This window comes from Mesocricetus auratus, unplaced genomic scaffold (genome assembly GCF_017639785.1).
Source record: "Mesocricetus auratus isolate SY011 unplaced genomic scaffold, BCM_Maur_2.0 Super-Scaffold_100014, whole genome shotgun sequence".
NCBI classification, from domain to species: Eukaryota; Metazoa; Chordata; class Mammalia; order Rodentia; family Cricetidae; genus Mesocricetus; species Mesocricetus auratus.
Window position 1 is genome coordinate 5,914,270 of NW_024429197.1, and position 140,701 is coordinate 6,054,970.

Here is a 140,701-nt window from a genome sequence, read left to right on the forward strand (position 1 = left end):
CTTAACTCCTAATCCTCCTTCCTCCACCCCCTAAGTGTTGGGATCAGAGGTGTGTACAACCTGACAATCGTATTCACATTTTCTCTCCGTTTGTGTCTTTTTGTCTCTCTATCTCTCGGCCTATCTCTGTCTCTGTCCCCCTCTCTCCCTCTCCCTTGCCCCCTTCTCTTGTCTTTTGAGGTAGTCTCACTACATAGTCCTGGTTGTTCTAGAATCTACTATGTAGACTTTGAGGGCTGACCTTGAACTCACAGAGATCCACCTGCCTCTGTCTCCTGGATGCCAAGACATGCATGGACAGGCCTAGTATTCTTTTTTTGAGACAAGTTCTGAATTTGTAACCCAGGCTAGCCTTAACCCACCATGCTTCTTCCTGTCCCCCAGAACACTGGGTTTACAGGCAAATGCCACCACCCTAGGGGCTGAAAGTTCAGAGCTTTCAAATAAGGAGTTGTGACTTTAAGTCATAACGTGTTCTCCAAAATTCATCCCTGCTTTGCCAATGAGACTCATAGAGGATGTGCGACTTGCTGGGATCAAGCAGCGAGGGCGGCCCGGGACGGCCGGGTAAGCCCCGCATGATCCCCACGCTCTCCCCTCAGCGGACCTGACAGACCTGTGCGGACAAACGTGGCAAGGGGACGCACTACAGCTGAGCTCGCACCCAACTTCGCGCAAGTTCTACTTCGTGACTCCGGACACCGACTGCATGCTGTGGCTGCGTGCCGCGGCTCCTGAAGACAGGATACGCTTCCAGTTCCGCTTCTTCCTGGTCTACAGCCTGTCCTCGGCCACCAGGACCACCACAGGCACCCGGGCCACCGCAGCCACCCTGACCCCCAATGCGTCCTCGCCCGATCAGTGCGCACCTGGCTCCTACCTGCAGTTCTACGACGGCCCGCAGGGGGCGCCCCGGGCTCTGGGACTACCGACCTGCGGCCTAACCATCCCTGCCCCTATCACGTCCTCCGGACCTTGGCTTGGCCTGCGCTTGGTCACCAGGGGCCGTCGTCCCCGTGTGGACTTCTTGGGCGAGGTGACCTCTTTCCGCCTGGGTGGGTTGGGGCTGATGGCCAGGATGAGGTGAGGAGAGACAGAGCAGAAGAGGAGAGGCTTAGATGACAGGAAGGGAGGAATGGGGTCCCAGCTGGGAAAGATTGGGTGACATGGACAGGGTTGGGGAACCAGTGCGGGAAGAATCAATGAGAGACCTACAAGTCTCACCTCCTTCTAGCCTTGACACACACACACACACTCTCTCTCTCTCTCTCTCTCTCTCTCTCTCTCTCTCTCTCTCTCTCTCTCTCTCTCTCTCTTTTTCAAGACTGTTTCTCTGTATTGTTTTGGAGGCTGACCTGGAACTCGCTCTGTAGACCAGGCTGGCCTCGAACTCACAGAGATCCACCTGCCTCTGCCTCCGGAGTGCTGGGGATTAAAGGTGTGCCTCACCACCGCCCGCCTGGCTGGTCTAGGATTCTTACTCCCAACTTTCCTTTTCCACCCCAGGGTCTTGCGGCACCTACTTCCGCTGTCGGAACAGCAGGTGTGTGCCTCGGAGCCTGCTGTGTGATGATTGGGACATGGACAACTGTGGTGACGGCAGTGACCAGGACTCCCAACCTCCCGCCAGCTGCAGAGGTCAGTGATGAGGGCTGCTTGGACCCACAATGAACAACAAAGTGGAGAGGCTGGTTGGTCCTAACACCCTTCTTCTGGGTGGCAGGGCCTGAGTTGGGAGGTGGCATGCAGCAGGAGGGCGTGTGGCCACAGCGGCAGTCAGTTTAGAGACCAAGGGTGTGAGAGCCAGAGCAATAGGGAAGGGTCTAGTCCAGCTTGTGGCCTGAGACCTCGTTTATTTCAGTTAATTATTGCCAGTCATCACAATGACCCCTGGGTTATAGCAGATGCTTGAGAAACAATAGTTAACTGGTTAGAACAGCAAACTTCCTGATACCTTGGTTTCCTCATCAGGAGGGGGCGGGGTCATCATGCCTCACCTTGCAGACAACCTGACTGCAAGTGCTGTCAGTTAAGTGTTCCACACAGAGCGTGACGCCTGCAAAAGCTGCTCACCCAGGCTGGTCTGCCCCATGGCCTGAGAAGCAGCAGCTCCACTTACAAGCTGCTGAGGAAGAGACCAGACCTCACTTTCAGCTGTGTGATCTTGGCCAGATGTGTTATCCACTCTTTGTGCCTGTTTCCCTTATACTTATAGTGGGGTTTGCAAACAAGTCTCCTAAGGAGCAGTGACACAGCAGTGCCCCGGGAAGGGGAAGGGGAGCTCTCGGTGGGTGTGCTGTTACTTTTCACAGGTCCCTCTCTGGTACCCAAGCAGACCCCGAGAATGGAAGGTGACAGTTCTAGGCTTCTGACTCTCCTCTCAGCTCTCGGCTCTGCAGCGGAGAGGACCTCTCCAGCAAGCCTGACACCTGTCACGCAAGAAGTGCTGGAAGGTAGATGGTACTTGGTGACAAAAACCTTTAACATTCTTCTACCAAAATCCCGCTTGGCTCAGTCAGGAAAACACTTGCTGCACAAGCATGAGTTTGGATCCCACCAGAGTATAAAGCCAGGCTCAGTGGGTGTATCTGCAGCCCCTGCACTGGGAAAGCCAGTATAGACCAACAGGCAAGTCTAGGGTTCAGCGGGAGAGACCTTGTCTCAGATAAGTAGGTGCCAAAGCAAAGGGCGAGGCAGGGAAGCCTGCTGTGTGAGAAATGTCTCAGACAGTGCACACTGCTTTGCAGAGAACTTGAGTTTGGTTCCCTGTTCACAGCTGGGCAGCTCACAACTGCCTGTAACTCCAGCTCCAGGGGGAACTGATGCCTTTGGCTTCCAGGACACCTGCACTCACATGCAAATGCCCACGCACATATACATAATTAAAAATAAATCTTAAAAAAAAAAGAGAGGCTTGCTGGGCATGGTGGTGCATGCCTTTAATCCCAGCACTTAGGAAGTATAGGGGGAGAGAACTCTGAGTTCGGGAGGCCAGCCTGGTCTACAGAGAGAGTTCCAGGACAGCCAGAGTTACATAGTGAGAGCCTGTCTGGGAAAAAAAAAAAGGAAAAAAAAAAAAAACAACAAAGACAAACAAACCAACTAGAGGCTTCCTAATATGTCAACCTTGAGCCTCCACACTCAACACACATGTACATCTAAACACATTTGAACATGTATACACACATAAGCACATACCACAGACACATGCCAAAACAGCAAAAAATAAGAAGGCTTCGTGGGTAAAGGTGATTGCTGAGTAAACCTGGCAGGCTGAGTTCCATTTCCAGAAATCGTGTTAAGGAGAAAGGATTGGACTGGGTCCATACAGTTGTCCCAGACATTCCACAAACTTGCTGTGGCACAATGCCCTCACCCCACCATGATATTACCCAGTGGTAGTACACACACACACACACACACACACACATGTCCCTCTAGGTGATGACAGAACATCAGGCTCAGGGGGAAGCTGACTGGACGACTCTCATTCCTCCCACAGGTGCCTGGATCTGGTGGGTGGCTCTGGCCTCCTCGATACTCTTGGCTTCCACTGGCCTCTGGTGGTGCTGCCGCAGCCCAGGCTGCCTGGTATGGCACCCAGGTGCCCATAGGCTCTGCCTCAGATGCTGCACAGCTTACAACATCTGCCACCTATGTCCTGGCCGGGTGGCTCCTGGGGATCTGTGGCTGTCCTGGCCAGCTTTCCGGAACCAGGGAGGCCATCCTTTAGGGGCTGCAATTATCAGCTGAGTAGGCTCTGGGGTCTGAAAGGTCTGAGCTTTAATCTCTGTTGAATGACTGACTTGGAACATGTCACTCAGTTCTTTGAGTCTCAGTCTGCCTCTCTGGGAAATGGGCCAAGTCTTGTTTCCCAAATGGGGTAAAGCCTGCAGAAAGCAGAATAACCAGGCACACTTTGCCCACAGTTATTCCTTATGGTCCAGCACAGTAGCCTTCAGGCTGGGCCTCTCTCTGAGCGAATTCACTCTAGAAAACAGCAGCTGGCTGCATCTGAAGTACAAACACTAAGCCAGACTGTCTCCAAACAGATACTGCAGCATGGACGGTGAGGCCCAGGCTGGGAAATAACAGACTAAATATCACCACCTATGACCATGTCAGGTTAAATCAGAACGTACTGACACAGGGGGTCCATCCAGGTCTGGGGATGTAGCCCCATACAATACTTGCGTAGTATGTACACAGCCCTGGGTTCCATCCCCACCAACACCTCATAAAACTGGGAATGGCAGAATGTACCAGTTGTCCCAGTATGCAGCAGGTAGAGGCAGGAACACTGGTGTTCAAGGTCATCCTTGGCTACATACCAAGTGCAAAGTCAGCGTGAGCTACATGAGACTCTAACAACAAATGCCCCAAACAACCATACAAACAGAAAATAACAAAAACAAACAACAAACAAATAAATATAAATAAGGGCATTGGAGAGATGATAGCTCAGTGGTTAAGAATACTTGTTTAGGTACTGGAGTGATGGTTTGTGGTTAAGAGCACTGACTGCTCTTTCAGAGGTCCTGAGTTCAGTTCCCAGCAACCACATGGTGGCTCACAACCATCTCTAGTGGAATCTGATGCCCTCTTCCCGCATAAATGCATACATAATATAAATAAAGCTCCAAAAAAAAAAAGAAAGAAAGAATACTTGTTGAGGATCTGCATTCTATTCCTGTCACCCACTTGGTAGCTCACAACCATCTGTAACCTCAGGCCCAGGGAATCTGACACCCTCTTTTGTCCTCTTTGGGACTGGTACCAGGCATTCATGGGGTATACATATAGAAATGCAGACAAAATAACTCATACAAATAAAATGAGTAAATCCCCCCAATCATTTATTTATTTATTGTTTTTTTTGAGACAGGGTTTCTCTGTGTAATAGCTCTAGCTGTCCTGGAACTCACTTTGTAGACCATGTTGGCCTTGAACTCACAGAGATCCTCCTGCCTCTGCCTCCAAAGAGCTGGGATAAAAAGCATACACCACTACCAACTGGCCTAAAAACTTTTTTTTATTAAAATGAGCCCATCAAAACTGTATCAGAAAAACCGAGTTAGGTGTCAGTGGATCACACCTGTATTCCCAGCACTTGAGATGTTGAGGTGAGAGGGTTGCCCTGACTTTACCAGCCTGGGCTACAGAGTAAGACCTCGTCCTAAAAATACAAAAACTGGGGCTAGAGCCTAGCATGGTGACATTCAGCACTCAGGAGGCAGAGGAAGGCAGATCTCTTTGAGTTTGAGGGCAGCTTGGATTACATATTGAGTCCCAGGACAGTCAGGGCTACACAAAGAAACCCTGTCTCAAAAAGAAAAACAAACAAACAAATGAACCCAAGAGAGATGGCTCAGGGGTTAAGAGCACTGGCTGCTTGCTCTTCCAGAGGACCCAGGTTTGATTCCCAGCACCCACATGGCAGTCCACAACTGTAATTCCAGTTCCAGGGCGTCCAGCACCCTCTTCTGGCTTCCTCAGATGTTAGACACACATGTGGTATACAGCAGACATATGCAAACAAAACTCCCATACACATAAATAAAATTTAGAAATACAAGAAAAGGAAGAAAAACCAAGCCTTTCAACATAACATACCAATGAATGATGGAACCTCTCACTCTGGGTCATATACATGGAAGGACACCTGATGTAGGGGTACGGTGGCCACCAGCAGCTGGTGGTGTCCTAGATGGAAGGCTGAAGCACTTGGTACAGTGTCCTGATGTGGGGGCTTTGGTGCAGCAGGAAGCAGGGTCCCCTGCTTGCCTTGTTTGAGCTGCTAACTGTTGGGACCCAGCTCTTTGGTAACTGGTGATGCTAACTGGGCTGTTAGACTAACTATAGCAGGGCCTGTCTGCATCCCTGCCATTGCCTTCCCTGGGGTCTCTTCAACCCTGTAGCTGTTTTGTATCACAACACACACACACATACACATAGACACATAAACAACACTGTGAGAAGTGTCCTGAGGTACCTGAGAAATAATATTAGTCATTAGAATTGGAGGGAAGCTGGGCGGTGGTGGCGCATGCCTTTAAACCCAGCACTCGGGAGGCAGAGGCAAGTGGATTTTTGTGAGTTCTAGACCAGCCTGGTCTACAAGAGCTAGTTCCAGGACCGCCTCCAATGCCACAGAGAAACCCTGTGTTGTCTGACATTGTCAAGGGCCATGTCTGTGAGTGAAGTTGTAGCCAATGAAACTGACATAGCTTATGAATTTATTGTCAATTCAATAAAACCTGGTTTGTGTAAAGACATAATCTGTCCATCTTCTCTGAAGCAGAGTGCTCATGACAGAGAGAACAGGTTCTGTGGGTAGGGGTGGGTACTGTGCTGGGAGGGTCCTGTGGGCAGGGGGTGGGAGAGGGGTGCCTAGGGCAGGAACTGGGGGTCTTTTTTGATCATGAAACTTGTTTGATGTTGCTTCTTCTACAGACCTCAGAAACCCTGTCCTGCCCCCTCCCCTGCAGTACTGAATGTCAAAGAAGACAAGAGTCCAGCACTAGAGGCAGAGGCAGTTAGATCTCTGTGAGTTCATGGCCAGCCTGGATTACAGGAGAGTTCCAGGGGCAGCCAGAGCTGTTACACAGAGAAACCCTTTCTGGAATATTCAAGAGAGAAAGAGAGAGAGAGAGAGAGAGAGAGAGAGAGAGAGAGAGAGGGGGAGGGAGGGAGGGAGGGAGGGAGGGGGAGAAGGACAGAGAGAGACAGGAGACCTCTTGGCGGGGATAGCACCATTTATTAAGAAAAAAGTCAGATGAAGACCACAGGGTCCCTCTAGGACCCGAGGCCAGGTATCCCAACAGCCTGCTTACCCCTCAGTTGGGCCTTCAGGCTTCCAAGTGGGCAGGGCATCACCCCTCTTCCCTTTCCCAATCTGAGGGCTCGGCTGCCCCCACTAAGGCACTGGTCTTCCTGATTCCTGCTCCCCCACGCCCTGGGCCTTCACCTCCAGAAGAGTGGGGGGTGTGGCCTGGTGTGGTGGGACTTCATTGCTGGGCTCTGCCTAGCAGGTCAGGGGAAGAGTTGGTCTCCCTTGCAGCTCCTGAGGGCAGGGCCCTGAGCTGTGTGTGGGTGGTGGGGGGATGCGGGTGGAAGTGAGCTGGGTGGGAGGGGATACTTTGGGGGGCATAGGGTTTCTGGGTAGGCGGGGGTGGAGGAAGCTGGGGTGCGGCCGGTGGGAAGTAAGCTACAGAGCTCAGGCCATTGCAACACCACCCCCCCTTTCAGTTTGACAGTGAGCTACCAGGCGGTAAACTGAGGTTGGCACTCACAGCAGTGAGGACTGTCCATGGACTGCTAAAACGAGCAGCCCGGCTTTACTTTGTAGTGGGGATGGAGTTGACGCAGTTCTGAACCCTACCAGTCATGGCCCCTGACTTCAAGTCCCAGTGGCCTTCTGGGGAAGACCTCTTCCAGTCCACCTGCCCCACCCACCAACCTTGGGGCTCTGCCCACTCGTGTGTGAGAGTTGGCGCACCCACCCTCCAGTCCAGCCCAGGGTGGTAGCAGCAAGCGTGGCATTGCCTCAGTCTCTTACAAAAAAAGTCATAATAATATTAATAATAATATACTCGACATTGTCAGGCTGGGTGCTGCCCAGGAGTCCGTGGGAGGCAGGCGGGTGCCTATGAGGGGCAGGGACGTGTGTTGGCCCCTGCCTGGGCACGATGCTGCAGGTCCAGGGGTTGTGGGGGTGGGGCTCCAGGCCGGGCTGAGTGCAGCACCAGATTCTTGATACAGCCTGTGATCCCAGAGGAGAACTTGCCCCTGGTTAGTGCGGCCACATCTGGGGCACCACCTGTGGAAAAGGAGTGTGACAGTGGGTCAGCGGTGGACCCAGAGAGGCGAGGAAGCCAGACTCTAGCATTGAAGGCTGCCACACCCCTACCCCCTCTCCCCCCCACCCCCGCCTGTCTGACACCCTGCTGGTCACTCACCAATATAGACGATATCCTTGGTATTGACTGCCACATTAGGACCTGGGGATCGGCCAATGACCAGCTCCTCGCCGTCTACTTGGATGGAGCCTCTCTGGCCCTTTCTGCAGTGTGACAGGTTCAGGTCCCTTGCCCTGAATTCCCATCCTCCCCAAATGTCCTCCCCTTGTCATTGAGACTCCCCATAGACAAACCTGGCTCCTGCTTGCTCTCTGGTCCCTCCTTTCCCACTGACCACACACAGCTACCTTCTGAAGCCCGTCCTCAGGCTGCCTCTCTTTAAAAAGCCAAGGCTGGGCTCAAACTCAGGGTCTTCTTGCTTCCACCTCCCAAGTGCTGGGATTACACATGTGCACCACTGCCCTGGACCCTATGGAGCTCTGAACGGCAGGAGCTCTGCTTGCCGGAAAGGCGCCCTTCCCACATCAGTTTCTCGTCCTCTCTAAGATGGCCAAGCTTCCTCTTCATTGCCATCCTCCCCGGGATGGGGTGGGGTGGGAGGCTCCTGGTCCCATGCCCACCTCTGGCCCCTTACCCTACCTAACTAGACTCCTTACCGCAGCGCTGTCACCCGATGCCACTCGCCATCATTAATGGGGTCCTCAGAGACAAGACGGGCCTCCCCACTGCCCAGCTGGTAGCTGTGGTATCAAAGATCCATGGAGATGTGAGTTTTGGGGTGGGACAGAAAGTGAAAGGTGCAGATGGTCCTGGGGTGTGTGGCTGGGGCACCTGGAGCTGTGGCTTCCCATGAGAGAAGCCAGGGATGGAAGAGGGGGATGAAGGGTTAGGATTCACCTGAAGACAAGATGGCCATCCTGTAGTCCAAGACTGATGAAGTCCTTGCTGCGGCTGGCCTCTCTCACCTGCCAAGGGAGCAGAGGGTGTCTAGGGTTCCACGCTGGAGAGCTGAGACCCTGAGGGCTGTAGCCTTTGTTTTCCTCTTTCTACACTTCCCCAGCCAGGAGGCCAGTTTCCAGCCCCAGGAATCCCAAGACCCCCCAATTGGATGTCCACTCACCACACCCTGCCAGAGCAGGAGACCATTGGCTGTGCTGGTTCGAACCTCAAATTCAATGGTCTCAGGTACTTCAGGAAGGCTGGGGGGTAGGAGAGGGAGGGGTGGGCAGAAAACAGAGGGTCAGGATAAGCCTGAGTCTCAGACTCCTGTCAACCCTGCTGCACTCATAAAGTCAATAACACCTGTCTTACCTCCTGGAGAAGATGTTGCCGGGGAGGCCTAGGAAGCCATTGTCGTGAAAGTAGGCTCCATATTGCCCAGGGGCATCTGTGGGAGAGTGGGAGACAGTGAGTATGCATCACTGTGCCCATCTGTCCTGGAATTCGCTCTGTAGACCAGGCTGGCCTCAAATTCACAGAGATCCACCTGCCTCTGCCTCCCAAGTGCTATATTTTGTGTGTGTGTGTGTGTGAGTGTGTGTGCACACACATGCATATCAGTGCTTGTGGAGGTTAGAAGATATGGTCAGATCCCTTAGATCTGGAGTCGCAGGCCACGGTGAGCTGCCTGAAGTGGGTGGTGGGAACTGAACTCAGGTCTTGGTAGGAGCCTCAATCACTCTTAACGGTTGAGCCACATCTCCAGGCACACACATTTTAACTTTTAAGTATGTGGAATTCCAGAGCATGAGTCGTGCACTGTTCCAAACTGGCACACAATAGATGCTTGCTGACTGAGGGAACTGACATCAGAGTGGGTCAAAGGCCGGCCCAAGGTCACCTTGCCAACAAGTTGTGTATGATTCTGTCCCTCTTTGTTCCTGCCTATCTGTGCCCAGTGAACTCCTCCTATGGGCTTGCTTTACTTGGGGACCCAAACTGAGGTATAAATAACTGGAGGAAAAGGGGCTGAGAGACCAAGAACAAGAAGACGAGGCCACCCGTCTGCCTGGCTGGCCACAGGGAGTACACACCATTGCCTCCACTGCCTTCAAGGTGCCAGTCAGATTCTACTACGCCATACCCTGCGCCTGTGGAGAAGGGTGGACTCTAGTTGGTGGACACAGATACCAGTAACTGTGTCTGGCCCTAGAGGAGGGTGGAGAACAACTGTACCTTGTTGGCAGCGGGGACCAGAGAAGCCAGGGAGACAGAGGCAATGGGCACCCCGGCAGGTGCCGCCATTCAGACAAGGCTCTTGGAGCTGGCAAGGGTTCTCTTCATGCTCACAAAGGTCTCCTGTGGGCCAAGGCAAAGGTGGGTGAGCAAGGGCTAGAGTTACCCTCTGAGCCTTGGACTGCTGGTCCCATGCCCTGCTGTGCCCTGGGCTGGCTCTGGTACCTTTAAAGCCATCTTGACAAAGGCATTGGAACTCATATTCGCCCGCAGGCATGCACGTGGCACCATTCCGGCAGGGCTGGCGCTCGCACGGGGAACTGTCGTAGCACTGGCCCACACCCTGGCTGCTCAAAAAGCTGTAGGTGAGGTCCAACCGCTTGCCATTCACAGATACCTGCGGGCATAGGAGCACCAAGGGACTCATGTGTGGAAGGCAGAGGCACGGCTGTGCCAGCAGAGGGAGCACGTGTTGTAGAGTATCTGGGAAGTCAGCCAGGACCATGAAAAGTGACAAAGGACCCTGAGTGTGGACGGGAGGCCTTGAAGCTGAGTACCTCCTGTGCAGCCGGTCCCCAACATGAATTTAAAGTGGCTACTATTATCCCATCTTGAAGAAACCGACCCAGCAGAAAATGTGTGGTCCCAGGGCCCTGTGAGTGGCAGGTGGTCCCACACTGAACCCGTCCCTCCCACCGTCCCTCTGGGGGCTGCTCCTCACCTCACCCACACAGCCACGGAAGTGGGCACTCATATTGGTGGCTGGGGAAAGCTGTACGGCGGGCTCCACACCACCCAGGTAGAGCGGCGTGTGTAGGTTGAGGCCCTGGCTTTTCCCTGGGGAGGAGCGCAGCACAGGGCGCCCTCCATCCACCCGTAGACTGCCATCTTTGTTGAGGCGCTCTGCAGACACTCGGTGCCAGCGTCCCAGGGCTAGCGGCTCATGGCTCCGCAGAACAGCCAGACCTGACGAGACCATAGGCAGCACTGGGTACTGGAAGGACCCTGATAATCTCTCTCTAGGATGTGATTAAATGGGACACTTCTCATATATCTGAAGGATATCTGATGAGCAGTTTGTGGTTAGGGGTGGTGGCCTTAAAGTCACAGCGAAGTGTACAGGGACAGACCTCAGAAGGTCTGGCTCCTGAACTTAGCCCCTCTTGCCTCTGGGGAACATCGTGACCCAAAGACAGTGCAGAGCTTGACACCCAGGTTTATTCACACAAGGCACCCAGTGCTTACCTGACCCTAACTCATAGCGGAATTCCAGATGGCCACCAACCATCGCTAGGGAGACAAAGTCTTCCACGGGCCCACTCTTGCCCCCACTGAATAGCAAGATCCCATCGCGTGCCAGGGGCTTGAACTCCACATCCAGGCGTAGCTCATGGTGAGTATTAGTGAGAGCCGGTAGTACCAGGTAGGAGCCAGTGCCAGACATAGATGGGGTGGTCACTGTCACACCTGTAACAGCCATAGTTTAGCTAGGAGCAGTGGGGATAGCAGAGTCCTGGGCAGGAGCTCCCTCGCCCCCTACCACCAAATATCCTACCAGAGGCTCAGGACTGGCCCTGCCCATCAGGCTGAAGATTCCCAAGAGACAGAGTCCTCTTAGGGAATCCCAGGTACGGGACTCAGGCTAGTCAGGAGTGTGGCCAGTTGATTTTAACATCTTCCTGCTTTTGACTAACTTTATTACTCATAGGATGTGTGCCTTGTGTATAACGTCCCCAGCCATCATAAAGAACACTCACCTTCCTCACACCTTGTCCCTGAGCGGCCCAGGTGGCAGCGACAGGTGTAGCCTCGACCATCTGGCCGGTTCACACAGGTGGCATCGGGCCCACAGGCCTCTGGAGGCATAGTTAAGAGACAGAGAGATAATTTAGCAGAGGAGATTCTTGTACCTAAACTCTGCCTCTCAAACTCCTGGGGACCTTGACTCTTAGAGTCAAGCCAGCCTGGAAGGACTGTCCAGGTCCAAAGTGGGAGCATAGTCATAGTCATAAAAAGTTTACTGTTAGAGAGGACCCCTAGGGACAGCTGTGGCATTGAGTGACTGTACCTGTGTTTGTTTTGCTTTTAGGCAGGCTTGCTTTGTGGCCCTGTCTAGCCTGGAACTCACTATGTAGTTCAGTCTGGCTTTGAACTGGTGCATAATCCTCCTGCCTGTGCCTCCTGAGTGCTGGGATTACAGGTAAGTGCTACCACCTAGCATGTTTTTTGCTTTGTTTTGTTTGCTTTTTGAAACACGGTCTCATATAGCCCAGGCTGGCCTCAAACACACTAGGAATCTGATGACTTTGAACTTCTGACCTTCCTGCTTCCAATTCCCAAGTGCTAGCACTACAGACATGCATAGTACACTTAGTTTATGAGGTGCTGGGGCTTGAACCCAGGGCCTTGGGAATGCAAACATTAGGCAAATATTTTAACCACTGAGATAAGTCCCCAGCCCTGTTTACGGCTTCTTTGAGACAGGGCCTCACTTTGTAACCCAGGCTTACCAGGAGCTCACAGTAATCCTCTAGTCTTAATCAGCCAAGTCCTTGCATTATATATGTGTGCCACCATGCCCAGCTTGCAATAGTAAGACTGGGGGCGGGGCTGTGGCTAAGTGGCAGAGCACTTGTCTAGCATGTGCAAGGCCTTGGGTTCAGTCGCAGCACATACACACACACAAAGACGGCACCTAGGTAAGAGTGCAGGGTATGGATGGAGAGGCAGTAGAGCCTACATGGTACTCGCCTGGGTGGCAGTGCAGGGCTTGTGAATGCTCACAACGGCTGCCAGTGAAGCCAGCAGGGCAGACACATGTGTAGCTGCTGCTCTCAGAATCATGGCACTGACCCCCATTCTACAAAGCAACCACAGACATCAAGCCAAGGAGACCACAGCCCTCTCCCTCCCTGTCCCCCCCAGGGGTTAAGCCATGGTTCAGGGAAGCTGGGGAGTGGTACAGGAAGAACCACCTGGCAGGGTCGGTCCTGGCAAGTAGGGCAGTGGGAGATGCCATGTGTTGTGAGGTTGAGGTCATGGAAGATGATTTCCTCGCCTTGGATGCGCAGCTCACGTACACAGCCTGAGGGCGGGGCAGGGTTGGGGGAGGCAGGATGAGCGTATGGAGGGAAAGGAAAGCTGGCCAGCTGTAGTCCACAGCTATTGTGTTCCCTTTGGCTCATGGGACTCTATAACCAGCCAGGCAAGTTTAACTGAGGAGGTAGGGAGAAGGAAGGCTCACCTACAAAGCCGCTGCTCAGCCCAGCCTTGGGGATGGCACCATAGTCAGGATAGCCACCCAGATACAGCTCCTCATTCAGGTCTAAGCCTTGGAACTTGCCCTGTGGAGGTGGGTAAGTCAGGTCCAGCTACTGGAGCAGGTCCAGACTGGGACTAGAAACGGGGGACAGACTGGGTCTCACCTGGGAGGTTCCGTTGACAGGGGCCAGATTGCCCACAATCAGGGATCCATGAGTGAGGCTTCGGAGCAAGGTCACGGTGTGGAACTCGCCTAGGGCCAGTGGTGTGGGGTGGCGGATAGTGGCCATGCCAGAGCCTGCATCGAATCTGCTCCGTAGGGGCAAGAGAGAGGTTTGTAAGCACAGCTTGTGACATGCCCAGGCTGGGCAATGGGAGCCAGAGGGAGGGCATCATTCCCGTGGTCCTGCCTCTAAAGTTTCTGTCTTTGTTTTATTTTCCCTTCATCACCCAACCCAGGCTATCCCCACCTCTTCCAAAAGTTTTCTCCATCACTGCCTTTTTGTGTGAGCGTATCTAGAGCAGGCTCTTAGGACTGGGAGAATTCTCTGCTCCGAGGCCCTGCAGCCTAGTACTTGGCTTCCTGCATTTGCCTCTGAGGTGGCCTTGCTTTTCTTTGTTATGTTTTGGCATCCCCAACTAGAGTGAACATTCCTGTAGGGAACAAACCTGACCTTTTCTCTCTTCATACTTGTAACAGTGCCCGGCACATGGCAAGAGTCAAGCAAGTAATTATTGGATGGAGGGTTGGTGAGAGGATGAACCGAATAGATGGATGGATGAATTGATGGATGGATGCGTAGATGAACTGGTGATGTGAATGAATGGAAGAGGATGGGTGGGTGGATAAATGAGATAGATGGGTAGATGATGAGTAAATGAATGAACAGGTGGATGAATGGATGGATGAATGAACGGAGTGGATGATGGATACATGAATGAATGAATGAATGAACAAGTGGGTGGATGGATGGATGGATGAATGGATGGATGGATGAATGAATCCTGCCTACAGTAGAAGATCCCTCCTCTGACTGCTCAGGATATGGTGCCTCCTCCAGCAGACTGAGTGGTCATCAAGGGTAATAGCTATAACTACTCTTTCTACAGATTCACCATAGTGTAACTCAGCCGAAAGCAGGACATGTCAAACTAAAACCTGTGTCCAGTCCCCAGTCTATCCCTCCTAGAAGACAGGGAGGTAGAGATCTCACCGGAACTCAGGCCTTCCGCCCACGAGGCCAAAGGAGATGAAATCAGGCTGCCTGTTGGCCAGGTTGGTGGGACTCCCTGGGATCCGCTTCTGCCCGTTGTACAGCAGCATCCCTGGAGGGCATAGCAGTGTGAGTGGCCACCCCTCTGGTCACCAGCCCTCTGTCACTCTCACCTAAGCTCTTGAGCCAGTGGTTTTCAAACTTGCTAATACTGTGACCCCTTAATGTAGTCCTTCATGTTTCGGTGACTTCCAATCATAAAATGTTTTCATTGCTACTTCATAATTGTAATTTTGCTATTGTTAACAATGTAAATATCTGATCTGCAGATGGTCTTAGGCAACCCCTGTGAAAGGACTGTTCGATCCCCCAAAGGGGTCATGACCCACAGGTTGAGAACCATTGTCTTGAGCCTTTCCCCTCTATGATCGCTCACTCTGGAATGTGGCCAGGACCCTCACAACCATAGGTTCAGTGACCTGAGGAGAGCCTTATGAAGATCTCTGAGGCAGGACCTGACTTTCTGGGCATGCACCCTTAGAGTGTGTCTCAAGGAGGAGAAGGAGGCAGAAACTCACCTGAATAGAGGAGGAGGCCTGGGCAGGGAAAGTGAGAGACCAGCAAGGTGGGAGGATGAGGGGAAAGGGAGAGAGCGGGAGAGAGAGAAGTTCATCAGATAAAAAAGAACATTGAGCAGAACAAGAAGATGGGCCAGGAGGGCTGGGCACCAAGGCAGCCATGCAGCAGGACCAGGTGGAGGCTAGAGTGTCACAGAGGAGGGATTGAAAAGCAAGTAGGCAAGAGAAACTCAGTGGGCTCTGGACAGGACAGGGGTTCTGTCAGGATTCCTACTGCGAGGACAGATCCAAGCCACAGGTCCCCACCCCACCCCACCCCAGCCTCCAGACCCACTCGGTGCCGGTTTACCATCGGCAGAGTCTGGCCGGAAGGTAATCTTGATCTCAAACTTCCTGTAGGCATCTTTGATGGTGGGAAGTGGCAGGAAGGAGTAAGGTGTCTGGGTGAAGTAGGGTACCACTCGCTCTGCAGAGAGAAGACTGTCAGAGAGACACCCGGGGGCGAGTTAGCACGTGCTGCCCATTATGGCCGGAGTTGTCCTACCTGGCACCTGCAGATAGGCGAAGGCTTTGACCTTGCCCTGCCGGTTGGTGGCCGTACACACATAGGTGCCTGCGTCCTGTGGGCGAACTGATGGCAGCATCAGCATGTTGTTCTCCAGGCGGCTGTCGGGCGGCAGGTCACCGTCCACCTACAAACATCGGCACTGAGGGCCTGGCCGTGGCTCATGCCCCTACTTTGCTCCCCCCAGGCTCATCTTCAAATTGGGCATTCACTCTTGACCAGGTCCTGAGGTACTGAGCTAGCTCAGAGCTGGTCCTGGCCTGGAGGAATGTCCGCTGGCACTTGCTCAACATTTACCTTGCTCCAGGTGATGGCAGGTGTCGGGTAGCCCGAGGCCATGCATGGGAAGACCGCTGCAGAGCCAGCAGGCACTCGGACCTCTGGGGGAGTGGAGATCTGAGGCAAGGCTGAGGGAACACACAGAGGTCACTTATATGATAGCATCCACCAGCTTTGTGCTGCTTTATGCTTTTCTAGTTTTCATTTTACTCTGGGTGAGAGGTAGAGAGGTGGACTCCGGCTGTTCATTCCTGGTTGGATAGAGGGGACCAGGCAGAGCAGCAGCCCAGGCTCAGGCTTGCTGACATCACTTCCTGCCTGAGCACACATCTCTACCTGAGAAGGCGGCACTAGGACAGTGGAGTTGAACCGGTATGAAGTAAGTGTCAGAGTTTGGGGTAAAAGGAATTGCCTTACAAAAAAAAAGTCTGTGTCTACTGTGTACCATGGTGTCTTTTTACTTATTTGAAAATTACACTTTTTATTTGTGTTTGTATTTGTGTACCTGAGCACATGCCATGCATGTGTATGGAGGTCTCAGAGGACAATTTGCAAGATTCGGTTCTTTCCTCCTACCATGTGGGTCCTGGAGCTTGGCAGCAAGCGCTTTTACCCTCTCCCTACCCCCTTTCTTAAAAAAAACCTGGGTCTCTCGTAGCCTAGGCTGGCCTCCACCCGCTCTATGTAGCACATGGCGGCCTTAAACGTATGATCCCTGTGCTTTCACCTTGGAGATGCTGGATTATAGGTGTATGTTTATTTATTTTGAGATGGTGTCTTACTATGTAGCCCAGGCTGGCCTCAAACCCAAGATCTTTCTTCCCCCGTCTCCTGAGTGCTGGAATGGCAAGTGTGTATCAGCACACTCGAATTTACATTGTCTGTTTCTGTAAAATCTACCACAGGACTAGGGTATTGGGTATTGGTTTCTTCCACTGGACCTGCGTATGGGTCTCCTCCATTAGAGTAAGGGTTATTTCTCCTCTTCTTCCTCCTCTTTTTTTTTTTGGAGACAGGGTCTCACTATGCACCCCCAACTGGCCTGGAACTCAATAAGTAGACCAGCCTGGCCTGAAACTCACAGAGATTGACTTGACTATGCCTCTGGAGCCAGCAAGCTCAGGAATCCACCTGTTTCTGACCACACCAGGCCTACTTTTTCTTCTGGATAGCCCTTGGCATGCAGCCTGCTCAGACAAACGCTTGCATTCATTCATTTGCTGGGAAAGCTATCCCTTAAACATAGTCACACTAGGAGATCCCCAGGATAGCACAGAAGGAGCGATGTAGCAAGATGGAGCTTGCAGGACCTCAAGGTCCTGTCCCTCCCCGTCCCTTCCATAGTTCTTAGTGGTCTCTACCTTGTACGAGCAGCAGCACGTGGGACTGGGTGGTACCAGCAGCATTGGTGGCCGCACAGCGGTACTGTCCTGCGTCAGCCAGCTCCACATGGGCAATCCTAATGACACTTCCACTCTGCACGATGCCAGGCCTTAGGTGTCCTCCAACTTTGCTCCAAGTTACCTGAGGCTTGGGGTCACCAAGTGCCAAGCACTCAAACTCCACGGAGTGGCCGACTACCACAGAGTGCACAGAGGTGCGTACGTTGATGAGAACTGAGGGCAAGGCTGTGGGAGAGGCAGGGTGGTGAGCCAGGATGGCAGAGGTCAAGGTTGGGGGAGGGACAGGGGGGTCAGCCAGGCCACAGGAGGTCAAGTCTGGGAGAAGGATGGCCTGGAGGGAGCTCCAGGCACCCAGCCATCTCCTGGCTGCTTTTCACATGGCCACTCACACATCCAGTTGTTAAGCTTCTGTTTGTTCATGAACTCAAGTAGCTGCTAATTCAGTCTTCATTCCTCTGCTAAGCACCCACTGGTCCACCCACCTCCCTTCTTTCCTTCAGGACTTCATGCAAAGTGCAAGCAGGGAAAACAGAGTAATTCTCTTTATCATGAACATTTACAGGCTTTCCTGGGGAGCAGGGGCAGACCCCACCACCACCCTTTCTTATCCCTAGCCCTGCTCTTAGTAGAGGCCTGAAGCCACCTCCTACCTTGAACAATTAGCTGGGCACTGGCCTGGGCTTGTCCCCAAGGCCCATGGGCCTGACAAACATATGTCCCTTGGCAGCTCTGGTCTAAGTTCTGGATTCTGAGAAGAAAGAAGGGTGACGTCATAAGTAGCTATGGAAAATGCTTGCAGCTATGCGAGTTAAGCCAGACAGACCACGGAGCTGGTGAGATGACTCAGTGAGTATAGCCGCCTGCCCCAAACCAGGCGACCTAAGTTTAAATCCCTGGGTCCTACATGGTAGAAGAGAACTGACTCCTGCGAACTGTCCTCTAATACACAGACACACACAGACACACACACACACACACACATGCAGACATGTACACACACTTAAATAAATAAAAACAAACGTGAGGGGCTGGAGAGATGGCTCAGCGGTTAAGAGCACTGACTGCTCTTCCAGAGGACCCGGGTTCAATTTCCAGCACCCACATGGAAGTTAAAACTGTCTGTGACTCTAAGATCTGACATCTCACACAGACTACATATAGGCAAATCAGTATAGATAAAAATAAGAATAAATAAAATTTTAAAAACAAACAAAAGAACAAACATGAAACAAAACAGTGCAGAATCCAGGGTCAGTGCTAGTGACCAGGATGCAGATGACAGGGTAGTACACCACACCATCTCATCTGTCTGTCTGCCTATCTGTCTGTCTGTCTGTCTGTCTGTCTGTCTGTCTGTCTGTCTATCTATCTATCTATCTATCTATCTATCTATCTATCTATCTATCCATCTATCTATCCATCTATCTATGTATGTATCTATCTATCTATGTATTTATGTATCTATGTATCTATGTATGTATGTATATATGTATCTATCTATCTATCTATGTATCTATCTATCTAAGAACTTTAGGCCTCACACATGCCATCCAGTTCTGTACCAATGAGGTACATTCTCATTTGATTTTCACTTTATTTGGAGACACACTCTCAACTAAGTTGTCCAGGCTAACCTTAATTCACTTTGTAGCCTTGAACTTACGATGCTCATCCTTCAGCCTCCTATTACAAGCATGTGCCATAAGGCTTGGCTACCATGCCCCATCAGACACAGATTTCTTGCTCTAAGGTTGTCTGTCACACTGACTCAAGGCCACACATCAGTGACTGAGCTGCAGATCTCTGGCCCCATTTTCTTGCCTTCAATAATAGTTGGAACACAGAGTTGGGCACAGTGGCTCACATCTGTAACCCCAGTACTTGAGAGGCTGAGGCAGGAGGATCACAGCTAGTTAAGAGGCCAATCTGATCCACATAATGAGTTTCAGGCTGGCCTGAACTACAGAGTGAGACCTGGCCTCAGAAATACCAAAATATCAAAAAAAAAAAACAAAACAATAGAAGGAACACAGGTCACTGTTAACAGATGGCCTTCCAGGATCCAAGAAAGCACTAAGCACTTTAGAGAGAATAGCCTTCAATTTCCTAACTTACTGACCACTGTAAGAACTAACTAGCTGCTCGCTCAAGGACATTGCTCCATAGGCAGGTAAAGTGACTCAGTTCCACTGAGTCTTAGGCTGGGGGGTACCCGAGTCCAGTCCACATCCATCACTGCTTACCGGAGGACTCCATCCTGTACACTGTGTCCAGGAGGCAGCTGACCTCCCTCCTTGAGCCATCGAAGGTGGGTGCCCCTTTCATTGGGCACAGCACAGTGGAACTCAACGCTGGCCCCCACGTTCTTGGTCTCTATCTGAGGAATGACTTGCACAGTGGGTGTGGATCCTACTGGGATGGAGGTGTCAGGGAGATCACCAGAAGGGCCTGGAGACATGTGAGATATATTTATTTGTTAGTTTATTATAACAGGGTCGCGTGTAGCATAAGCTATCTTCAGACTCATTAGGTAGCTAAGGATGACCTTGAATTTTGAAATTTCCTGCCTAAATTCTGGGATTACAGTTACATGTCACTGCATCTGATTTATGTGGTGCTGGGCATTGAACCCAGGACTAAGTATAAGTTAAACAAACCCACCCCAGGCTAAGGGCATGGGGTTGTATGTATAAGGTTTTGAGATGAGGTCTCTCCTCTGTTGTCCAGAATAGTACTGAACTCCTGGCTCAAGTGCTACCTCAGCTTAGCATCTTGGACTAAGGCCCACAGCATCACACAGGACACCCAAGGCTCTTCTGTACACATGTAGCATCACATCCCTGAAATACCCGGGTACCAGGATGCCCTCATCTCCACATTCAAGGGATGTTCTTCAGATAGTTCTTTCAAATCAGATCCACTCATCTGCTTGTTTTCAATCATTTGATGCACATAAGGGTCAGCGTGGGCCTGGGCTTTGCCTCTCAGAGTCTGGGTCCTTGGATAGGGAAGGTGGCCCAAGACATGAATGGCCAGGAGGGAGACACTCCCCTCCACCCCTTTCTCTCTCTCTCTCTCTCTTTTTTTTTTTCGAGACAGGGTTTCTCTGTGGCTTTGGAGGTTGTCCTGGAACTCACTTTGTAGACCAGGCTGGCCTCGAACTCACAGAAATGTGCCTGCCTCTGCCTCCCGAGTGCTGGGATTAAAGGCGTGCGCCACCAACGCCCTGCCCACCCCTTTCTCTTTACGTAAGAAAAACACTGAGGTTCAACATGAGCTAACTTAGCCAAAGTTATCTCTGAGGCCACAGTCCAGGCTCTTGACCAGTAAACCAGGTGCTCTGCTGCGTGTGGACTTTCGTGTCCAAAGGCTTGTGTGGCTCTACAGGAGCCCACAGGGATGTGAGAGTCTTCACAGATACACTGGGGTCCTGAGCCTGTCACTTATTCACTGCTATTTCAGTAAGTGTTTACTTCACTTTCTGTGGGCCTGTGGCGGACAAGCTCAGGGCTTCTGGGGCAATAGGGTCCAGGCCTTGCATTGAGAGTCCCTCCCTGTCTGGCAGGTGAGATAATTTTCCCGGCAAATACAAAGCAGGCTATAAAGTGGCCTGAAAGCTAGGGAGCTGAGAACAGTAATGGAGGGAAGGTCTTCCTGGATAAGGAAGCTACCTCAGGCTCTAGAGCAGGACATTGAAGATGGGCAACAGCTGCGGGAGTTTGTATCCCAAGTGTACATGCTGGTCAAGAAAGGTCCCACAGGGAAGCTGACCCCTGGCTCCCCAGTTGGACTCCAGCTGCTTACCTTGGACCAGCACTTGGGCAAAGGCCTCAGCTGAGCCCACCTTGTTGGAGACCTGGCAGCGGTAGCGGCCAGAGTCTGCAGGGCCCGTGGACTCCAAGCGCAGCAGCTCGTTCCTGGCAACGGCCCTTTCAGGGAGGACGCCAGCCACACGGCTCCACTGGAAGGTGAGTGGAGGTGTGCCATGAGCCAAGCACTGCAGCTGAACCGGCTTCCCTGGCTGCACCGAGGCATGCTCTGGAATGATGGTGGCATACGGGGGACCTGAAGGACACACATACAGAGGTCAGGTGGGAAAGGGCAGAGGTCAGGCTCACAGTAGGTAGCTGGATCCAGGTAATGCAATCAAGCCCCTAGGGCCCAAGAGGAGACACTGGTGACAGCCAGGGCAGGCTCTGGAGTCATCTAGATGGAAGGGGATGCTGGGGTTCTGCCCAAAGAGAGACTTGCAGGGGAACATAGACCTCCATGCAACACTGACGTAAGTTCAAGGAGAGGGTATGGGAGACTTACTCTCCACGTGCAGGACAACAGTGGCTTCAGTATGTCCAGCAGAGTTGGTGGCATTACAGATGTACTGGCCTGAGTCCTGCTGGGCCACCCGGGGAATGACCAGTGTGTTGCCTTCTACCCGGTGCTGCCAGGGCAAGGGGGCACGCAGCTTGGACCAGTGGATGGTAGGCGGGGGGTTGCCTATAGGGATGAAGATGGCTTGGTCACTAGGTTGTTCCAGGGATCAACCAAGTGTGTGTGGGTGATAGGAAAGGTTGTAAGTGATCTATTCCTCCACAGGACTGACTAAGTGGAAGCTTCTGGAATGTGGCATCATTTTCAGGTGAATTCACGCCCCAGAGCAGCACTGCTCTGCCTTTCTGTGGCCCCACCACACCACACCTGTGGCCGAGCAGTGAAGAGTAGCTGTGTGTCCAGCCTCCAAGGTCAGCTCAGCTTCCTCAACTTGGACCTGAGGGGCGCCTGGGGCCACGGTGCCAGAGTCCACGATCACCTCCACCTGCTTCTGTGCTGTGCCGAGGGCATTCTGGGCTAGGCACACATAGGTGCCTGCATCTGATGGTTTAGCTGATGAGATCTAGATGAAAACAATCTGGTTTGGGAGGTGCCTGGCAGAGAACACTGATGTTGGTCCCTTCCTTTGTATTTTGATTATTTTGTTTGTTTTCTGAGCTAGGGTCTTATGTAGCCCAGGCTGGCTTTGAATTCTATGTTGGATGACAATCTTGATCTGCTGATCCTCCTGCTTCCACACGGTGAATGATGCTTCAAGCACAGGCCTATATAATTTGCTTATGTGGTTCTGGGAGTCGAAACCAGGATTTGGTGCATGATAGACAAACACTTTCCCAACTGAGCTGTATCCCCAGATGCCTTCCTTTGCCTTTAGCTCCTCTCTGTGCGGCTGGAAGGTTCACTTTCACAACTTCCCATGAGTCCACTCATCTGCTTAGCCTCTAATCTACCCACCACTCAGCTACCCATCCACCCAGGCCTCTGAGTCATTAATTAGTTCTTCCTTTCCTTCTCTCTTCTCCCATCTTCCCATCTACTCACTAACCTCCTCTTATCTGTCCATCTATTTATGTCCCCTCCAGGCACCTGCTTCAGTCAGCTCATAGAAAGGACCTCAGACCCAGACATGGAGCAGCCCAGCCTCACCTTCAGCATCGCGTGGCTGTTCATGAGTCCATACATCCGCGGCTCCAACTTGACAGGGGTGCCAAGTCGGGTCCACCGGGGCAAAGAGCGGGGTTCCCCAGCACTGATACACTCCAAGGTGATGTCCTTACCCATTTTCACATGCACAGGGCCCTCAGGGAGCACAGACACTGTAGGAGAGCCTGAGGGAGGAATGACATGTAGAGCTTTGGGTTCACAGTCCACGGCTGAGTACCATTCTTATGCGGAAACCGACTTAGAGGGCTGGCAGTAGTGGGACTGATTTTCAACCTGGAAAAGCTGGGCTGGCAAGAGGGGCAGAGCCACGGGCCGCTGTTTCTCACCATGCACACTGAGATTGACGACACTCTGGGCCACACCGTAGGCATTGGAAGCCACGCAGCGATAGGCTCCATGGTTGCTGGGTCGGGCGCCCACGATGGTAATGATGGAGCCGTTGGGGCTGATGTGGACATTGTCTGTGGGGTTGCATTGGTAAAGTGTGATGGTTAGTGTTAGTTGTTTGTCGACAGGATCTAGAACTGCCTAGGAGCCAGGCCTGTGAGGGATTATCTAGATTGGGTTAACTGGTGTGGGAAGATACATGTTAACTGTGGAGAAAGCTATCCCCTGGGCAGGCGATTCTGGACTGTAGGAAAAGAGACAGTGAGCTCAAGAGTGGTATTCATTCATCCCTCCCTACTTCCTGGCTGTGGGTGTCACATGACCAGCTGCTTTGCGCTCTTGCTGCCTTGACGTCCCTGCTTGGATGGAGCATAATCTGCAAGCTGTGGCCTGAAATGAGTCCTATTTCCCCTGGAGTGCTTTCATCGGGTGTTTTATCATGTCAACACCAAGGGAGGGAAGGCTAGCCCACTGCTGATCCTTTGTGCCTGGGCACAGGGTTCAGAGTCATAGATGGCCACAGGTGGGAGCCCTTGCAGCCTCCTGGGTCCTGCTCCATCACTACATGGGTGGGTTCAAGCCCCACTCAGAGACACTGGAGAACATGGCATGGACCCAGCTTTCCACCCTGCCTCTCACACGGGATGGCCCTCCCTCCTGTCTCCAGCCCAGGCAGCCAGCCACTCACCCTCCAGCTCTTGGTTCCGTGTCTTCCACTCGAGGCTGATGGGTGTTGCTCCCTCATGGATGAGGCACTTGAAAGTGGCATCTTGGCCCTGTTGCACTGTGCTGCTTGGCGGCTCAATGGAGATGACGGGGCTCCTGAGGCCTGGGTGGAGCCCGAGGGTCAGATTCTAGGCTCAGTTGGGTGGGCTGGCGCCACTCAGGTAGGTCCTGCCTAGGCTCCAAGCCCCCTTCCCAACTCCAGCATTCCCTATACTCACGGTAGGAAGACCCTGCACTGGGCGGGACTGTGACTGTGAAGGAAGCTTCATGCTCAGGGCTACCAGCCACTTGGCACACGTACTCGCCAGAGTCAGCAGGGGAGAGATGGTGGAGCCTCAGCAGGGAGCCGTGAGTCTGTTGGGAGAGTAAGAGGAGGAAGCCATCCAGGGTTCTGGAGATGAGGGAAGTTCCCAAGTGAGGCACAGGAGCTAGGCCTGCAACTGTGGTCTTAAGGAACTTCCTGCACAGAATCTCTCAGTCTGACCCATTCTCTTCATCGAGGGGGACATGGGTTCAAATGCTAGTTGTAAAGCAACGCCAGGAAGAAAGTCTTTCAGCAATTGCTCTCTTGGTCTGGGGCACTCTTCCCTGGTGGATACCTGTTTCCCACGATCCCATGAGTGCTGGGGTCTGCATGGGGCTTAGGTGCAGAGAAAACCACAAGAGACCTTGCCTACCCTGGGCTTCTCCCCACCCTGAACAAGTACCTGGTGTCGTGCGGGCAGGCTGCCTCCTCGCTTGTGCCATGTGACCTGGGCATGGGCTTGTCCAGGAACCACACAGTTCAGATCCAAAGTCTGCCCCTCAGCCACATGGGAGGAGGAGGATTCTATATAGATAGGCTGGGCCAGTCCAGGGGCTGCAGGCAGAGAGATGGGGAACAGTCAAGGCTCCTGGGGTAGGGCAAGGACCTAACTGTGGTGATCCTCTTAGAGGGGACATGGCTGAGCCATGTCAGCCAAGGTGGTGTCCCTTCCCTGGGTTTGAGGTGTCTTGCTGAGAACCAGGGCTGGGCTCCCACTATTTGAGGGTGACTGAAGGCCTAGTGACTAGATACGACCATGGGAGCTTTGACCTGGGCCTGAACCTCGGCCACAGGAAAGCCAGTGCCCCAAGAACAATGCCATGCCTAGCTCAGTATGCAGACAACTGTCTGTAATTCCAGAACTTGAGGCAGAGAGAGAGAAGAGTAGCATGAGTTTGAGGCCAGTAAGGCTTACAAAGTGAGACCTTGTCTCAAAAACAAAACAATACAAAAACAAAAAAACAAACCAAAACAACAACAACAACCACAAAACCTATCAAAATAAAGGCCCTATGTGAAGAAAATGCAAGACCAGGAAAATACCACCCCAACCTCACCCACTGCTCCATGTTACTCACCAGGGATGGGGCTGGGGCTAGAGGACTCAATGTTGACCAGGACAGAAGCCTCCAGGGTACCCGAGCTGCCAGTCACTTGGCATGAGTACTCGCCAGAGTCCGCTGGGGACACATGGTTCAGCCTCAGTATGTGGCCGTGGACCTGCAGAGAGGGAGAGGGTGGGGAAGCACTGTTTGCCTCTAGGTGCCCCGCCCTGGCCTACACAAAACTGCCTCCTATGCAACAGACAGTAGAGTTAGGGAGTAGGGTCTTGAGGAAGTGGTGTCCTCTCTTTTATCAAGGGGCTGGGTACTGGTGGTAACCTTGTTGTGCCCGGTCTGTTTGCAAATGCTTGTCTCTAGTGGCTGTACAATGTTTCCCAAACTGTCACCAACTGCTAGCCCCCCCCCCACTTCAGGGATGGGCTAAGGAAACGGTCACTGGGACTGAGGAAAAGAGGCACATGCTGCTCTTTCCAGGCTCTGTACCTGGTGCCCAGCGGGCAGACTGCCTCCACGTTTGTGCCATGTGACCTGGGCGTGGGCCTGCCCGGGAACCACACAGCTTAGATCCAGGGTCTGGCCCTCAGTCACTCGGGAAGAAGAGGTCTCGATGCGGATGGGCGGGACTCCACCTGGGGCCAGGGTACAGCTAGCGGTCAGTGGCTAAGGCTGCTCAGTCTCTCTCCGGGTGCCCTACTGTGCACACTGCTTTCAAGGGGCGGGAGGCTTCTTTCCCTTTTCAGGCCACTCATACTTGGAGGGTAGGACTCCCTGAGGATGGGGCCCCCTCTTTTTTCCTAGCCCCACCCCTAGGCAATCTTGTACTCCCAGAGTCGCTGTGCCAGGGCCCTCCAGAGTCATTGACACTTCCCAATCTGCAGTAGGTGGTACCTAAGAACGCAGACCTTGGGGCCAGACTGCAAGAGCTCAGCTCCTAGCGTGGCCACTTATTGTGTGATCTTTGGGAAGCTACCCTCTGTGTCTCCGTTTCCCCAACTGTAAAATGAAGAACTACCATCCAGCCTCAGGGCCAACAGGATGAAATGCGGTTGACATAAGCATCAGGAGGGTTGGATCTGGGCAACCGACATCACATCTGGTCAGTTTCCATCATGCCTGGGTGCCCCTCCCCCACTGTCAGCTCCTGTGTTTTCCTTTAATTGGCTAGCCCCACTCTAGAAATAACCACCGCGAACCACAACAGGCCTGAGGTGCCACAGTTGTCAATATACCACAACTAGTAGACACACTCATCAAGACAATCTCAAATGACCTCAACAGACAGGGCAAGCCCAGGCTTTCAGGACCTCAGTAGATTGCCTATACATGGAGATAGTAGAGGGTAAAAACCCCACTGGCAAGAACCCCTCTGTCCTTTGTCCATTGAGGACAGCAATGTGGAGAGGCAAAGTTCTTTGTGTGACGTCCCCAGGTGGGGACACTAGGACTCAAGTCCACTGATACCACACTTGAAAGCTCATGTTCTCAAGTCCATGAGAGAGAAAGGACCCATACCGCCTGGCCTGGCCCTGTGTTCTGGAACAGAGACAGGAGGCAGAAGTCTGGAATCAGACGCCTGCTGTCTCCAGGTCTTAAAGAGCCTTTCTTTAACCCGACTCAGCTGATATTCTCCCTCCCTCGTCTCTTTTTCCAGACCCATGCAGGGATCCTCACCAGGGCTGTGGGCATTAGTGGTAGGTGCTGTAATGGAGACCAGGACTGAAGCTTCCAGAGGGCCAGAGCTGCTCAGAACTCTGCACACATACTCGCCCGAGTCAGCGGGGGACACCTGGTGCAGCCTCAGCCTTGAGCCGTAGGCCTGGTCAGGGGTGGGCCAAAGACAGAGGAGCAGGGATAAGATGTCAACCAAGAGGCCTGGAAGGTTGGGAGCCAGGGTCCAGCCTCCACTCCAGGTGTGTGAGGCACCCCCACAGGGGTCTCATGCCTCCTTCCCGGGCAGAGCAAACCAGGACTCCTGGCCAGCATTTCTCTCTTTTTTTTCCATTTTATACCTGATGACGAGCAGGGAGACTGCCTCCTCGCTTGTGCCATGTGACCTGGGCGTGGGCATGTCCAGGGACCACACAGTTCAGATCCACGGTCTGTCCTTCGGCCACAGTTGAAGAAGAAGACTCTATTCTGATGGGTGCAGCACCGGCTGGGGCTGAGGACAGAAGGTTTTGAGATAGGGTCTCACTAAGTTGCATAGGCTGGCCTTGAACTTTTGATTCTCTTGTCCTAGCTTCCCAAATAGCTGAGATTTTAGGCCTTTGTCATTGGGCCTGGCTTATTAATAATGATTGCCTTACATGGCTAGTGTGACAGTTTAGTCTTATGAGGCAGCAGTGATCTGTGTCCCCATTTCACTGCCAAGGAGACTGAGGCTACGAACAAAGTGTAACTTATTCAGTCCTGAGTGACACAGCAGGATTTGAACACAGACACTCATTGTAAACCCTTGCCTTCAGCTACACCCAGGTCTGGGGGCTTCAACTCAAGGTGCCTCTTCCTAGGGAACTGCGTTTCCCTGTCCCTTTCCTGGGTCGGGAGTCAGACTCACCAGAGGGGCTGTTGTTGCTGGGGGAGACCGAGACCATGATGGAGGTCTCCTGGGCGTCAATGTTGTTGTTGGCTCGGCACACATACTCGCCGGAGTCAGTCACCGACATCTGGTGTAGCCGCAGACGAGAGCCGTGGGCCTGGGACAGGTGGGGGTAAGACAGGCAGAGCTGGGGTCAGCAGCCACAGGGCCCCCGCTGCCTCCAGCTTCCCTTGCCAGGCCTGCTGAGGCTATCTTATTTCTTTTGTGTCTATGTGTTTTTGTGAGTGTGTACTTGTGTGGATGCGGATGTGCTGATACACAAGCCTGTACATGCACGTGGAGGCCAGAGGAGGCCGTAGGAGTTCTCCACTATCCCTGTCCACTTTGTTCCTTTGAGACAGGATCTCTCTGTGAGCTTGGGAGTGTTTTACCAGCTAGGCCCCAGAAGCTGCTGGGATTGCAGGCAGGTGCAGGACCATACCTGGCCTGCTACATGAGTGCTGGGACTTGAACTCAGGTCCTCACACAGACCAGAACGGCCTGGGAACTTACTAAACAGCTGAGGATAACTTTTAACTTCTAATCCTCCTGCCTTCACCTCCTGAGAACACAGCAGCACAACTTCTGGTTTTGTGTGACGTTGGGGAGGGAGTCCTCACGCCAGGCAAGCACTCGACCAACTGAGCTACATCCAAGCCCCGCTGAGGCTGCCTTTTGTCTACCCAAAGTTGAGTTGGCTGGAGTACGCTGGGCATGAGAAGCAGCCCGCCATCCCAAGAGATCAACGGGCCACCCCACTGCCTCAGTTCCTCTTAGTACCTGGTGTCTGGAAGGCAGGCTGCCTCCACGCTTGTACCATGTGATAGTGGCCTGGGGCTGCCCAACCACCACACAGTTCAGATCCAAGGTCTGTCCTTCCACCACTGTGGGAGATGAGGTCTCAATTCTCATTGGTGGGGAGACACTGGGCACTGGAAACAGAGCAGAGTAGGGGAGAGAATGCAATTAGACAATAGTGACAATACTGGGGATCTCTGGCTCCCCAACAGTCACTTGCCCAGGCCCTTGTCCACCACATTCTCACCATGGGATGGACCTCTGCTCTCAATGTTGACAATGAGTGAAGTCTCCTGGGAGCCAACGCCATTACTGACATGACACACGTACTCTCCGGAGTCCGCTGGGGTCACTTGAGGGATCCGGAGGCGGGAGCCCACGATCTGGAGGAACAGATGGCAGTGAGTGGAGGTGGAACCCTAAGTATCATAGCCCCACAGACACCAGACCCTGGAAGTCCTCTCCCCAACCTTGCTAAGTATCATAGGCCCCACAGACACCAGACCCTGGAAGTCCTCTCCCCAACCTTGCTAAGTATCATAGGCCCCACAGACACCAGACCCTGGAAGTCCTCTCCCCAACTTTGCTAAGTATCATAGGCCCCACAGACACCAGACCCTGGAAGTCCTCTCCCCAACCTTGCTTGGGTACCCTGTAGCAGCCTCAGTGCCTTCCTGAGGCTCCTGGTTTGACACCCTCTGGGTCCTATGGAAGGAGCCTCTAGTCTTTGTGCTGTTCCTATACTTCACCCCTCCAAAGGCCTACTGAGCCCACACAGTGGGTCCCACCTGTCACACCGTGCTGTCACTTAGTATGTCAGCTTCCCTTTAGACTACCAGCTGTGAGGGCTCAGCATAAGCAGTGGCTTCAGAGGCGCTCAAACCAGGGCCAGCAGGATCAGCCTATACCCCAGTGCCAGCCCAAGTCTACCCTGCAGAGACGCTCAGTGTTTGCTGAGTGAGCGCAGGACTAGAATCCACTCTGGACTGCCTACCAGACTGCTGTCCCATCCACTGACTCTGTACCTGATGCCGGCTGGGTAAGCTGCCTCCACGCTTATACCAGGTGATGGTGTGGGGGGCGTGGCTGGCCACCAGGCAGTTCAGGTCCAGAGTGTGTCCATTGGCCAGTGAGGGTGACGAGGACTCAATGCGAACAGGGTGCACCACGCTCTGGGCTGCGATGAGACAGAATGCGGGCTGAGGGTGCAGCCGGGGCCCCTCACAGCCCCTGCTGGCCACTGCAATCTCTAAGACACTCACTGTGGGAGGGGATGAGACGCTGCTGGATGGTGACAAGGACAGAAGCTTCGTGGGTGCCCGAGCCACTGACCACACGGCACACATACTCCCCGGAGTCAGCTGGGGTCACCTGGAGCAGTCTCAGCCTTGAGCCATGTGCCTGAGAGGAGGGGATAGAGGTGGCAGGTTCAGAGGGCAGCATGGCAGCCAAACATCCACCCAGTTTCCTTGTCTGGTTCCCTCCCAGCCTAGTTAGCTAGGGATTGTACAGGCCATGACTCGTTAAGTCGCCTGCCACCTGACTACACGCAGGGCTTACAGAAACTCGGTCGGCACTTGCTGACAGGTGATCTCAAGAGTTAGAGAAGTCAAGCAACTGGCTCAGTGTCTCCCAGCAGGCAAATGGCGAGCGCATCTGAACTATAATACTCTTGAATTCACAGTCTGTGCTCTTTATCCCCCAGCTACGAGGGCTCTTTGGGCCCTCCCTTTGCTTCCCACCTCCTACCTGATGTCGGGCAGGGAGGCTGCCCCCACGTTTATGCCAGGAGATCTGGGGGTGAGCCTGCCCAGCAACAAGGCAGTTTAGGTCCAAGCTCTGCCCTTCTGCCACATGGGAGGGAGACGTCTCGATTCGGACTGGAGGGGTGACCCCGAGTGCTAGCAACAGAGGGAAGAGTGTTGGTTTCCAGCAAATAAGGATGGGTGTGAGTGGGGACAGGAGGTCCACTGGACTCATGGAGGCGTGGTGGACAGAGCTGCCTCTGGGTCTTGTCATAGCTGCAGTGGAGAGGCTCCTTGTGTGGTACCCAGTCACTTCCCATTCCCTCCAAACATGGCTACTCACCAGGAATAGATCCTGAAGGCTCAATGGTGACAAGGACAGAGCTCTCCAGAGGCACAGGCCCTCCCTCCACCCGGCACACATATTCTCCTGAGTCGATAGGAGACACCTGGTTCAGTCGCAGCAGGGAGCCATGGGTCTGGCAGAGAGAGGGTGGGCATTAGGGGGAATCCCTCCAGGACCCCCAACACAACACCCATCTGTAAACTGCATCCCTCTGTGAGGCCAAGGGCTTGCCCATTAGTTCTTGGTCAATCCAGTCTTGTGCTAGGAGTGGAGGCTGCTGGGAGAAGCCCTTGAGAACTGATATACATCTTCCCACACTGTGTCAATGCTAAGCACACACTCTCCAATCCCAGTCAAGACCCTCTGCAGTGGTTATCTGATGATTGTAAACATTTCCCTCCTCAGGGGCACATCAAATAGTGCGTGACGTAGTGGGTGGGGTCAAAAGGCTGCAAACTCCAGCACACAAGCTGATTAGCTACAATGATGGTTCAGTACTTGTGCAAGCTGAGACCCTGAGAATAACAGCTGAACTTGGTCCAGAGACAACTCTGAAAACAGAGCCTACCATCTCCTTGTACACTCCAAGCCCATAAGCATGGAGAGGTTGGACAATTTGCCTAAGGTCACAAGCCTAGGTGACAAATGCAGTTCACACCTAGGGTGGCCCAGCCTAGGCTTTAGGTCTAGCCGCATCAGGGTGATGGGGCCCATGCCACCCGTCTTCCCCACGCAGAATCCCCCTTCTTCTTGGCTCCTTTGCTCTCTGCCCTCTACCTGGTGCCGGGCAGGCAGGCTGCCTCCTCGCTTGTGCCACGTGACCTGAGCATGGGCCTGTCCCTGCACCACACAGTTTAGATCCAGGGTCTGTCCCTCAGCCACACGAGAGGACGACGGCTCAATGCGGATGCGCGGCGTGCTACCCGGGGCTGGAGGAAAAGTCATAATCAAGTGGATTCTCTAACGCCACCCCAGCCTCCCCTCCCCAGCCCAGCCCGGCCAAGTGGGCTACTCACGGTAGGCAAAGTTGGCCCCTTGGTTGCCTGTGACCTTGACTGTGATGGTGGCCTCTTGACCGTTGCCTGCCCGGCAAACATATTCTCCAGCATCCACTGGGGAGGCCTGGAAGATGTACAGGCGGGAACCACGGACCTGGACAGTCATGAGAGCAGTGTAAGACCACTTTCCAGAGCCCAGCGGGGGTCCCACACCTGCCTTCCAGGCTGTGACCCCGATATAGCTTGCCACCCGTGGACCCTTCCACATTCTAGGAGTGAGTACCTGGTGCCGGGCGGGCAGGCTGCCCCCACGCTTGTACCACGTGACCTGGGCATGGGCTTGTCCTGCCACCACACAGTTGAGATCTAGCGTCTGACCCTCAGCCACTGTGGAGGATGAAGACTCGATTCTGACAGGCAGGACAGGTCCAGGGCCTGTAGGAAAGTGGGAAGGTAACAGATACTTCCCAAGTTCCAGGGCTGGAACTCCCTCCTGGATCTGGTTCAGCCTTGTTATCAAACCCCCATTTCAGAAATTCTACTGCCCTCAGCTCAGAAATTCTGTTGGAGGACCCAGGAGGAGGATCTCACAGGAAGCAGGAAGAGAGACAAAGTAAGCAAATAAGACAGGTAGGGGCCAGATGGGGTGGCCCACGCCTTTAATCCCAGTACTCCAGAGGCAGAGGCAGGCAGATCTCTATGAGTTCAAGGCCAGCCTGGTGTACAGGATGAGTTCCAGGACAGCCAGGGCTGTTACACAGAGAAACCCTGCCTCGAAAAACCAAGAATCCAAGACAGACAGGCAGTAAGGCTAAGGTGGAGAAGGGGAGGCAGGAGTAGAAACCAAGGGAGTGACACGCCAGGGACAGCATGATGGGAAATCTGGGTCACTCAGACAAAGCAGTTTGCCTAACGCCAGAGCCTGGGTGGCCTACCATCCCTAGGTAGCAGTAGGAGCCATAGAAGGGGACATTACTCCCTGGAAGACTTTTGTCTCTCACAGCTTTCTGTATCGCTGGGAGCCACTTACCAGGGATGGGCTCGGAAGGTTCAATGGTGACCAGAACAGAGGACTCTATGTGTTCAGAGCCAAGGACCACATGGCACACATACTCGCCCGAGTCAGCAGGGGACACCTGGTGTAGTCTCAGCAGGGGACCGTGGGTCTGTGTGGATAGGGATTAAGGGTTAAGCAGGGCCCAAAGCGTCCCCATCCATCCCCTCTAGCAGGTTGGTGACTTTACCTGGTGCCGGGCAGGAAGGCTGCCTCCACGTTTGCGCCATGTTACCTGTGCCTGCCCAGGTACCACACAGTTCAGATCCAAGGTTTGCCCCTCAGCCACACTGGAGGATGAAGACTCAATGCGGATGGGTGGGGTGCTGCCAGTGGCTGGATGCAGAAAGGGTGGTTAGAGGCCCAGCCTTGAGCCTTATTGGTACCCTGAGCAGAGTTGTGAGCATCTTTCTTTCTCCACCGCCAGCTCCAGGGTTCTAGGCTCACCTGCCTTGTGAGCTTGATCAAGGTGACAAGACGTAGGGACCCAAGAATTTTCTCTCTCAGGCCAGGCAATTGGATGCGCAAAATGATGCTACTCCCGTCTCAGAACACCTACTATAGTTTCCTAACATGCTTCACAGGCCCCGTGTCACCTAACCATACTCTGATGGCTTCACAGTTCCCATCGAGCTAAGCACATTCTGACCTAAGAGGTGTTAAAACCACATCCATACCCAGCAGGTAACCTACAAATGCCACAGTCTACAAAGAGCCGGAAAATGAGGTTGCCAGAGGTTGAAGAACCAGCTCAAGGTTGAAAAAGGGGCAGAGCCTAGATCTGAACCCAGGTCAGCCTAACTCCCGGCTCGGTGTGAAAGCCAACACTGTGTTTTGCAGGTAGAGTCTTATGGGGCTTGAGCATCCAGTCTACCCCAAGACTTCTGGCTTGCAGAGCAGGCAGCAGAGGGTAACAGGATGCCTCTGCGTCTGTATGACCCTGGAAAGATGGCAGCATCCTCCCCTGCAGCTGGGAGAGCCTATGGCTCTGCCCCTCTCGGCCCTGTTCACTCACACCTCACCTGGGGTGTAGCTGGGGCCTGAATGGACGCCATGAAGGACAGAGACAACAATGGAAGCCTCCTTGGGGCCCAAGTCACTCTCGACTCGGCACACATATTCTCCAGAGTCCGCTGGTGAGACCCGGGGGAGCCGCAGCCTGGAGCCGTGGACCTGGGTAAGGAGAGGTAAAGTGAGGAAGGGCTGTGATTACCACTCCCTCTGAGCCTCAGTAGTTCCATCATCCAACTCACAGGCTTCACTCTGAGCCACTCACACTAGGCTGGGAGCCAGCAGGGAGGGAACTGTCCTGGTCCTGTATAGCACAGGAGAGCTCGGCAGCTGAAGCACCCCAAACCCCCCACACCCTAAGGCGATCCACACCCAGTGCCTCTGTCCCCCAGTCCCAGCCTTAGGCTGGAAAGGCATCCTACCTGGGCATGGGGAGGCAGGCTGCCCCCTCGCTTGTACCATGTGACCTGGGTATAGGTCAATCCCATCACTGCACAGTTGAGGTCCAGAGTCTGCCCTTCAGTCACAGATGGCGATGAGGACTCGATCCTGACTGGCACCGAGCTGGCACCTGAGGCTATGGCCACAGTGGGATGAGCACACCCCAAGGGAGGCTCGGCTCACCTTACCCGTAATGTTAGCCCCAGAGGAGGCCCCATACCTGAGAGGACGACCACCTGAATGCGGGCCTGAGCAGTGCCTGTGGGGCTGGTGGCCACACAGAGGTAGAAGCCAGCGTCAGCAGGGGTGATGGCTGGGATGAGCAGCGTGGGGATTTCCGTGTTGTCTGACCGGGCCTACCACATGGAGACAGTGCTCAGGTACTTGGGAGGGGGTCTGCCGGGGCGGACTTGGAGGGAGCAAATCCTACACCAAGATCAAGGCCCAGTGGGCCTCCAAGAACCATGGAATTGGGAACTATTAGGATAGAGGCATATGGAACTGGGGGCCCCTGGAACCAGGCAGTAAAGGGGTGAGTGGGGTCGAGGGCGACTGGGGTACAGGATCTAAGTAGTAAGTACAGGGAGACTGAGGAGGGAGAGACCATGGAGGGACAGGTGGTTGGGTACTGGGACTCTGTTGGTCCCACTGACCTGGGACAGCCGGATGGCTCACCTGTGGGGGCAGGCTGCCTCCCTCCTTCCTCCAGGTGATGCTGGCACTGGGTACTCCTGCTGCCCTGCAGTACAGCCTGACTGTGTGGCCCTCGTACACCTGGGTCCTCTCAGGGCTCACCTGGACCCTGGGCCCACTGCCCCCTGCAGACAGACCCCTGTGAGGACGCCTTTCTGAACCTCCCCAGCCACATCCCAACCTCAAGCCCTGCATTCTCACCGTGCACCTGAAGCATGGCCCTAGCTACATGCTGCCCGGCACTGCTGAGGGCGCGGCACAGGTACTGGCCCTGATCTGAGGGTTCGATTGCTGGCAGGCGCAGGATGCCACCGTGGATCTGAGCCTTCTGAGGAAGCTGGCCACCAGGTCCTCCTGGTGTGGGGACATGGGTCAGCACACCCCAGGGACTGTCCGACTCCTGCCCCGTCCTCCTCACCCAAAACGGCCAAGGTCTGAGCGTCACTCCCATCACGACCTCACCTGTCCATTCCAGAGTGGGCGTGGGGTTCCCTGTGGCGCTACAGCGGAACTCAGCCAGTTGTCCAGGCTGCACAGTGAGCTGTGGCGGGTGTATGGAGACCACAGGGGCAGTTGAGGTGGCTGAGACTAACAAGTGAGGAACAAGGATGAGATATGATCAGGGTAGGGACTGTTTTCTAGCTCATGGCTATAGCCCCTTGCTGGTTGCAGCTTCTTCTCCAGCCCGGCATAGCCATTTGTCCACCCAGTAGCCAGAGGGGGCTTTGAAAACTTCATGGGACTTATGGCTTCATTATCTAAGGCCTGCCCATAGCGCTCACACTCCTCTTTTTCAGAAGAGGGTTCACAATGCTGCCCAGACTCCTTGGCTGAACAGTGCTTCAGCCTCAACCTCCAACTGCCGGGATTACAGGCCTGCATCTTCCCCTCACTTCCTGCTGCCCCATCCCTCCAATCACTCACACCCCTGGCGTTCATCACTATGCACAAGTGTCTTGTTTCTGCTCTCTCACTAGGGTTACCTCGATTACACTTCCCCCGGCATACACTTCAGCAGGCCTGAGACACAGTTTGTCCCTCTCCGTCCCCTGCTTCTTCAGAGCCTAGAGCATGTAGGGGATCCCTGGGGCCAGCTTCAGATCACAACAAAGCATACCCTGGACGTGCAGTGTGGCTGTGCCCTGGTCCATGGCCAACATGTTGGAGCCAGTACACACGTAGGTGCCTGCATCACTTGGCTGCACGTTGCGGATGGTCAGGATGCCATTGAAGTCCATAGCACGAGACGGCAGCTTCCCATTATGCAGGCGGGTCCATACCAGGGTGTAGGCTGGAGACTGCAGGGCAGCATCAGGGTGAGGGACATGTATGGTCTCAGGGAGCCCAGGAGATAGACTTCCCCCACCGCTCCCTGTCTGCTCACTTTGCTCTTGGCTGTGCAGATGAAGGTGACGTCAGCTCCAGGCCGCACACTCTGGCTCCTCTGCTCCTCCACTGTCACTGTGATGGGCTTGCTGGGAGCCTCTGTGAATGGGAGATCTCCAGTGAGCCACACTTCTGTTCTGTCTTCTGCTTCTGCGTTGCTTTTTTTTTTTTTTTCTTTTTTTGAGATAGGGTTTCTCTGTGTAGCCCTGGCTGTCCTGGAACTTACTCTGTAGTCCAGGCTGGCCTTGAACTCAGAGATCTGCCTGTGTCTGCCTCCTGAGTGTTGGGATTAAAGGCATGCACCACCACCACCTGGTGACTTTTTCTTTTTTCTAGACAAGGTCTTGCTACATAGTCCAGACTGACTTCCATCTAGAGATCCATCTGCCAAAGCCTCCTGAGCATGGGTATTTAAGGTAGGTGCTGCCACACCCTGCTCTGACCCGGCTCTTTCAAGAGTTTCCACATGTTCCTTGTGTCTACTCCGTCAGTCTGTCTGTCTGAGTCCAACCTTTATATCATCTCTCTGCCTATACAATACTTCCTATAGTAGTGCTGGATACGAAACTCTCCCAGAAGCCTTTGCCCCAGCTGACATCCTGGACTCCTTTCCCCTTCTTCCTCCAATCTCACTGACTTCTCTTCTGGCTTTTTCTGTCCTTTCTCTCCAGCTTGACAGGCTGACCTTGGAGTTTAGTGGACGCTATCTTGGGTCCTGTCCCAAATAGGACTTAGCCAATGACCAAGACAAGCTGGAGTGCACAGACAGAGTAGGACACAGTAACTCTGGGGTTCCCAATTTTCTCAGACACATTAAACAACTTGGCAAAAGCCACTTATGATGGCCATTGACTTGACTATGTCCTCCCTGTTGGTCACATCTTCTCTGCCCCCCTCCTTTGTTGGAATCCTACACTGCCTCTGCTTTGGGGAACCCAAATAAAGACACTTGGTAGGCTGAACCTTCCTCATCTCAGTAAATGACACCCATACCCCAGCTGGTATCTCTTCCCTTAAGCTTTAAGGATCATAGTGAATCCTGGAGATCCTGTCTCTGAAACGAGTGAATCCAGCCCCCTCCCACGCACTCCCCTCCCCATCTTCAAGGCTATTGTCCTTGTCCAGCGGCCACTGTCCTCTCTAGGCAGATTCTAGCAGGGACAGGGAAGCAAGGGCTCACCAGTGACCAGGAGCTCGGCCCTGCTGTTGCTGGTGTGGTGCAGGTTTCGGCAGGTGCAGATGTAGACACCGGCATCGGAGGGCTGCACGCTAGGGAAGTGAAGCTCAGAGCCTGGTGTGGGGAGATGCTTGTCAGGGTCCAGCTCCACATGTCCCAGTAGGACAGGAACAGGGCTGACTCATGGGACAGAAGAGGCTGTCAGTCTGTGACTACCTTGATGCCGCTGCTGAGCACTGCTGGATATGGGCCTCCTGTCTTCACGGGACCAGTGGAAGTAGTGAGGTGGACTGCCGTTGACCTGGCACCTCAGGGAGTGTGGGCCTCCTTGGGGAACCACGCTCCGAGAGGGATGGATCTGAACCTCCAGGGAGTCTTTTGCTAATGGAGTGGGGGAAGGAAACCATTCAGCCAGGAAGATCCCAATATAAAGCATTGTCCCTGACACTGGTCTCCCAACCTCAGAACTCTATTCCTCACTCTCCCTAAGGCCCATGACCCCCTCTCTCACCACCCTGTGTCATGATCCCACTTACTCAGTGGCTGGCACCGGCCTCCTTGCACATTGGGGTTACCCACGTAGCCTGGGGCACACCTGTTAGGAGGAATGAGACCAGCTCTGCAATCCCCAAGGGATCTAGTATCTAACAGTGAATTTGAGGAGCCAATTCAGCCAGCTGCCATGGTAAGTGGAGGAAGCTCGGGGTTCTAGAAAGACTCTGGGGACCACAGAGGTTCCAAGACACAGTCTCAGTGAGCTGAGACAGAAGTTGCTAGTGGGTTGGGTAATGGAAGAGGTAAGCCTGCCATTCTCCAGGGAAGCATTCATTCAACAAACATTTATTAGGGAACAGTTTGCACCAGACACCAGGACCAGGAAAACAGCAATAGAAACTTTATGTAAAGTGAGAATGAGGGAAGGGCCCAGGGCCCATGTGAACCCAGGGAGGCCAGGGAGACTACAAAGCCCAGCCCTGTGCTGCTATGGGTTCCCTGCAGCATGCTGCACACAGCTTCCAGAGAACCGATCACATTTGGAAATGCGTTATCTTGTAGCTGCCCCCCCCCCATTTATCTCCTATTTTGGGTTGCAGTCTCTGTAGGACTGACACAGGATCTGTTCTGTTTGCCAGTTTATCCTCAGCACTTCAGCACACTGCACACACACACACACACACACACACACACACACACACAGACACAGAGAGACATAGTAGATGCTTAATAAAAATGTTGAGTCCTGCATGGCAACCCACACTTGTAATTTGAGAGGCTGAGGTTTCAGGCCAGCCTGGATTACAGAGTTGGAGACCAAGAGGAGTTAGCCAGGAAGGGGCAGGTTTGGGAGGTAAAAATATTCTGCAGACAGACAAAAGCACATTACTAAGAGTTCAAGAAGTTGCCAGGTGTGGTGGCACATATCTGCAATCCCAACACTGGGAACAGTACAGCCTGGGCTACATAGTGAGGCCTGTGCCTTAACAACAAAACAAAACGAAAAACAGTTCAAGAAGCTTATCCCATCCGGAGTGAGGAGTGGGTGGAAGGCGCATGCCTGAAGCACGGTCAGGTTATAAGCCCCACCTCAGCCCAAGGCAGTTTGAGTGTGGGAAGTGTTTGGGGCAGGGAGAGACATGACCCTGGCAGACCTTTTCTGAGCCACACCCTGTAGGACTCTCACCTGGGAGCCTCTCATTTATCCCTTCCCCTCCCACTCCTGCTCGGAACTTACTGCTCACAGTACTGGCCGGTGTAGCCGGGTTCACAGGCAGTGCAGCGGTACCCTCCAGCTCCAAGGCTCTCACAGGTGTGGGAGAACCTGGGACAGGCAGGCAAACGTCAGGCCTCAGGAGCCCACCCCCCATCTCGCTCCCCCATCCTCCAGCAGGAGCTCATCCTTGGATCTGAGCCGGGTACGCACATGTTCTCTGGGTTGGTCAGTGGGCAGGCACATGGCTGGCAGTCCTCAGGCGTCCCAGCCGTGGCGTCACCGTAGTAGCCAGTCGCACACAGTTCACAGAACTCACCGGCTGTGTTGTGCTGACATCGCTGCGGAGCACAAGGGTGTCAGACAGCAGACGGGAAGCGAAACTCACCAAGACACTCTGATCCAGAAACCCCAAACCTTGTTTTAAAGAAGAGTCATGGAGGGGGCTGGAGAGATGGCTCAGTTGTTAAGAACACTGGCTGCTCTTCCAGAGGACCCATATGACAGCACACACCTGTTTGTAATTCCAGTTTCAGGGGATGTGACACCCACATAAAAACACCAATGCACAAAAAAAAAAGTCATGGAAGGACATACAGATTTAATTATAGTGATGCCCATCAGCTCAGTAGTGCTGAAAAAGGTACCCATGGGGACTGAGATAAGTCAAAAAGTCCATCCAGGCTTGGGATATACCAATAACATCAGCATTAGGGAAGGAGAGATATCGGGAGTTCAAGGTCATCCTTGGCTACACAGCTCTGTCTCAAAACTTTGTGTGTGTGTGTGTGTGTGTGTGTGAGAGAGAGAGAGAGAGAGAGAGAGAGAGAGAGAGAGAGAGAGAGAGAGAGAGAGAGATGCCTGAGCCTTGAAGATATATGTTTCACTGTAAAAACCACTGGAGAGATGACTCGGTGGTTAAGAACACTGGCTCCTCTTCTAGAGGACTCGGGTTCAATGCCTAGAACCCACATGGCGTCTCACAACCATCTGTAACTCCAGTATGAAGGGATCTGATGCCCTTTTCTGGACTCTATGGGTGCCAGGCATACACATGGTACAGAGACATAGGCAAAACACCCCAAACTTAGAAAGTCAAACAATATACAATTTCATCCAAAGACAGTCACATTTGTGGTGTTAACATAGTGTGTTCCTTATGTCACACTGAGTCTGGGACTCTGTCAACTATTTGTGCCCTAGCATGTACTTGTGATGACATACACATACCACCCCAAAAAGTGTATGAAAGGGTATTTACTAAAGTTTGATCCCCAGGAGCACCAAAACCAAACAAAACCCTCAACCTCTATAATCTGGCTCTTCTACAACAACGTCAGTCACTTAGGGACAAGCAATAAGGAACCACAGCTTTCTTTACAAAGAAGAATGGCTTTCCATAGTTGTGGTTCCTCATCATCTTCACCTGTTCCGTTCACCCAGGTGCTGTCTCCCGTGAACTTGCCCCCGGAGGCATAACTTACCGAGACCCCTCCCCATCCCACTGCCCACCCCTGGCCTAGCCCTGCTTGCATCTCACCGAGCAGGCTCCAGTCTCTGGGTGACACACGTCGGAGTGGCCATTGCATTCACACAACTCACAGTGGCCAAGGTACAGTCCGCTCCCAGTGCGCGTGTAGCCTGAGGCACAGTCCTAGGGGGACAGAGGAAAGTTGGTCTCCATTAGCCACAAGGTTCCACCCTAAGCCAGCAGATCTAGCCTTCAGTCCCTCCTGTATCTTCCAGTGTGTAGACCCCACTGGCTCTCGGAGAGAGTATACCAGGCCAGCCTCCATCCACAACCTCTCTGAAGAGCCCCTAACTTGTCACTCATCTTCACTTTCATTAAGAAGGAGATGGGGCTGGAAATGTCCAGGCAGTGTTAGCTTAGTGAAACGTAGCATATCCCAGATGGGGAACCTGTCTCATTTCAAGACCTTGGTTCCTGAAAATCCTGATGGGAAAGGTCTCTATGGAAAAACAGTACAGCTAAATGGGGAAGTGAGCTGGGGAGACTGATGGGAGAAGGGGTCCTTGAAGGTATTTTTACATTTGTTTGTGTGTGTGTGTGTGTGTGAGTGTGTGTGTGTGTGTGTGTGTGTGTGTGTGTGTGTGTGTGTGTGTGAACCGCAGCACATATATGGAGGTCAGAGGACAACTTGTAAGAGTCAGTTCTCTCCCTCCACCATGTGGGCCCTGGGGAATGAACTGAGGTCCAGGCATTGTTGTAAGGGTCTTTACCACCTAAGCCATCTTGCCAATCTTTATTACTGGGGTTGCATGCACCAATTAGTAATCCTGCTAGGCCTGGTGGTCCACACCTGTAATTCCAGCACTTTGGGAGTGGTGGCAGGAAGATACTGATGTTGAAGGCTAGCTTCTGATTTTAGACACACACACACACACACACACACACACACACACACACACACAAAGAGGAGATGAAGGATCACAGGTCTGGAGGGCAGCCCTTTCCCTTGCCCCTTCTGTGAAAGCTGCCAAGGGCCTCCTCTCCACATTTCATGGCCAGTTTGTGGACCTCTTAGGGCCAGGCTGCAACGGTGTGCACAGGCACGCCCCAAGAGCTCCTCTTTCAGAGGAGGCAAACATCTTTGAAGAGCACAAAATTCTACACTGGGATTTGAGAAGTCTGTGGCCCCAGAAAAGGCACACGGATATTAAAGTGCAGAGACTTGTTATAGCTGTACCCATTCCTGGCCTCTGCCACCTCATCAGATATTAAGTGGGTCAATGTCATGTGTAAGGTAAATGCCTGTTTCCTGGGGCTCAAAGCTTGGGCCAGATCCAGCAGAGGCTCTTAGGAGCTTCAGAGTGACAGCCCTCTGTCCCACTCCACTGCCCCTCCACATGGTACACATGCCTTGACTTCCTTCTCTGAACCATCCATTGTGTCTATATCCAGCAGACACATTGTCCCTGCCTGGCTCTGATTACGGGATGCCTATAGCAGCGTGACTTCCCCATCCCCAGGGCCCTGTTCTAGGCTGGTCATAGCGACCCTACTGCAGGCCTAGTCCCCATGTGCCCCTCCTTCCAAGCCGGTCATCCCTGAAGCCTACAGTGTCATCTGCTCCATACCATGTACCTGAGGCAAGTCCTTGCCTAGCTCTGAGAGTCTCCTGTGTTTGTTTGGGTCTCCCCAGCTGAAAGTGTGCCACTCTTTAGGCAGTGCAGTCTGGTGGTTAGGATATCAGATCTAGGTTCAGATTAGTTCTCCACATGTTGGCTGTATGCCCTTGGCTAAGGGCAGTTTGCTTTTGTCAGTTAAAGGAATGGCTGGGCTATTGAGGCAGTGATTGCAACAATGTAATAGCAAGCAGAAGCTACCTAACTCAGAGAGCAGTCACAGCCCGCAGCAATGGGTGCTGACCTTGCACCTTGTGCATACCATGGCACCAAAGCAAATGCAGTCAGGTCAGCCATACACTCACCTGGCAGGACAAACCAACATAGCCTGGGGGGCAGCGGCATTCTTCTACCTCAAGGGCTCGGGGTCCACCAGAAGGGCCAGGCTGGGCCACTTCGAGGCTCACGGCACTGATACTCGCTGCCCGTGGCACTGAGGAGAACGTGGCCCGAACCAGAAGTTCATCCAGATCCGCCAGGGCCATGAGCAAGTGCTCACGGGTAGCAGGCTGTCCATCTGGCCGCTGCCAGAACTCCTGGGGGTTGGGGACAGGGGGATGACAGTAAGTGTCAGTGAAAGCTCTGGGCTTGGTTTGTTGAACTTGTAGCCCTGCATACACTCTGCCAAGGGGAGTGTACGCCAAGTGCCACCTACCTCTCGGAAGATGATCTCATAATTCCTTCTTTCTGGGCCCTGTGGTGCTGGCTGGGAGGCCACCAGCATGATGTTATTGCCCTGCACAAAGGTTAGGATGGGCATTTAGGGTTATTGGAGGTAGGGTACCCACCAACGCCAGGCTCATTGGAGGTAGGGTATCCACCAATGCCAGGCTCATTGGAGGTAGGGTATCCACCAATGCCAGGCTCTCCATCCACTTGCCTCCCATTTGTCTATACCCCCAAGCTCATGTGCTGTTCCCACACACAGCAGCCAGCCTAAGATTTGAAGAGCAGAGTAGCCAGCCAGGTAGGGACCAAGGGCCCGCATTTGACTAGCTGGTGTTGGAACATGGCTTCCATCTTCTGCCTGACCACTGTGTATTCTACTGTGCTCACCGTGATCTGGATATCGGGGTCCGAGAGTGGGCTGCCCTGTGGTCCTGATGTGTAGGAGAGAGTGTATCGTAGCTTTCCGCCATAGGCTGCCACCTGGGGAGAGACAAGATCACACAGTTGAGGGACAGAGCGTCTTGGCCCCTGTGTGTTACACCCTAATCTCAGAAGACCAGGACTTGTAATACAGAAAACTGGGCAAGAGGCCCATTCTATCATTTCCTCCCTAGTCTCACTCATGGGAGGACTTTACTCATTTTCCATTGCCTGGCAGTCACAGTCAACAAGCCCCTTTTTATGTGTAGACATTTCCCATAAAATAACAAGAGTAACAATAGTGACTCTTGTGGGGGAGACATCATAGCCCAGGGCATGGATCTGTGCGGGCTCATCTCCTAGACTCCTGGCTTTGGGTCTGCCTAGAATTCACTTCCTTCTTTCTGTAAACTACATCCCTGTTCTCTCTCTCTCTCTCTCTCTCTCTCTCTCTCTCTCTCTCTCTCTCTCTCTCTCTCTCTCTCTCTCTCTGTCTTTTAAAGTACTTACTTTATGTGCATGTGCATGCCTGAATATATGTACAATAGTACAATGAACCCAGAGTGTAAGGGAGCCTGTTCAGAAGAGGCTTTGGATCCCCACTGGGGATCCCCTGGCAATGAAGTAAGTTACAGAGGGTTGTAAACCACCTTGTGGGTGGGTATTGGGAATTGAACCTGGGTCCTCTGAAAGAGCAGTCAGTGTTCTTAACTGCTGAGCCATCTCTCCGGCCCTTTCCTTGTTCTTTTTTTTTTTTTTTTTAACAAGATTCCTGTACACTCATGTCCCTCCCACCTGCACAGGGGAGCAAGCCAGACCTGCCAATCAACACAGTTTTTAATTAGGAAGATAGACGGGATAGCGTCAGTTCTAGTGTGACTAGATACAATGTGGCCAAGAACATTTCCTCCCAGCTGGAGAATAGCTGGTGTATCCAGCACTCCTCCTTTTGGGACAGAGAAATTCCCATCTCCCATGTGACCAGAAGCTACAAAATGACACTCACTGAGAAAAACCCCTAATGAGCACCTGGACCCAGCCATCATCCTTGGACCCTGTGGTTGCATGAGCCATTTTGTTTGTTGCCTTTTGTTTTTGATTGTGGGCACACCAACTGGACTTGCGTCTTTGTAGGCATGACTAGAAGGCTTAGGTTTGTTGCAAAGCCCTTTCATCCTGGCAGCCTTTCCTCCCTCTCTTCCATCACCAGGGCAGACAGCTGACTGAAAACTACCCAGCATGGGGTGTTCATTCAGTCAGTGAACGTTTATCAAACAAAAGCTGATGACATGCCAGGCCCTGGGTGACACAGGCCCCAGGGCTATTCTCTACCAATTTAGGGTGTGGTAAGGAACCAGATTACCACGGAAACAAATGGTTTCCTGTTTGTTTTGGATGCTAGTGAGTTCACAGTCTCATCTGGAACCAGCTTTCTAGGAAGTGGAAGGCATGTGTCTCACAGGGCTGTAAGTCAAGCACTGCAAGGTGAAAGCCTGGGCTCAGACTCCAGCTCTGCTGTCTTATAACTTAGTCTGAGCCCTACTTTCCTCATCAGCAAATAGGAGTAAAAATAACACTTTAAAGGACACCTCGGGGATTATGTAACGCAGGACACATACAGTGACACACTCATCTCAGTGCAGAGAACACACTTGAAGGGCGAAAGCTCTCCACTGCTTCTGGTGCCAACCCAGACTCTGGTAGACTCTCCTCACCTCACATCCTCTGAGCCTGCCTGGTCTAGCCTGGCCTCTGAGTGCAGTTTTACATGTGTCATTCACACCGTGTCTCCCTCCCCCGCTGCTGGACACCGGGCCTGGGCTTTAAGAGCTCTACTACTGAGTCAAAGCCCCAACCCCTTGGCACACTCTGAAGAGGCTCTCTGTGTCTTGTGGAGTCAAGGAGGCAAGGTGGAAGCAGTAGCAACATGAATGCTAATGCCAGGGCAATAGTAACAACATTCAGGGCTGGAGAGACGGCTCAGCTGGTAAAGTGCTTATCATGGGAGCATGGGAACCTTATAACACTGGTGAGACAGAGAGAGGCTGATCTCTAGGGCTCCAGGGCCAGCCAGCCTACTAGGTGAGCTCCAAGCCAATGAGAGACCTTGTCTCAAAAAACAAGGTGTGTGGTACTTTCTGAACAATGAAATGACACCTAAAGTTGTCTTCCAGCCTCCATAGGCTCATGTGCACATGTAAGTGCACACACACACACACACACACACACACACACACACACCAGAAAGACAGCGGCATTCTGAATGAGAACAGGGGGAGAGTTCTTGGAGGCCAGTGTCCCTTTGCAGTGGTGAACACAGCATACAACAAGTGCCTAATGAGTGAATACTAGGTACAGGGAGAGAGGGCTGCTTTGCCTCCCACCCTCTGATCGCCGATGGTCCTTCCATTTCCTGGTTACCTTGTTCCCTAGGAAGGCTCGGGGCAACTGCCAGTAATAGAGGCTTCCAGGCAGCAGAGAGAAGCCCTCATAGGAGAGGGAGAACTAGTGGAGAAGAGCAGAAGGTAAGAATGGGGCACAGGCGCCCCAGCAGGGACCCAGGACCCACCCCAATTCCACGGCGCAGGCCTACCATGCTCTCTGGGCAACCTGCTCCCTGCTCTGGGGCCAGGTCCTCCAGCTGTTCTTTCTAAGCCTGTTCTTGGTCTGTTTTGTCTCACAAGTGCTGTGTCTTTCTGGTGGACCCCAAGATCAATGGGGCACACTGCAAACACTTACAAATTTAATGGCTCTTTTTTACATATATTTAAAAATGTAGATGGAGCTAAATGTGTTAGCATATGCCTTTAATCCTAGCATTTGGAGGCAGAAGCTGGTGGGTCTCAGTGAGTTTGCGGACAGCCTGGTCCATACAGTGAGTTTCAGCATAGTCAAGGCTATATAGTGAGATCCTATATTTTATTTTATTTGAGATAGTGTTTTTCTGTGTACCTCTGCCTGTCCTGGAATTTGCTCTGTAGACCAGGTTGGCCTGGAGCTCACAGAGATGCTCCTGCCTCTGACTGCCAAATGCTGGGATTAAAGGTATGCACCACCACTGCCTGGCATGTGAGAGCCTATCTTAAAAAAAAAAAAAAGAAATGAAAAATGTAATCAGAAAAAAAAAACCCAAAGCAAACAAAGTAGCCAGAGGGCTGTGGATGCAGCTCAGTTGGCAGTGTTTACCTAACTTGTGGGAAGCCCTGGGTTCCATCCTAAACATGGGATATCACATTCATTAGCCCAGGACTCAGAAGGCACAGGCAGAAAAATCAGGAGTTCAAGGTCATCCTTGGCTCTAAAGTGGACAGCCTAGGCTACAGGGGACTGTCTCAAAAAAGTAAAAAGTAGTTGGATATGATAGTATATGCCTTTCATTTCAACACTTGGGGGACAGAGATAGGAGGATGGACACAAGTTCAAGGCCAACCTGGTCCATATGGGGAGACCCTGTCTCAAAAAAAAAAAAGTAGTAGCAGGCAGACATGGCTATTATCCCTACACTTGAGAGGCTATGACAAGGATTCTGAGCTTGAAGTCAGCCCAGGGCTATCATGAGACCCCACCTCAAAACATAAGCATAATTGACTGGATATTTGGTGGAGTTAACGTGACGCCTGACGTCATTGATGGTCCAGAGAGTCTCAAGAAATGTCAAACGGGTTTGGAAAGGACCAGTCTAAAAAGCATGGTAGGCTGGTCCCTCACTGGGTGACTTGGTACATACCTGAGAGCCTGCTGAGGAAGACAGAGAGGTGGAGGAGGAAGAGGAAGAGGAGGAAGAGGAGGGGGGACCTGCTTGTAGAGCAGCAGTTAGCTGGGGGTGGGGGCGCAGCCCACTAGGAGGGGGCTGGGGGTGGGCAGCAAAACTGGCAAGGAGCTGCCAGATCTCAGCATCCACCCGCCTCTGAGCTTCATCCACCTGGGGGAAAGGAAGGACAGACGACAGAACAGATGGACAGAAAGACACCCATGGGGCTCTGCCTTTCCCCAGGCTGTACCAGCTCCACCCAATTCCCCGATGCAGGCCACCCATGTGCCTGTGCCGATACACACCCCTGCCTCCCTCCCTGTGTCCTTTGCCTTCTCACTCCTAGGACTCACGCAGAACATCCGAGGATGAGTAGCTGCATGTGGGTTAGGCCTGCTGGGGAGGAACCTGCTCATGGTGTTCCGCAAGGGAAGGATAGAAAGTTCTGTGCAGTCAGGGCTGATAGCCATGTGTGTGTGTGTGGGGGGGGGGGAGCTGCCCACAGCACTACAGAAGGCGTTCTGGGGTGTTTGTAGAACACTGTCGTATGCTTGCTTGGACAGGCAGGCTGGGTGGAGGGGGCCCAGGAAAGCCTGGGTCTTGGTTCAAGGTCTGACCTAGGTTCCCTGACACAGCCTGCCCCTGCCCTAAGTACCTGTGATGCCCGCTGTGCCCGGCCCCTGCCCTCTGAGTTCCCAAGGATCCTCCCAGTTGTCACAGCTGCCCGCCACTGTTCCTCTGAGAGGGATGTGCGGTTCTGATGGGACGGAAGTCACAGGCCATCTCAGCCCTCACAGGGCTCAGACCTGTAGCCATGCATAGCCCTTCCCCCCATACATGGTGCCAGCAAGGAAGGCTACAGTGAGTTGTTAGGGAGGCATGCCCTGTCCCTGGGCAGGCACATAGGGTTACTCCAGGCTACTAGAAGGGCACATGAAAAGAGGTTAATGGTGTTTGCTGGCAAATACATGGGGACAGTCACATAGATTAAGATCAAGTTAGTTTTCCTCCAGTTAGTAGACCTCCAACTATTGTGACACCAAAACCACATCACATGGCTGGTGGGGCGCAGCACAGAACATGACCCTCCAGACTCTCCTAGCAACAGTGCAGGCTCAGGCAGGGCGTCCATGGGTACAGGATGTCTCCCATGCAGGGCTGAGGGCAGCCATGGACACACCATGTGTGGCACCCCATTTCACACCACTCAACAAAGGCATACCTGGTGAGCCCGGCGTAGCCGTGCAAAGTGAGACTCCCTCTGTGGGGAAGCAAGAATCACCAGTGGAAGAGACAGAGAAAGGTCTGAGGGAGGCCAGGAGAGAAGGAACCAAGGGGAAGAATGCACTGAAAGGCAGCCAGGTTGGACAAGGAGCAGGGATGGGAAGGCCTCAAAGCCCCACTGCTGAGTGGACTAGGGTATAACTGATTGGGTACTGGCCTCAGCTGGTGGGAGAATTATATACTAAGTCCTGGTACCATGGCCATAGCTGAGGACCACATGAGTTCATGTTTTATTTATTATTTCTATTTTTCTGCATTGGTGTTTGCCTGCATGCATGTCTATGTGAAGTTGTCAGATCCCCTGGAACTGGGTTACAGACAGTTGTGAGCTGCCATGAAGGGAATTGAACCCGGGTTCTCTGAGAGAGCACCGCCGGTGCTCTTAACCACTGAGCCATCTCTCCAGCCCCCCTGGAGCTCACCTCTTAGAAGCTGCCCTTCGCAAGACCATCCTTGATGATGCTGCCTTCCTGGCAGATCTCACTTCAGAGTCAAAATGATGACTCTCTTGCCTAGCTCAGCTTTTTAAGGGCAGGTCTGACCTGCTTACAAATCCTGCTACTATTGCCCACCAGTTGTGTGACTCAGGAAAAGTTCTTGATCTCTCTAGCTTTACTTTCCTCTGCTTGGAGATGGCAGTGAGGATGGCTGGTTCATGCAATCATGACTTAAGATGCCTGCATAAGTGAGTGTGTAGTCAGAGCTCAATAGAAATGACCTGAGGATCACCATGCCAACACCCAGAGCTCAGCCTGCAGCACCCAGCACTGATGAGCACCCGGGAGACTCGCACTGAAACTGTCTCACCATGCACGTGTTGCCGCCTGGCCTGAAAGTTCAGTCATTATCACTTGAGTGCTCAGGATGTGTCAGGGACAATCCTCCCAGCCACCCTGGGCTGTGGAGGCCAGGTGTCCAGCTAGTGGACCACTTAGTTGAGATGTAATCTGAGGTCTGCTGGGCCCCAAAGGCCACACACTACATGAAATAGCAGCCATGACCCCATGTTGACTCCATGTTTAGCAAGGCCCTGGCTCGGAGCTGGCACTTGGGGAGGGGTTGCAGGCCTCACTCATATCCTACCTTGTCTCCCTGGTATGTTTCTGGAAGCTGCCAGTAGAAAGACTCTTGGCCAAGATGAGCAAAGTTGCTGTAAGAGAGCTGGGGCCCACCAGGCACTGATTCCACGGTGAAGCCTCCTGTCAACTGGCTGTTGCGCTGTGGGTTCACCAGGGCAAAGCCTTGGAAGTCCCCAGGAGCAAAGTGAGTGGAGATCTGGCAGCCGGAGGGAAAACACGGGTCAGCTAGGTCAGACATACCAGGATGGACAGGGCACAGAAGGGCAGGATGGGACACGGGGCTCGCTAAGCCCAGGGCTGAGTGAGACATGATGGAGGGGGTGGGCATCGAGGGTTCGATGAAGGGGTGTGCTCAGCGCTGAGACGAGCAACAGCAGAGGCCCAGGTCTTGAGACAGGAGTCAGGTCTCTGGAACTGTGTGCCAAGGTGAGCAGGGATGGAGGCCTGGAGATGGGTTCCTCCTGGGAGGCAGGCACCCAGCTGGGACAGTGCTCCCCATCTTCAGGGGGCACACTGGCTCTGACCTGGTGGCGTGAGTAGGAGGAGCTGGCACACTGCTGGGTGACACCCATGCAAAAACAGGGAAGGCAGCCTTCTGGGTTGCTGGCACTCAAGTAGAAGTGGTGGGGTCGGCAGTGGCTGCAGGTAAGGCCTTCCACCTGGGCCTAGGGAGGATGGGAAAAAGATGTGAGGGGACTCGGGGGTGTGTAGTGAGCCTCAGGCCAGCCACTTCTAACAGCTGTGAGCAGCCCTGCCTACCCACCCCATGACCAGGCCTGAGGATCCCCTCGGGTACCATCTGACTTCTATTCGGCCCCAGTGCTGGACTGAGATAGACCTCATAGATGGCAGGACTTTGAACTGACCTTGCATTGACACTGACCAGCGGCATCACACTGGCTGCTGACACTGCCATGAGGGTCACAGCCACAACCTATACCCTCTGGCACCTGACCATCTCCTGAAGGGTAAAAAAGCCACAGATGACATCCTCAAACCCTACACCAAACACCACCATCTCTGCCACTCCCTAAGTCTGCCACTCAACACCAAGGGGACTGCTACCTGCTTCTAAGGATATGGGCGGTGCCTCTTCCCTATCCCATGTGACAGATAGAGAAGCCAAGAATCAGAAAGGGAAAGCCACCTCTCCCAGGTCCCAGGGAAACAAAGGACCTGTTCTAGCTCCCCCGAACCACCACCACCACCTTCACCACCACCACCACCACCACCACCGTTCCCTCCCAAGTCTGCAACTCTACTTACTGTGGCAAGGCTGTCCCTGACTGGGATTACCATAGTAACCTGGGGCACACCTATAGAGAGAGAAAGTGGTGAAAAGCCTAGATCCAAGGGGAGTCGGGGCTTAGACTCAGTAACCCCCACTGTAAGGGGAAAAGCACCAGTCTTGTGCATTAATTTGATGGATAAAGCATGGGGGAGACCAAAGCAAGGGTGGGGCCAAGACCAGAGCCAATGAGTTGATTCCATCAGGCCCTAACTCAAAAGGTCAAGATCAAGAGATCTAATGTTCAGCCTCAAGGTGTGAACCTAGGAGCGCCTCCAGGATATGGAGGTAGGAGGTTCAAGGCCATACACAGCTGCGTAATGAGTTTGTAGCTAGACTGGACGACATGAAACTCAGTATCAAAATAACCAAACAGCAAAGGGTCTAGTGGGAGGACTCTGGCTTGGGTAGGACAAGGAAGGGGCTGGAAGGTGGGCTGCAGGCCAATGCCAGGTTGCAGGGTGGGACTCTCAAAGAGGAAAGCTAATGGCCTTTGACAGCCTGTGCAATGAGGAGAAGTCACAGGCTTCTTGTGCGTATGAGGGCTGGGTCTCACCGAGGACTATACCCTCCCGGGTGCACCCTACCACCCATCTCTCTCACCTCTCACAATGACGCCCGCTGTGGCCTGGTGAACATGAGTCACAGGTGGGGTGGCCATCTGTGTCCAGGAAGCAAGTATGGGCAGCCCTGAGAAAGTATGGAAGCCCTGTCAGTAAGACAGCGACTACTCCTGCTGGGTTCACTCACAGACCAGGGAGGCGGGCAAAGTCTACCCTTTCCCACCACCTCCCTTAGTTCTCCTCAGGGGCTCAGGTGGGTATGCTGTGCCCTTTAGGAAACTGGGCCTTTGGAAGTGAGTGTACCTTTCCCCAGAGACACTGACAAGTGCCAACCAGGATTTACCTGTAGCCTCTCCCTAGTGCTAGGTAAGGGGGGGGGGCAGGAAGGGTGTAGGCATTTAAGAAGAGTGGGGTCCAGACTCACTGGCCAGCAGCAGGGGCTCCATAGCATGGGCAGGGCTGGCAGTCCTGTGGTGTGCCCCGCTGAGGGTCTCCATAGTACCCTGGCTGACACTGCTCACAGCGAGCACCCTCTGTGTGGTGCTGGCAGCTCTGGAGGGACAGAGGACAGGTTGAGGCTAGCCTCTAGAAACCCCAACCTGCCTTCCAACCAAGGATGGAGAGTGAAAGGGCAGAGTTCACCTGGCAGACACCTGTCTCAGGCTCACAGGCCTCTGAGTGGCCATGGCAGTTGCAGCGTTCACAGGTACCCAGGTAGAGCCCACTGGGCATGCGTGTGTAGCCTGTGTCACAGTCCTGGAAACAGAGAGATGGGGGGGGGCTGAGCATGTGGGGAGAGAAAAGGAGGGCAGGCCAGCAAACATTGTGGAGGAAGCTGGATGGATATGTAGGGGACCCGGGCTCACCTGGCAGGAAGGGCCACGGTACCCAGGTGGACAGGTACACTGCTCTACTTCCAATGCTGAGTCCTGGCCGGTGTAATCAGGCACAGCCACATCCATGCTGATGCCAGAGACCCTGGATGTGGTAAGACTCACGGTGAAGGACACTCGGTGTGCACCGGGAATACCCAGAGTCCCGTGCTCCATCACCGCGTGGCCTTCATTCTCCAGCAGTCTCTTGGGCTTCGGTGAACAGCTCACATCTGCTGCTTCCTCCAAAGGGCTACCATCCTCTCCCCCTCCTCACCCAGACATGCTGCACTACCCAGCTGACTCAGGAGACACTGGTCCCCAGCTTCTCAAGATTCTCTGAGGGAGGCAGCAGTCTGCTTTCCATTCTACAGGCAGAAGTGTGAGGGGCTACACCATGTCTCTACTTAGTCTGGGGACCCCTCTGCCCTGCCCTAGCCCAGCTACCTGCTCTCAGCCGGCTGCTGGGTGTAAGACGCTTGGATGAGGAGGGCATCGAGGCCTGCCAGGGCCATCAGCAGGTGCTCCCGTGTGGCTGGCTGCCCGTCAGGCCGCTGCCATGCTTGCTGTCAAGGAAGTGACATGAGCCATTCCTGTCACCCTGGGTGCCAAAGCCCCAAAAGCGAGGGACAAGAAGGGATGGGAAGGGGCTCACCTCTCGGAAGGGCACTATGAAGTTGCTGGGCTGGCCAGGGCTGGGCTCCCTTGAGGCGTGGTGCTCCAATACGATGCCATTGCCCTGCAGCACCACCAGTGGCTGTCTGTGCAGGGGTGCAGAGCTGGGCCGGGGCCGCTGGGTTATAGTGAAGCGCAGCTCTCCTCCGTAGGAGGTCACCTGGGATGGGGTGGACAGGTGTTCAGCGGGAGACTTCAGTCAGGCCAGGTTACTGCTGTTCTCTCCGTGACCTGCCTGTGTCGTTCCTCTGTCCCACCCACCTTGTCTCCTCGGAAGCTGGCAGGAAGGCTCCAGAAGTAGGGTTCAGACAGGAGGCTGTGGAAGGAGGAGAACAAGAGCTCCCCGGGTGTAGGGGATAAGACACCCTCGCTGGTGGTGTGGGTGCCTGCGGCATTCGTCAGGCTGAACTGAGAGGGCTGTTCAGAGGCCCCGAGCACCTGGAAACGGAGAATGTTGGAATAGAGGTGGTGGGACCCACCCCTCGTCCCCCCGGGCCCCAGGCATGGCTGTCCCATCCAGCTGCTGCCCTCTTGTGGGTACCTGGGCGCGGCTCCAGGAGGAGCTGCTGCACTGGCGGCTGACCCCCATGCAGAAGCACTTGAGGCAGCCGTCAGGGTTCTGCTTGCTCAGGTGGAAAGAGCCGTCCGAGCACTCGTTACACAGGCGCCCCACCACATTGTTCTGTGGACACAGAGTTGGGAGCTGCAGGGTGGCCCAAGGGAGGGGCTGCCTGGAACTTGCAGCTGAATCCACCCACAGTCTAGATGGGGGTCCCAGAGCACCGTGGAAAACACATATGTGTGAGGCACAATCCCCGCCAGATCATGGGTGTGTACAGAAACCGCTCTCCCCTTTCTCATTGGCTTCTGAGAGGCTCACAAACAAGTTGGATTTGAAACAAAGAGAGCTCATTGGATGGATGCCACTATAACGCAGGATGGAGAATTTCATCTGCAGCCACCTCACTCGACTCCCATTAGAGCCTTCAGAGGGAGGTGGGGACTTCTCCATCCTTACAAAGTGAGGCTTGAGACATGAAACAGCACACAGGGTCCACTCGGCATGCTACTCTCCGTTACAGGATCGGGGGTGCCTGACTGCGAAACCCGCCCAGCTCTTTCCCCACTGACATAGATTCTCCCACCATTGATGTGATATCAACATGAATCCTGACAGAGTGACACAGGTGAGGGCGGGATGTATGCAATAGTTGCTGAGGGCATGTCAGGAAATTGAACTTGAGGTGGCTGAGGGAAGGCCAGGACTTCCTCATGGTACAGAAGACCAGGCAGCCAGGCCTGTGGGTCTCAGGCAAGGCCAGTGTCCACTCGCCAAGGTACTAGAGAGGGTAGGATCTCTTTCCTCCCTTGGCCACAGTAAGGCTGGGCCCAAGGTCAGTACACAGACAGTACACGCACACACCTTACAGCGGCAGGCCTCCCCGGTAGTGCTCAGGCTGCCTCGATCATCGCAGCGCACGATTTCCTGGTCTGGAGGCAGAAGGAAAGCGTTGGCAGGTTGGGTGAGAATGGGGGGCTCTCCAGGGATTCTGGGGATGGGCTGGAAACTGGGAGTGGTTTCCAGTCCAGCAGGTAATGAGAGGAGGCGGTCACAATACTCACTGGTGGGCCTGCACTTCCCGCCTGGCTGGATGGGGTTGCCTTCATATCCAGGGGCACAGCTGGGGGAGACAACACCGTCACACCCAGCCAGGACATCCTGTCGCCTACCCACCAGCCCTGTCAGCTCCTCTTACCTTTCACAGCGACGGCCGGTGTAGCCTGGGGCACAGGCATCACAGGTGGCTTGGCCATCTGTGTCCAGGAAGCAAGTGTCTGAGAATCTGTGGAGATCAAGTGGGCAGGATAGAAGGGTAAAACTGGGTGCCGGGCCTGACGTGCTCACCCCAGGAAATGACTTCTGTCCTCACAGACCCACGGAGAGGTGTGATGCCGTCTCCTGGCCCCTGTTCTTACTCTGTGGCCTCATAGCAACTGTAGAATGGGAGATGGTCCCATTATACAGAAAGGGAAAATGAGGTCCACAAGAGATCAAAGAGCATGGAACTACTCAGTGAAGGGACCGGAATTCATGTGGGTACCCAGTTTCCCTGGCAGAGAATGCCCCTACTTGCCACACTACCATATCCTGAGCAGGGGCTGACCTTCGGGAGGCGTCGATGTATGGGCAGGGGCAGGGCCGGCAGGCAGTGGCTGTGGCTTTTGTGGCGTCTCCAAAGAAGCCAGCTTTGCATTTGTTGCACTGAGGTCCTTCAGTGTTGTGTTGGCAGTTCTAGGACAGGAGAGGGTAGGGGGTGGCTCAGATCCTACTGAGCAGAACTGGGACAGACAGGCTCTCGAATGTTCTACAGCTTTATAGAGAGGCATCAATGTGCCTCCCCCTGGCAGTGGTAGTCCAGCATGGAAGCCAATCTCATTGATGGTTCCAAGCACCTCTTGGTATGGAGCCAGAACTGTCACCCTCTTCCAGACTACACCCAAGGCCAGTTCTGCCCCAGAGTTCATTCTGTCACTCCTACAGCTGCTCGGGGATCTGAAGACAGTACCCTGTCTGTGCCTTCTCTTTGGTCAGCTCCACAATCCCAGTCCTCATCACTATTCCCAAGAGATGAGGTGTAATGTCTGGACCATGCTTCCTCCAGCCCTCGCCAAGGGAGAGAGACTTTCAGCTCCCTTGTCTAGACACAGTATCTCTTGTTAACATATCCAGAGGTCATGGTGGTTCACCTGGAGCCATTCAAGCCATTCTAGAGGTCATGCAGTGCTCATGGATGCAGGGGAGACCCACACCTATCCAATGTCCAAGTGGCAGCTTGCACTACTCACCAGGCAGTGGCCATAGACGGGGTCACAGGAGCTGGCATGGCCATTGCAATTGCAGCCAGAGCAAGTGCCCAGGTAGGGCCCTCCAGGCACCCGGGTGAAGTGGGCATCACAGCTTTCACAAGACAAGCCAGAATAGCCAATGGGGCATCTGTGGGGATAGGGTCGAGAGAATGGCTGCAGGAACCACATACTCTGATGTCTCACTTCCACCCCAGATAACATCCCCAAGATCCACAGCCCCACAGGGGCAGGCACCTGCACTCCTCCACTCTGTGAGCACGGCCATGGCTGGTAGTATGGGTGACAGTGGTGTCCATGACGATGTCACTCAGCCCCACACTGGCCATCTTGTTGTTGTACACTGTCTGCAGCAGTATACCCTCCAGGCTTGCCAGTGTCTGCAGCATCTCTGCCCGCTGCACAGGCCGGCCAGACTCATGGACCCAGTGTTCCTAGAGCAGACAAGGTTGTTCGGTCTATCAGTACCTGCATGGCATGCATCAGTCCACCCTGGCCAATCCTCCCTCCTAGACCGCCCCTGGGACTCAGGTGCCACCAACCTCAGAGAGCTGGACCTGGCGCTGGTTCAGAGTTCCAGGTTGGGTGGGTGTGTGGCCTCGAGAATGGAGGCGGTACCCTGCACCCACGAGGATCACATCTGGTTTCTGCACTGGTTCCAGCATGCCTCGAGCCAGATCATAGCGCACCTTGTAGCGCAGGGAGCCACCATAGGAGTCCACCTGGTCAGGACAGGTTAGATCAGGGCTGGGCAGCCATCCTCAAGCAGCTGCATCCAGTCCCCTAGTTTCTCATGCTGCCCATCTGAGGCTTACAGAGTGCCTGGCGTGAAAGGCTCATAGAGAACTGGGCACGGGGAGTCCAGCCCATGGCAGACAGCTTGTAATGCTGTACCCATGGAGGCCAGTGTGGGGCACTCTAACCAGCCCAGAGTTGGTGGTCAGGGAAGAACTCAAAGTGGGTTTGGAGAGCAGCCGGCAGAGATCTTGCCTTGTCCGCAGAGGCGCAGCTGCCCTGCTTCAGAGTGAGCAGAGACTGGGCAGGCTCTGCCCTCACCTTGTTCCCCAGGAACTGCTTGGGTAGGGCCCAGAAAGCATCATGGACAAGGAAGCGGCGTGACAGGTCAACCAGCTGGAACTCCTGTAGGGCTGGGTCAATCTGCAGCTGGGTGGAGGAGAGGGGCGGCACGCCGGGCTGGGATGGCATGGTCACATTCACACCTGCAAGGGCAAAAGCAGGGTAAGGACTGCAGCCCGTGATTAGTGGGGAACAGCCACCTGAGAGCCGGTACCCAGGAAGGGACAAGAGAGACAGCAGAGGCATCTGTCTGGGATTTAGGAAGTAGCCAGGCAGAGCTGGGCATGGCACGCGCCTGTAATCCCAGCACTCCTGAAGGATCGCCAGTTCAAGCTGGAGGCCAGCCTGGGACGCATAAGACCCCGTCTTGATTCACCCACTCCCACCCCCAAAAGAAGCATCAGTTCTTTCTTTCCTCGTTGTAGTCATTGTACCTCCTGCAGTTTGGTGAATGCTCTAGGGAGGGCCCTCACTGCAGAGTGACAGCTGGGAGGCATGTTAGAAGCCACGGTCAAGGAAAGGGAAGAGGCTCACTACAGCAGGACTTCTCAGAGCCTTTGTACCATCAGGATGGGAACAGTCCACTGAGGTTAGGAGAGAGCTACGTAGGGCTGGAGAAGAGAAACCCAAGCCCCGTTTCCACCACGTTCCTGGGGCCTGAGCCTGGACAAAGGGCTCTGTTCCCTCATCTATAAAACAATGATCCTGGTGGCCCAACTCATGGAGTTATGGAGACAAAATGCACAAGTTGACAGAAAGGTTAAAAATGAGGGTAACATGAAGGAAGAGCTCAAAACGGCTCACTCTTATTGTTACGAGGGGTCACTGGTCCAACCCCATGTGTGCACTCACTCACTCATTCACTCATTCATTCACTCACTCATTCACTCACTCATTCACTCACTCATTCACTCACTCACTCATTCACTCACTCGTTCACTCACTCACTCATTCACTCATTCATTCACTCACTCATTCACTCACTCATTCACTCACTCACTCACTCATTCACTCACTCACTCACTCACTCATTCACTCATTCACTCACTCACTCATTCACTCACTCACTCATTCACTCACTCACTCATTCACTCATTCACTCACTCATTCACTCACACATTCACTCACTCCTCATTCACTCATTCACTCACTCATTCACTCACTCCTCATTCACTCATTCACTCACTCACTCATTCACTCACTCATTCACTCACTTACTCATTCACTCATTCACTCACTCACACACACATGCCCACACAGGGTTTCTCTGCAGCACCCTGCCATCCCCTAGGGCAGTGCCACTTCACATGACAGTAGAAATACTTGGTACCTACAATCTGCCGTGTGATGCTCACATATCTTTGGTGGCAATCCAACAGTTTTGCTTTTTGTGTGGTGTGTATATGTTTGTGTGCAGACATCCGAGAGAGAGAGAGAGAGAGAGAGAGAGAGAGAGAGAGAGAGAGAGAGAGAGAGAGAGAGAGTGTTCTACAGAGTCTGTCTTCCCTACAGCCTGAGGCAGGGAAGCTACAAACACGGATCTGGCTTGTCCTAAAGGTTTTTCTGATATAACTCAGAGTTTTCTTGGTCACTCCCTGCCCTTAGGCCCTGGTCCTTCTCTGTCTGTCTCAGGTTCAGGAGTCTGAAGCCCACCCATCCACATACCCTTGAAGTCACTGGGCTGGTCAAAGCTCAGCCGGATCTGGTCCCGGAAGCGCCGGCTGCTCTGGCACACGTTGGTCACACCAAAGCAGAAGCAGGGCAGGCAGGAGGCACTGTCCTCCAGGTAGAAGTGTCCATCGGGGCAGGGGCCTGCTGGGAGGCAGGGAGGGGCTGTGGTTGGCCACCAGCAGGAGGCTGTGGCACTGGTGCCAGGCACCCGCCTCACACCCGCCCTTCTACAGCACCTCGCTGAGGGACAAGCTCCAGCACGCCATCTGGAATGCCAAACACCATGCCACGTGCGTTCATGGCTTCACAGGTGTATGCGCCCTGGTCTGCCTCCTTCACATCACGGATGATCAGTGTGCCACGCCCTCCTTCGCTGGTCATTGTCACCCTGGTAGACCCCAAGACAGCGGTGGGTTAGGCTTGAGCCACAGACTCAGGCTTTTCCATAGGCAAATCACCCCCACCTGAGTTGTACCTGGGATGAACAGGGATGTGGCCCCAGTTGAGCCTCCAGTTGATGATGGGTGTGGGGACACCAATGGCTACGCAGGTGAAAGTCACTGTCTGGCCCCGGGAAGCCTGGATGGACTGCTGGGGAGGAGTCACCACCTGGGGGGGCACTGGGGACAGCAGGAGCACGAGTGAAGCGTTCAATCAGGAATTGGGGCAGGAAGTGCCGAGAGAGTGGAGACTGGGAGTAGAGGCAGATGGACAATGGAGCCCACCCAGCGCCACGCCCACTGCACCCCCAGAGCGTCACTCACTGCAGCCAAACTCATCACTGCGGTCAGGACAGTCAGTCTCCTCGTCGCAGTGGAAGCTGGCGGGGATGCACTTGTTGGTGGAGACGCATCGGAACTGCGTGGGCCCACAGTCTTGCCCGGGCTCCTTGATGGCTGGTGACAAAACCAGGAGGAGTGAGCACAGGGACCACGGCTCACCTACCACCTTCTTCAGGTGCCCTTGGGCCACTCCCTTCATCTGGCCCACATTACCCACAATGCCTTCAAAACTGAGCCAAATACAATGGGTTATAAAGTGACCGGGCTCTAGCATTCTGTTACAACATAAAAATAAACCGAGTAGCCCGTGGGTTAGGTTTGTGACCCACATGCTGGTCCAGGACACCATCTTCACAGAGGTCCGCATATCCACTTCTCTCACCAACACCAACACAGTAATAAAGAAAAGATTAATGGTCACCCAAATACTGTAGAGCAGGGGAGACATGGCCAGGAGGCTGTCAGCTAACTGCAGTTCCAAACGCAGAGGCCAGCACACCTCCCGGAGCAGGGAACAGAAGTACACAGACTAGGGGGCCAGGGGCAGAGTGGGGTCTGCTGTACTCACGGCAATTAGCCTCATCTGTGCGGTCCTCACAATCGAAGTCACCATCACAGCGCCACAACTTGAGAGCACAGTGTCCATTTCCACAGGGGAACTCGTTAGGTTCGCAGGGTGGCGGGGGCCCTGTGTGGACCAGGCAGGGGGTCACAAAGGTCCTTTGCTGACCGGAACCCAGTCCCCAGGCTCCGGCCCACATGGTGCTCACCACAGCCCAGTTCATCGCTGCCATCCTTGCAGTCTTCCTGACCGTCACAGAGGTAATCTTTGGGGATGCAGTGTCCACTGTGGCATGAGGCCTCCTGGGGCCCACACGCCATGGGCCCAGCAACACTGGGTAACAGGAACTGAGGTCCGTATGTGACTGGTGGTGGCTGTGCTGTGGCTGCCTCTGGCCAGAGTGGTAAAGGTGACGCCTTCACAACAGCAGGTAGCAAGGAGCTGAGCTCTGGGACTGCCTCCTCTGTGGACAGGATCCCTTGATGTTTAGTGCATGGGTGGGTCTCACCCTCGCCCCAGTCTCCTATGCTCCCTGGAGTCTACCCCAAGACCAGCCTCACTCTTCCCCCTCCTCCACCCTCTCCAACCTCTCTGTCTGCACCAAACCCTTATAGCCCAGGTGACCCAAAGACTCAGATGTAGCCCCACTCTGGGCCCCTTGAGGCTCCCAACAATTTCTCACCACAATTGAGCTCATCAGACATGTCCCTGCAGTCAGGCCGCTGGTCACAGCGATACTCCAGAGCCACACACTCGTTGTAACTGTGGCAAGCAAACTCCGTCTCGGTGCAGACCCTTGGGATCTGTGGCACTGTTGAGAGGGGGTGGTAGGAGGGAGTCAGGCAGCAGGCTGAGGCAGCTGGTGGAGTGACAGACAGCTCGGGCAAGGCATGGCTGTGAGTGGCTCTGGTGCCCTGAGTCAGGCCACCGCGGCAGACGGCAAGAGCAAGAAGCGCTTGGTGGGCATACACGCAACACTGTGCAGGACCCCTTCCGTGGACCTTCACACGGGTGACATGCCACACGCATGCAGTCACCATGCCACAGCCGTGCAGGCTACAGCCTGGCCCAGTGAGGAAGCAGTCATGTGGCCTTTGCTCTTCTTCTTCTCCCTGTGTCTGTCAGCTTCTCTAGGAAGCCCCTGACCTTGGCCAGGCTCACACTCTCACCTGGTGTCGCTGTGACCCCCACAGCAGCTGGGGGTGGCGGGGGGGTCTGTGCTGGAAAGGAAGCTGTAGTCAGCAACCATCCCACCTGGGACCTGGAAACTGAGGCCTGAGCCAAGCCTGCAGCTGCCCCCCTCCCTCGCCAAGAGTTCACTGAAGGTGGGAGTAGATGGCCAGGCCTCCAGCAAACTTTAGGCCAGGGTCTGAAGACCCAGGAAAGCAAGTTCGATTTTGGGGCGCACTGATAGGAGTTTTACACGCAGGACAAGGGAGGTGATAGCGCACTACTTTTTTTTCCCTTAGACTTGATGCCATTGTAGATCTGGTTTGCATTCCCGTTAGTGTGGACAGCTGCTTTCCCTCTCTGCACCTCAGTTCCCTCATCTTGAAAACAGGAGGAACACTCCATGGAACTTAGGAGTCCTGACAGGGTGCTGCGGTTCAGTGCCCTATACATGGGGCTTGCACTCACTTGATGCTTGGGGATGACTGTTGTGTTTTAGGTTAAAAAAAAAAGAAGTGTGTGTGTGTGTGTGTGTGTGTGTGTGTGTGTGTCTTTGCATGTATAGATACATGCCATGAAGATGCACATGTATGTGATACGTGTTATGTGGAGGTCTGAGACTGACACTGGGTTGTCTTCCTTGATCGATCGTCACCTTTTACACTATGGCAGGGTCTCTCTTGAATCTGAGCTTGCTGATTCTGTAGTCTAGCTAGCTTGCTCTGGGGATCCCACCTGTCCTCCTGACAGCTGGAATTATAGGTGGCTGCCACACCTTCCTGGTCTGCACATGGGTGCTAAGGATCTGAACTCCCGTCCTCGGGTTCTCACAGTATAAACACCTCTTTGCCGGCGGACTCACTGCCTCAGCCCTACAGCTGTTGGCTTTGCTGAATGCCAATGTCTTTTGACTTGGAAGTGCTGTATGAAGAAGGAGTTTTATCTACTGTTCATAAACAAAAGTCTGTGAGGACACAGCCTCATGGGTCCTATTAAAGGAAGCAGTTTGGCTCCAGCCAAGTAGAGATTGTACAAAGACTGACAGGAAGGCTCGGGTTCAGAATGGAGCTAGTTCCCTGTCTCCAGGGGTGTGGCAGCCCAAGGTGAAGACACCAAAAGGGCCAGAGTCTGAGGAACTGGAGGGGTGACCCCAGTTTGAAGGACAGGCTCACCTGTGCCCAGGCGTCGGAACTTGAACCCCCAGGGGGACGTGATGTAGGGGCCAATGGAGCCGCTGGAGACCACTGTGTGCAGCACCTCCTGAATCTGAGCCCCATCCGAATTCCCTTCGGAGCCCACATCCAGCTCAACAAAGACCCAGCCGTCTAGCTCCCTGCAGAGAAAGAGGTCTATGATCTCCATATCTCTATCAAGTTCCTGCCATGATGCCTAGCCCTGGGCACCCTGGGCCTAGGGTAGGGTCATTTCTGATGTAGGATACCCCATCTATGCTCTGTAAATCCCTGTCAAGCATGACCGTCCCTGCCAGGCGGTGGTGACACACACCTTTAATCCCAGCACATGGGAGGCAGAGGCAAACTGTGAGTTCGAGGCCAGCCTGATCTACAAAGTGAGTTCCAGGACAGCCAGGCTACACAGAGAAACCCTGTCTCGAAAAAAACAAAAACAAAAACAACCTATTCCTGCAGACCCCTCCCTGCCCTGCTCTTGTTAGTCAAGCTGCTTCCCATCCTTGGCCCTTCCTGGTTGCTCCCACCCCTCCCATCTCCAGGAACCTATCTTACTTGATGAACACCACGCTGACGATCTGGTCTCCAGGGATCTTCAAGTACTCTGACTCCAGCTGTGGGGACACACCACCATCAAATGCCTCCCACATACTCCAGTACTGCCCTGCCACCCCTGGAGAGCTCCCAAGCCCGGCTCCTGTCTCCCACGTACCTTATCCACCACAGCCTCCGACACCTCTCGGAACTCCTTGGCACCTGCATCCTCCAACTGGGGGCTGTACTCAATGGACCGAGTAAAATTTACCAGCGCCCGGAAATAGACTATGGAAGAGAAGGTGGGAAGTCGTGGTGAAGGGCCCAGTTGGCAGGCTGACACCTGTGTTCCCACAGAAAGGCCCAGCACAGCCTGCAGAAGCCTAAAAGGCTTGCCCAGGGCTCAGAGGAGCCTGGGCAGGAAGGGGCAGTTTCCAGGCCACTGGATAGCATGAAGATCATCACTCCTTTATTGTGATGTGTTTTCCCAGCCGTCTCCTATTCATCTTTCTGGGCTCAGCTCAGCCACCATACTCTCTAAGAAGACCATCTGGGCTGCCCTGGCTGGTGTGGGGTCCCCACTCTGGACTCTCACAGCACTTCTGCTTTGCAAACTGGGAACCTTTCTTCCCTCATCACATCGATTCTGCTGGGTACACCTGTGCCACACAGCACCGTAGTAACTATCAAGTCCTTCGTCGGCTACTTCAGATACAGACCCTCCTCAGTGAGAGTCTCATTCCTTCTTCATAAAATGGGGGGGATGAGGGAGTCCCCCACAATTATACCCCAGGGCTGCTGCCTGGTGTAAAGGATGTCTAGCTTCCCACACCGCTCCTGTGCAGAGATGGCACTCGGGAATGAGAAGCACGGTCACCTGTTACCCTGTCCCACCAAACCAGGAGCTCCATGAGGAAATGAGGAATCCACCCATTTGTGGCCCATGTGCCTATCTGTGAGTCATGGCCAAATAAACTCATGGTTTTCTGGTGTGAATAAACCATACAACTATTGTTTCCTTCAGCACTGGATGAATACAACACGGTTTATAGCCACCGATTATTGGCTGAGTTTGGATCTCCTTGAAACAGGGTTTCTCTGTGTAGCTCTGGCTGTCCTGGAACTCGCTCTGTAGACCAGGCTGGCTTCGAACGCACAGAGATCCTCCTGCCTCTGCCTCCTGAGTCCTGGGATTAAAGGCGTGCGCCACTGCCGCCACTGCCATGCCCCCCATGCCCAACCTCGGCTGGTAGTAGATCTTATAGCCATCTCCTCAGCCTCTGTTTCCTGTTGCTGTAGGGGGTGGAACCTAATGGATGGAAGTTAGGTCACTGAGGGCCTGGCCTTGAAAGTGATATTGAGACTCTGCTCTTCTGTGTCTCCCTCTCTCTCTCGCTCTGGGTCACACTATTAGGTGACCCAGATTCCTCTGCCAAACATTCCCACCATGGTATACTGTGCCAACACAGGCCCAGAGCAGCAGAGCCAAATAGCCAAGGTCTGAAACCCCTGAAACTGTGAACCAAAATAAATTTTTCTTCCTTAAAAGTAGATTACCTCTGGTATTTTCACAAAGGAAGGATGGGCAGCACAAAGTCCTTGAGTTAGAAATGTGGACTATGCTCTCTAGCGGCAAATGAGTCAGACATTTGTATGTATACATACAAGCACACACACATACACATACATAGAGCCTGACACAAATAATGACCAAACCAAGCTATGCCACATTACACAGAGAATGTGAACACACATAAACACATATACTCCATAGTCTCAATTAATTCTTTGAGAGTGTGTGCGTGACATATGCACACGTGTGTGCAGGTGTACATGCCCATGAACCCATGGAGGCCAGAGGAAGACGTGGAGTCTTGTTCCACTCTCTTCCCTTGAAACGGGGTCGCTCACTGAACATGGAGCTGGGTGGCAGTCAGCAAGTCCCAGCCACCCTGTTTCTGCTCTGATCAGAGCTGGGATTAGAGGCCTCAGTATCAAGACGGGTTTTTAACATGGATGCTGGGGATTTGTACTGAGGGTTTCATGCTTAGGTATCAAGTGTTTTGTTTTTGTTTTTGTTTTTTGTTTTTGTCTTGTTTTGATTTTTTGAGACATGGTCACTCTATATAGCCCTGGATGTCCTGGAACTCACTCTGTAGACCAAGCTGGCCTTGAACTCACAGAGATCCACCTATCTCTGCCTCCCAGGTGGTAGGATTAAAGGTGTGTGCCGCCATGCCCAGCCCAGCAAGTGCTCTTACTCAATAGATCCCTTTTCCCAGACCCTGATTACTGTTGTTGTTTGAGACAGGGTCCCAAATTCTGGGCTAGCCATGGCTGACCATGAACCTTTTTTTTTTCTTTTTCTTCTTGAGATAGGGTCTCCTGTAGCCCACACTAAGATTAAATATAATATGTAACCACCAAGAATGACCTCAAACTTCTGATGCTCCTGTTTCTACTTCCAGAATGCTGGGATCAAAGACATGTCCCATCATGACTGGTGTCTCAGTAATTCCTTAAGTCCTATTATGTACATACAGGATATTCTTGTGTACTCATGAGTTAAGCACAGGTTATAAATATCAGGTTAATAAGAGACACCAAGTAATCTGAAGTGTGTGCACGGTACTCAGAACACTCCCAGGTAAAAAAATGGGCACAGCTCGATACCTATTGTCACGATGCGGAGGTTGGGGAACTCACTAATTAACAACCTTATTGCTGGAGCAGAATGGTGACTGATGGCCTGTGACATTTCTGAGCTCGATTGTTGCATCTATAACCCGAGGCCACCAGTGCCCACCCCAAGGGCTGCTATGAGGTACCTGGAACACAACAAGGAGCCGGGTCGACAGTGACTACTAACTCCATCTTCAGGGTGAGCCCTAGGACCAGCCCTGGACCCGAAGAGCATCTGAGTCACAAACAGTGTGGAGATGCCTACCATGTGCCAGGTGGTGTTCTAGGGCAGGGGTACATCGATGGACTCAACAAATGGAAATTCCCATTCCCTAGGGCAGCATCTTCTAGTTGGGGAGACAGGAAATGAACCAAATGGTTGAGAATGTATGGACTGAGCCGGGCAGTGGTGGCGCACGCCTTTAATCCCAGCACTCGGGAGGCAGAGGCAGGAGGATCTCTGTGAGTTCCAGGCCAGTCTGGTCTACAGAGTGAGTTCCAGGAAAGGCTCCAAAACTACACAGAGAAACCCTGTCTCGAAAAAAAAAAAAAAAAAAAAAGAATGAGTGGACTATATGGAATGGGGGCTAGGGAGAGTGTGGGTACATTTTTCCGTGGGGGTTCAAGGCAGGAAAGGGGTGAGCCACTTGCGGTGTCTGTGAGAAGAGCCCTGTACAACAGAGGAACTGACAAGTGCAAGGGTCCTGAGGCTGAAGTGAGCACATGTGATATCTGGTCAGGATGTGTGACATAGGAGGGGTGCCTTCTACTGACTCTCTGTCCTTCAGGCCTAGAGGTGTGCAGACCCCAAGCCAGAGTGTTCTCCCTCTACGGCTCAGGCTAAGAGGGTCTGTGAGGTCCTGGGCCAGGTGCTGGAGTGGATCCTGTGAGGGGATACTGTGTCTGCCCTGAACCACAGCCAATGGTGGGGCTAGGCTCCTGGGTGCTGAGTAGGTGGAGCTTGTGGGTGGAGTGTGGGGCTGTGAGCTCCACCACAGAGGCCTCTTGTGTGCAGGCACAGAGGCCCATTGAGAGCCCCCACCCCGGCCCCTGGCCTCAGCCCACGGCCAAGTTCGGGTGAGGAGGCCGGGCCTCTGCCCAGGAATGTGCCCACTCCTGAGGAGTGTTAGAGTGCCACAAAGCCCCTTTCTACCAGGGCTTGGGAAGAGCTGCAACCCTCCAGCCTGACCCCCTTCCATGTCCCAAAGCAGAGGCGAGCCAGGGTGAGCACCCTGGCTGGGTCATTAGCCTGAGCTGAGGCCACACCCAGAGCTGAAGGACCGAGATTGCTGGAACTGTGAGGCTGCCTAGGGGACGGGTGCTCGGGCATCTGCCCTGACCAGGCCTCCCCCATCAGGCCTCTGACCCTGGCTAAAGCATTCACTGAGACTGGAGGCTGGAGCAGAGGGAGATTAAGCTGCACTGAGTGCTGGTGTGAGTGGGAGGCACACACCCCTAACCTCTAACCCCCAACCCCTAACCCCAGCTCCGCACACCCATCCCTGCTCAACAGACCTCCTCGTCATGACCAGCCTGTGCCTCTAGTTTGGGATGCCTTGGGTGGGCAGTAAACCAGCCTTGCAGAGGTTGAGACAAACTGCTCCCAACTCTAGAGCCTGGCTGTATCCTGGTCAGCACCCCTACAGGAAGAACAGCAGGCTCCCCGCACCCTGTTCCAATCTAGATCCCTGGTGGGGAGGCACAGGAACTTGCCTGGCCTTAACTCTTCTTCAGAAGGGGTGCCTCTGGCCTCCTGTGTGACTCTTGGCCAAGGTGGGCTGGGCATAGGAACACAGGGAGCAAAAAAAAAAAAATAGATTGAATGTCAAGGATGAGCTGGGAGAGCGTTCTGCAGAACAATGACAGACAGACAGACAGAGGAAGAACAGGCACAGCAAAGGCACAGGGGAAGGGACACACACAGAGTGGAGTAGAGGGATGGCGGCGGAGTGTCTAGACAGTGGCAAAGACGGGGGAAGAAAGGGAGAGGGGTGAGCCAGTGATAGAGGTGTGAGGCAGATCCAGGGGTGACCCATGAAGGGAGGAGATGAAGCCGGGAAGAGCTGGAGAGACAGTACTGCCTGTCTACAAGGGATGCCTCAGGGACTGGGCTCTAGTGTCAAGTCAAGGACAACCCAAGCATGGCCCTATCAGAGTCAGGGTAGCCTTCCTTGCCTGCACAGGAAGGGCGCAGGTCCTGAGCAAGGCCACGTGATACACACACCAAGACCTTAGGCATCAGGACGCACACCTGTGCTTCTCAAGCTGGGACTAAGCCCAGCTGACTGGCCACGCCCCAGAGGCCGCCAGCTGTGCAGGGATGGCCCTGATACCTCCTACAAAGCAAAGACAAATTCCTGAGCTTGGACCCTCCAACAGCTACCCTGTTTCCTGGCTTCCCCCACCTCTGGCCTTGCCGGCTCTCACTCCAGCATCTCAGAAGAGAAGTGACTGCCAAAGAGCATTGAAAGCCATCCCAGGCAGGCCACAGGTGCTCTAGAAGGAACTAGATCAGTGATTCTCAACCTTCCTAATGCTGTGACCCTTTAATCAAGTTACTCATGTTATGGTGACCCCCAACCATAAATTATTTTGTTGCTACTTCATATCTATAAATTTTGCTACTGTTATGAATTGTAAATATTTGATATGTAGGATATCTGATATGCAACCCCAAAGGGTTGTGACCCACAGGTTGAGAACCACTGAACTAGATGGACCAAAGCCTCAACAGAAGGCAATTCCCAGGGTACATCAGCCCAGGTTACTCTGGGATATAGCTCATGACCACAACACCACCCGATACCCCCACTTCTGTCCCCAGCCAGGTGCCAGGCATCCTGTGGCCCTGCAAAGACCTATGTGTAGGAAATCTTTAGGCAGCGGTCATGTCCAGTGCCATGAGGTCATAGTTGGCCAGGCTGCCGGTGTCCAGTCCTGCATACAGTGACCCAAGTGGGATGCCACCCTCAGACATGTGGATGGAGTGGATACTCCTGCTACACCAGCTGAGGGAAAATGACCTCAGTCCTGGAGACACCTAACTACTTTGAACACTGAGAGGCAGACTGGCTTCCTGTCCCGACCAGAACTGAGCTGTATGTGGTCACTGTCCTCAGTTTTGTCTTGGTAACACAGGAAAACAACCAAACTTGGCTACTCCCAACCTTGTACGTGCTTGCCCATCAGATCACACAATTGCCATTCAACAGGAAAGTGACCGTCCCCACAGGACCATCTGCCACGACCCTGAGATGGGGCTTCTGCAACCAATAGGCCTGCTCTGGGGCTCCCTTCAGAAACTTACCCATCTGGAAGTCTCCACTGCCCAGGTCTCCACTGCCCAGACCATCTGCACATAAAAGGGAGATCTAGTTCAGCAACAAATACTCACTGAGCACCAACACGGTACAAGGCATTACTGTAGGCTCCTGACCCAGTGGTGAAGGGTCACCCCAACATAGAATAGCCACCCCACTCCCACCCCGTGCCTACTTAGTTTGGAGGCCTCCAACATAAGGTGTGGACTGAGTCTCAAATTCCAGGGACCATCTGTGTGACGGGTGGGGCACATTTGTCAAGTCAGCCTGACCTCCAAGTAGGGACCAAGAGGAGGGAAGGTGGGGAGATGGCAAGTGTCCCCTATCATGCACTGTCAGCTGTCTTCCCCATTGTCCCTGATGGCCCCAGGCAGCAGAGCCGAGTGGTGGCCAGCCTAGGGACATGGAGATTGCAAACAGAGGACACTGGGACCATGAGACCGGGTTCAGGACATACATACCCACCTCATTTTTGTTTGTTGCTTTAAAAAAATGTGCACTTACTTCTTATTTGTTTATTTAGCATGTGTATGTGTTGGTGACCACATGTGTACCACAGTGAGTATGTGGAGGCCCTCGCTGGTTCCCTCCTTCTGGGGTTCTGGTGACTGAACTGAGGTTGTGAGACTTGGTGGCAAGCACATTTATCCACTGAACTATCTCGCTACCCTTTGTCTATTGGTGTGTGTGTGGAGGGGTTGTTTTGTTTTGTTGACAAGGTCTCATTTATGTCAGGCCGGCCTTAAACTCATGCATTACAGAGGCTAGTCTTGAGCTCCTGATCCTTCTGCCACTACCTTCCAAGTTTGGGAATTAAGTAGATGTGTACCACCACACTCAATTTATGGCCCATCTTTTTTTATGGCCCATCTTTTAAAGCCCCACTTGGGGTGACTTTCACAGGACCTTCAGAAGCTCTGACAGAAGGAGTCAGAACTGTTCCTGTCAGCCTTCCCTCTAGGGAGACTCCTGGCTTACCTCCTGAGGCATCGTCAGCCAGCAGGTCTTCATCGTCAGAGAGGTATGAATGGGTCCAGCCAGCCCGGCCAGCTGTGACAGTCTCTGTGTCCTCAGGCAGGGAAAGGCCATCGTAGGCCCTCAGGCCGTGCGTCACCTATGGGAGAGACAGTCCATGAGTCACCTCTCCGGTTAACTGCCAAACCCCAAGGCCCTTCTCCTCACTTCAGAGGGACCCAACAATCCCCAAAGCCCCACATGGTGGTTAGGCTCACTGTGGCTAAGACATCCCGGAGCCTGAACCACTCTTTGGGACTCCGCTTCCCCCAATCCCACCAACCTCTGGAGGCCACAGAGGCAGAGCCCAAGGTGCAGATTCTCAAGGACTCAACAGATAAAGTGGTCAGGAGAAGGCAGATCACTTGGTAAGAGGTGGCTTCTTTTTATTTGGAGAACATAAGGGACACCCAGGACATGAGCATGGGCAAGGGGACAGACACAGGTAGGTATGGGGTGACCTGGGCCAGCAGAGACAAGAGACATAGGCAGGTAGAAGACTGTAGCCAGTTTAAGTGTGGAGGGGACATGAGCAGAGGTGAGGGTATTGATTTATGTGTTATTGATCTATAACAGTTCCTTTCTCAAGTCCTTGGCCTTCTCCACCAGGTCGGGTGTCCATGCCTGGCTGCAGGCAGCACATTCCACTGCTCAGAGCACTTAGAAGTCCTGCAGCTAGTCTATAAGGAAGCGAGACAGATGTCAACTCCCCATGGCCTCAGGCTGATGTTAAGCTCAGCTGGATCTGAGGCATCTGTCCCAGGAAAGCTGGGGGGTGTCTCTCTCTCTCTGTCTCTCTCTCTCTCTCTGTCTCTCTGTCTCTCTCTGTCTCTCTGTCTCTGTCTCTGTCTCTGTCTCTCTCTCTCTCTCTCTCTCTCTCTCGCTCTCTCTCTCTCTCTCTGTGGTGTGTGTGTGTGTGTGTGCTTAGCAGCACGCAGGCTAAGCAAGAAGTCCCAATACCCATTACCAGGCTTTTCCAAGAAATGACTGTGGACAGTGAATGCCTGCATCTACTAGGACAATATCAAGATGTTTTCAAAGACGTTGTCCAGGTAACCAAGGGGAAAACCATGCAGGAAGCCCAAAGGCCGAGAGGCCCCAGACACAGGAATGCAGTATTCCATGGCCCCAGAACAGTCCAGAATCCCTGGTAAAAGAGCCTCAGGCACTACCGGGGCTCCGCTGTGTCTGAGCAGCCTGGACTGGACAGAGGAAACTCAGCTCCCTGTGAAAATCAAACAGCTACACCAGGTAGCAAGGCCCAAGCTGAGGGAAAACGGCAAATCCATACAGTCTACATCCCCGATGCCTGATGCTACAGGGCCCTCTGCCATATGTCCTTCCTCCCCTGGTTTTTGGACTAACTCTTATTATCCTCTACATCTACCTCTCTTAGCCATCGTCTCTCTAAGTGCCCAGTAACAAAAAGGCATGGTTAGACAGGTGTACCGGCTCATACCTGTAATTCCAACTTAATAGGTAGGGGCAGGAGAATCAGGAGTTCAAGGTCAACCTTGGCTACATAGCAAGGTGGAAGTCAGACTGAGTTACCTAAGACCTTTTCTCAACACACACACACACACACACACACACACACACACACACAAACACACACACACACACACACTCGATGGCTGTGCCTGGCAATTAGAATAACCCTTAGTTCCTGTGCACAGTGACAAGCAGCAGATAAAAAAGACACAGGGATCATGTGTTCCCTTATGAGGACTCAGGACTCAAGGTGAGAGAGAGTGCCCCACACAGTGACAGAAGGACAGATCAGCATTTTGCCTGAGCTGTGTGGACTAGACAGGTAGGTTGGAAGGGACCCAAGACATTTTGAGAAGGTCCCAGAGAATGTGTCATGCTCTCATACATTGTTGACCTGTATGCTTGGTCCTGGGTCCTGGTGGGCTCACAGTGTGGTCATGTGTAACACCACTAGACAGATGCAACCTGAAGACAGGGCAGCAACTGGCTCAGCTCTAATTTCTCAGCACATACAAGCAATCCTTGAACACATGAGTAAGAGGCAGCAGCTGTGACCAGACCCTCCAACCTATATGTATTTCCTGCCTGCCCCAGGCCTCCACCCTGGGGGCTGAGAACTCCTGGGTTCCTGAGCACCACTTTGTCATTTTGTGTTTGGCGAACTGCTGAGCTGCACTGCCTTCCCCCCAAAACCCTGGTGTGGCTACTGCTCTATCCTCATAGCCAGTGCCACCACCTGATCCTTCTCATCCCTGCCAAAGGACTTGTGGTCTATGTCCCTGTGCATACGGGTATGTGGCTTCATAATCTTCAGGACCAGTAGCTGAACACAATGGCACATGCCTGTAATACCAACACTCAAGAAGCCAAAGCAAGAAGGTCATGAGTTCAAAGCCGGCCTGAGCCTTATTGAGACCATGTCTCAAAACAAAACAAAGCACAACAACAGCAACAACAAAAAAAAAAAAAAAAACAAAACAAAAAACACCAAAAACAAAGGCTAAGGTATGTTCTAGTAGTTCATCAATAGAGCTCATATGTACAAGGCCCCAGGGTTGATCCCAAGTAACGCCATCATCACCAAAACACAAAACAAAACAAACAAAACGCCCTCTGGGGGCTGGGATTCCAGGCCTCTTCTCAGAGCCAGAGGCAGCTTCTCATCCCAGGCGGGACAGAGCTGTGCATTCCCAGGGGATTCTAACAGTCCCACTTGTAACAGGACCAGAGGCTCTACTTCCTTCCCTACCTGGGAGCAGAGGTAGCTGGAGGGTGAGTCTTGAGCAAGTCTTTAATTGACGCAATGCGACTAAGAGGGTGGGGTTGGTGCAGGGACACTGATCTGAGGCACAGGAGGTTTGAGAGAGGACATACTTGGGTCCTCTCCAGGTAAGAAGTGTCACTTTGTTATGCTCACACCCTCCCAGTGCCCACATGAGCAAGGCAGATTCCTGCCACCACTCAGACACTGCTGTCTGGAAAGGAAGCCCTTGCTGCTGAGCAAGGTCCAGAGCTTTTTGTAGGGAGGAAGGGGGTGGGGGAGTAGAGCCTGGAACGGGACAGGAAATAGCAAAGTGAGATTCAACAGGGAAAAACATGCCGGGAACACACATCTGCAGGAAGGCCAAGAGTGCAGGGCACTGAGTCAGAAGTCCCCCAGTCCCAGACACCCAGGCTGTACATGCCAACAGCTCTTGCGTATAGCTCCCTCCCCAGGATCTAAGCATCCAGGGGTAGCCAGGGCCATCAGGGAGAGGCAAGGCAGCCAGTGGCAGAGACTTCATTTGCTAAAAGCTGTCCATCCCAAAGCAGCTGGGATTCACATCTGGGAGGGAAGATGAAGCCAGAGCAAAATAGGCTCTGGAAAAGCACCTGGTGGTAGAAGGGACTCAGAGCTGGCCAGCCTAGTCTGCTAGGAGCAGTCAGAGTCAGTGCTGGTTCACTGAGTGTTCTCTGCACACCAGGAAGGCCTGAATGTGACAGAGAAAGATGGCCTTGGCTGTGGGAGCTGGAGGTCTGGTGGTCTGCCTCCCAGACCTGGGCTCTCACCACTGAGTGCTGAGCACCCCAGGACTCCCTCTCTGAGTCCCTCTCGGCCCATGTATTTCACCTAGAGAGCCTCAACTCCCAAAAATCCTGAGGAAGTGGGGCAATGGTGTGTGGAGCTCACACAGAGATAATCAAGGCCTGTGGGAAGACCTTGCCTAGATCACAGTGGGGCTGACCTCTGCTCCAAGCTCTGTGCTAACCAGGAAAGGCCGGAGCACTGGGCCACAAGGACAAAGCAGACATCAGTACCAGAATGCCCAGGGCTACCCAGACTCCATCCCCAGTCTGAATGACCCAGGGGAGTGCTGGGCTGGCAGCAGCCTGGGCTTGAGCAGTGTGTTCCTTAAGTCCTAAGAAGGCCCATGGGTAGCTCCAAGGTCAGAGGCAGAAATAGAACCCAGGCTTCCTGCCCTGTAGCCTGTCTCCGGCCATGCGGGAGCCCTGCTTCCTCCCAGAGGAACGGAGCACTCAGGCAGGGCTGGAGGGAGATCTGAGCCAGTGAGGAAGGAGCCAAGCGGAGAGGGGGATTTTCCAGACCTGTAGGTTGCTGGAGGGTTGGGATGGGGGTGGGAGTGACTGACTCATGCAGGCCAAGGCCAAAGTCTGTTCTAACACGCTGGGAACTACTTCAGGCAAAGGTATAGGCAGGGTGGTCCCCAGTGACAGCTATTCTCTGAACCCAGGCAGGTGGCACACAGGCAGGGTATCAGACGGCAACTTCTGGGTGTGTGTCTAGGCTTTCCTGGTGGGAAGGGACACATACCTCTAAGTCCAAGGCCTATAGAGATCCAGAGAGACAAGGAAAGACGGGACAGAAGCTAGGCCATCCTTTCTAGTCTCCACGAGGCTACAAAGGGAGTCAAGGCTGGCTAGGATGCTCTCAGAGTGGAGAGACATGGAAGGCATGGGAACCAGAAAAGGAAGCCAGGCAGTGGTGGCGCACTCCTTTAATCCCAGCACTCAGAAGGCAGAGGCGGGCAGATCTCTATGAGATCAAGGCCAGACTGGTCTACAGAAGCAAGTTCCAGAGAAACCCTGTCTTGAAAAGAAGAAAAGAAACTAGATAAGGCCCTGAACATGGGGACACGGGTGCATACAGGACAAAGCTTCCACAGCATTGAGCGTACACCTTTCAAAGCTGCAAGGCTGCTTCTAAGACTGCTCAAATCAACGCTGGTGACAAACAGAGCACATCGAGAGAGGACAATGAGTGCCAAAGGGACTGGGGAGGTGACCCAGTGGGAAAGATGCTTGTTGATCAAACATGAGACTCTGAGTTACACACACAGACACAGGCACACACACCCACACAGACACACACACATACTCACACCTCACACAGACACACAGAACAGACACAGACACCCCCCCCACAGACATAGACACAAACACCCATCCCCACACAAACATGGACACACGCACAGAGCAGACACATAGACACCCATACCCACACCAACATACCGACATAAACACACACAGACACACACAGACAGACACCCAGAACAGACACACACACACACACACACACACACACACACACACACACACAAAGAGCCAGATTTCACATAGGTTTTCTCCGGCCAAACCCTTCTCACATGCCATGTAGGCCAACATTCATCCTCAGAGCAACTCCACAGGACTGATGTTACAGGGACATCATTCTGTGCCCACAAAAAGGAAAAACCCAAGAATTCCTTCTGTTGTTGTTGGCAACAGGGTTTCACTATGTAGCTCAGGTTGAACTAAAGGGATCAGAGGCATGCTCAAACTACATTATGCTTTTGTTTGTATTTTGGGTTTCTTTTGTTGTTTTGTTTTTGGGACAAGGTCTCTCAGACTGGCCTCAAATTTGCTATGCAGAAAAGATTGACTTTGAATTCATGATCCTCCTGCCTGCAGATCCACAATGTTGGAATTACAGGAATAAGACCCTGTGCCTAGTATGTTTTTGTCTTTGAGACATGGTCTCACTGTGTAGCCCTAGCTAGTCTGGAATGCCCTATGTAGACCAGACTGGCCTCGTAGTTACAGAGGTTTTTCCTGTCTCTGCCTCCCAAGTGTTGAGTTTTAAGGCTTGAGATACTGAAACCAGCTGAGCTACATGATTTTGGCAGCAATGATCATGTGTTTGATTGTGGGGTGTGGTCCCAGGTACAGCTGGCAAGTGTTTGTGTCTCCTTTCTCAAACTTAAAAATTGCTGGATTCCGAACTACCTCCAACCCCAAGTTTCCCTTGCCACTGCGAACTTATTTCTGTTTCATGCATGAGGAAGCTGAGGCTCAGAGGTTAGCCTGTGTGCCTGTGATCAGGCAGGTGAGGTGTGGACAGCAGCTATTCAGTAAGTGTTGAAAACAGTACCATAAAGGGAGGTCAGAGTGGAGGTGTGCCTGAGGGGTGATGCTTGCAGAAGGTGTGGTATGAGCTCAGGCCTGGGGTCACCCCCTGGCTTGGAATGAGAATGGCAGGCTAAGCGGCAGGGCCTAAGCTGGGGTGAGCCACAGAGCTCTGAAGGCTGACAGGGGTTCTCTGGAGACATTCTTCACATGCCTTGGGTGGCCAGCTCCCAGCCTCTGTCTTCGGGCCCAGGTCTGGAACTGAGGCCCCCTCCACCCCCACAGCTGGTCAGGAAGTCCTGAGCCCCTCCCCCTCCAAGCAGTCCCCAGGGTGGCTATGGCTGCCCAGGGCAAGACTCCAGGCATCTGGGGCTGGAGTGAGCTCACCCCATTAGAATCTGGAGACAGTGGGGGTGGGTCTGACCACTTGCCTCCTTCTCCCATGCTCCACAGGCCATAGCCCCAAACCTTGGCCCCAAACCTCCATGCAGGTGATCAGGAAGCCCCCAAGAAGCACAACCCTCTCTGACTCCAGCCCGGGCCACAGGACAGAGCCAAGGGGCCCCTCCCCCCACGCCCAGTGTCCTGTCGAGGGCAACAGACAGCAGAGGGGAAGGAATCTGTCGGGGCAGCAGTTTGCCGTGCAAACTGCCAGGGGCGGGTGAGCAAAACACAAAGGCCCAAAGGCCTTTAATCCCCTGGCAGTCTGAGAGGGGCGACGGGCCGGAAAAGGTGGCTGTGCCTCTTCTGGCAAGCCCATGTGCCCGTGCTGCTCGGGAGGCCTGCCAGCTTCTCACACTTGGGCCCTCAAGGCGGCAAGCAGGACCTCTGCCAGCCACTCGGCTGGGAAGAATTTGCTCCCCCAAAGGAGGACAAGGGTGGACACTCGGAATGCCGCTGCGCACCGGGTGCCAACCTAAGGTCTCCACGGGGTGATTAGCACTCAACTCAAATCCATGACAAGTAGTGGAAACCAGGCACAGAGAGGTAAAGCCACCTCTGGAGGCCACACAGCTAATGGGAACTCCGTTTGCAATCCAAGACTCTAGGCTTACCTGCCTGATCCCACTAGCTCAGTAGCAGGGGCCAGGAGACCCCTGCTTGACCTCTGTCACCTGCTCTCCCAGGCCTGGGATCTGGAAAGGCTGCATTCCAGCAGGGGTGGGGGTGCGCTAGGGAACACTGAGGAGGATCAGGGCTTTTGGCATAAGCCCAGAGAGCAGTGACTTTGAACAGCACCCACCTCCTGCGCCTTTCCCTTTTAGCAGTTTCAGGGTGTCCCCACCACCCAAATAAGGGGTCACACCGGCCCGTTTCAGTTGCTATCTATACCAGGAAGGTAGCGACTTTTTTGTGTGCGTGTGTGTGTGTGTGTGTGTGTGTGTGTGTGTGTGTGTGTGTGTGTGTGTGTGTGTGTGTTTTGGAGACCGTCTCACTACAGATCTCTGGCTAGCCTGAAACTGTAGAACCCAGACTCGACTAAAACCTGTGGTGATCCTCCTGCCTCAGCCTGCAGTGTACTGGGACGGAGGTAGGCACCACTGTGCCTGGCTGGCAAGTAGAATCTGGGGCTCATGAAGCATGGACAGTGAACTCTGCGGCTGGCAAGCATGACCCAGGAGGCCCTGGCTGCTCAAAGTGGAGAGTGTCACCAGCCAGACCTGCCCATTAAGCTTGAGTTCAAATCCCTTAGACCTCCACTCTCTGAGTTCTATTCTGCTGAGCCCATATAGAGGGGTGCAAACCAGCTGTGCCAGTATAGACCTGTAATCTCAACACGGGAGAGGTAAAGGCAGGAGGAGGACTGCAGTGAGTTAGAGGCCAGCCTGATCTACATAGGGAATTTCAGGTCAGTGAGATGCACAGCAAGACCCTGTTTCAAACCCATCAAAAACAAGGACTGCGGATGTGGCTTAGCTGAAAGAGTTTGCCCAGCATGCACAAAGCCCTGGGGTTAACGGCCAGGACCACATAAACTGGGTGTGGTGACGTACAACTGTAATCCCAGCACCTAAGAGGATCCGGAGCTCAAGGCTATCCTCAGTTGTGTAGCGAGTTTGAGGCTAGCCTGGACTACTCTCTGAACTCTGTGGGGTCCAGGCCAGCAATCCAGTGAAGAGCGTATAGTGTGAGAAGGGCTGATGGGGAGGACAGAGGCTGGGGGTGCACAGAGAGGTTCCTTGCTAGCTAGGGGGTAGAGAGGGAACTGGTTGAGAAGGTTTGCCTGAGTGGCAGAGGAGCAGGGGACAGGTTCAGAGGTGGCAGGGCCTGTGGCATGTGGAGGGCAGGGGGCAGCAGTGCAGAAGACACGTGTGGTAGAGGGCACCAGGGAAATGACACCTGTGATTTCCCACTTCCAAGTGCTTGGCCCTCAGCTGCACTACGGACCCTGAAGGCTCCCACTCCACATACTCCCTTCATGCTCCCAAACACGTCCCAAGGATGGCACCCCCCAAGAGCTGGGGTAACTATTGTCCAGCTCCAGGTACAGTCACAGCTGCTGGTGGCTACAGCTTCTAGGCAGGGCTGCTGGGCAGAAAGGTCCCTGGGGGCTGAGCACCGTCTGCCAAGCACAGCCAGCACCAGCTGCTTACAGTGCTCACGTGCGCCTCCTGTTCCTGGGCTGCCTAGCATCTCAGGTTCTCTGGCTCCTGGCAGTCCTTCTGCTGGGAGGCACTGGCCTGTCTGCAGGACTTTTTAAACCAGTCCCATCTGGCCGGGCCTGTCCACACCTGCAAATTTCTCAAACTAGGCTGGGTGCTACTCCCCAAACTTCCATTGAAATAAGATACCAATAATGACAATGCCTACTCCCGAAACCTATCATGTCAGGTCTTTTTGCTGCCTTCAGGCCACCAAAGGGTGAGAAGAAAAGCCTGCATTATGACAGCGTGTACAGACAGACACAGACAGACAGACAGACAGACAGACAGACACACACACACACACACACACACACACCTGCCAACCTCCTCTGTTCCATTCTCTCTCTTTCAGCTACATTACCTTCTTGATAGCATCCAAAAACACCTAGCCCCTTCCTACTACCCCAGGACCTTGGCATTTGCAGTGTGCTCCCACACATTCCATAAGTCACCCCTCTCTATTCCTCCAGTTTCTGCTCAAATGTCACCTTTTAGAGACCTGTTCAGGCTACACTCCAGGTCCGGGATCCATGCGAGTTCCCTCTTATTCCTTCGCCCTCCTCCTGTCTCTTCCTGGCCACTTCATTCTGTTGGCACGTCTACCTGTCAACTCCCCCCACCCCACTAGAAGGTTCCACCAAGGCAGGGCTTCCGCCCTTGTGCCCTGCAGCTGTTTCTCCAGCACTTTGTCCTTGGCAGGTGCTCATTGTATTTGTTAAATTCAAGGATGGATGGGGGCTGGGGCACACTGCAGAATGCATTTTGTTCTTGCAGGGGACCTGAGCTCGAGTCCCAGAACCCACACTGGACTATAACTCCAGTTTAGAGGATGGGATTAGAGTCCTTGGCACACACCCACACCCTGCTACCTACACTCATACGCTCACACTCATATACATACATACATATAACTAAAAATAATAAAAATTTCTTTTTTCCCTTTTCTTTGTTTTCCTTTCCCCTCACCACGCCCCGGCCCAAGACAGGGTTTCTCTGTGTAACAGCCCTGGCTGTCTTGGAACTTGCTTTGTAGACCAGGTTGGCCTTGTATATTTTATTTTATGTAGATGTATGCCATATGTGTACAGGAGCCCAGGGACGCCAGCAGAAGGAGCTGGAGTTAGATGCAGTTGTGAGCTACCCGATGTGGGTGCTGGAAACTAAACTGGGTCCTCTGGAAGAGCAAGAAGTGCTCTTAACCACTGAGTCATCTCTCCAGCATTGCACTAAATCTTAAAACGAACAAACAAACAAAAAACCTCTGGTGTTTACCAGAGAAGACTCTGAGGCTCAGAGAGCCAGCTTGCCCATAGTTGAACCCAGGACCCCTGAGCACAAGCCTAGAAGGAACTCTGTCTTCTCCCAGCTCCTGGCATCTCTTTGCCCCAAAAACCCGGGCTTTCCTGCAATATGCCCACCTCTAAGGGACAAGTGGTTACCACAGTCTCTGAAGAGTGTCCCAAGGAACAGCAGAGGCTGTGTAGAGCCAGATCTCTCACTCTAGAGTCTTATTCAAGACAGCCAGGCAGTCAGGTTTTTGTGAGATTTTTCAATATGGTTGCATCCACCACAGGAAAAAACAGGCTGAACGGCAGCTGGATCCTGGGCCAAGGAGGCCAGTGTCCCTGCCCTAGGATTTCCTCATCTGCTTCCGGGACAGGGAGGAAGCAGCAGTGGGCTAGGCCCATGGCTCCTGCAATGGAGATGAGCAGCATCTGTGTTCCTCACAACAAATGTCCATTCCTGGGCACAGTAGCCCAGGGACAGGAGTTGGTATAAAGACGATGCAGAAATGTGTACCTGGGAAAGCCTGGTGTAAGGAAACCCAGCCAGGCACCCCAAACTCCCATCCCGCTCCTAGTCTGTCTCCCCATCTCACGAGGGAAGAGACCACCTAATTACCAATTCCCAAATGTGTGTAACTTGGTGCCTTTCCTTCCCTGCAAAGTTCTTACTGCCCTTGCAGAGGCGGTCCTGAACTTGGTTCCCAGCACCCACACTGGGCCACTCACAGCTGCCTGTAACTGCAGCTCCAGAGGACCCCAGCTTACATGAGCTCTGAGTTTCCTTCTGGCTTTGTAGCTTTAGCTCAACTGAAACCCCAAAACCTTAGGATACTAAAATCCCAGCCTGGGACTTCCCTGGGGGACAAGCCAAGTCATAAGAGCTTGCCTGGGGTCTCCCTAGGCTTCCTGCTTCAGGGAGCTCCAAGATGAACGCACAACAGCAAGAGATGATAAAGGAAACAGTAGAACCCAGGGGTGGTCAGACAGACAAGCCTGCAGACACATGCTGGTCAGTCAGTGCTGTGTCTCAAACTTCCCAGAGGTCTGTGGGAAGCAAGAAATCTAACCTGCCTGGGATTCCATGTTTTGTTTCTTAGAAGAAACACAAATATTCCTGATCCAGTGAGTAGGGGTCGTCCCCAAGGGAAGAGGCTGCTGTGGCTACCTCTGCCTTGTTTGTGGAGCTCGCATCCCCTCACAGTCCTCTGACTGAGACCCTTTGAGGTTGAGGCTAGAGACAGAGGCTCCAGGAGTCAGGACAGCATGGACAGAGTTGAGGGAGTGCCCCCCCCCACCATCCCGGCATCATTGGTCTGGACAGGATCACCCATCACTCCGCAAACCTAAATGCAACCAGTGCTCAAAATAGCCAGAGCTGGTAAAGGTGCCAGGAGGCCCTGGGCGGGGACTGGGCTAGGCCTGCCCACCAGAGAGCCCCGTGAGCCAATGCACATATCCCTGGCACACAAAGGGGCACGTTACCCCAGGCACGCAGGCCTCCCTGGGAGGCCCCACCCACTGGCTCCCTCTGGCAGCAAGTTACTCATACTGCCGCCCTTCCCTCCCCAGGCCTTCCTGCAGGAGGCAAATGGAAAAGTATTAGCAGAAACACCATATAGGGAAGCATCCTGAACCTCCTGCTCCCACCTCCAGGCCCAGCCTCCCTCAGGACCTACTAGGTTCTGTGAGCTCTCTGTCTCTCTCTCTCTCTTTCAACCTTGGGCTGAGACAATGAGGGCTATTCTGGGCATCACAGAGTATTTAAAGACCTGGCTGGGCCTCCTCCCTAGGGAACAAGAAGTCTTGCCCTCCACAAGACCTTCCTGAACTTGTCGCTGCTGAGGCCTCGATGGCAGCGGCATCCCCTAACGCTTAGAATAATCTCTTCAGGCTGGACCCTGGGGAGTTGAGCATTAAGTGTCTCTCATGCTCAGTGGCAGTAGCAAGTCACAGACCCTCCGAAAAGTAGGGTTCTAGGCCCTGAGTAGTCATCTACCCGTGATCTCTGGGTCTGAGCGCTCTCATTTGCAGCCCTAATGTGTGGGATCACAATACTCACATTTGCAGAGCTAGCCAGAGGCTTGTGCAGTTAACACGAAGCTGTGTCTCTCTGACCACTATAAGAGGAGGCCGGTAAATGTGAGCAGTGGGTTGGGGAAGCTTGGTTAATTTTTCACTGCTCTTTTTTTTAGCACCTGGAACACAGTAGGTGCCAAATATTTACTGAGTGGTACAAATGTTTGCAGGATGTGTCTGGAACCCCTGTAGAGTGTACAAACAGCAAACAGCTAGCATTCTATGGGGACAACACTGCCTGCCCCTATGAACTCTGCGGGTGAACCTGTACCTCTGTAAACTCGTTATCTCATTTAATTGGCTCAATCCCAAGAGGCTGATACTACTGCCATCAGACCTTAGAAGCAAGAGCATGGAAGACCCATCCCAAATACTCCATCAGCTTGCCTGAGTGGTCAAGCTGGGAATGGGACCACGAAGTTTCTGTCTCTTGGCATGAGTATGCCTTAAAGACAGGAGCAGGAGACACTGACCTGGGGGCCAGAAGCTTGAGGTCAACTACAGTGTAGCTTTGTGACTTTCAGCAAGTCACTTGGCCTCTCTGAATCTGTTTCCTCTCATGTAAAAACAGGATATTCATCTCAGTGTCTTCAGATCTTTAGTGGGATCAAAGGAACTAAAGGATGTGACCATGCCCCCTCCCCCGCCATGTGCCCTAGCCTCGTCCAGGGGCAGGGCTAAGAAGGATGGTGGGAAGCTCACTAGAAGGAGGAGGTTGTGGACTCACAGCCACTGATGACAGTGCTGGACTTGGCCCCAGCTGAAGGAGAAGAGCAGCCTGGGAAGTCACCTCTGGCCCTCCTGTCACCCTTCCCAGCTGACAGCTGCTGGGGCTTTGGGGCCAAGGGCCCCATAGCAGGCAGGGGAGGAGGAGGAGGACGACGAGGAGGAGGAGGAGGGGGAGGAGGAGGAGGAGGAGGAGGACGACGACGACGACGACGAGGAGGAGGAGGAGGAGGAGGAGGCAGCGGCAGCGCTAGTTGGCTGGGGTTATCTCAGTCCTCAGGCAGCGACTGACCAAGTCCCAGGGGCCTAGCTGCGCCCACTGGCCAGGATGCCAGTCTGGCTGGCCCATCCACCCCCAGCCCTTCCCCTAGTTCTGGGGGGAGTTTGGCTGGGGATGAAGGGCTGGAGTAAAGGTCTGTGGGTGGAACATGGGCTGGGGGCCCTATTGACTGTCCTGCCCACAGTCCCCTTTGCCCGTTGTGGCCACTTTTCAGGGGTCCTTCCTAGCAACTGTGAACTTGGCCTCCCTCAGGCCTCCCTCAGCTCACCACTCCCGGCCAGCTCTAGCCCACACGCCTCTCTCTCTCCTCTGAACTCTTACACACCCATAATTAACATTGACCATATTTTCCAAGGCAAAAACTCAAGAAATTGTGGAACAAAGGCTTTCTGGGCTGCTTCCGGGTACTGGAGGCAGCTTGGGAAATGTAGTTTAGATACAGAGGTGTTCAAATTACTGCAGCATGTTAATACTTCTAGGGAAAGACTAAGGCATTAAATGTGCTCTATTAACAAATCAGACATCGTTCTAGGAAGTGTGTAACAGCCACTTGCTAATTCTCACCGCTGGGTACTGAGCACTAACTAGCCACTTGCTAATTCTCACCGCTGGGTACTGAGCACTAACTAGCCAGTTGCTAATTCTCACCGCTGGGTACTGAGCACTAACTAGCCACTTGCTAATTCTCACCGCTGGGTACTGAGCACTAACTAGCCAGTTGCTAATTCTCACCGCTGGGTACTGAGCACTAACTAGCCACTTGCTAATTCTCACCGCTGGGTACTGAGCACTAACTAGCCAGTTGCTAATTCTCACCGCTGGGTACTGAGCACTAACTAGCCACTTGCTAATTCTCACCGCTGGGTACTGAGCACTAACTAGCCAGTTGCTAATTCTCACCGCTGGGTACTGAGCACTAACTAGCCACTTGCTAATTCTCACCGCTGGGTACTGAGCACTAACTAGCCAGTTGCTAATTCTCACCGCTGGGTACTGAGCACTAACTAGCCACTTGCTAATTCTCACCGCTGGGTACTGAGCACTAACTAGCCAGTTGCTAATTCTCACCGCTGGGTACTGAGCACTAACTAGCCAGTTGCTAATTCTCACCGCTGGGTACTGAGCACTAACTAGCCAGTTGCTAATTCTCACCGCTGGGTACTGAGCACTAACTAGCCACTTGCTAATTCTCACCGCTGGGTACTGAGCACTAACTAGCCACTTGCTAATTCTCACCGCTGGGTACTGAGCACTAACTAGCCAGTTGCTAATTCTCACCGCTGGGTACTGAGCACTAACTAGCCAGTTGCTAATTCTCACCGCTGGGTACTGAGCACTAACTAGCCAGTTGCTAATTCTCACCGCTGGGTACTGAGCACTAACTAGCCAGTTGCTAATTCTCACCGCTGGGTACTGAGCACTAACTAGCCACTTGCTAATTCTCACCGCTGGGTACTGAGCACTAACTAGCCAGTTGCTAATTCTCACCGCTGGGTACTGAGCACTAACTAGCCAGGCAGCCATCTAGCTGTGTGGTCCTGGGCCACTCACTTGACCTCCCTGAGCCTCTGTTTCTCAACTAGAAAATGGGAATAAAAATGACCATCTTGCTCAACAGAACAACCTAAGGGCTTTGCATCAGGCACTTATAAGGTGTGTCTTCACTTCCTCTTCCCTCTCGTCCTTCCCACCCCTCCCTCACATCCCCAAACCCACCACCAAGAGTGTGTTCCTCAGAACTACCTAGAAAAAAAAATTCTCAAGAGAAAGACACGGCCACAGAAAGTTCCAAAGTATCCCCAAAACCTGGGCCACCAAGGGCTGGAAAGGATCGCCTTTACTTATCGGAAGGGGCAAGAGAGGCACAGAGAGGGTTAGTAAGCATGGTTCGTGTGACCAGCAAAAGTCAGAGGGCCTGTTCAAATGCCATCTCAGCACTGCTGGCTGCTGGGGACACCGCACTTGAGCCTGATTTTCTTATTTCTAAAGCTCATGGCAGCAGTTCAGGGCAAAGCAAGAAGGCCCAGCGCCGGAGAGGAAGAGCCTGCCAGGGACATGATCGGGGAGGGAGACCCAGGGTCCTGGCTTCCTGGCTGCTAACACAGGACCTATCACCTTCCCTAGCCATTTCTTCCCTTCTTGGGAACACGGACTCCCCAAGGCCAGGATGAGGGTTTGGGGGTATGGCAGCAACTAGTGCTGGGTCTGGGGGTGAGATGGGACCTGAGACCCACCAGGTCCCAACCTCTGGGACTATAGGTGTTCCCTCCAGCATGCCACCCAGCCCCAGACAGAGCAGCCCAGAAAAAGTAACGGTAGGAATGGCTCGGGAGCTAGGGGTGCCTGTCCTTGGCAGGGAGAGCTACATTGCCGGGGACTCCGGTTACCGGAAATGGTAAATCTCCCTGCTGCCTGTCACCTCCAACTAGGAATGTCTGCTGCGGGGGAGGCGGGGCGGTGTGTCCTGTCCACCTGCCCCTAAATGCTCCAGGGACACCGGACACCTGGGCCCACTCTTTTCTCCCTGTCCTAGCCTTGGAGCCACAGGGCAACATTGTTCTAAGTCAGGAAGCTCTGTTGTAACCGACCAGTTGCAGGAGAGAGGCAGAAAGGGGGATCCCAGGAGATGGACATCACCCCTAATCCTAGTCTGCTGGATCAGTTACAGCTGGCTTCCGAGGCCCAGGTTGGGGTGAAGGCCTTGCTCTATTAGCTCAGCACACAGGACAACACAGTGTGAGTTCTGGGGTTGAACCAAGTAGCCTGGCTCTGTCACTTGCCAGGCAGATGACAGTGAGGAGGTCACCAAGAGCCCCTGGTAGATCTCTGTTTAACTCTTAGAGATGAACTCAAAGCATAAAGGACTGGGTACTGGGGTCAGTGGGCCAGCATGTAGAGGAAACAGAAAGGATAACTTCAACGGAGGAGCAGGTAAGGACAGTACCTGACTCAATCCTCTGGGGGCTGATACTGCTGCAGTGAGAAACCATAACTTAATACCCTAACACATGTCTGGGAAACGGCAGAAGAAGAAAACTGAGAGGGTGAGAGGCTGGATATAAGCTGGTTATCACGTCTGCGAGGGAGGGTCATAAGAGGAACGAGGGAACGGGTGCCTGCCATGAGGAAGGGCATGAGAAGTAGTGGCTGCATCAACCCTAAGGCAGAGGGGTCCAAGAATGCCCTGGAAACTCTCAGGGGGCAACTGCCCTGGGGGCTGGGTGCTCTTATCATCCCCCATTCCCCTGAGGACATGGAGGGACCGGGATTCCTCCTCCTCCCCAGAGAGGTGCTCGGGTACTGGTGTCCTTAGGTCTCTGGCGGGGAGGGACAGAATGGGTGAAATGTGCAGAAGGCAATGGAATCAGATCTCTGGTTTCTGCCCAGGCCAGCCTGGGGGCTCTGATAAGTTGTCTCTTCTTGTCAATTCTCACATCCTCTCTCCTCATGGACCATCATGGCCGCTCTCTTTTTTTATCTCCTATGGGATTAAAGAGCAGCCAGAAGCGGGGGTGGGGGGGTGGGGGGCATGAGCGGCTGGACACCAGATGAAAAGCTGAAAAGCTGAACCTCAGCTTTCCCACTGCCCTAGAAAAAAAGCCCCTCCCTAACAGGTATAAGTGTGAAGTAGAGACCATGTCCACCTGAACTGCCCAGGGTGGTGATCTCTAGCCTGGTTCCTAAGGGCCCACAACCCTGCCTATGCCTGCCTGGGTCTTGCCCCCACTCAGCACCCAGGACCTTGCCACAAGTGGCAGATATACCCCTCAGCTCCAGTACTCAGCCCAGGCCTAGCTCTCCATACTCAGCAGCAGCCTTTGCTACCAGGGTGCTTGAGCAGACCGGCCCTTGTGGGCACCAGGCCAGCACAAAGCCTGGCCAAGTGCAAACAGCACGCTTGGCGCCCAGGCCCAGGAGCACTGGAGTGGGAAGGATGCCCACTGCCCCCGTCACAACAAACCATCCACCCCGTTGAGGGGCCCAGGCAGCCGGCACCCTGCAGGGAGTTCAGGACACAACAACAGAAGCTTCTCTCCCTCCCCCTCTGGGAACCAGCAGTGGGAATCTCAGAGGGTCCAGATGCCAGCAGCTGGGCAGAGTCAGGCCCAAAGAAGTGAAGTGTCAAGGGATGGTGACAGGTGGTCACAGATGTTACCATTATGATGACATACCCTAGCCTCTGTGAGGGCATTGCATTTGGCCTGCCACAGCAAGAAGGACAGTCTAGGGTGGCTCCACTGAGGCCTGGGTGGCGCCAAATGGGACAGAGAAATAGTTGATGATGACCCCGGCAGCTCCTTGCTGAAGGCACATGGTACTTCCCAGAACACACCCGGCAGTTTTTTTGCCATGATGACAGGGTCCTGCTCCTACACCACCCAGTTAAGGGGCCACTTGACACATTTGACTACTGAGGACTTGCCACTAAGCAAGTGAACAGAGACACTATGTACTTCAAAATCTTTAACATTTTTTCACTAAGTTTCATATGGCTCTTGGCGCCATCACAGCCTCCATCTACAGAGGAGGAAACCGAGGCTTGCCCGAGGTCAAAGCTATGTATCTGGCAAGCTACTGAGGAGATGGGAGTGCGTGCCTGGCCCCAACCCAGTGCTCCCCACCCAGGGTTATTGTCGACGGCACTGGGCAAGCCTAACGGAAATCATACATGTGCGGGAGATAAGGCCACCTCATTAATCAAGTTATCAAGTCCCTTTGCCTTCCATCCCAATTCTGCCAGCTACAAGGACTATCTCACAGAGACCAGAAGTTCTGGCGGCCATTTATAAAAGGGCTTTGATTTTCTGACATGAAGAAAGGGCAGAAAGATGACGGAATATCCCAGCTGGTGAGGGTCCAAGTCCTCATGGACACAGGGACTTTTTCCTTGTAAGAACAGAGAGCTGTGTGTCCTTTGCATCACCCTCGATCCCATATGGGACACAGAACTGGATGGAACCCACTCTGAGGCTTTTAAATATGTGGTTCCTTCCTTATGGGGTGCTGTGACACCCCACTCTAACATGCCCATCACCCACGGCCAGCTCAGCGGCAGTCTCTACTTTGAGATCTCTGACAAAGCGGCCTTTCTCTCTCACACATCTGTAGGACTTAATTTCTACCTAACAGTGCTAGAGCCTGGGTCCTAATTACAGTCATTTGAGTTGCTCTCATTTGAAGCCAAAGTCTTTTGGGGACAGATGGTAGATTTTTGGGTTTTGTTTGTTTGTTTTGTGTGTGTGTGTGTGTGTGTGTGTGTGTGTGTGTATTTTTGAGACAGTATTTCTCTGTGTAACAGCCATGCTGTCCTGGAATTCACTCTGTAGACCAGGCTGGCCTCTAACTCACAGAGATTTACCTGCCTCTGCCTCCCAAATGCTGTGATTAAAGGTATGTGCCACCACCGCCTGGTTTTATACAATGTATTTTTATTGCATTTATTTATCGTGTGCGTATGTGATCACCCATGTTTGAGTGCATGCTATGGCAGATTTGTGGGAGTCAGAGGACAACCTTCAGGAGTTGGTTCTTTCTTTCCTCCACATGGGTTCCCAAGACCAAACTCAGGCATCTCATCAGGCTTGGCTGCAAGTGTCCTTACCACTCAGCCACCTTGCCAGACCTCAAACATACATTTTTAAAATAGATACATAGGTAGTTTAGTTCTTTTCTTTCTTTTCCTTCCTTTATTCCCTCCTAAACAAGACAGAGTCTTATTATATACCGCAGGATGACTTCAAACTCATGGCAGTCCTAGCATTACAAGTATACCACTATGTCTGACTTTATGCAATGCTGGGGATTGAACCCAGGGCCTTATGCATGCTAGGTAGGTACTTTAACATCTGAGCTGCATCCCCAGCCCCTGAAGACAGAAAAACTAAATGAAGAAAAGAGAGTGCCCCTTAGCTACATAAATAACGGTCAGCTTGGATCTATTTTCTGTATAAAGGGCCGACAGCTTTGGGAGAAACAGGATCACATTCGCACTGTGCCTCAAACTTTTTGTCAGATAGACTGAGTCTGGGACACAGCAGTGACGGGAGGGGACACAGGAACAAGGTTAACCAAGGCCCCTCTGGCTTCCTCCTGCATTCCTTCTTTTGCTTCCTTTCTATGAGAGAAGGCACTGTCACCACCACAGGCCACACCAGAACGATGCTCCTTTTCTGGGACAGGAGTACACTCTGGAAGTGACGCAGGGGGACACCAGTACCTGGGGGTGTCAAGTCTGGGGGTGAAGGAGAGTGTCCTGTGACCTCATTGGCTGTTCCTACCAGGGCTCTGACTCCCCATCCCTCTGAACCCAGCCCCTAAGTGGAGGGAAGGAGAGTATGATTGGTCCCTCCATGCCTTGTCCTGAGTTTTCACAGCATCTGCTCATTCCTACACCAACAGGGTGTTTTCCAAGATGAAACAGGATGGCCAGCAAAGCAGAGCTTCCCGAGACACCTTGGGAATCTTGGGACTGTTGGCCTCAGATTTAGTGGGTCTGGGCTGGGGCTGAGGCCACATTCCTCATGGTCTCCCAGGTGAGGTCGACCCCGCAGCTACACGAGCCACCCCTGCAATCAATCAGAAGACCACAAAGGGCTCAGGCTACACTGCGCCCTCCACAAAGGGCTTCTTTCAGTGGGCCACGAGGGCCAGTGGCCTGCCTAAGGCTAGAGAGAGGCAGAAGCAGGACTCAAGGCCAAGACTACTCATCCATCCTTCCCACGCATCATACAACCCCAAACCCCACCCCCGGGCAGGCAGCAGCCACAAGCATGGAGCTGTGGAGCCCAGCCCTCAACTCTGCTCCTCGCCAGGCCAGCCCAAAGAGTTCCATGGTATTACTCCCCCACTACCCCCCCCCCGCATGCGCCCCAGTTGTGGTTTCTGTCAGGTTCCCCTCCATCGCCTTATAAAGAGGTCCAAACTGCATTGTCATTTTCTGCAGAGCGACCAGCCTTGTGCTCACCCTACAGCCCCAGTGACCAGGCTCCTCACACATTCCTCCTGGAGCAACATTGCCTAATTTAACCAGAGCCCCTGCTCCCCAGGGCTCTCAAAATAGCAGTTGCCAGGATGGGGAAATGCCCTAATAGCCCTAGAATAGACAGTCTCCCCTCTTCCAGGCCCAGGGACCCAGTCCAAAAGCAAGCACGATGGAGAGTTGAGTTGGGTTCCAGAGTCACCCCTACCTGGCCCCCATCCCTCTTTCTTTCTTCCTTTAAAATGTGCATTGGTGTTTTGCCATGGAACTAGAATTATAGACAGTTTTAGCTTCCATGTGGGTGCTAGGAATTGAACCCAGGTCCTCTGGAAGAGCAGTCAGTGCTCTTAACCACTGAGCCATCTCTCCAGCTCCCCTCTCTCTTCCTGCCCAGGCTAGCCTCAAATTGTCTATACAGCTGAGGATAATGTTCAATTTATAATCCTCTTGCCACCACCCCCCTTCAGCACCTGCCAGGGCAAGAAGTGAGGGGTAGTCACTAAGGAGAGAAAAGGGCACTAGAAGCTGTCAGGGCGCCAGGGTTAGGGCAAGAGAGCCAGGATTGCAGGCACATACCACCGTGCCTGGTTTATGAAATGCCGGGGATTGAACCCAGGTCTTTGTGCATACTTGGCAAGCATTCTACCAACTGAGTCACATTCCCAGCCCCTCCCTGACCCTGTTACATTCAAGCAAGCTCCTTGGATGGTCCCATTCTCCCTCCAACTCCTAAGCCCTCAGGCTTTAGCGAATGGGTGGCTGTTGCCCTGATTACCCCACTAGAATTCAACTTTCACTTTCTCCTAAGTACAAACCCCTCAGCAGTAGTGATAGCAGCTGTCATTCCCCAGCCATTAATTATAGCCTAAACACTCCTGGCACTTGCAGAGTAGGGGTGAGCACTCCCTTCTTGGAGATAAAGAAGCATGTGCTCCAGATGGGGAGAGGACTTACCCAAGGTCACACAGCCCAGAACAGGCAGGAGGGAGTAACTGGGAGCCAAACCTCATTGTCCCAAACCTCCCACGGGGAACCACCTGTAGGAAATGGGCCTTGAGAAGAGCATGGAAGTTTCAATGTTAGAAGGAGCCTGTTTGCCTGGGATAATATTCTTAGGTATGCTCACACAGACAGTAACCACAGTTCACGATGATATTATGGCCTTAAGCTCCCAGGAGCATAAGCTGTGACTCAGAGTCCCCTTCTCCACCTCAGGGTCCCAGATGAGGACTGCCACATCAAGACAGGGAACACCCAGGCCGCTGACATGGTGGTTAGGGATGGGGAGGGCGGGCACTCCACTGAAGCCTGAAGTGATCATTAACCAGGGCAGAACAGGGTAGAAAAGTGAGGCGGAACTAGCAGCAAGCACCAAGGGGCCAGTTCTTCCCTGTCTGGGTCCGGACACCCTGCGGCCACATATCTAGGCCGGTGAGGCCTGGGGCACCAGGTCACTAGGCAATTAAGACTCACGGTTCACCTGCGGGTTCATGACCTGCACAGGAGGGCCAGCAGGTGCCTGGAGGGTATCAACACAAATGTCTCAGCAAGGATGATTATTGACCTGGGGCTTGGAGCTTCCCCAAAGTAAAAGAATGTAAACCACAGCACCTAGGACCAGACAACTCTTAAAGGAGACGCATAAAGTAACACCTCCTGTTAGGTATGGAAGCTTTGTCCTGGTTGAAGGTGATTTATATGGTCAAAACCCTTCAAAGTAGCTCTTACACGTCTACCTGACAGACTAGGCTCAGGGCGGTTAATCTACCAGCCTGAAGGCAACAGTACCATGTTAGAGCCAGTGCCATGCCTGCTTTTCCATGACACAGCCTTGAAGAAGAACTTGTAGAACTTGGGGGTGGGGAAGCTGACAGCCTAATGTTAAAGGGTCCTGGGGGCTCTTCTCCGGAGCGGAGCGAGTGCCGTATTTCTGCCTGACTAGTATCCTATTTCTGGTTTGAGTGATCTAGGCTCAGACCCCTGCCCAGGCTCAGAGAGCTGCGACAGGAGAGCGGGTGCTGCTGGAGACAGTGCTCACACCTTAGGTGTCAAGTACAGGTGGCTCCTGGGGCTTCTAGTGTCAGCTAGGGTAAGAAGTGGGCCTCAGAGGGGGGGGGGAGCAGAGGGACATGGGAAGCTGTGAGAGTTAGGCCTGCTGGAGTGTGACAAGCAGGAAGGTAGGACCCCACCCCCCAGCCCCCACACTCATCCCAGGGGAGGGGGGGGGGCCAGGTCCTCAGCCCAGGAGAATTCCCTCCAACTGCTCAGGTGAAACAGAGGTGAGGCCTAGGTAGGCAGCAGGCTTTGATCTTATCATGAACATTCCTACCTCAGTGTCCTGGTTCCCTCCCCTTCCCTGGCCCACTTAACCCTTTCCTGGAATTTTCATACTTCAGTTCCAGGCTTGAACTCACCTCTGCCTCCCCCATCTAGGAGAAGTGAGAGAGAAAAGTGGAGGGCCTGTGGGGATTCTAACCTCTTCTTTCTCTCCTTCCTTCCAGGGTCTCGCTGGCCGCCTTTAATCCCAGCACTCAGGAGGCAGAGGCAGGCGAATCTCTGAGTTCAAGGCCAGTCTGGTCTACAGACCAAGTTCCAGGACAGCCAGAACTACACAGAGAAACCTTGTCTGGGCGTGAAAGGTGTTGCTAAAGACAGGGTCTCATCTAGCCAGGCTGTTCTTGAATTCATTAATGTCCACCTCCAAGTACTAGGATTCCAGGCTTGGGACACCGTCCCCAGCCGTTGTCTTGGTTTTGAAGACAAGGTCTATCTAGATTAGTCCAGACTGCCCCAGAACCTGAGCTCCTCCTGCCTCAACCTCCAGAGTATTGGAACTATTGGCATGCATCACCACACCTAGCCTCCTGCATATTACTGGGTCCTGAGGTCTGACAGCCACTTCCCATCACCCTAAATGGACATGCCCAGACTCTGTATAAACAGCCCCTTTGTTTTTCAGTGAACCAGCATGCTCCCATCCTTCCCAAGGATCTTCTCCTCTGCCCTAGCAATCCCAGGCCCCCTCCTCCCACCAGCTTACTGTGGGGGGGCACAGAGTGAGTGAATAGTGAAGGGAAACTGAGGCACGCTTGAACACTCAAGACTCCTCCAGGCCTCTTCCTGGCAACCTCCTCTCTCTGCGCCTGCAGGACCTGGTATACAGAAGGCACTTAAGGGAGATTTGTAGAATGAATGAATGAATTGGTCCCATTTTGTATCTGGAGATTAGGTTCCAAGAAGCTAAGGTTTGCCCCATGCCGCTGGGAGTCTTGAGATTAACTGCCAGACACCAACTGTGACTGTGGCTGTTTGCCCAGCATCAGGGACCCACAAGGCATCGAGGTAAGCCCAGGGGTCAGATCACCACAGGACCAACATACAGGACAGGACAGATTCAAGGATGTCTCAGGGTGCACAGAACAGGCCCAGAGCCTCATTTGCTTCAAGGCTCAGCACCTTAAGGGCTGGCAGCATCAAGGAAGGAGGGTATGTCAAGAGGTAGTGGTCAGGAGGGTGTTTATTCCAAGAGGTAATGGTCAGGAGGGTATTTATCCCAAGGAACCACCTTGAGCCTGAGAACATTTTACCACTAACTCCTGGTAGAAACTCGAGTCCTTTACTCTGCCATAGGCTGGAGGAGGACTAGAGAGCAAGAACACAGCCTACTGCCAGAGCAGGCAAATGGAGGCTCAGCAAAAAGGCTGAAGCGTGGCTATGGCCAAGGGGAAGCCAGGCCTCGACCTCTTGCCTACTTGTCTGGCTAGGTGGGTGGGGGATGCTGAGGTGGACGTTCCCCTCAGCTATCTTGGGGACTTCCTCTCATTCTTTCCTCGGTTTTAACAACTCTAGCAGTAGGAAAGGGGTCCTTCCTTCCAGTTCCTGCACATCCAATACAATGGGGACAATAGGATCCAGGCTGAGGGGGGCTGAGGGGACTGGGAGCTCTGCCCGATGCTTCCTCTTCCCTAAGCATATCCAAAACCACCCTGCTTTCAGAGACACTTCCTCCAGGAAGCCTGTCCCGATAACAGGTGCCAAACTGATCTCTTCCTCGTCTGACAACTTATTGTGAATGACTGGCTTCTGGGCTGCACCGAGGCTCTTGTACTGCCTCTCCCAAGCCTAAGGTTCCTGCAGAGCAGGAACCCAACCTCCAACTCCTTCCAGGAAGTGGGGATGCTAGTCTTGCCTCTGGCTGTGGGATCTTGGGCAGGCCATTGTTTTTAGAGCTACTCCTCCATCTTGGAAATGTAGTATATACCCAACAATGTTAGGAATGATAGATGAAAGAATGAGTCAATGCACAGATGTCCCAGATGTCTGAATGACAGTTTGGGACTCATCTGTATAGTCTATGTGTGTCTGTACACAGTACAACACTCAGTCTCTCAATACTGATGGTACACAGGCTGGCTCCACTCACAAGACTCAAGAAGCCCACTGGGAAGCTTGGACCTGGCAGAGAAGCATACATAGTGCTCAGTCCCGGAGGAAGCCACATGCCTCAACCTGGGGAGCTTACCAGGGTTGAGATGGAGGTCTGGGGGAGGGGAAAGATAACCACATTTGAAAAGCAGGAGCCAGTTAGACTCATGTAGCCAACATGCACCTTGCTCAAAGGTTTGCTAAGAGGGACCTGCTCCCCTCCTCCAGGCAGCGCTCCTAGACTACCCCCTCTCGAACCATTAAACTTGACCCACTGAGGAAAGAATGAAAACTGGGGAGTCAGAGGACCTGGGCTCCACTCCTAGGGGTGCTACAGGCTGAGTGAATGCTGGACCACTCTGTCTCATTTTGCTCCTCTGAGAGGAGATAGTCCAAGGCCCACAGCCAGCAGGGAGGGCAGAATGAGATGATGGCCAGAAAGAAAGGCCCTGTGCCAGGCTGCCTCTCCAGGGTGATAGCTTTAATCAAGAAGGCGTGAACACCACTAAACACAGCCTAGCGACTTAGGCGACCTGGGTCAGAGAAGGGACTAACCTATCCTCTGGGAATTGCCCATCTCTGTTCTTCTGGCGCTAGGGTCAGAGGAAGGCAGAAGGCAAAAGTGGGTGGCGAGCTGTGAAAGTAACAGAGGTCACCGGGGCTGGGGTTTATGAGGCTATGGTCGCAATGCACACCAGCCAGCCAGGGCTCCAACAAGAGGCATGATCCCAGTTCCCAACTATTTAAAAACTGGAACCGCCAAACATGGACAGGGATGAGTCAGCGGTTAGGAGGGGCTGCCAGGAGGTGGGGGCTGGGCTGGCCTCTTCATGGGAGAGGTGGGCTGGGAAGGGGCCAGAGGCAGCTGGGAATTCCCAGCCTAGCCCCAGGAGAAGCATCTGTGGAGGTCACCCCAGGCCACCTCTGAAGCCCTCCCCTTGCCAAGCCCCCTGGCTGCCTCCCCTTCCCAGTGACCAGAAGTTGAAGAAGCTGGGAAAGATGTCAAGAGTTAAAAATGAAACACCTGGGCGTGACCCACCCTGGTAGGCAGTGAGGGCTGTCTGCTCCACGCCTCGCCCAATGGGCAAGATCACATCATGCACTCCTGTGTGTCCTCTTTCTCCCTTGTTCTGCTGACTCTGAGAGCCCATAAGGGCCAGATTCAAAGCCCTGGCAAAAGAGGGTGGGCTACAGCCTTGTCCAGCACTCCCTGAGCAAGGTCCTGCATTCTCCAGGCCTAGCTTGGAAGAGTGATCATGCTGGGATGGGGTTCCAGGACGCCCCCTCTCCTGTTCCTCTCAAGATGCTCAAACATCCTCTCTGCACCCACGGGAGCCATTTGGCCACACCTTCTGTTGCTCAGAGCCTACCGACTGCACACAGCTGGGAAGGAAATGGATTTATCCAGAAGCCTTAGCCTTTCCCAAGCCACACCCTGGGGTGTGACCCCCCACTCTTTCCCCCCTCCAGGAAGGAGCAATCAAGAGAGAAGGGTGGACTCTGTCCTGCAGCTGTGGCCTCAGTAAGGGACAGATCAGGCACAGTTGCATCTGGGGCTCCAAGCCTGCAGAGGAAAGGCAGAGGGAGACATGCCTTCAACAAGCTTGGGGTTCTTCCCACCCCGTGGTTCAGAGAAATAGGACATGCCATGCTCTAGGTATTCTATATCAGACAGCATCCTGGCCTGGTACTGCATCGGAACAAATCTAACAGCAGCCACTGGCTATCCAACATCTACCAATTCCAAGTATATCCATCTGGTCAACACATGACTACAACAACACAGGCAATGCCTATTTCAAAACCGATCCAAGGCTCAGAGAGGTCCAGCAACTTGCGCAAGGTCACACAGCCAGTCAGGAGTAAGCTAAAGAATTGAAAGCAGGCTTGTCTGAGCTCGCTACTTACCCTGTGCCACACACCCAAGGGAAGATGTACCAGTGAGGACAAAGACAAGGGAAAGAGGTTAGAATAGCTCATCCCATACCCTCGAGGCCACAACACATCTCAGTGGCTGGGAAGCTAGCTCATCTGAGTCCAGGGCTAGAGGAAGACCCTTACCAACCCTCCATAAAGCCATGACCTTAATTACTGGACCAGTGTCTGCCAGTCCCTGGTACACCACAACAAGGAAAGCCATGTCCCTGACCTCATAGTGCTTCATAAATGCATTCCCCACAGACAACAAATCAGGGTCTTGGCGGTGGGTTCTGAGGACTCCCTATTGACGAGTTCTACAAGTGGATACAAGTGCCCTCCACTCTGTCCCCAGGTTACCACAGAGGCCCCAGCCCGGGCAGAAAGGGGTTCAGTGGCTGGAGAAGCCCAGAGGCCACTGGCCCTTGGCATTAGTCAGTTACCCCCAGCCCACAATGTCCCTCCACTACCTATCACACTTCATCTTCCTCCATGCAGTGCCCTGGGGTCGTCCCATGGTTCCATGGCAGCTCTAGCCTTCTGGATGCTCAAGCCTGAGCCTCTGGAGCCCTCTCAAACTCCACTCTTTCTACCCCACACACTCCCAGTCAGCCAGTCCTCTGAGTCCAACTGTCAAGACGTATTGGAGAGTCAACCACTTCTTTCCATCCATGGATCTGGTACTAGCTCCAACCATGTCTGGTCTGGGTTAGAGACTCCTTATTTTGCCCTTGACCCTCACAGTAACTATCGCCATCCTGTTAAGACACCATGGCTGGATAACTAGAGAGACAGCTCAGCAGTTAAAGGCACTTGCTGCTCTTGCAAGGGACCAGAGTTTGGTTCCCAGCACCCACTCCAGGCAGCTCAGCCATCTGTAACTCCAGCTCCAGGCGCTCCAACGCTCTCTTCTGGCCTCTATGTTCACACACACACACACACACACACACACACACACACACACACACACACGCACGCACGCACGCACGCACGCACGCACGCACGCACGCACGCACACACACACACACACACACACACCCAAATAAAAATATTTTTAAAATGCACCAAGGCCCTTCAAAACCTTGGGACTTTGCCACAGCCCCGTCTGTGCCACCCAGCCTTTCACTGGCATCTCACTACCCACCACTTCAATGGTGCTGTCCCACAGACGTGCCAGGCACATCCCCACCTTCGGGCTCCTTACTGGCCGTGCCCCTATGCCCTTCCCCAGACATCTGCCCCCCCCCACTTCCTTCCACTCTCCAGAATGTGTTATCAGGGCTTTTCCTACCCCACACCATCACTCTACACACCCTTCTCTGCTTTATTTTCCCCTCTGAGCAGAGCTGGCTTCTGTACTGGCTAAAGCACAAGACACGGAGGGGCGAGAATTTGACTTCTTTGGTTTTCTGCTACAAACTTAGCATCTAGAACAGGGTCAAGTACAGAGACGATGCTCCATAAATATTTGTTAAATGAATTTTAAGTGTCATACACACCCACCGGCAGCTGCGGTCTGCAGACGGTTTTACCAGCCCACAGCACTGGCTCGCTCACCAGTGTAACCCACACTGGCAGCCTCTGTATAGAGCGCATCCCCGAAAATCCAGAGCAGTGCCCCAAGGAAGAAAAGTGCTGGTCCTGGGGCTGTCTCAAGGTGCCCCAAACGTCCCTGGGATGCTAGGATGTCCCTGCGGCCCTGGCACAAGCAAGCAGCATGGAAAGGGGAGCGTGATTCTGGTGTCGGCTCAGACTCACATTCCCAGGCTTCAAAGAGCCACCTTGTTCTCGGGGCTTTCATGATGGTACCCCCCAGCCCAGCCACCCCTGGGCAGCCACGAGCCACACCCCTCTCAAGGCCTTTATTGACACTGCCTGACGCCACCAGGCTGGGTAGTGAGGCTGGCGGCTCCCCACGAAGCGAGTTCCACACATATTTCTGGGTTTCAGTCAGCCAACTCCAGGCTCTAGGATCAGGAGGGGGTGGCAGGGCCAAAGAGGCCAAGGCTAGGGCTGGGGTAGCCTTACAACAGGTCAGGGACCCTCAACCTGCTGGGGAGCTGAGTCTTATTCCCCATTCTCCTCCAGCCTGGCCCTCACAGCTGGAGCTGGACCAGGACACAAGAGGAAGGCCAGGGCTGGGAGCCCACCCCTTCCATCCCAAACTCAGAAGGTCCAGAACTCAGAGGTCTGGCCTCCAAGTTGCCTATGATTCATCACCCATATCTTTCCAAATCCCACCCCCAGCTCTCACCCCAAGGCCAGGCAGTCCTTAGGCCTTTTCAGACCCATCCTAACCTCCAGACCCCAGGGAGTAGCCAAGGAACAAGGAAAGCTCCCTTCAGGTCAGTGAGACCCAGTCCATATTCCTCCCTCATCATCACTGGTCAGAGACCATTCACATCCTACAGACCTGGTCCTCAGAGCCTAGGCCCTAGTGGCAAACAACTGTCTGCAGGGCCTCAGGGGCAATTAACAAGCCTACAAACGACTACTCCAGAGTCTAGCTCCTGGCACTGCCAGGAGCCATCCTGACCCCGTGTTACCACTGTGCCTTGCTTGAGTTCTTACTGATAATGACATCAGTGACAAGTTTCATAAAAATGTGATGGCGGAGACTGGGAGATGGCTCAGTGGATAAAAGGCCTGGATATAAGCCTGAAGACCCAAATCTGATCCCCAGGACTCCTGGGTAGGAGAGAACTGACTCCCACAAGTTGTCCTCTGATCATCACATGTGTGCCCAGCACACACTTAATAAATACAATAAATTTTAAGAATCCAGCTGTGGTTGCAGGCAAGTGGGACAGCGGGTAGTGTCGGGGGAGCCGTGCCTGTCTTCAAACTTGACTCTTCTGAGTAAGCAAGTGGGCAAATCCCTTAACCTCTCGGTGCTTCCATTTCCTCTGCTCAGATTCTAGGGACCATACTAGTCTCCATGGCTCAATGCATCTCAACAAATACATTTACAAAGCATTAACTATGCCAGTTAACAAAAGCAGATGGAGTAGTTACCTGCACTGAGCCCTGTCAGTCATGGATGGAGGAGGGTCTTAGGAAAGTATACCCTCTCACAGCTGAACTTTTGGCGTTGATAGATTCTGGGAGATGAGGAGTCTCTGTCTTCAACTATGTGCCAACTGCTGAGCCCACCAGGCTCCAACAGATAGTTCCCAAGCCATGCTCACACAGATAGCGTTGGCAAACTCAGTGGGTCACAAAACAAAACAGACAGCAATGTCAGAAAGAGTGGGGGGAGAGATAGATAGGGAAGACAAGAGAGTAGGGGTGAGAATGGCTAGTTTGTATTATATATGTGTATGAAACTGTCAGAGAACAAATCTAATTAATAATTTTAATTTAAAATATTTGAGCATGACAAGAAATGAATAAAAACAGAGAACAAGCAAAACAAATAAACAAACAAAAATCAGGTCAGAGGGCCAGTGAGATGGCTCAGCCGCTAAGGGTGCTTATGGTCAGGTCTGACGATTTAAGTTCAATCCCTGGTACCCGAAAGATAGAAGGAGAGAACCAATGACATCAAGTCCTCCTCTGACCTCCACCACACACACACACACACACACACACACACACACACACACACACACACACACACACACAGAAAATAAATAAATACACTTTTGAAAAAGCAAACAGATGAGGTCTTGCTTTCATGGGAGTTAAACAGAGCAGAGGAGATGAATAAACAAGTGAATAGATTCACATTAGATGGCGACAAGAAAAAAAAAGCAATCGGGCTGAGGATGGAGCTGGGCATGGAACCTACGATTTTATATGTGAGAAGCCCTGGGTTTGATTCTCAATACTGCCAGGGGAGCAGAGGGATGGGAGTGGGTGAGTTTGGACTAGGAGCAACAGGGCAGAATTACCAAGACCTGAGAGGAGGCAGAGGGTACTGTGGATTCAGGGACATGTGTTCCAACTGAGGGAAAAGCAGATGCAGAGGCCCTGAGGTAGGAGTGTGTTTGGCACGTTCAAGAAACGGAGCCAAGCACTGCAGCTCAAGCCTGTAATCCCAGCACGTAGACAGGCAAGGCAGGAGGGTCAGGAGATCAGGGTTATCCTTTACATAGTCAGTTTGAGGCAAGCAAGTCTGGGATGCATGAAACTCTGCCTAAAGCATACCCCCGAAAAGGCATGGAGGAGGGTGAGAGAAAAACAGCAGGGAGACAAATGGACCAAAACACAATTACATACACATACCAATTGTCAAAAAGAATTTTAAGATGTTTCAAAAAGAAAAAAAAAAACTAGCAAGGGAAAACCCAAAACAAATCAGAAACCTAGCAAAGCACAAGAGAGGAGAGTGGACAGCAGAGCCCCGGAGGGTGCAGGCACTGTGGTTCCAGCTCTCAGTAAGGGGGGGACTAGTGAGCAGGGAATAGCAGAAGCAAATGTGAGAATTTGCTGACAAACTTAGCATTGCTCAACCAATGGTACTGAATACATGTGACCCATCTATAGTACTTTGCCACTGCCTGGCCGACACCCCAAGATCTCCCTATCTGGCCCTTACTGTCTTCCAAATCCTGAACCTACTGGCGTTCAAGCACCTTTTTAAAAACCTTCTCCCAGACAGAGACTCAGGCCCACAGATCCTAACTTGCCTGTGCTCATTCTGAGAACAGGCCTGGGCCAAGCCAAGCAAGGCCCAGACGACTCCTCAGACACCTTGAACTCAGCCTAGGAGAGGGGGTGGGGAACCACATCCCTAAAGATCTCTGAATCCCCGACCCCTGCCCAGACTGTGGGGATGGTCCTGAAGCTTGATGCACGAACTCTTTCAGTTCTGCCCTCTGCCTGGCTCAAGTCTGGAACAAAGGGGGTAGGGTAGCCAGCTGTGTGGAGGGAAGGGCTGAAGTCAATCCAGGAAGGAGAAATCCCCAGCTCCCACCAACAGTCTTTCTCGAAAGGAAATCCAAGGCAGGCAGGAAGCAGGTATTTCAGTCACTTCCCTCCTCAGCCTGGAAAATACTGTCATTACTCTAGCCACCCCTCAAGACTCCTATCAACAGCGGGGCTGGGTCCAAGAAAGGAGGGCTAAAGTAGGAAGGAAAGGGTCAACAGGCCAGGGCAGGTCCTGAGTCAGCCAGGCCTGGTCCCATCCTCTCCCCTGAACAGAAATTACTCCCCCACATAATCACAGACCACTGTCCCTGCCTCCAGTGAGGCTGGCTCCTAGGCCCCTGGTAGGCTGCCCTCCCCCACCCAATGATTCTGCCTAGAATCGAACTGAAGGGCTGAAGTGACCAAGAGCAGTGAGCAAGGCTTGCTGGGACAGAGGGCTGAGAAACTCATCTTCCTGAAGCTGCACTGGCTGGCGTTTCCACTCATTTCACAGATGTGGACACTCAGACTTGAAAAGATGGGACTAAAACTGGGTCTACAAGACCCTTAAGGCCAAGCTCTTCGGGGCAGTGGGGCCCAACTCTGAGCTTGGGTGGGCCAGTGATGACTTCCACGTGACTGCTTGCAGCATCTATAACCCCAGAGCTGCAGGGCTCCCTGTGGTCTCCTTGGAGTCACAGTCTACTAGTCTGAGTCCTAGAAGGCGTGGAAAGGCGTGCCCCAGTCCAGCCAGACCACCTCGAGGCACCATGTGCAGCGCACAATGGCTGTGCAGAAAGAATCTTCCCAATGAATGAGCCTAGAGGACTCCAGTGACTGTCACAGAGTGCTGCTCAATTAAGATCTGGTGAATGAGCAAGCGACTAGGGCAGCGGTGGCAGTCAGAGAATTTCGGGAGAATTCCTCCGGCCCTCAGCAAACAGTTCCACCCACCACTCCTACCATTGTGCAGTCCACGATCAGGGGAGCCCTCAACAGGGGACAGAGCTGAGGGAGGTCAGGAAAAGATAGCACTCCAGGGCTAGGTCACTGCCTTGGGGAAGGGAAAGTCAGTTTGAGGAGTTACAAGTTCAGGCTGAATGGGGAGCAACCGCAGTGTCCTGCATTGTAGGCTTGGGGTGAGAGGCCAGACAGAAGATTAAGGAAGAAGGCTGCTTAAATGGAGGGTGGGGAGAAGAGGTGCTGTGTGGGTGGGGCAGAAACAGTGAGGGGTCAGGCCTGGTGGGAGGTTAAGGAATGACTCAGGAGGACAGAGGTGAGAGAGAGCCAGCCAGGCAAGGACAGAGAAACAGTCACTGGGTAAACACTGGCCCAGTTGGAAAAGTCACCCTCTTGGCTCTGAAAACAGAGAACAGGGATGGAGACTGTCTAGGAGCACCTGGGCTCTGTGGCTCACCACAGCAGGTCCAGATGTACCCCCACCCTCATCTCTCACCCTCAGCCAGTCCATCAACTCCTCCCAGCCCTCCTTGAGGTCACTCAGGTCCTCTGGGACTCTCCTGCCAAGTGCCTTCTAGGTCTTAGGATTCCTGACTCAAGAGTTCCCTTCTCCTTGTGGCCTCCTGTGAGCTCAGAATAAGGGCTGAACTTTAGGGGCACACACTGCATCCCCCTTTGGAGACCTGGGAAGAATGCCGGGGAAACTCATGGGTCCACTCATAACAGGCGCTGTACCGGGCACTCATTCCATTCAGGCCCAACTGCCCTGAGGCTACCCATTCTAAGTTCCCTTTACCCACGTGGGACTATTGCCCAGAGGTTAACCAGCTCTCTCCAGGTGTTACCGAGACTCAGTGCAAGGCAGTGATTGATTTAGCTCATGGCTTGGAGGACTCCAGGGTGCAGGGGTGCTGCACACAAGCTTCAGTTTTGTTCCAAGTTTTTACGTATGACTGCCTGATTATAGTCTCCCCAGAGGACAGCATGGTAAAGTTCCAACGAAGACTGACAGGGTCCCCATCATCACGGAGTGCCCCTTCTGCCAAGTTGGCAGCGGGAAGGGGTAACCTTGTCCTGCCAAGTTCCCACCCTGCTAGAAGTTTCTCCGTCAGGGCCCCGAGAACGGCAGGCCGAACCAAGCCCAGAGACGACTCTAAGCCTGAACAACGTGGCCGGCGACCCTCGGGTTTCCAAGATTTCAGGGGCGGCCCCTGACCTCCACTCTGGGTCCCTGGGGCGTCCCCTAGGAAAAAACCCCACACTGTTGGGTGGCGCTGGCCAGTGCAGCCCAGGGTCCTGCGCGGGCGCGGCCGTCCCGGGCCAGAGTCCCAGCCCAGCAGCCTCCGGTGTCCCCGCCAAGTTGGCGCGCGCCCCCCGCTCTCGGCCCTTGGCCACGCACACTCACCGCAAGCAGCCGCGCGTGCAGCAGCAGCCCCAGCAGCAGCGCGCCCACTGCCCGCCGCCCCATGGCCCGGCCTCGTTCGCTGGCTCGCTCGGCGCCGCCCGCAGCCACCCGCTCGCTGTCCTGCGGAGTCCTTCGGACTGCTCGCCTCCCCCCTCCTCCGTCCCCGCCCTCCCGCACACTCCCCGCCCCCGGGTCTCCGGCTCCGCCCCCGAGGCGCCAAGTTCAGGAGCCCTAGACCCCACCTCCAAGTCTCTAGCCACGCCTCTCAAGGCCAGGCTCCGCCCCAGAGGCTGCCCGTCCTGGCCCTCTAGGTCCCGCCCCCGAGTCTCCAGCCACGCCCCCACAAGAAAGGCCCCGCCCCCTCCGTGTAGGCCCCTGCCTCCGGGCTGCTCGCTAGGCTCTGTGGAGCAGCGGCGCGGCGAACTGTGCCTTTGTCTGGGCCCCAGTCCCCCTCGGTGTGGGCTGAGGCCCAGCCGGCTCCACGCCAGACGTGGCCTGGAGTGTGGGATGAGACTTGGACACCGCTCGGTAGGGCATCGAGACCTCTGCACATAACACTCCTTCACAACACGTGCTCCACTCTGAGTCCACAGCACACAGCTTTCCAGGGGGGTTCCACATCAAAAAGTTCCAAGTGCACTTTGCCGAGCTTCGGCTTCAATTTAGTTTGACTTCGTTAAAATCAGTCCTATTGCCTTGGAACAATAAGGTGTTGGACCCCAGGGCAAGTGCAAGTTGTTGCTTGCACAGCTCATATGCACCTTTCACTAACAAGCACTTGCAAGACTTCTCAACCCTCACACACACTCAGCTGCTCACATCAACTTCACGTTTGTATTTACAGTTTTTATGTTTCTCCAGACTCAAGTGTCCCAATAAGCTACCAAGCATCTTTTATTTATTAAATGTTTGTTTTGCGTACATGTACACAAGTATGTGTGTGTGTGTGTGTGTGTGTGTGTGTGTGTGCCTGCATACATGTCATAGTACACATACGGAGGTCCGAGGAGTTTTGGGAATTGATGATCTCCTACCATGTAGGTTCAGGGGATCCAACCCAGGTAGGTAATCAAGCTTGGTGGCAAGCCATACATATATGTTTTCCCACACAGGTTCTTCACATATTTTACACTAGGGCTTATGTGCTTTTTCACACACTCATCAGCCTGTATAATCTACATTTTCTCGTACATTCGTCCCAGACCTTGAGTGGGTGCTTGATACTGAACAAGATGGCCCTCCTACCCCTATACCACAAGACAATTGGAATCATTCATAGACTCGCTCTGATTCACATAGACCATTCCCAGAGACACACCAGTTCTTATGCCCAGGTTCATACAGACAGGCTCTGCTACAGACCAGAACACTCAGGTGTTCTTGGTAAATCATGGTCATCATTCCACTTCTGCTGCAGCCCATGGGCAGACACACAAGCCTAGAGCCTGGGGATGTTTCTACCACCTACCCAAGGCCCCTTTTCTGACTGAAAATTTCCAGGCAGCCCCAGGCTAATGGGTGGAGAGAAAAATAACTGGAGTGTGTGTGTGTGTGTGTGTGTGTGTGTGTGTAACTTTGAGGAAAGCCCTTTGAGTAATGATAGAGGGAGGAGAATACAAACCCAAGTTTCCATTGTTTCCTGAGAGTTGCTAGGTTCCAGAGACTCCTGGCCGGCTTTGCAGCCAGGAGTGAGGTGGGCTGTGGACAGAAGGAAATGCCCAGTTCACTGGATGGCGCCAGCCCTGTCCGGAAAGCATGTTCCCTGTGATAGGGGCCAAACACTTAGGGACCTGAGAAAACACTGACATCCTGACTCTTGTTCCATAGAGACCCCATCTCCAAAAGACTGAGCTCTTCTCTGCCCTGTGGGCATAACTATGGGGGCCCCAACTCAGAGCGTTAAGAGTAGAAAGAACACCCAAGTGGGCCTGCCAACGCCCTGGCCTCGGCCCAGACTCCAGCCACAGCACCTAATAAGGTCTGTGTCTGCTCCTGGCAGGGCGTGGGACAGACAGAGAAGGCATGCCCGCACAGTCGTGGCCCCTAGTGGTCCCTGTTCTGATGAAGGAGACAAAGGAGGACACAACCCTGCCTCCACCATCTAGCAGGGCAGACCTGAACAAGTCACTCAGTCTCCTGTGTCAGTTTTGTGTAGAAAGCAAGGGTGATCCTGACTTTCCTCACAGTGAAGACTAAAGTGTGTGTGTATGTGTGTGTGTGTGTGTGTGTGTGTGTGAGAGAGAGAGAGAGAGAGAGAGGGAGGGAGGGGGGAGGGAGGGAGGGAGGGAGAGAGAGAGGGAGGGAGGGAAAAGGGGAGAGAGGAAAAGAAAGAAATGCCAGGCCAGAGAAATGGCTCAGTGAGTAAGGGTGCTTGTCACCAAGCCTGACTACTTGGGTCAGATCCCCATCTCTGGGACATTCGTGATGGAAGAAGAGAATCAACTTACTCTCTGACCTCCACATATATGCTATGTATGCTATGTGTGCTTCAGCATGAATGACCCCCCCAAAAAAAACCACACACATACACACACATAAATAAACAAATTTAATTCAGGCTGGAAAGACGGCTCACCCGTTAAAGCATGCACCACTTTGTTCAGCACCCATACTAGGCAGCTCACAAGAACCCGTAGCTACAGAGCCAGGGGCTATGATGTCTCTGAGGAGAGCGCTGCGCTTGTGTATATGCCCCCAGAGTACACACATGCATTACTTAAGAATAAAATAAACATTTTAAAAGTATTTCAAAAGCTGAGGAGGTAGTTCAGCTGACAGAATGCCTGCCTAGCATCTGGGAAGGTCTAGATTTCATCCCCAGCACCTGATAAGCTAGTGGTATTTTCCTATAATCCCAGAACTTCTTGAGAGCTGAGATGGAAGGACCGCCATAAATTCAAGACTAGCTTGAACTACATAAGACCTTGCCCCAAAAGAAGAAAAGAGACAGGGGAGGGGGAGAAGGAGGAAGAGGAGGAGACGTATAGCTAACACTGAACACTGAATAGGAGATGGTCACTCTGTACCGCCCCCCCAGACAGGGTTTCTCTGTGTAGCGTTGGAACCTGTCCTAGAACTCACTCTGTAGACCAGGCTGGCCTTGAAATCACAGACATCTGCCTGCTTCTGCCTCCCAAGTGCTGGGATTAAAGGCGTGTGAGTGGGTCACTCTTTTAATACTTTGTTTTTTTGACATGTAGCTCAAAACCAGCCTTGAACTCACATCCTTCCTCCTCCTGTGTAACCATGCTCAGCTCTCTCTCAACCTAATGAGGAGAAAGCAAGGTTACTGTCTGAAAACTTCAGTCTGGTGGTGGAGCAGCCCCTGTGTCCATTGTGTGGCTCTCCATCTGATGGTGAGGTGCAGCCCCTACCCAAGGATCTCCAGCCAGATGTGGGAAGACATCCTGGTGCTATGTGGGAGGGAACTCCCTGTCTGATGAAGAAGGCTGACTTCAGAGTTGGCAGTAGACCAGCTCGGTGGCAGGGTTTTTCCAAGGCCTTGCCTGTGTGTGGAGGGGTCAGCATCCGTGACAAATCTCATGGCATGAGCTGCCCCAGTATCCTTTCCTTACCTCAGGCCCTTTTCAGTCAGGGGAACAAGCATGTCTTTGTAGATGTCTGGTCAAGATGAGCCCAGGCCTATAGGCTTTTCTTGCTTCCTGAAAGGGTTTGAGGAAAGAGCTGGGAAAGCTGACTGGGGCCTGGAGGGAACCAGCTGACACCACGAAAATAGAGCTTGTCCAGAACATACCCCAAAGAAACCCCACCCGTCTGGGGATCAGTCATCTACCTATTTATTCTGCATCCTCTCCTTTCCACGAAGGGGTTTGGCTGGCTGGTTTATAGCATGCAGTCCTCAGTATCTTTAGTAAATATTCTCAAGTTGTTCCGTCTAGGGCCAGACTGTGGTCTCCTTGTGTGGCTTAGAAGAGGAACTGGGCTTTCAGAGTCTCAGAGGTGCCTATAACTACACCGTACGTACTCACAGCTTAGCGTGCTTGTCAGCATCTTTAAGACAGAAACAGCTCAACAAGGTTCTGTGGGGAAGGAGGGACCATGAGAGTTTGGGAAGGCAGGTATAGGCTAACTCCCTGACTTGAGGAATGGGAGCTGGGAACTTTTGGAACGGTGGCTTCAGTTATGGTTTGCTCCTCCAAAAGCGGTTGGAATAGCTTCTTCTCCTGGTTTCCAATTGATTCCAAATCTTTTCCCTGCCTCAGAGCCTCTCACCCATCTTAGGTACTCTTTCTTCTGTTGTTAATCATTCAGTGCTGCACTGGACAGTTGGGCAGGCTGTTCTCATCGCAAAGGTATGTTCCCAAGTGAACAGTTAGGTTCGGTAACGTCTGCCCCGAGGGGATGCTTTTTGATAACACTGTATGAGCAAGCTGTGCACTACATTCTTGGAGTAACGAAAGCGGTACCTGCGGCCAATGGTTTCCATCGCTTGTGTGGGGAAACGGGCCGAGACAGGATATGTCCTTGGCTTGGTCTGGAACCAGAAACGGATGTGAAAGAGCTGGGATTGGTGGAGGGGGCTGAAGAGGAGGAGGAAAAGACTCCATCTGAGGAGGCAGGGAAGGTGGGGTGGCTGTCAAGACTTAAGTCTTGCTCATCTTTCCCGTCTTTTGTCACCTGACAGGCACCCACCTTGACAGAAGCCTTCCCCAGCTTCTGGTAGAGGGTGTGGTTCCTAGCTTTCCCATAGTTCCATGTTTCTCTGCCTAAACATCTCGACCACTGAGATCATCTCGGTATGATTTGCTGTCACGAGGCCTCGCAAACAGCAATGGTGCACCATTTTTTTTTTCAGTTTTTCAAGACAGGGTTTCTCTGTATTGTTTTGGAGGCTGCCCTGGAACTCACTCCTTAGACCAGGCTGGCCTTGAACTCGCAGAAATCCGCCTGCCTCTGCCTCCCCAGTGCTGGGATTAAAGGCGTGCGCCACCACCGCCTGGCTAACGGCACACCATTCTTGTTCGGCCTTCTTTCCACTGGCATACTCCAAGAGGAACACAGTGCCCGGTGAGGCCATTGTCATTTTCACTCTGGTGAAAGAGCAAATTGCTTTGAGCCTGGCTTGTGATTTGAATGTTCTTCTTTTGTTTGTTTGTTTGTTTTGGTTTTGACTTTTCAAGATGGGGTTTCTCTGTGTAACAGTTCTGGCTGTCTTGGAACTCTCTCTGTAAACAATGCTGGCCTCGAACTCAGAGATCTTTCCTGTCCCTGTCTCCCAAGTGCTGGGATTAAAGGCTCGTGTCACCATGCCTAGCCAAATATGCCCCTTCTTTTCCTTTTCCCTAGTTCTGGGAATCAAACCTAGCCCTCACACATACTAAGCAAGTTCTCTACTACTGAGCTATGTCTTTAGTCTTCGTTTTGTTTTTTGACATTGGGGTCTCACTAAATTGTCCAAGCAGGCCTTGAGCAGCCAAGGCAAGTATTGAGATTGCCCCCCCCCCAGATTCCAGAGTACCAGGTATTGCGGATCCACATCACCAGGCCAGGTTCTGGTATATGCCTCAAGCAGAGATAAATCCCTCCCACTGTTCAGTCAGCCGGAGTCTTGTTTGATCTGACAAGGTCCTGAGAAGTAGACAAGTGTAGTTTTGGTTTTGGTTTTATGAGACAGGGTCTCACTATTTATCCTTGGCTGGCCTAGACCTCCCTAGACAGACCAGGCTGGCCTCACCTTGGCCACCTGAATGCTAGGCCGTACCCCGCTCACAATTGTGCTTTTGAGACAGGGTCTCAGGTAGCACTGACAGATCTCAGGTTCAGTGTGTAGCTAAGGATGACCTTGAATTCTTGATCCTCTTCCTTCTACCTCCCAAGTGCTGGGATTACAGGTATAACCACCACACTTGTGGAGGGGGCATCCTGAAGCCTGGGTGGCAAGCATACTACCAACTAAGACAAAATCCTCAACTCCAATTACATGTACTATTCCCCCTTCCCAGATGGGAACACTGAGGCCCAGAGGCTGAGGTGGCTTGCTGAGAGAGTGTTCAGTCAGTAAAAGTGAGAGCCATGATTTGGTGTGATTCCAGAACTTGTCCTTTTAGCCAGTGAAGATCTCTTCTCTGTCCAGGCTGAGGGCTCTTCCCAGCTCAGTTAGAATGTGATTCCTTTGGCCATGGCTTTAGACTTGCTGGCTGTCCCTACCCACCCCCACCCCCCAGCTCCCCCTCCCCCCCATGTCTTCACCATACCCACCACTTTCTTACTTCAGTCCAGCCAGAGTCCTAGGCTCCTGGCAGGGATCCCACACCACAGCCCATGGGGTCTCCTGCCCTCCCACACAGATGCCACAAGGAAAAGAGAGTTCTCTGTGCAAAACATTTTGAGATATCTGACCTTTTTCTATTATTACTACATTTTTATTGTGGGGGCGTGGCACACGCTGTGTGTGGAGGTCGAAGGACAACTTTCATGAGTCAGTTCTCTCCTTTCGCCTTATGGGTCCCAGAGATAGACTTCAGGTTGTCGGGCTTGGTGGCAGCAGGCATCGTTACCTGCTAAGCCAGGTCACCTACCCAGAAACTTTACATCCTTTCCCACATTGTGACCATCTCCTGGGAAAGTATCTACGCAAGTCTTGAGTGAGTTGAACTGTTTAATCTGTCCTTCCTCAGTATTTTTGTGGACAGACCCTACTTGTTTTGTGGAAAAAACTTTTGTTTTTGTTTTTTTTGGGGGGGGTGTTTTTTTTCAAGACCGGATTTCTCTTTTTTTTTGGTTTTACGAGACAGGGTTTCTTTGTATTGTTTTGGAGGCTGTCAGTCCAGCCCGGCCTCGAACTCACAGAGATCCGCCTGCCTCTGCCTCCCGAGTGCTGGGATTAAAGGCGTGAGCCACCACCGCCCGGCAAGACCGGATTTCTCTGTAGCTCTGGCTGTCCTGGAACTCACTCTGTAGACCAAGTTGGCCTTATGATCCCCTTGCCTCTGCCTCCCAAGTGCCACCACCTCCTAGTGTGGGAAAAACTTTTAACATTTCACAGGGCATGTGTTGTTTAGGACATGTCTTATGAATGCTACTCCAGAATCCGGCTGTTGAGCTGACCATAAAATGGTCTTTATCATTTCAATCTGTCACTGTGGTCCCCATCCCCCAAACCTCTTTAGTGAAGCTGGAATTCTTGGGGGCCCTATCCACCCCCTTACATTCCCACCCACAAGGCCCAGCTTTAGCCTAGAAGGCTTCTGTGCAGGCCACCACCAGTTGGACGGCCACCAATGACCTTGCCCCTTCTCCTCCAGGCAGAGCAGGCATTGCCCGTCACTGTACGTGTGTCAGTAAGGACGGATGGCTCCATGTCTTGCTTTTCTCACTTAACACTCTTTTCATAAACACAGTTCTATGTGTCGGTAAAGATCAAGGCTACTTACAAATGGATCTGTGGACCAGTGCCAGCCCCCAAACTGTTTATTACCATTCTGAGACAAGAAGCTCTTGCTCTGAAGCATCAATCAACAATGACACTGAACGTCCTGTTTAGCCCAGCCCTCTGCAATCCTTCTCCATGTTGGAACAGCACAGAGATTTATATTTATATTTATGTTTATATTTTGGCATGAGCTATAGCCATCTCTCCATCTTTCTCTCCCAGCGCTGTGGGCCTTGTCCATGTCTACTGGCATCCCTAGCTTGGGATAAAGCTTCTTGGGTCAGAAGGGAATCACCGGCAATTTGTGAGCTGGTAACTTCGGATAGCACTCTCTCTGCCTTTCCATGTGACCTCTCTCCTTCTTTCTCTCTCCTCCCTTTTGCGACAGGGTCTCTTGTATCAAAGACTGGCTCCAAATTCACTACCTAGCCAAGCATGACCCTGAATTTTAGATCCTCCTGCCCCCATCTCCCAGGTACTAGAATTACAGGCCTATGCCACCATGCCTGTTCATGCAGTGCTGGGGAAGGGGGTCAAGCTTGGAGCTTTGTACCGGCTAGGCAAGCACTCTGCCAACTGACCTATATCCCTGGCCCATGTGCAAAATATCTCCAACAATTAATTGCTTGATATTATACCTCAGGGACACCCCATAGAAGTCATTAACCCCCTCCTGTTGCTCGGTCTTCGCCCTGTCTGCAGGTCTTGGTTACTAAGCAAACATCCTGGCAATGGCTCTTTGTGCATCCCCATGTTTACTCTTGTAACTCCCTCTATTTTTAAGAACCACGGATCTGAGGCCAGAGAAAGATGTAGAGACTTCTGCAGGGACACAAGTGGCAGGGAGAAGTAGCCCCACCTCCTCTGACACAGACGTCTTAACCCCTGGGCCCCTTGTTCCTTCCTCTGATCCCCACTGCCCTTCCTACTGGGCAGAGACTTTCCGTCTCTTTCATGATTTTCTTTCACGAGGCCGTGAGCTCTCTGTACTGTTCTTGCAGGCTGTCTTTTGCAGCCTGAGAGAAATCCTTTTGGAATGTCCTGTGCCTTCTCCCTCCAAGTTCCCGGCTTTGTTCAATTGTTCCCCAGAAATTCCTGCCTGGTTGTGGGGGGGGAGGGGGGAAGTCCTATGCATGAGGCTGGTGAAAAGTTGTCCAAAAATGGCGAGAGCAACTCAGCCTTGCAAGTGTAGGACCTTTGTTGTCCGTCTGTCCGTCCTTCCCCCCCACTCCACCCTGCCCCCGGAGATATCAACCCAAAAGGGAGATAGGTTCAGTTTGGGATGGAGTGGGGTCACATGTGTAGTCAGAAAAATCAGGGGAGAATAAAATGGGTCTGGGGAGTGCGATGAAGGATGGGTTGCCTAAGGCCTGGAAGGCCCAGGAATAGGATGTGTATCTGGTACACATACATTGGCAATTACAAAACAGTATTTCTTTTTCAGACTCCTGGAACTGATATCAAACTATTTGTTTATAAAAGACAATCTTGAACTTTTTTTTTTGAGACAGGGTCTTGGAGAGTCCAAGATATTCTCAAACTCCTTGTGTCACTGAGGATGACGTTGGACCCCAACCCTCCTGTCTCTATGTCCCAAGAGCTGACATTGCAGGCACATACCACCATGCTGAGTTCTTTGGAGCGCTAGAGATGAAACCCAGGACTTCATGCCCACTAGGCAAGTCCTCTACTGACTGAGCAACATCTACAGGCCCCATAGCAAATTACTTTTTTTTTTTTTTTTTTTGGTTTTTCGAGACAGGGTTTTTCTGTATTGTTTTGGAGGCTATCCTGGAACTTGCTCTGTAGACCAGGCTGGCCTCAAACTCACAGAGATCCGACTGCCTCTGCCTCCCAAGTGCTGGGATTAAAGGCATGTGCCACCCACGCCCAGCTGTAAATTACTTTTAATGTGTAAAAATTTGTCAGTATTATTTTCCTATACCAAGTGGTATTAAATGATGAGGGCCTCAGAGATCACATCTAAGATCCATGGTGGCTTTTGAGGAAATGCCCTTTCATTTACTACATTCTGGAAAGCACCTGTCTCAGATTTACCCTGTTCTGTTTAGAACCCTGGCACTGATACACAGTGTAGTATTACACACTTTTTTAAATTTAATTTTTAAAACATTTTTGTGATTTATTTTTGATGAGTTTTTATTTCATGTGCATTGGTGTTTTGCCTGAATGTGTACCTATGTGAGGGTGTGGAATCCCCTGGAACTGGAGTTATAGACAGTTGTGAGCTGCCATATGGGTGCTGGAAATTGAACCCAGATCCTTTGGAAGAGCAGCCAGTGCTCTTAACTGCTGAGCCATCTTTCCAGCCCCAGGCATTACACATTTCTAATCCCAGCACATAAGAGGCAGAGACAAGAGGACCAAGACAAATTCTGTGCCAGCTTATTGTATGTATTGAGTTCCAGTCCTGTCAGCGATACATAGTGAGACTTGCCTCAAGAAGGAAAGAAAGGGGGCAGGCAGGGGAGAAATTGTTTGCGGAAGTAGCCCAAACCCTCCTCCAGTTAAGCATCACCCTTGATTTGTTCAATTCATTGTGTTTTGGAGGCCTAGTTTCCCTCCCGACTTCTCTTAGAATCTATTCAGCACGGCTGGCAAGATGGCTCTGCAGGTAGCGGTGTTTACCACCAAGCCTGACAACCTGAGTTCAGTCCCCAGCACCCATTTGATAGGGGAGAACTCCCACAAGCTGTCCCCTCACCCACACACATGTGCCATGGGACTTGTTCATACGTGCCCTCCGGAAAAAGAAAGCCTGCCAGGACACAGAGCTGAGGCCCTATTCAAACCCAGAAAGCAATGGGAGTGCCCCACAAACAGTGGCACATCCCAGCAGGTATGAAGGACTTTCTCGACCACTCCCAGATGTGGTGACACCCAGTCCATGCGACACAAGGGAGATAGCACATCAGGCCACAGCATTGTTCTGCAGCTAGCATACTGCTTCCTGTTTACATGGACCCTGCAGGTGTACAGCTTGAACGGCTCTTAGGGGACCTCCTGTGGCTTCAGCATGACCGGGAGGAGCAGGGGACCTTCTCAAATACGTTTATTTTCTCAAGACTTGGGTTCAATAGCCTGTGGAAGGGACTTGTGACTAGTAGGCTTCCATCCCAGGGAGCAATTTGGATCAAGGGCAGATCTTCTGTCACTACATGCTAAAATCCAATCCCCAGCCAATGGGCAAACTTCATCTGAGCACTCACTATGTACTGGGTCCTCTGATGATACATGGCACACATTGTGTACCCACCTCCTGCATATGCTCCTCTCACAACACAATCATGAAGATGAAGATAATGGCATATCCATTCCAGACGCAGTGCCCTCCCATTATGCTAAGCAGGCTTTGAAGATCACTGAGTTCCAGGCACTTGGTTGAAATTATTTACACCTGATGACGCTGTGCCACAGTGTCCTGTTCCATAAAATGGCAATAGTGCTTTCCTTAAAGAGTCGGTGTGACGATTAAAAGGCTAGGTGCAACCAGGTGCATTGACTTAGTGCTTCAGAGGTCAGCCCAAGCCCTTGCCATTTCCTTTTGTAGTGCCTGGGAAGAACGCATGGATGGAAGAAGGGGCTATGGTGCCTCAGCTGCTGGCCTCACCTTTACTTCTGACATAGGCCTACGTTAGGTGAAGCTGAGTCAAGGTCCTGAGATGTCTGCATTTTAGGGACTCAACATATTTTGCTCTCAGACACATGCACACTTCTTTTCATGGTTGTTTTAAAGAAAGGGTCTCATAACCCAGGCTGGCCTGTGACTGTGGGTATGTGCCACTGCCTCCAACTTCTGTTGCTTTAAAGGAAAACACAGTCTCTTTCCAGTAAGTTTAGTGGCTAGATACTAGATGAAAGATTAATAGGCAGATCTCATTTAAACAGGAAAGTTCCAGCATGGTGGTGTACTCCTTTAATCTCAGCCCTTGGGAATAGATCTCTGTGAGTTCTGGAGCAACCTGGTCTACATAGTGGGTTCCAGGCTAGTAATCCCAGATGCTTGGGAAGCTGAGGCAGGAAGATAGTGAGTTCAAAGCCAGCCTGTAACTTGTCCTATAGCTCAGAGTCAAAGTTCTCTTCTAGCATAAAGCCCTGGGTCCAGTACGTGAACAAAAATAACAGATTAAAAAGACTATTTTTAACCTATTTCCACAGCATGGAGGCATGTCCTTGGAAGGAAAAAATTCATCTTGTTGGATTTGTCACTACCTACTGTGTTTCATTATGGAGGGGTCAACTCTTAGTCTCTTTTGATTTCATTCATATGATTTGTAGTAGTTTCCGGTAACTGTAAGCAGGACCGCTCTCCTGGCAGAGGACCCTGAACTGTCTAAAAAGGAGAAAGCAAGCCTGGTGGCACTTCCTCCATCCATCCAGCTTCCCCACTGTGGGCTCAGTGGGACCATCTACTTCAAGCTCCTACTGTTTTGATTTCCCTGCCATGATGGGCTGTACCTTGAACTGTGAGCTAAAATAAGCCCTGTTTCCCTGCATGGCTACTGCCATTTTATCAAAGCAACAAGAAAAGATACTAAAATGTGACTAGGGTTTCTCTTTTTATTTTTTGTAATATTGTGAAGAATTATCTTCCTTTTGAAAGAATTAAATACATCCAAAGCACTTTAGATAGTTATTGGCATATAATTAAGAGTTAATGAATATTGGTTGACATCATTAATAGTATGAGTTACTGAGCAGCTACAAGTGAGGCTCTGTCATACTTCTGAAGATAGCAGTGTCATTATTATGGAGCACCTGTTGGCCACAAGGTCCAGTGTCCACCAGCATTATAAAAAGGATTTACTGTGAGCCAGACTGGGCCAGGCACTGGTAATGCTGAGTGGTGCACTCGTCAAGGGTCCTGCATTCCAGTTCAAGGAAACGGGACTGTTTTGGAGGGGAACATTTCTAGAAAGGTCAGGGGGTAGTCTGTTCTTCTGCCTTCGAGTCAGATGAGCACAGACCCAGGTCAGGAAAGCAGTGACTTTGAGCAGCTGTGCAGAGCACTCCAAACTCAGCTCTGTCTCTCATGCTAAAGCAGAATGGACTCTGACAAACTATTCCAGTGATTGCCCATCTGGGGGAAGGGAACCAAGGTGCGGACCAAGTGGGCATCTTATTCTGGGTAGGAGAGGAGCAAGGGACAGAGAATTAAGATTGCTGCCTGCTGAGCCCTGAACCAAAGAAGGAATCAAAGATGGTAGTGAATTCATGAACTCAATGAGCCAGGAGCTTGATGCCTCCTTTTTTTCCCTTCCTCCTATCCTTGTGAACCCATGAGGAGGACACTTGGGCCTGTTACCCTCTCTGCTTGACCATAGGAACTTGCTTGGCTTCAACAGGTCACTGTTGCTAAGCACAAAGGAACTTTGGGAGCCTTGGAGTTCTGCATTTTCTCAATCGACCCCATTCTATAGTCAGAGGTTCTGTTGGCCTTCCCGTTGCCAGGGAGACAGGAGTGCCAATAATAAGGACCAGGTCTCAAGTTTACAGCCATACAGAATTGGGTGTGCAAACACCTAATGGGAAGCCCAGCAAGATGGCTGGAGATTGCAGGAACTAGAGTGATTTTGTGGGTCACTCTCGGTTCCAGTTTTAGAGGCACACTCAGAGGACACACTCAGAAACATGAGTCCAGGGCCCCAGAGATCAACAAAGCTACATATCCAAACTGCAGTTGGAGAAAACAGGCCTGGAGAGGGGAGCAAAGGACCCAAGGCTTCGGGGGTAGCTAGCTTCCATATGGGGCTGATAACCCTGATTCTAAATCAACTGGGATCTGAGCATCCTCCTCAGCAGCTTTTTTCCCAGACACTCAAGTTATTTGAAGAGAAGGTCACTTCATCAAGCCTCACCCAGTCCAGATGACTTTGGAGAGCAGCCAGCAGGACCACCTTCCCTCCTGTGAGACAGCCTAGTTGTCTGTTGGATGCCTCTAACACTGGCCATCAAAAAGGTCCGTTGTGTCCATGTGAAGAAGGACACAATGTTGAGCCTGCTCAGTGGTGCACACCTGTTATCACAGACCTCCAGAGTTCTAGGCCAGCCTGGGCTCCATGAGAGTCTCTCTCAAGAAAAGAGCAGCTGAGAACAGCCCCTGCTGCAGAGAGTCAAACTAGAGATTACAGAGTTCTGAGGCTTCACACTCGCCCTGCAAGTAGTTTGATTCATTCAGAGGGCTCTGTGACACTTTTACATTTGTTCCTAACATGTAAGATAAAATCAGGATCTGATGAGATGGCTCAGCAGGTAAAGGCACTTGCTGCTAAGCCTGAGGACCTGAGTTCAGTCCCAGCTAGACCCACACACTAGGAAAGAACTGACTTCTGCAAGTTGTCTTCTCGTTTGCATTCTTACACAGTGGAACTCGTGCAAGTGCGCACACACACTCAAATAATAAATATAACTTTAAAAAATCAGATCTCAAACACATGCTCCTAGTCAATAGAGAATCTGAGCTGGAAAAATGGCCTTTGGGGACTAGGGTTCTAGTTCAGTTGGTGCCATGCATTAGGCCTTGAGTTTGACCCCATAAACCCAAGTATGGCAGTACATATCGGTAATCCCAGCACTCTGGAGGTAGAGGCAGGGGGATCAGGAGTTCTAGGTCATCCTTGGCTACATAGAATTTGAGGACAGCCTGAGCTATATAAGACCCTTGTACTGACTAGGTTTATGTCAATTTGACACAACCTAAGAGAGGAGGGACCCTCAAGCGAGAAAACGCCTCCCAAGGATTTGGCTGTAGATAAGTCTGAGGGCCATTTTCTTAGTGATTGATGGGAGCCATTGTGGGTGGGAACACCTTGGGCTGGTAGTCCTGGATTCTACTAAGTAAGCAGGCTGAGCAAACTGTGAGGAGCAAGTCAGTAAGCAGCCCCCCCTCCATGGCCTCTGCATCAGCTCCTGCCTCCAGGTTCCTGCCCTGTTTGAGTTCCTGTCCTGACTTCCCTCAGTGATGAACAGTGATGTGGACATGTAAGCCAAATAAACTCCCCAAGTTGCTTTTGGTCATGGTGTTCCATCATAGCAATAGCAACCCCGACTAGGACGACCTTGTCTCAAATTTAAAAAGGCAGGGGGTGGGGGATGGGAGGTGGGGTGGGGGGGTGTTCCAGCCTGAGTAGCAGAGTTGAGACTCCACTTTGGGAGTAAAAACACCAGACCCCCTGGCTTGTATGATTTATTTTCCACATTGTGGCCATGTGCCCACGGGACAAAACTGGCATCCATGTCACCACCAACCCGAGGGCTTAGAGGTGGATTCATGGGCATTCCATCCAGAGCGGATTGTTTCCCAGAACTTGGGGAGACGACCTAAGGATAATAACCCATTGCCAAACAGAGGGATCTCTGGGAGTTTTACACCTGGCCTCTGAGGTATCTCGGCAGAGAAACTCTGGTTATGAGGCTGGTGCTGGCAGTTCAAGCCAGTGGAACCACCCGAGTACTGCAGAGTGTTGGTGTCCCGAATGGAAGGGACCAAGCAGTTATTGGCTGGAGAGTGATTGGCGGGAGTGTCTATGTTAGTGCTGGGAGTAGAATAACTGCGGGGTGGAGCAGGTTCCACCGGGTCCAGGTAGAGTGAGTTGGCGGCTCGTTCCAGGTAGCTGGCCGCCAGCTGCGGCAAGCTCAGCGCTTTGGGGTAGCTGTTGCTGAAAACGTTGGTGGATCTGTCCAGGTAGTTGATGCCTTTGATGAGCTGGTCCAGGAAGGTAGGGCTGGAGGGGGATGATGGACGGTCTGTGCAGAGCAGGCATTGAGGGTTGCTATGCTGACCACTGGGCTTCCTGGCTACCTTGGGGCCTCTCAACAGGTGACTTGTCTCTACACACCTGGAGTTGTAGGGCTGGGCCAAGCAGATATTCCCCACAGGAAGTTTGGGGGAGGCAGGGTTGCAGGGCTGTTCCAAATGGCCACTGGAGGTGCTGAGCTCAGGGCCGCTTGGGATATGCGGACCCAGACCCTTGACGTTGTTTGTATTGGAATAGTGGGTCCAGCCTGGAGTTCGGGGAGGAAACGGGGTGTTGTTGGGATGGCTCAAACGGCTGTAAGTGTTGGATCGATTCACCTGGCGTCCAGACATCTTGCCTGGGTCAAGTTTCTAAGGTGTGACCGTGTTTGGTTGGTTACCTGGACCTGCCAAAGAGAGAGCTGGGTCAGCTCCGGCTCCGGGTCACCTCCCTCTGACCTTTCTCTTTATGGGCGTCCTCTGCTTCCCTCTCCCCTCTCCTTCCAGGCTCAGGACTTCTCTAGAAAGCACAGGAGAAGGGTGAGAGGAGAAAGGCGGGGCCGTCAGAGTGTCCAAGACCTGATGACGGCAGCAGCAGGAGGCACTAAGAGAGCTGCTTCCCTGGGAAACATGGGACAGACTCTTCCTTGAGCCCACATTTCTCAAATTCCAAAGCAGGGACCCCAGTATGCCACAAAAGCCAAATGGCAGTCTCTAATGTTGAATAAAACAGAGACAGCCTGTAGATGACACCCAAAAGCTAGCCCACAGTGCTACTCAGCATATTTCGTCGCCCCCCCCTCCAGACCTGCACTGTAGACTTGACCTCTGCACTCTGTCCTTGGCCACCGCCTGTCTCACATGCTGCAACACAAGGAGTGAAGCAACATTCTAGTCTCAGTTGGCAGATGCCCCTACTCCCAGCACAAAGGAGACAGAGTTCAAGGTCAGCCTTAGCCACATAGTAAGTTCAAAGCCATCCTGGCTATGTGAATCTCAAAAAAATCCTGCCAGGTTGTTTGGTTCTAATCTCCTCTGGTGGTATGAAATTTCTTCATTTGCCCCACTTGAATAGAGAGCCTCAGAGTTCCCACTCTTTCTGGTCCTTAAGTAGGCATTTTATGGAGAGTAAAACATGGCCAGGCTAAAGACATGCCGACTCCATTAAACTCTGTCCCGTCCCTGGGTAATGAAGTCCGTATAGCTGTTTCTTTCGCTCCCTTGGGTCGCCAATACTGGCTAGCCCTCCACCCCTTCAGGAGTCTGCCACACTACTGCCAGCTCTGCCTGACTTCTGATATTTGCCCAGTGCCAACAGAACAGTATTTGAGGCCGCCCCACCCAGAAAACAGCTGCGAATCTCTTTCCCCGCCCCTGGTCCCTCAGCTGCCCTTGTCTTTTGGGTCTAAAATGGGTGGAAGGTCCAAGCCCTGGCCTCTCTTCCCTGCCTTGCCCAACCTCACCTCATCCCCTAGTCTAGAGAAATAAGAGGGGACTGAGGGCCACCCCAGCTCAAGTCCCCTCCCCTTCCTGGACCCTATCTGCCTGCCATCGGACGAGTTCCTCTCTTACCCTGGCTCTTAGGAGGTAGATGACATAGACCTCCCTGGCTCTCCACTGGGGACACCCGCAATCTGCCGCTTCAGACTGCTGGCCATGTCATAGAATCACGGAATCCTAAGGCAGGGAAGGGCCTTCTGGGGTCATTCCGGCCAGGCCCCAGCCTCAGGGAAGGAGCTCCTATGAACCTGCCAGGACAGATGGGCCCTGTTTTTGAACCCAGACTAAGGTGGCTGCCTTCCAGGATTTGTTTTTCTTGTGTTGAATTGAAAGATTTGAGCGGCTCTGACACAACTCAGGCTGGCTGCATTTAGTATCAGTTTCTTCTCTTGTTGGGTAGGCATGTGTTAATCCAGCTTCCTCCGAGGGCTGTCCCTTTGGGGACCCATTCTAGGAGACTGAGAGCAGTCAGCAATTCTTTGTAGAGTGCCTTCTGTCTGTCAGGCTTCAGATGGAGTGTGAAGTCCCTTCAAGGACATTTTTTACTTTCTTTCTGAACCCCATGTCCCCAGGACTCCTGCAGTAAATGGGTGCTGAGTGAATGACACACACATCCTCCCCTAAGACCTTAGGGCATTTCCCAGGAAGAGCTTTTCTCCCCATCCCCATTTTTGACTCCTGTTGAAAATAGAGTTTGGTTCTAGGTGGTCAATTAAGTTTCTGACTGAGGTGTGACGGTGTTTGCCCATTATCTGAGCTTGCCAAAGAGAGAGTTGGGTCAGCTCTGGCTCCGGGCCACCTTCCTCTGACCTTTCTTTTATGGGCTTTCTCTGTTTCTCTCTCCCTCTCCTTCCAGGCTCAGGACTTCTCCAGAAAGTACAGGAGAAGGGTGAGAGTTGAGGAGGAAGGCAGGACCATCAGAGTGTCCAAGACCTGATAGAACACATTCTTAACATGTTCAAGACTTGGGATTTTTGCTGGGTGGTGGTAGGTAGCACACGCCTTTAATGCCAGCACTTGGAAGGAAGAGTCCAGTGGATCTCTGTGAGTTCAAGGCCAGCCTGGTCTTCAGAGCAAGTTCCAGTACAGCCAAGGCTACACAGAAAAACCCTGTCTCAAAAAACTAAAACCAAACAAACAAACAAAGGCTTGGAATTTCAGCCTCAGTGCCACAGAAAACAAAAAGGGGGGGGAAGACTGAGGCACATCTCAGTGGTAGAGAGGGCTTGCTGAGCATATATAAGATGAGTTCAACTGCCAATATTGGAAAATCAATCTCTCTCTAATATAACATATATGTGTGTGTGTGTGTAGTGTTTATATCTACTTATACATAGAACAGTATATAAATAATATGCATATATTATATATACTGTATGTGTATATATAATATACGTTATATATACTCTATATACTATGTGTGTAGTATATTATATATACTCTGCGCATATAGTGTGTATATTATTTATATACTTTATGTGTGTATATAGTGTATATATAATATATACTTTATATAGAGTGTGCAATATATAATATATGCTCTATATGTGTGTATATTATGTTATGTATATATATAGTGTATATATACTATGCTCTACTCTATGTGTGTATATGGATTGTGTGATATATAATATATATACTCTCTATGCACATATATATGTTTTTTCCAGACTCTCAAGCTTTCTGAAACTTAGGAGATAATAAGCTGCCATATCTAGCCTCTTTTCCTTTTCATTTTATTTTGTGTGTGCTTGCATGTGGGTTATGCACATGCCTTGCTGGAGATCAGAGGACAGCTTATAGGAGTCACTTCTCTCTTTTTTTAATGTGTGTGGCTCTTCAAGACAGGGTTTCTCTGTATTGTTTTGGAGGCTGTCCTGGAACTCACTCTGTAGACCAGGCTGGCCTCGAACTCAGAGATCCGTCTGCCTCTGCTTCCCGAGTGCTGGGATTGAAGGCGTGCGCCACCACTCCCCAACTCAGTTTCCTCATTTTGCCTTGTGATTTCCAGGGATTAAATTTGAGTCATGCAGCTTGGCAAGCAAGGACCTTTATTCATTGAACTGTCTTTCTGGTCCCCATATGTTCTCCATTGAAATCCTCTAATTAAACATTTCTTCCACATTTAGCACTTAAGTCACGCACATATTCATTGCTACGCTGAGTAAGTTGCAGACAACAGCAGCTTTTATCCTTGATGGCCTCTCTACACGCTAAGAGGATAGGGATACTTTCTAACCTCTCACAGGTTCCTGATCCAGGATATCCAGGATGTTTAACATGGACATAGATCCTTATTATTCAATAGACAGTTCTGTTGTAGACCACTATCCTTAGAGTGTGGTAGCCATTACCGTCTTCATCCAAGAGACTCTCAAGGTCAGACCTGCTGATGTTCCCTCACAGAAGGATGGGACAAGGGAAGTCACTGGACCCTCCCCCAAGATTCCAGCCACCCACTCCTGTGCTCCTCCCAGATGCACGCGATTCTACTCCAGGGGTATGCGGACTTGGGAGGGGCTAGAGTACACAGAAAGTAGAAGGTTAACTAAGGGGGGGACGGAACACCGTAGAGATAGCTCTGAGAGATGGCCACCAATGCTGGTGTGAGCTTTTTCAGTGATGTGGCTTTTGGGGGATCACTCACAGTCCTGTAAGTCACCCCTCTCCCATTCTTCTATAAAAACAAAACAAATTTGGTGGTGGCGGCACACAACTTTAATCCCAGCACTCAGGAGACAGAAACAGGCAGAACTCTGAGTTCAAGGCCAGCCTGGTCTACATAGTGAGTTCCAGGACAGCCAGGGCTACACAGAGAAACCCTGTCTCAAACAAACAAAGGCCAATAAACTCATTGTTTACCAGTCTAACATTGGATGGAGTTGTTTCTTTTTGTTTGTCCTGGTACCCTATCTATGGCAAGCAACATTCAAGCCTCCCGAGGAGAAGTTAACACATTAATCCAAAGTTGAATTTCACCAGTTATCCCTGGAATGTTCATCCTGACCAGCATGTAGTTAGTTATCAAGTTTCTTTTGTGTCCTTCAGTCTGGAAATCTCTCTCTCCTCTCTCTCTGTGCATGTGTACATTTGTGTGTATGTTCCTGTGTATGTTTTTGTATATGTTCCTCTCTACATGTGTGGGTATGTGTGTATATGTTCCTATACATGTGTGTTCCTGTGTGCGTGTGTGCATGTGTGGAGTCCAGAGGCTGCTGGGTTGATGTCTGGTATCTTCTTCTGTCACACTCCACCTTATATTTTGAAGGAAGATCACCCCACTGAACCTAGAGCTCATCCATTTGGTAAGGCTGGTGGCCAGCAAACCCCAGGAAGCTCCCCAGTGCCAGGATACAGGCACGCATTGCCACAACCAGCATTTTACATGGATACTGGGGACCCAGAGCTCAGGTCCTCTTTCGTGCAAGCTCTTCACTGACAGAGGCGTCTCTACCGTCTCACCTTTCCTTCATCTTTGCTGGCACTGGGGGTTTAGACTGGAGTGAACCAGTTACTGGCAGAATGTCCTCCAGTTTGGGTTCAGTCTGTTTCCAGCTAGAGTATTGCAAATCACTGTAGCCCTGTGTCGCAGGACCTCCTTAGTGTGCAGTTGCTGAGAATGAAGACCCTTCTGCCTCTGGGGGAGGAGTTAGCTAAGCAATGGGCAGTGATGAGGGACCCAGAGGCCCCCTAGATGAAGAACAGTGCAGGGAACTTGGTGAACTGAACAAGGGAAGCGGTGTCCACCACTCTCTTTGGAGGCCTGAGCCAGGGCTGGGTGCAGTACTGGGCTGGGGGCTGGGAGGGCAGGCAGGCAGGCAGCCAGCTAAGGGCTAGGCCTCTAGGCTGTTTGTCCTGATGGTATCCAGGCATGGAGATCACTGGCCATTTCTGGCCTGGGCACAGGAGTGCTGGAAATAGCTTTAGGATTATTTCGGGAGGAATGTGCTGTTTCTCCATCTTCCCAGAAAGACAGGCTGTGTCCTAGGAAGATCGGCAAAGTCCGTTTCTGATGTCCCCACTCTGGGACCTTCAGGACAGTTGGTGACCCACAGAAAACTTCAGTCAGAGGGGGGCTGAAGGACTAAAAACCTCCTTTTGCTGATGGAAGGGGGTGACTTTGAGATCCTAACCCAGGTTGAGCACATTAGAGTTCAACTTACTCCCTGCCTGGGAACACAGGATAGGCAGCATATAAGGACACTGTTTGCCCTATCCCTGGTCCATTCTCCAAAAAGCTGACACTTATGGAACCCCTACTGCATGCAACAGAACCTGACGTCATTTTTGCCAGGCTCTCATTTAATCTTCACTGTCCCACTATGAGGTAGGTATCTTGTTTTCCATATGAGGTCATAGGCAGCTCAGAGAGGGAAAGACACTCAACAGAGCATGCCCAGAAGGCCAGAATTAGGACCTTGCTTCTAGGTTCAAAGAAGAGATTAAAGATAAGTAGGAAGATGTGTGGGTCACTCTCATTCATGTTGGGGGGAAGGGCTCCGGAAAGTGGCCCTGTCACCTTTGGGAGGGGAGACAGAGTGGCCAGGATCTGTAACTGTTTTCCACACTGAGCCCTTACCTGGACCACCTCCAGCCTTGGCTCTAAACTGTGGCCTTTTAATCACCCTTCTCATTCAACTTCCGTCCCCGCCCTACCAATATCCCCACCTTTCTTGTTCTCTTCTAAAACCAAGAGGTCCCCCTTCTCCACACCCTGCCCCTAGGCACAAGTATTCTGGAATATCTCACTCCTCTGAGCTCCCTCAGGATTCAGGGAGCAGTCCTTCTGAGATTGAAGACCCTGTCCCATTAGCACGTGGTCCACACATTAGCCCCCCTCACCAGCCACTCCTGCCCCATTAGTACATAGTCCACACGTTAACCTCTCATCAGCCACGTAGATTCTCTTGCTCCACTGGAGATCTGAGATGAGGAGAGGGACGTCCCTTGTGTCCCTTTACTTCATGGCTCTTGGAAACATCAAGTGCAAACAAGTTCAGCTCAGCAGTCACATGCGTGTGACAGCAGACAGGGACAGTTAGAGGCACGAGAACTTCAGTGCTCCCACCACGCCTGAAGGGCATCTGTGCCCAGCCTGTGATGACTACTGGCAGTGTGCCACCTCTGAACCCCTACCTGGCATTAAGCCAGCCCGCCTGCAGCATTATAAATCTCTCCCGGGCCAGGAATTCTGCTCTCCCCACCCCCAACACTGCCTGCAGCCTTCCACCCGCCAGGGTGCATGAGTCACACCCCTGCATCTCCCAATACCCTCAGGGAAAAGGCCCCTTGTTTGTACCTACTGCCAAAAGCAGTGCTTCCCCAAGCCCACGTATGGCAGGTACAGGCCAGGACAGGTTCCAGTTCAGGAGGTCCGGGACGGGTGGGGCTTGGCAAGGACCCCAGGCAGCAGCAGCTCCCTCCTGCCAAGCTGCCTCAAGACTTTGGAGGCAGAGCCACCAATCTGGGAGGCGTCTGGGAAATTCCCTCTTGGGGGAAGACGATCACAAGTAGGTTTGTGTGCCATGTTGCCGAGAGTGGCTGGTGCCCAGAGGAAGCAGAGCTAGTTAGTGCTGAGCTTTGGGGCTGGTAGATGAGTGTCTGCAGTTCTCAGTCCCCTGTTCTGTAAAATGGGCAGGAGGGTGCCTAGTGAGCATGACACAAGTTGCCGCAATAGCAAAGGTTTACAAAACCTCCAGGCTCAGATCCGAAGTCTCCACCAACGCACAGCTGCTGCAGGGACTGCCGCCTGGAGCTGGCTGGAGCCAGTTGTTCAGCATTCTGGAATTTGGTGGGCTGCTTTCTTTTGTTTGCCTCTCTCTCTCTCTCTCTCTCTCTCTCTCTCTCTCTCTCTCTCTCTCTCTCTCTCTGTCTCTCTCTCTCTGTGTCTCTCTCTGTCTCTGTGTCTCTGTCTCTGTCTCTCTGTCTCTGTCTCTCCCTCTCCCTCCCAGGCCTCAAAATGTAGTCCCTGCCTGCTGAGCACTAGGATAACAGATATGTAGCACCAGGTGGGGTGTGGTGGCTGCTGTTAAGCATGGATAGTGGAAAGCCAGGCACAACGGGAACCTTCACCCCGGAACTAGTATGTGTGACAAATTAAGACTTTCCTTTGAGGCTTTATTGCCAACACAGGACTGGAGAGGAGGGGCACAGCCAAATGATCACCCTTTTGAACTTGTCTTTCCTCAGCTAGGAAAACCACAATAGCAATGTTATAACAGATCCATGTACACACACACACACACACACACACACACACACACACACACACTCCTAACATGTCCTAGGTCCTGTGCTAAGTCTCATGCATCAGCTCATTTGGAATATTTCTCATTCCAAACTTTTAATGGAGAATGGAGTGTGTCCAATCTACAGCCCACAGGCTTCATGCACGCCAGGGTGGCTGTGAATGGGAGTCAACACATCAGAAACTTACTTAAAATATTACCAGATTTGGTCTTTCTTTTCTATCTTCCTCTCTCTCTTCCTTTCTTTCTTCTCTCTCTCTCTCTCTCTCTCTCTCTCTCTCTTTCTTTCTTTTTCTTTCTTTCTCCCCCCTTTCATTTATTTCACCTTGATCACGCAGTTCTCAAACTTTGTAGATGGCCATGCAGTGTCAAAGTGTCAAAAGGCTGGACACCCTTGAAGATTAACACAGAGGATTTCTGGAAAAACTGAAAGGCAGGTGTGCAGTACCTGGTCTAAAGGAACCTGGCTCAGCTCTGCCCCGACCTCTGCTCTCTACAACATAATCCTAGAGCTATTCAAGGCAACTGTTGGGGGCAGTCCTTGTGTGTATATGTTGTCCTATTGGTTGATAAATAAAGCACTGTTGGCCAACAGGGAAGCAACATAGGTAGGACTAGGAGGATTCCGGGAAATGTAGTCAAGAGTAGGAGTCACCATGTGATCCCGGGAGGACACATGAGGCTGCATCCTCTGTAAGATAAGATCTTATAAAAATATATATTAGTAGTAGGGCGGTGGTGGTGCACACCTTTAATCCCAGCACTTGGGAGGCAGAGGCAGACGGATCTTTGTGAGTCGAAGCCAACTTGGTCTACAGAGCAAGTTCCAGGACAGACTCCAAAGCAATACAGAGAAACCCTGTCTCGAAAAACCAAAACAACAACAACAACAAAAAAATGCATGCAAGCAAAATACCCACATACATAAAATAAAAACTCAAAAGATTTATGTTTTTATTTCGCTTCTTTGAGACAGGATATTACAGTATTAAAATTTCAAATATACTTATTATTTCATGTATGTATGCACATGTATGTGTGTGCATGTGTATGTGTGTACATGTATATGTATGTGTACATGAGTATGTGTGTGCATGTATGTACATATGTATATGTGTATGCATGAGTATGTGTGTTCATATGTATATGTGTATACATGTGTATGTGTGTGTGGGCATGTGTATGTGTGTATGAGCATGTGCATGTGTGTGTGCACGTGCATGTGTATGTGCACGTGCATGTGTATGTGCACGTGCATGTGTATGTGCACATGTATGTGGAATGTGCATTCCATAGCACAAATGTGGAGGTCATAGGAGCACTTACGTCAGTTTCTTTCTACCATATAGGTTCCAGGGATTGAACTCAGGTCTTCATGTTTGCAGGGAAAGTACCTTTACTCTCTGAACCATCTCCCTGACCTTAATTATTACTCATTTATTTTCATACAGGGTCTTATGTGATGATACATTGTTTATGATCTAATAAAGCAACTGGAGATCAAAACAAAATGCCTGCCACAAGTCATAGAGGCCAAGCAGGGGTGGTAGGCGCCTTTAATCACAGTACTCAGGAGACAGAGGCAGACAGATCTCTGTTAGTTCAAGGCCACATGGAGCTACACAAAATTGATCCAGTCTAAAAGAGAAACAGCTCACACAAAGGTGATTTCAGCACTTGGGATTACATGCCTTTAATCACAGAACTAGGGAGGTAGAGACAGGAATGATTTGGCTGGGAAGAGAGAGGAATAGAAGACAGGAGGAGACAGGAACTCAGAGCATTTGCCTCTGAGGATTCGTAGAGACAGGATCAGCCATTTTGGTCTGAGGTAGAGGTAAGAGCTAGCGGCTGGCTCCTTTGCTTCTCTGATCTTCAACTTGAACTCCAATATCTATCTCTGGGTTGTTATTATTAGTGCTACAGTCTTATATGTCCCAACCTAGCCTTGAAGTCAGTACACAACCAAGGATGACCTTAAACTGATTCTCCCACTTCCAAAGTGCTGGGATTAGAGGTGAGCACCACCGTGCCCAGTTTTATGAAAACTGTGTGAAGGTATCAGATCCCCTGGAACTGGAGTTATAGACAGTTGTGAACTGTCATGTTGGGTGCTGGGAATTGAACCTGGGTCCTCCGGAAGAGCAGTCAGTGCTCTTAACCACTGAGCCATCTCTCCAGCCCCTACACTTGGGATTTCTCATGATCAACTTGGAGAGAGAGGGAGGGAAGGGTAGAGGGGGGGGAGAAGAGAAGGAGGAGATGATGGAAGGAAAGAAGGACGCGAGGGAGGAAAGAAGGAAGGAAAGAAGGCAGGCAGGCAATAGAAGGAGCCAAGAGGTCTAGATTGAGTTTGGGACTCCAGCTTCTGTTTTCTTTGATGCCCCTGAGCCACCCTGTGACCTTCAGAAAGGTACATTCTGTGAGCCTCACAGGCATCTCTAGTGGCCTTTCCAGTGCTAATGCTTTGTTGGTTAGTTCCTCTGCCAATTTCTGTTGCTGTAACAATACTGTAGACTAGACAATCTATTCTTTTCTTTATTTTTAATTTAATTTAATTTATTTTTTGAGACAGGGTTTCTCTGTGGCTTTGGAGGCTGTCCTTGAACTAGCTCTTATAGACCAGGCTGGTCTCGAACTCACAGAGATCTGCGTGCCTCTGCCTCCTGAGTGCTGAGATTAAAGGTGTGCGCCACCACCACCCAGCAATTTTTTATTTTATACCAATTTTATACCAATTTTTATTTTATACCAATCCCAGTTCCCCCTCCCTCCCCTCTTCCTGCTCTCCCCACCTTCCCCCTCCCTATCCCCCATCTGCTTTTCAGAGAAAGAGGGTAAGGCATCCCAAGGGGAGTCAATGAAGTCTGTCCCATCACCACATTGAGGCAGGACCAAGGCCCTCCCCTCTGTGTCTAGGCTGAGCAAGGTATCTCTCCATAGGAAATGGACTTCAAAGAGCCAGCTCATGAACTAGGGATAGATCCTTGTCCCACTGCCAGTGGCCCCATAAACTGCTCAAGCCTGTCACCAGCATGCAGAGAGGGCCTAGTTGGAATCTATGCAGGTTCCCCAGTTGTCAGTCTCAAGTCAGTGAGCTCCCAGTAGCTCAGGTCAGCTGTTTCTGTGGGTTACCCCATCAACACCTTGACCCAGACTGGACAATTTATAACCAACAGAGGTTTATCTCTTACAGCTGTGGAGGCTAGAGAGACCAAAGTCAAAATAACAGTGCATGCGAAGCTTCTGACTGCATTATAACATGGTGGGAGCCCCCCTGTGATCACAGGTTCAAGGACAAGCACCTGTAGACTCTCATGACCTCAGTCGATCCTAATGACCTCCAAATACCAACATGTGAATTTGGGGATTAAGTGTCCAACACATGATTTTCAGGAATGGGAACCTTCAACATAGATATTTTTTGCTTTCTTCAAGCTACACACATGCAGTGAGTGTGTGGTAGGCAATTATTTCCATATCTCATATTTCTGCTGAGAGCTCCTGAGGCCCTGGGAGGCAAGGGCTTGGCTCCTCACTCCTTTGAGGATATTAGCTCTTAGGAAAGGCAGAATGAATGACTGCCAAGTCATTTCTTAGAACACTGCCGCTGTTAACAGACTTGGAGTTTCCTCATCAGGAAGTCTGGGATCTTAACTTGTTGGTTTCGAAGCCCCACTTCTTAAATCAGAGGTCTTGCTCAAGCCTGGCTCCTCTATCTCCATCTACCAGGAGAGGTCAGAGAACATAGCTAAACACAGGAAACCTACCTTAAGCTTGGCCTGGGCCTAAGTTTCAAAGCCCCCTAACCTGGCCCAGCTCAACAGAATCCATTACCCTCTTTACCCCAGTAAGTCTCACTCAGCCATTCAACAAACACCACCAAGACCTTCTTGGTCATGGAAGGCTGCTGGGTCAAGATGCCTGCCTGGATTGGTTTCCATCTCTGCTTCTCAAACACTAGCTGGGTGGCGACTTCCTGAAAGGTGGGAGCTTCCCCTCAGCTCCTTGTCTACCTGAGCCTTGGTCTGGTCTGTACTCAAGAATGATGTGGGGCTTCAGACAGCAAAGGTCTCATTTTAATGCCCTTCCTGTTCTTTTTTTCAAGGACTCAAAGAGTTCAGCTTCTAGATACAGCAGCTGGCTGCACCTCTGGCCAGATCCACTCACTCCTGTCTTGGCTGGTATCATCTGGTCTTCGATTATCTTTCTTCTTCTTCTTCTTCTTCTTCTTCTTCTTCTTCTTCTTCTTCTTCTTCTTCTTCTTCTTCTTCTTCTTCTTCTTCTTCTTCTTCTCCTCCTCCTCCTCCTCCTCCTCCTCCTCCTCCTCCTCTTCCTCTTCCTCTTCCTCCTCCTTCTTCATTTTTTGGTTTTTCGAGACAGGGTTTCTCTGTAGCTTTGGATCCTGTCCTGACACTTGCTCTGTAGACCAAGCTGGCCTTAAACTCACAGACATTCACCTACCTCTGCCTCCCAAGTGTTGGTATTAAAGGCTTTGGTTATCTTCTTATGCATATTTATCCCACTCCGCCCTTGCTATGCACAGTACAGCACTGATTTGCATGTGTTCAAATGTTCTCTCTGTGTTTTGACATTTACTGCATGCATTATTCTGTAATTTGTTTTTCTTTTTTTGGTTTTTTTTGGGCAGGGTTTCTCTGTATTGTTTTGGAGCCTGTCCTGGAACTCGCTTGGTAGCCCAGGCTGGTCTCGAACTCACAGAGATCCACCTGCCTCTGCCTCCCGAGTGCTGGGATTAAACGCATGCGCCACCAACGCCTGGCTGTAATTTGTTTTTCTATTCAGTGGAATGCTTCTGCAAAGTTGCTGTAACCATACAGTCGAGTGATTTGAACTGTTTGGTGCTGCATTCTTCAGGGTTACCATAGCACAGCCTTCTGTGGATATATGCTCAAGCGGCTTTCAATTACGTTTTGCTCTTGTTGTTGTCATCATTTGCTTTTTGAAACAGGGTCTCATGTAGCTCAGGCTGTCCACCAATCCCCTATGTAGCCCAGGATGACCTTGAACTTCTGATCTTCTTGCCTGCCTCACAAACACTGACATTACCTAACTCGATTTAACCCTCGCAAGAAAACAGGAGATCTGTCGTCTCCCTCAAATACATCCATAGAATAACACCTTACAGAAATCCAGTTGAAGGGGCTGGGGAGATGGCTCCGCGATTAACAGCACTGGCTGCTCTCCAGCAGTCTAGTTCAATTCCCAGCTATCACATGGTGGCTCACAACCATCTGTAATAGGATCTGATGCCCTCTTCTGGCGTGCAGGCATAAGTGCAGAGCACTCACACGTTAAAAAACATAAAAAGGAGCTAGGCGTTAGTGGAACACACCTTTAATCCCAGCACTCGGGAGGCAGAGGCAGGCGGATCTTTGTAAGTTCGAGGCCAGCCTGGTCTACAGAGCGAGTTCCAGGACAGCCTCCAAAACAATACAGAGAAACCCTGTCTCAAAAAAAAAAAAAAGAAAAAGAAAAAGAAAAAGAAAAAGAAATATAAAAAGGGTCTGAATCAATGGCTCAGGGGTTAAGAGCATTAGCTGTTCTTCCAAAGGACCAAGGTCCAATTCCCAGCACCCACATGGCACTCAGAACCCACATGGTAGCTTACAATTGTCTATAACTCCTGTTCCAGGGGATCCAACATCCTCACATAGACATACATGCAGGCAAAACACCAATGCACATAAAGTACAAATAAACAAGTTTATTTAAAATATATGTAAGTAAATAACTGGGTTTTTGCTTGCTTGCTTGCTTGTTTTTTTTTTTTTTTTCAGATAGATTTTCTCTGTGTAGCTTTGGAGACTTTCCCAGAAATCATTCTGTAGATCAGGCTGGCCTCGAACCCACCTTTCTCTGCCTCCTGAGTGCTGGGATTAAAGTGCTGGATTATACCACACAGCATAAAGTTAAAAAAAAATTAAAAAAAAAAAAGAAGAAAAAGAAAAAAGAAACCCAGTTGAAATTTTCTGGAGACGACTGTGGCTCTTGAGCACCCCCAGCTGGTTGCATGTATATTACACCAGAGTTGGAAAATTCCAGATGCCTGTCCCAAATGAGGGCCTCTGCTCTGGCTAGTGTTTACCCAAAAGTGCACCTTAGGGACATTTAAGTATGGGGTTCTTGTGGGAAATGGCTTAGTATCTAATCCAAAGATCAGAATAAAAAGCAATGGAAATGCACTTGCTGGTGGCCCAAAGTAGCCCACGACTCTAATCCAGCCGATAGGACCGTGTGCTCAGGACTAGCCTGAGCTACATGGTTATAGACTGAGACTCTGTCTCAAAACCAACCAACCAAAAGATGATATCTCCAGGGATGTCATACATGTGAAGGGCAGATGGGCATCAGTGTGTGGCCTTCTACTAGGGAGTGCCACACATGTGTGAGCATGCTCTGTGGCTGTTTGCTGAATGTACACCAACACCCAGTGTATGCAAGGTTCCATGCGATGACGGTGACCTGGAACACAGTTAGGCCTGGTTCCCTGGCTAGTCCCATGATCTGTCTTTCTGGAAACTTATCCTCAGTCCATTTGCATTTTTAAGTGTTTTAACTTAATTATTTTATGTATATGGGTGTTTTGCCTGCGTGTATGTCTGTTCACCACATACGTGGAGTGAAGCCAGTAGAAGGTGTTGGAGCACCTGCAGCCAGAGTTACGGTCCATGAGCTGCTGTGTGGGTGCTCTTAACCAGTGAGCCATTGCTCCAGGCCCAGCCCACCTGCCCTTAACTGCTTTGACCCTGGACACTTGAATCTAGTCTCCCTTATGATGATCCTTTTACTCCTGATACACTGTCTTCCGATCAGCAGCCATGGTCCATCATGATCTTTTTAATGGTGTGTGTGTGTGTGTGTGTGTGTGTGTGTGTGTGTGTGTGATGGAGTCTCATGTAGGGCAGGTTGGCTTCAAACTGAATGTGTAGCCAAGAAAAAAAAAATCTCAGTTTCCTGATCCCAGGGCTGCTTCAGTGTTTAAGAGCAGTGGCTGCGAGCCAGGCATTGGTGGAGCATGCTTTTAATGCCAGCACTCGGGAGGCAGAGGCAGGCGGATCTCTGTGAGTTCCAGACCAGCCTGGTCTACAAGAGCTAGTTCCAGGACAGCCTCCAAAGCCACAGAGAAACCCTGTCTTGAAAAAAACAAAAACAAAAAAAGAGAGCACCGGCTGCTCTTCCAGAGGACCCAAGTTTGTGTCTCAGCAGCCACATGGCAGCTCACAACAGTTTGTAACTCTAGTTCCAGGGCATCCGACGGCCTCTTTCAGCCTGCATGGGCAGTGGACACGCACATGGTGCACAGACAAACGTGTAGGCAAACATTCACATATATAAAATAAAAACAAAACTAAAGAACGACTCTGGGGGGGGGGGGGGGTCTTGGAGAAATGGCTCGGCCGTTGAGTGCTTGTTATCTTAGTCGGAAGCTGGCATTTGGCTTCTAGCACCCATGTAAGGCAGCTCACAATTGCCTGTAACTCTAGCCCTCTCTGGCCTCCAAGAGCACCCACACATGCATGACACACACTCAACACAGACACATAATTTTTTTATTAATTTTATCTTATTTGCATTGGTATAGAAGGTGTCAGATGCCCTGAAACCAGAGTTAAAGACAGTTGTGAGCTGCCATGTGGGTGCTGGGAATTGAACCTGGGTTCTCTGGAAGAGCAGACCAGTGCTCTTAACCTCTGAGCCATCTCTCCAGCCAGATACATAATTTTTTTAATCTTTTTCTTTTTTTCAAGACAGGGTTTCTCTGTAGCTTTGGAGCCTGTCCTGAAACTAGCTGTTGTAGACCAGGCTGGCCTTGAACTCACAGAGATCTGCTTGCCTCTGCCTCCGAGTGCTGGGATTAAAGGTGTGCACCACCACTGCCCGGCCTTTTTAAATTCTTTTAAAGTAAAATTGCTTTCCTGATCCCCTTGCCTCCATCTTCCAAATGCTGGGGTTCCAGGTGTCAGCCACCACGTCTGGCAACAGTATTGCTTCAACTGTAGAGAATTTCTCTTGCTGACTCAGAGGCCAGGAATATGAAAGCAAAGTAGCATGATGTTGTCCCTGACCTAGTTTTTCATTCCAGAAAACACTCTGATCAAGCTGGGTGTTGGACACCTTTAATCCCACCCAGCACTCAGCCTGCAAACTCTCCCAGATGCATCTGTGAGTTCCAACTCAGCCAGGGCTACATAGTGAGACCCTTTTCTTTCTTTCTTTTCTTTTCTTTTTTTTTTTTTTTTGGTTTTTCGAGACAGGGTTTCTCTGTGGCCTTGGAGGCTGTCCTGGAACTCGCTTGGTAGTCCAGGCTGGTCTCGAACTCACAGAGATCCGCCTGCCTCTGCCTCCCGAGTGCTGGGATTAAAGGCGTGTGTCACCAATGCCCGGCGAGACCCTTTTCTTAAAAGACAAAACAACAGCAACAACCACAACAAAACACTCTGACCAAAAGCAGTTTAGGGAAGAAGAGAGTTATCTCTTCTCAGGGTTACAGTCCATCACTGATGCAAGCCAAGGCTAGAACTTGAAGCAGAAGCCATGGAGAAAATACTTCTTGCCCAGTTATGTTTACCCAGCTCTCTGTTTTGAAATATTTTTTTTATTTTATGTCTGAAAGTATGTAAGTGTACCATGTATATGCAGGGTCCTCAGAGGCCAGAAGGTGGTGTCAGATTATCTGGAACTGGAGTTATAGATGGTTGGGAGCTGCTATGTGGGTGTGGGGAACCGAACCTCTGCAAGAGCAACAACTTTTAATAGCTGAGCCATCTCTCTAACTGATTTCTAGGCCTTTCACTGACCTTCTTCTTCTTCTTCTTCTTCTTCTTCTTCTTCTTCTTCTTCTTCTTCTTCTTCTTCTTCTTCTTCTTCTTCTCCTCCTCCTCCTCCTCCTCCTCCTCCTCCTCCTCCTTTTCTTCTCTTCCTCCTCCTCCTTCTTCTTCTCCTTCTCCTCCTCCTCCTCCTCCTCCTCCTCCTCCTCCTCCTCCTCCTCCTCCTCCTCCTTCTTCTTCTTCTTCTTCTTCTTCTTCTTCTTCTTCTTCTTCTCCTTCTTCTTCCTCTTCTCCTCCTCCTCTTCCTCCTCTTCCCCCTCCTCCTCCTCCTTCTCCTTCTTTTTCGGTTTTTATAGACAAGGTTTCTCTGGCAGTCCTAGAACTTACTTTGTAGACCAGGTTGGCCTCAAATTCACAGAGATCCACCTGCCTCTGCCTCCTGATTGCTGGGATTAAAGATAGGTGTTCACCACAACTGCCAGGCTAGTTAGCATTCCTATAAAGCCCAGGACCAGCTTCCCAGGGGATAATATCACCCACAGTGGGCCGGTCCCTCATACATCAATTATCAATAACAACAATCCCCTTCCAAGATGCCCACAGGCCAATCCCATTTAAGAAATTCCTAACTCAGGTGACACTAGGCTGAGTCACAGCTAACTAAGGACAGTCCCTAATACTGGTCTTTTCTGAGCAATCTGAGGGACAAATCAGTTTCTGGTCTCTCTCCTTGACACAAACAGCTACCTTTTTACTCTGTGTGTCTCTGTATCCTGGTATATTAGATAAGCCCCAACCCTAAGGAGCTCACCCAATCCCATTTCCAAATAGGAGTACATCTGAAGGCTCTTGGGTACTCATGTTTGGATGTTAAGTGAGCCCCAAAGTAGGTGTTGGGAACAAGGATAGAACTTTGGATTTTTGCACATTAGTGTGTGTGTGTGGGGTATGTACTGTACATGTTTGGAGGTCAGAGGCCAACTCCCAGGAGTCAGCTCTCTCGTTCCGCCATGTGACCTTGAGTGGGAGCTCAGGTCTGAGGCTTGGCAATAAGCACCTTGACCTGCTAAGCCATTTTCCCAGCCCAGGAGGTAGAGCTTTGAAGCTGTGAGGTTGGCCAGGGGAGTCTTGGGATCACTGAGGGTGTTAAAGGAGAAGACTGTAGGACCCCGGCTCTTCCTTCTCTTGTTGGTCTTGGCTATGAGTCAGTGCTTCCGCCTCACGGCACATTCCAGCCATGATCCACGATGTCTCTCACCACACCCTCCAGACACAGCCAGCGATCTGCACACCATGACTTGACGGCACTAAACCTTTGATCCATGACATAACCTGTCTCCTCTTCCTCCTCCTCCTCTTCCTTTGTAAAATTCTTCTTATTATTTTCTGAGACAGGGTCTTATGTGGCCCCGGGCTGGCCTCAAATTCACCTTGTGGCTGAGAAGGATCTTGCACTCCTGATCTTCCTCCCTCTGCTTCCCAAGCGTGGGGTTACAGGTGTGAGCCGTCACATACGGTTATATAGCTAAGGTGGTGGGATCAGCACCCCATGCATGCTGAACCACAGTCCTGTTTCTAAGTTGATCACCTCAGTTGGGCTATGTCACTACCCAACAAACCCCATGGCTTCTAGCTGGGGACAAGGGTTAGGCCTTCAGCAAGGAATTCTGGGGCACCCAAGTTCACCCCACAGCATGTGCTTTACTGGGGCTAGAAGGGCGTGAGACAAGCAGACAGTATCAGGGAGTGTGGGGAGCAGAGGAAGCCCTGAGTGTGTGAAGTCCTGAATGAGAGTATGTGTTGTTGACATGAACCAGCCACGTCAAGGACCCTAGCCTCAGACCCATGGGAAAATGGTCTGGGCGTACATATTGGTAGTTTGTGCAGAAAATGTCTACCATAGCTTTCTCCCCACCTCCACCCCGGAAGTACACTGCCTAACTGCCTCCCCAGAGAGACTGCTCCTATGGAGGGGACTACCCCCTATAGAGACTGCTAAACCTGTCTTCTTGATACAGCTGTATACCGTAAACCCTGCCTCCTTGTACATCTGTGTGTAGTGACTCTGCCTCCTTGTTCAGCTGCACGCCTCTGTGTTCAAATGTATATAATAAACAAACTGAGATCCCAGAGTGCTGAGGTGTCCCATTCTGACGGCTCAGACATCCATCCCTGGCTGTTTTTCTGTGTCATCTGTCTGTCTTTTCTTCATTTTCTAGTTGCCCCTAAGCAGATCAAATCCCTGAGGCCATGCAAGGATGCTGCAATGAAGCAAGCTTTGGTACCAGGGGAAAGACATTCGTTTCGGCATTTATTATTATTATTACTATTATTATGTTGTTGTCAGAGTCTCATGAATGCTGTATTGACTGCAAACTCACTAGCTGAGGAAAACTGAACTCTGATCCTCCTGCCTCTACCTCCCAAGTTCTTAGATTACAAGTGTGCACTACCATGCCTGGCTTCTCTCTCTCTCTCTCTCTCTCTCTCTCTCTCTCTCTCTCTCTCTCTCTCTCTCTGTGTGTGTGTGTGTGTGTGTGTGTGTGTGTGTGTATAGATGTGTGTGCCATGGCATATGTGTAGAGATCAGAGGACAACTTTGTGGTGTTCATTCTTTCCATCTACCTTTATGTGGTATGCTGACTAGTTGTTGTTGTTTTTAAATCAGCTTGACACAAGCTACAGCCATCTGCAAAGAGAAACTTGACAATTGAGAAAATGACTCTATAAGACTGGCCTGAGCTGGGTGTTGGTGGCTCACACCTTTAATCCCAGCACTCGGGAGGCAGAGGCAGGCGGATCTCTATGAGTTCAAAGCCAACCTGGTCTACAGAGTGAATTCCAAGACAGACTCCCCAAAGCAATACAGAGAAACTGTGACTCAAAAAAACAAACAAACAAACAAAAGACTGGCCTGTAGGTAGGTGAGTCTGTGGGATATTGTCTTCTCTAGTGATTGGTGTGGGAGGACCCGGCTCTTGGGGACAGTACCACCCCTGATATGGTGGTTCTGGGAGGTTTAAAAAGCAAGCCATAAAGAGCACGTCTCCTCTGTGGTGATATATTATTTTTGATTTAATAAAGCTTGCCTCAAGGTTCAGAATGCAAAGCCAACCACAAGCCACAGAGCCAGGCAGTGGTGATAGATAACTTTAGTCCCAGAAACCACACTAGCCAGTCACTGAAGCCAGGCAGTGGTGGTATACACCTTTAATCCCAGGACTCAGCAGACAGAGGTACATGGATCTCTGTTAGTTCAACGCCACACTGAGCTACACGAAATTGATCCAGTCCTAAAGAGAAACCGTTCACACAAAGGTGATCTCAGCACTTGGGACCACACACCTTCAATCCTAGTACAACGGAGGCAGAGACAGGCAGATCTCTGTGAGTCCAAGACCATCCTGGGCTACATGAGAGTGAATCAGAGCTCATGCCTTTAATTCCAGGATTTGAGAGGTATAAAAGAAGTAAAATTTAGTTTCCAGACAGGGAAGGCATAAGATTGCAGTCTGAGGCTTGATGGAGACAGGGCTGCAGTCTGAGGTCTGAGGGACAGAGTTAGTCTCTAGCCACATTGAGGAGAGCACAGCAGTCTGAGTGAATAAGAGGAGCAGTGAAGTTGAGAATATTCTGAGAATCAATCACCCCTTTGGTCTGAGCTGAAGTAGAGGTGAGAGCTAGTGGCCGGCTGCTTTGCTTTTCTGATCTTCAGCTTGAAGCTTGAAACCCAATATCAGTCTCTGGATTTTTTTGTTCTTGTTTTTGGGGTGTGTGTGTGTGTGTGTGTGTGTGTGTGCATGTGTTACACTCCTCCTCCAAGGCTTTCCACATCAGCTCCTGCCTCCAGGCTCCTCACTGGTTTTACTGCCATGACTTCCTTAGATAATGGACTAGAAGCAGTAAGATGAAATAAACCCTAACCCTTCCTAGTTGTTCTATGGTCATGATGTTTTACCACAAAAGAAACCTAAGACATGTGGGTCCCATGGATCAACTCAGGTTGCCAGGCTTGGAACAAACACCTCTACCTGCTAAACCATCTCACCGCCCTCTGTTTCATTTTCCATTATTCTGGGTCTCTGCTTCATTTGACCAAACCTGCATCAAGCCAAGGCCTTGGAGGGAACAAATGCTAATACTGAGGGGTTTCTAGGAAACCTTAGTCAAAGAAGGCACAAGCTGGAAAAATGGACAAGGGGCAGCAAAGCCTCATCCAGGGCCTGAAGGGACAAAGGGAGGTGGAATTTTGTGGAGCTAAGAGATGATGACCTAGAAAGAAGTTCTAGAGCAGTGGTTCTCAACCTTCCTGATGCTGTGGCCCTTTAATACAGTTCCTCATGCTGTGGTGACCCCCAATCACAAAATTATAATTATTATTATTTTTGTTTGTTTTTCGAGACAGGGTTTCTCTGTGGTTTTGAAGGTTGTCCTGGAACTAGCTCTTGTAGACCAGGCTGTCTCGAACTCACAGAGATCTGCCTCTGCCTCCTGAGTTGAGATTAAAGGTGTGCACCACCAACACCTGGCCACTAAGTTATTTTGTTGCTACTCCGTAAGTGTAATTTTGCTGCTGTTATAAAGCGAAATGTAAATATGTGATATGCCACCCTAAAGGGGTCTCCACCCACACATTGTAGGTGGAGGAAGAAGCAGGGAGAGCCCCGGGGGTTGAGAAGCACCCCCACATCTTCCGTTCTTCCCAGCACCACCAGGGTGACCAGGAGCACCCTGGCACCTATCACGAGCCTGGCAAACATCTGTGGCTTGTGCACTTGCTGAAAGAGCTTGAGTGGACCTCCACCTCCACCCCACCCCTGCCAGGCCTCTAGGAGGCATGGCATCAGCTATGGAAAAAGGCTGTGCCCATTGCCCAACAAACCCTTCTGGTTCCCACTGAAGCAAGGCCTTTCTTGGGACAAGGGCCACCTGTGCAATTCCCAGCTCTAGAAGCCACAGATGGGTGTTTGCTCACTCCTAGGTGTCCTTAACCCCGCCCACCAAGGCTGGCTGCTCATCTGGGAGGGGTGGGGCTGGTAGCTGGAGAACTAAGAGCAATAAAACACCAGCAGTTTCCGGGCATAACCGTCCCAGATACGTGACTCACAGTGAGCACAGCACAGTAAACGCTCTGAGAAACCCTGCAGGAAAACGTCATTTGAATTTTGTCCTATTTCTCAATCCCATTGGAGCTTTCTTTTCTTTCTCCAGACAGTTTCTCTAAGTAGCCTGGGTTGGGTTGGAACTCATATAAACCAGACTGGCCTTGAACTCAGATTCATTTGTCTCTTGCCTTCCGAGTGCTGGAATTAAAGATGTATTCCACCCTATTCAGACCATTAGAACTTTCAAAAACAAATTATTTTGTTTGTGTGTTTGTTTTGTTTTCTTTTTCTTCTTTTCTTTTTTCTTTTTTGCAGATGCACTTAAAAAAAAAAAAAGCTTATTTAGTGGGTGTGTGTAGGCCCGTGTGCCACAGCACTCAAGCGAAAATCAGAGGACAACTTTTGGGAGTTTGTCTCCTTCCATCATGTGGGTGCCAGGGATTGGACTCAGGTCACCATGGTTTGGCAGCAAGTGCCTTTGTCAACTGAGTCATAAGAATGACCCCCTTAGGCTAATGTATTTGAATGCTTAGTCAGCAGGGAGTAGAATTGTTTGATAGGATTAGCAGGATTAAGAGGTGTGGCCTTGTTGGAGGAAGTGTGTTTCTGGGAGTGGGCTTGGAGG

At 52.0% G+C, this 140,701-nt stretch overlaps 3 protein-coding genes across 4 annotated transcripts; 1 reads left to right on the forward strand and 2 right to left on the reverse strand.

Moving 5' to 3' along the window:
• The first annotated feature begins 1,440 nt into the window (after positions 1-1,440).
• On the forward strand, positions 1,441-5,329 carry Ldlrad2 (low density lipoprotein receptor class A domain containing 2). The gene is made up of 3 exons (XM_005081107.4): positions 1,441-1,638; positions 2,313-2,453; positions 3,503-5,329. Exons 1-3 carry the CDS (start codon positions 1,581-1,583, stop codon positions 3,751-3,753), a joined length of 450 nt encoding a protein of 149 aa, XP_005081164.2. The 5' UTR covers positions 1,441-1,580; the 3' UTR covers positions 3,754-5,329.
• Positions 5,330-6,737: 1,408 nt separating this feature from the next.
• Positions 6,738-103,419, reverse strand: Hspg2 (heparan sulfate proteoglycan 2). Its single transcript, XM_040756328.1, has 97 exons — positions 103,283-103,419; positions 69,823-69,958; positions 68,832-68,876; positions 63,021-63,130; positions 62,864-62,922; positions 62,291-62,451; positions 60,631-60,759; positions 60,157-60,411; positions 59,955-60,074; positions 59,369-59,500; positions 59,080-59,224; positions 58,841-58,992; positions 58,599-58,745; positions 56,913-57,076; positions 56,399-56,578; positions 56,094-56,290; positions 55,839-55,986; positions 55,157-55,284; positions 54,749-54,835; positions 54,615-54,673; positions 54,415-54,482; positions 53,533-53,673; positions 53,253-53,429; positions 52,972-53,151; positions 52,764-52,882; positions 52,311-52,422; positions 52,087-52,200; positions 51,869-51,996; positions 51,485-51,571; positions 50,860-50,909; positions 50,460-50,554; positions 50,118-50,258; positions 49,598-49,789; positions 43,447-43,539; positions 43,046-43,126; positions 42,696-42,926; positions 40,784-40,897; positions 39,457-39,584; positions 39,268-39,354; positions 38,072-38,130; positions 37,752-37,916; positions 37,539-37,649; positions 36,357-36,457; positions 36,090-36,270; positions 35,435-35,560; positions 35,174-35,326; positions 34,955-35,097; positions 34,500-34,635; positions 34,261-34,415; positions 33,850-34,000; positions 33,018-33,163; positions 32,804-32,939; positions 32,057-32,208; positions 31,792-31,927; positions 31,553-31,704; positions 30,773-30,908; positions 30,434-30,585; positions 29,947-30,085; positions 29,710-29,861; positions 28,932-29,067; positions 28,667-28,818; positions 27,866-28,004; positions 27,318-27,469; positions 26,980-27,124; positions 25,792-25,937; positions 25,324-25,465; positions 24,648-24,799; positions 24,159-24,294; positions 23,903-24,043; positions 23,154-23,288; positions 22,810-22,991; positions 22,030-22,225; positions 21,649-21,828; positions 21,139-21,399; positions 19,578-19,782; positions 17,985-18,082; positions 17,293-17,559; positions 15,950-16,059; positions 15,632-15,779; positions 15,437-15,553; positions 14,510-14,621; positions 13,460-13,604; positions 13,279-13,378; positions 13,010-13,119; positions 12,786-12,894; positions 11,792-11,890; positions 11,280-11,501; positions 10,756-11,000; positions 10,260-10,431; positions 10,035-10,157; positions 9,893-9,949; positions 9,171-9,246; positions 8,980-9,058; positions 8,757-8,824; positions 8,516-8,599; positions 7,959-8,062; positions 6,738-7,819 (listed from the first exon to the last, which is right to left on the reverse strand). The coding sequence occupies exons 1-97, from the start codon at positions 103,343-103,345 to the stop codon at positions 7,647-7,649; spliced, it is 13,155 nt and encodes a 4,384-aa protein (XP_040612262.1). The 5' UTR covers positions 103,346-103,419; the 3' UTR covers positions 6,738-7,646.
• A 14,449-nt stretch (positions 103,420-117,868) lies between these two features.
• On the reverse strand, positions 117,869-120,097 carry LOC101827439. Of its 2 annotated transcripts, XM_040757430.1 has the most exons (3): positions 120,004-120,089; positions 119,240-119,295; positions 117,869-118,838 (listed from the first exon to the last, which is right to left on the reverse strand). In XM_040757430.1, the coding sequence occupies exon 3, from the start codon at positions 118,783-118,785 to the stop codon at positions 117,934-117,936; it is 852 nt and encodes a 283-aa protein (XP_040613364.1). In that variant the 5' UTR covers positions 118,786-118,838; positions 119,240-119,295; positions 120,004-120,089; the 3' UTR covers positions 117,869-117,933. The 2 variants fall into 2 exon arrangements, with proteins under 2 accessions (XP_040613364.1, XP_005081081.1); XM_005081024.2 differs by lacking the exon at positions 119,240-119,295 and having other exon boundaries at positions 120,004-120,097.
• Positions 120,098-140,701: the final 20,604 nt, after the last annotated feature.

What these genes read in the sequence shown, in the direction of transcription:
- Ldlrad2 (XM_005081107.4), top strand. Translation starts at nt 1,581, where the DNA reads ATGGACAACTGTGGTGACGGCAGTGACCAGGACTCCCAACCTCCCGCC. An exon ending in ACCTCCCGCCAGCTGCAGAG is followed by an intron (nt 1,639 to 2,312) that starts GTCAGTGATGAG and finishes TACTTTTCACAG; the next exon opens with GTCCCTCTCTGGTACCCAAG. An exon ending in CACGCAAGAAGTGCTGGAAG is followed by an intron (nt 2,454 to 3,502) that starts GTAGATGGTACT and finishes TTCCTCCCACAG; the next exon opens with GTGCCTGGATCTGGTGGGTG.
- Hspg2 (XM_040756328.1), bottom strand. Translation starts at nt 103,345, where the DNA reads ATGGGGCGGCGGGCAGTGGGCGCGCTGCTGCTGGGGCTGCTGCTGCAC. An exon ending in CACTAATGCCCACAGCCCTG is followed by an intron (nt 25,938 to 26,979) that starts GTGAGGATCCCT and finishes CCCTGGCCCCAG; the next exon opens with GTGGAGTCCCGCCCATCCGC. An exon ending in TGTTGTCCTGCACGTGGAGA is followed by an intron (nt 21,400 to 21,648) that starts GTAAGTCTCCCA and finishes TGTGTCCTTCAG; the next exon opens with GTCCCCCGTATGCCACCATC.
- LOC101827439 (XM_005081024.2), bottom strand. Translation starts at nt 118,785, where the DNA reads ATGTCTGGACGCCAGGTGAATCGATCCAACACTTACAGCCGTTTGAGC.